This window comes from Emys orbicularis, chromosome 3, assembly GCF_028017835.1.
Source record: "Emys orbicularis isolate rEmyOrb1 chromosome 3, rEmyOrb1.hap1, whole genome shotgun sequence".
Lineage (NCBI taxonomy): Eukaryota > Metazoa > Chordata > Testudines > Emydidae > Emys > Emys orbicularis.
In genome coordinates, this window is record NC_088685.1 from 101403562 (window position 1) to 101547740 (window position 144179).

The window sequence follows — 144179 nt, forward strand, 5'->3', positions numbered from 1 at the left end:
GAACATGTCCTCACGTGTCTTCTTCTTCCTCCGCCTAATCTGCGCTAGCCTCTGGGAGTGTGATGCCAGGCTGGGTTGGGAGACAGTCGCAGATGTGTCTGTGGGAATGGGAAAAAGGGAGTGAATTCCTGAGACAGATAAATGAAGTTGTGAACAAAGAACATAGTCTTTCTCTGTGAACAAGACCATGCACTGCACCTCTCACATGCGCACTCAGGACAAGGTCGAATTTTCGGCCCTCGCCTTCAGTGCCTGGGGTCTTGCAGTTGCGATCTGAGAAGCGGGGCAGGACACCTGAACTTTTGTAGCAGGCAAACATGGTAAGCCGTAGACTTGTGGCTGCTTAAAACTTTAATAGTAGCACTGGGCTCCTTTCGCACTGAAAGCAATGCCAGTCTCTGCTGGCAGCAACCAGGGAAGCATGAGCTCTGCCCCTGTCCCACCACCTCGCGGCTGTCCCAGGGAAAGATCCCTGTATGCTGCCCCTCTGCCGCCTCCACCGCGTGGCTGTAAAGCAGTCCCAATACTAACATTCCCCTCCCTAATTCAAAGCAGGGCGTCATGAGCGACATCACGCTGATGAGGATCTCGGAGAGCGACAGGGAACGGATGCTTCGGGAGAGCATGCAGAAACCAGGGCCGTATGCCGCCATGCTCTGCCGTGCTATGATCCTAGAGTACTGGATAGAGTCATGGCGTGGAAACGTGTCATACCATGGTGGACCTAATAAGATCGCCTTGCCAAGGAACCTGATGCACAGGCTTGAGCACTACCTCCAGGAGAGCTATGCTGAGATCTCCCATGAGGATTTCGTGTCAATTCCCGGACATATAGACCGTATTTTGGTCTAGCTGTACTGGCAGGGACTACAGAGTGGAGCGTCTTGGGCAGCCTAATCATGAAAATCCGGACATTATTAGATTTTTTTTAAATAGTTGGGACTAAGTAGTTAAGCGCCTAAGGCAAAGAAATCATGAACAACCAATTGTTGATATTATAAATATTCCTGTTGTGTTAAAAATAAAAGTTTATATGTTTAAATGATTTAATGAAAAACCCATTGTTAATATTATAAATATTCCAGTTATGTTAAAAATAAATGTTTAGATGTTTAAAGCACTTACTGCTTGATCCTTCCCCTGATTCGGTGTCCGGGGTAACGGATGGGGACGGTTGGTAGGGGATCTCGGTAAGGGTGATGAAGAGCTCCTGGCTGTCGGGGAAATCAGCGGTGCAAGCGCTGTCGACTGCCTCGTCCTCCTCATCTCCTTCCTCATCTTCCCCGTCCGCTAACATTTCCGACGAGGAACCGGCCGCGGACAATATCCCATCCTCAGAGTCCACGGTCAGTGGTGGGGTAGTGGTGGCGGCCGCACCTAGGATGGAATGCAGTGCCTCGTAGAAACGGGATGTGTGGGGCTGGGATCCGGAGCGTCCGTTTGCCTCTTTGGTTTTTTGGTAGCCTTGTCTCAGCTCCTTGATTTTCACGCGGCACTGCGTTGCATCCCGGCTGTATCCTCTCTCTGCCATGGCTTTAGAGATCTTCTCGTAGATCTTTGCATTCCTTCTTTTGGAGCGCAGCTCGGAAAGCACGGACTCATCGCCCCACACAGCGATGAGATCCAAGACTTCCCGATCAGTCCATGCTGGGGCCCTCTTTCTATTCTGGGATTGCACGGCCATCTCTGCTGGAGAGCTCTGCATCGTTGCCACTGCTGCTGAGCTCGCCACACTGTCCAAACAGGAAATGAGATTCAAACTGCCCAGACAGGAAAAGGAATTCAAATTTTCCCGGGGCTTTTCCTGTGTGGCTGGTCAGAGCATCCGAGCTCGGACTGCTGACCAGAGCGTCAACAGAGTGGTGCACTGTGGGATAGCTCCCGGAGCTATTAGCGTCGATTTCCATCCACACCTAGCCTAATTCGATATGGCCATTTCGAATTTAGCGCTACTCCTCTCGTTGGGGAGGAGTACAGAAGTCGAATTTAAGAGACCTCTATGTCGAACTAAATAGCTTCGTGGTGTGGACGGGTGCAGGGTTAATTCGATGTAATGGCGCTAAATTCGACATAAAAGCCTAGTGTAGACCAGGCCTAAGTGTGTTCATAAGAAGAAAAAATACCAAGTAAACCAGTTTTCATCTGAAACATCTCTTTTATATATAAAGCTATAGACTACCCGTACGGATTATGAAGTGAGGCAGTCAAAACAAAAAGTTCGTTCAACAACTAGTCAGCATTGCTTTTGTGTACATTTCATAGGCATAATAATTAAAATAAGAGAATTAAGAAAAAAACATTGAATTATAAAAATACTTTTTAAATTAAAAAAAAAAAAGGTAATGGCACTAAACCAGCAACAAAGTTATTTAAATTATCTAGCCACCAGGGTGAAATTTTACAGCTGTTCTTCTCATCAGCACTTTGTTCCTGATTAAAATAACATCTAGAGTTCCAGGAACATGTAATCTGTTTTTTAAAGAACTACAGATAAAGTATTATGAACACACACAGTTTGTTGTATTACACATCTAAATTGCCTTAGATTCATTACATTCTAGACTCATAAATATTTGCTCAAGCATTTTTTTTTTGTTTCTTCCTTCCTTCCTTGTATTTACAGTATAGTCTTTGTTCTATCCACAAGACTACTTGTGTTATAGAATCCCTGGGAACAATTCTTCCTGCCCCATTGCAATATTCTCTGCTGTTTTGATTAAAATCAAAAACAGAAAAATACCAAAAACACACAAACACAAATTGTTCATATGTTGTGTGTCTTACCTAAATGCAATAACTAACAAGCAGATGTGCACAAAACTCTTTCTATAAAGAACACATTCTATAACCTTTACAGTTATATTCTATTGCAGATCTATGTTGCTGATGCGACAGACAGTTCTAACAGTGTAATTTTAAGTTCACTTGTGAATAATACAGTGTGAGAGCCTGATCCAAAGCTCGTTGAAAAGATTCCCTTTGATGTCATTGGGTTTGAATCAGGTCCAAAAGGCCTGATTCTTCTCTTGGACGTGTATGCAAGACTCCCTTTGATTCAATGAGATCAATGTAAGTGTGTCCAAGGGGAAAATTTGGTTCAAAGGGTATGTTTTTGCTGCAGAGTTAGATCAATCAAGTGGCACTGGCATTGATCTAGCTCAGGTGAGTAGCCACACTCGAGTTACTGGGCTTCCATTGGTGCTGCACTCGTGTGTGTGTGTGACGCTAAGGGGCATATCCCATGTTTCTTCACCCAGTGACTTTTGGGACTAGTTTGTCCTTCTGGGGACATGGGGGGAATTGTGGGAAAGCACTGATAGACTATCAGCTCTCTAGTGGTTTAGCCTTCGTCCTCATTGCAAAGTGGGCAGGTTACCAGCCCAAGTGAAAGCAGAACTTGGGCTTTAGCCTATACCCCAGGATGGGCCAGCTAGCCCAGGTATAAAGCACCACTATAGTTAGGTAAGAGGTTTTTGTGTGTGGTCAGGAGCCAGTTTAGCGGCAACACCAAGTAAGAGCCTCGGTTAACTCTGCAATGAAGACATGCTGTGTGGGGGTTTTGATAGTTTGCTAAATGTGAATTTCAGACCACAGTTACTCACCACAGTTGTTTTATTTATCCTGAATGTTTGTGTTCTGCAATTCATAAGTAATTGGCAGTTTTTGGCAGTTCACAAAATGTTTTGAAATCTGTCAGATGGTCTAAGAAAATCCAAAGTAGGGTACACAATGTCCCTGTATGGCACCATAAACAACTCAGTGCCTTTACATTGGATACGAACATTCCAATATTAGAAAGAACACTACTAAGGGTTGTAGGCTTTCAAATGGACCTTGACATGTGGTCCCATTTAAAAATTCTTTACCATCAAGAATACAATCAAATCACCAGACCCATAATATAAAAGGGTGTGCAACTTAGTTTGTCTAGCAGGAATGCTGGGCAGAAATAGAAGTTTTCACAAAAAAAAGTCGCTATCAGTCAATTTTCATCAAAATGTACCCCAGGAGAAAAAAAATTGGGGCACACTTATTAAGACAGAGACAGGATATATTACATTACAGTTTGTCTCCTTTGAATCTCACAGTGACAGGAAACTTTATGTCTCTGGAATCATACTTTTTATTTAATATTTATATTACTGTAGCACTCAGAAGCCCCAGTCAGGATTGGGTTCCCCACCATGCCAGGCGCTATAAAAAATACATATATAAAGAAAGACAATATAGATCTCTCTAGTGCAAAAAGATTATAGATGTGAACATAAGACCTGCCAGATGGGACCATTATCAAGGTACAATGGTTGTCACTGAAAAGTCAACATTTAACTTCAGATACCATGAAATCACTCCTGAGTCTAAATATGCGTGGCGGGGAAAGCTAGAATCTCAGATATTGCTGCGTGGTGACTGTGGTAAATGTTGCCAAGTTAGTGGAAACCACTTGTAAGTGTTTTAATAAGCTTGACAATATTCCTTTAATAGTACAATGCATTTGAATGATAAAACAACATCCTGTCCTTTTAGAATACACAGTATTACGAAGTCCAGTCCACAGATTTTTCTTTTGTAATTTGTTATGAGTTTAACTATGCTTGCACTTTATAACCCACTCAGCATTTGGGTTGAGTTGGTACAGGTCCTTCATGTAGGTATCATCATCAAGGCAGCGTTCTCCTGATAAAAAAAGATGTGTGATTAGATTTAGTACACCTAAAAAAGGGAATTTACTTTCAACATTCATAGAACTATTCCAATCTATTTAGGTTTTTATACTGTGCCCATCACCATGGTATCTAACAAAGCGGAGGAAAAGTGATATCAACAATTACTCTCTTATTTTTCTCTCCTGACTCGAGGGGGCTGTACTTAGTGGGATTCTTTAATTATCTTGTCCATAATTAGGTTAGATCCTTCAGATAATGTAAATTGAGGTATTTGATTGACTTCAGTGGATCTATGCTGATTTACACCAGCTGAGGATGTAAAGGTCTGAAGGTTGTTATATTTATGGTCATTTTCAATTCCACTCCCAGCTCTTACCAGTCTTGATCTTGTTAACAGTTCCTTTGTATCCAATGTGCACAGCTGTGTTGTGATAGGTCAAATCATGGAAAGAAAAGCAGTTTAACTTCTGCTGATATTTTATCCTAGTCTAGTGTCTAGTAGCTGTTACAAAAATAATAATTTAAGCATAAATGAACATAAGAGTATTGCAATGATTAGAAAGGCAGCAAGTCAATATTAGTAAAGGTAGAACCATGAATATGTCGCCTTGTTTGGGTTGTAGTCTTCTATGTTCCCAAGTTCTTCAAGGAATTATCTGATATATATATACACGTATTACATATGCAAACTATGCTGAAATATTATTATTAAGGTTGCAAAGTCAAGCATTCAAAAGTTAGGAAATGCCAGAATTAAGGTTGCATGAGCAACTTTAATTCAGCCCCCCTGTGCACATGCATTATGATACAGTCGTTAATTTCATGACTGCGTACCTAACACAAAGGCTGCCCTCTTGCCAAACTTCAAATCCCCGCTTCAAACATGAAGGCACAAGAGCTTCTCACAGAAAAGGTTAACGTAGGCAGTTTTCTCTAACCTTGTTATCAGAAATAGCCTATCCATTTAGGATGAAATTTCTCCTCCCTCTCTCTGCCTCCCCCCCCCATTTCGCCTCCCCCCCCAAAATCAGCCTGAGGCAGACACACAGCATGGTACATTTCAGCCCGAACTTTTAAATTTTTGCAAAGTTATAAGCAACTGAAAACAGGGTCTTCTAATGGGTAGTGTCAGGCAACCTGCTGATGCTACCAGCCCTGCATAGAATATACATGAAGGAGGAAAGACTCAGCAGCAACAATCAATAATTAAATATATTGGTCATGTTGCTGCATTTTATAGTGAGCTGTTGGTTCTTTCCTCTTTTGTGCAATCTCTGCATGAGTTTGCTATGTCATGAAGAAAATGACAGCCAAGAGAAGAAGAGCCAGGACACAACAAATGAAAAGAGAGTCAGCCTGTCTGCCTGCCCAATAGCTTAAAGTCAGGAAGCTTCTCTTCACCAACCCCATAGTAACTGCTACAGTAATTAGAAGTAGAAAACATAGGGAGTGATAAAATGCAATTATCACAAAGGTTTATTAGTAAAGGGGAGGATTACTCAGGAGGCTTCCAGCATTCCACTATATGCCATAACAAGCTTGCAGAAAATCTCCAGCTTGCCACATCTTCACTTTAACAGGCACATAGAGTAACTACATTTCAAGTAGAGAGACTACTCAATAAACCGGTTTCTTCATTACAAAATAAGCAACCAGATATAAATTAGCAGTAAAAATTTCTCTCTCATACACACACAGCCCTACTCCCACAGCTCTTCCCAGTATTACAAAATATGTGTACTCAGATTATATACTATCATTACACACATACATGCAAAGCAACCCAGTGTTATTTATATACATACATTATATACTATCACAATATACCTGACATGTAGTTCCATATAGGTCTCATTTCCACTGAAGTCAATTACAAGCTCTTTTTCTATAATATTAATATTGCTGTAAAGTAAACAAATGCTCCTCTCCTAAAAACAGCCTTATGGAACTGAGAAGACAGTCTTACTTGACAGATACAGAGAATCTGTGCAGACAGACATGGAGAACCTGTGCAGTCATTTGATATAAATGAATACTATTTTTTTTTATCAGGCATTAGGCACAGAATAAAAACCTTTGTGACTAGTTGCCCTTAAAATGCTGTATTAGAAAAACTGAAGCATCTCTATAACGTATTGTAATATGTGCCTATAATAAAAGCTGATATTGTAATGATTTTTGGTTTTGATATAAATGTTTAAACTATTTTTAAAGCAGTAACATGGTAGAGAAAAAATAGGTTAGCATCTGCAGAGAGTACGAAAGTATTAAGTTTTTGCTTAAAGATATAAATTTTGGTAAACTTAACAGGCCACAGTTAATAGAAAAAACAAAGTAAATCTAGTTCATGTTGTCTAGTTCATGAATGATTTTTTAATTTGCTCAGCCTGCTAAAAATTTGTGGTTAGGGAGTGATTCTCAGTGTAGACTTTAGAAAGAAACACTTTTTCGTTCATTAAAGAAAAATTCTAGCACTGCATTCAAAATGGTGTTCTGGCATTAATTATACTAAGCCACTCTCTTGTTATAATAGACTGTTATTCAGAGCTGGGAAACTTGCATCACAGGAAGGCCAGGGAATCTTTCTCATTGACAGTGACTTCCCCTGTGTTTGATGTGGAACACAGGAGTGGAGGTTGTAAGGGAAGCTCAAACAGTAAGCATGAAGATAAAGACAGTTTTATTGTTCAGTGCGCTTAAATATTTCTCCTTTTTAAAAATAACTCAGGAGAAGCTATGACAACGTCTCTCTCCTTATGGGGAGATTATAAGATGCTATGGGCTACGGTGCCACCTACATGCTAATGACACCAGCTCTGTGCTTCCTTCTCACTAAGGTCTCCCTGATGCCTTATCGGAATAAACTAGGGACATGGATTAAAAAGCAGCTGGTTCAGGCTCATCCCAGGCAAAACAGAAGTGATGCCAGTTGGCAGGAGACAGCACTTCAGAGAAACGCGAAAGCCTGTGACCATGATCTCATCTCTTCTCCACACTCAAAGCTTTTGGACTCTTCTCTGTTGCTAGACACCCAGATAGCAACAATGTTCAAAACCACCTTTTCTTCTCTATGACTGGGCAGGAATTGGTAGTAAGCTGTCCTGCCAGAAGAGAACCATGCTTTCATCACCTTCAGACTGGACTACCCTTATAAGGTACACCTGGTAAATACCAGGAAGGCTGCCCAGTTATTACAGTTTGTATGGTATTTAGCAGCCTAACTGCTGAACAGGACAGACCAACTTTGCCCTGGTTGCCTGTGCTGCTCTGGGTCCAATTCCAGGTTCTGGCCCTCATCTACAAAGCCCTGAATGATGTGAGCACATTACTTCAGTGACCACCACTCTCACCTCACACTGGAATGGAAGCTGCCGTCCGTAGGGACTCTTCTGCCCAGGGTACAACTTGTAGGGGCTGGGACAGAATGTTCTTTTTAGATGGCATAAAATGATGGAATCTGCTTCTGCTCTGGCTCGGACAGAGGTCATCGTTAGGGTGAGTTACAAATTTCACTTCTTCGTGTCTGTAATGCTAATACACCTCTACCCCGATATAACGCTGTCCTTGGGAGCCAAAAAATCTTACCGCGTTATAGGTGAAACCGCGTTATATCGAACTTGCTTTGATCCACCGGAGTGCGCAGCCCCGCCCACCCAGAGCACTGCTTTATCACGTTATATCCGAATTCGTGTTATATCGGGTTGCGTTATACTGGGGTAGAGGTGTATATGTGGCATGTGGGCGGGGGGGGAACTGAGAGTCGGGCCCTTCAAGTAGGAAGTTATGAAAAAGGAAGAACAGACAGAGTTTCTGGTTGGAGCATGCCTTGTATATAAACTTGTGGGTAAAAACATTCATATAATGAATGATGGACACTTTAGAAATGCAAATAATCACAAATAAATACTAATAGGAATGCCGACTTAGCAGATATCCATGATATAGATTATTACATGCTTTTGACCTACCTCTTACGATCCACTTTGGGCTTGATTCATCTGCGAAGGAGGACTGTGATACGATGTGCACCCTTGCCCATGCAACCTTGAGGCACAAAAGATCTTTCCCCAGACATTTTTGCATGTGGGAGCCTAGACAGGGTTCCATAGAACCCAAGCCAGCAGAGGGTGCCTGTGTTGAATCAGCGAATCCTCTGGATGTGAATATTCTGGCCCCTACTCCCTTTCCTTCCAGCACTGCCCACCTTTTAAGCTGTGCCAGGTGGCTCTGCATGAACATGCAGCTACTGGGGAGCTACTGGTGAACCCATGGAATGAATGAATCAAGCCCATAATTAATTCTAAACTTTATGAGCCAAACTTTTGCCTCATTCACACCTACATGCACCCACAGCGAAGTCAATAGGGGTCATGTGGATGTAACTGAGGGCAAAGTTAGGCCCAAGCAATCTCATTTCAGCAAGGGAATCTGTTGAGAAATCATCCTTACCAATATTTCCTCCAATTTCATATAAAAATACCTCTTCTTTCTTGAGAGCTTGGACAACTCCACTGTTAGGAACAAAACAAAATGATTAGCTATCCCACCAAATAGCTTGCAATCAAACCACTTAAATGTGCCTGGGAAATGCAATGGTAGTTAAGGAAACTGACAATGCATCGAAATTATCTCTCCATTTCTATTTTACCCATCTCTGCACACACAGAAAGGAAAAAGACTATCACACCAGTATGATAATGCAAACAAGAGTAATCCTGCATAGTAAATTATAAAGAAGAAAAATAAATCAGACTTGAAGGAATTGAGACTTTTAGAAAAGATTAATCTTTTTATTGATAGTTGGTGGCAGCCTGACTTTGTGATCTTTGGCTCTGCTCGGAATTTTTTTTTTTTTTTTTTTACTGTTGCTGCAAAAATGAGTTCTCCCATCACACATTTCATATCTCTGATATAGCAGCACAAATGTGTAGGGGAAGGCATAATCATGCTCTTATTTTCCTTTTTATTTTTCTGTAACTAAAAGGGGGGCAAACCATAATTCTTTCCAAAACTGGTGGTGAAACCAATAAAATCCTCATCTGATTGCGATGAGATGTGCCAACTTGCAGCTGAAAGGATTTTTTTGCCAAAATCATAAGCCCCTTTAAAAAAAATAATTTGGATAAGAATAAATTCTTAATCTTAAGAAGAATGGAATGCTACTACATCACCATTAATAACTATATAAATGATGTAGAAACTGAAAAGTTATTTTGCATTACCTCCCTCACACTCTCACACACACAAACACAGTAGGATCCAAAGTCCACCTAAGTTAATGATGTTAAAGTCCACCTATGTTTCCAATGACGTCAGTGGAATTTGGATTAGGCCCAAATATAGATACTGATTTACATTTGTGTGTATCTCTCTCTCATAGATGTACATATATTTAGATATGAATTAATGTTTTTTTCCTGAAGGGTTTATCTTCTCTTTTCCCCATTTCTTTTTTCTCTTAGACTTCTTTTCTTAGAGTTCCCCGCTATATTCTCCACAGGAAGATATAAAAACTTACTGTGTTCCATGGATGCCATTCCTAACCCAGCTGACAAAACAGCAATTAATTCTCTACCAACATACTGCACTTTGGCATATTCCTGAAGGCCTCAATATGTAAGGATTTAGGCTGTAAGGAGCGTTAGAAGTGCTTCTTGGAACAATCCAAATCGTTAGTTCATCAAACGTTTATTTGAACAGGCTAAATTCAGCTCAAGTGGTCACTGAACTCACTTTAATTGTTAACCATATCTGCTCTTTTGTCAAACTATTTTAAAACTTTTTTCATGATATGAAATACTAAAAGCCACTTATTCTGAAAGCTTAGTAAAACAAAAAGGGATTTGTACCTCTTCTGGCTGAGAAACCTGGCTACTATATCACTGGCTTTTAGTTCTTCCGTCAGCTGTATTGCCATGGAAACTTTCGAAAGATGAGGCGCTTGCACCCGTATCACTCCCTGAGGAACATCAGCCTGCAAAGCAATAATGAAATTGGAACAAAGCTGCTAGCAGCTGGCTTTGATGAGTTTCTCCAAATACTGCATGGAATAAGTAATTTAGTACAATGCTCTGTAAGTATGCTTAACTACTGTCTACATCACTGCAGAAAAATGTTAACTACGTTGTAATTTACTAAATTACATCAGACCCTCAAATCTCTTTTTAATGGCAATAGAGAACTTTATAACAAAAGAACAGTAATGTTTAATTATTTTCCATAGATGTTATGAATGATAACAGTAACGATTATTGCTATATTAAGAGACAATTTCAGCATGTTATGAAGTTTGTGTGTTTGATATAGTAATACATGAACCAGATTCAGAAAGGAGATGTTGTATGCGCTAGCACCAGGCAAAAATTTCCAGTTTCCTTTAACCTGAATTTCACAAAAGATCTTACAAATGTATGTACAGATCTGTCTAATTTGTTCAATTGATTTTTTAACAAAATCTTTTCCCTTTCATATACAGACACTCACAAATCATTTGTGTAGCTTTTATCCTCCTTTTCTTGTTCTCAAGACTTTGTTCAGCTAGTCGGCATGCACTTTTGACTACATAATGGATATATTTTATTTCAATCTATAAATCCCGTGGTGATGAATATCAAACTTATATCAGTGCAGAGAAATGATTGTTTTTTCTATTCAATATACAATACTGACATTTGGCATTACAAGAAGGCATAATTTATTTATATAGTCAATCCTAATTTCTATTCTTAGAAAACTTAGATAATTTTTCTGTACACATAAACTACCATTTGCCTGGCTCCAAATGTCCTTGTTTTGATATGAAAAGAAGTATGAGTCAGGATTACTGCAAAGAAGTATGAGGAGTTCTGAGAGGTAATTCTCTTTTTTTTCTCTCTAAACACTGTGATTGTAAAGCTGAATGTTTGTTATTTCATTATCAGTGAATAATATCAGAGGTACAGAGGTTATAGAATTAAGCCTTGAAAAATTCACGTACACCGACATGAATCTGGAGCAACTCCATTGAAATCAGTAGAGTTAGAGTGGTGTAGAACCAGTATAAATAAGATCAGAATCAGACTCATAAGTTACTGAGCACAAATGTCATCGGACTGTTAATTGCACCACGGTGCTGAGCTCTGCAGTGATAAAATAAGTCTGATCTTAAACCAGTGGACTAAGAACAATCACAGCTTAGGCTGTACCCCAGTTACTTTCACGGTCTTTTCGTGTATTTTACAACTCTCAGAATTGAACTGCTGGATTTAACACCTAGTCATGTCTAAAGAATTTACAACTGGTGGATCAAGAGTTTGCAAGAGACTACTAGCAGTGATAGTGATCATGACCATAAGCATCTGTCAAACTGTATACACAACGTTAACTAGCTCGTGCTTAAATAGCTCTTGCCTGTCTTCAAAACTGTTATGAACATATTCACTGTCAACAAGGGAGCAATCTTCTGAGGGTGGAAAGGCTATTATCCTGAATCGCCTTTCATTGTGTTTTGCACAGTAAATTTAAATCAGCCTTCATTTTAGTATTCAGTTGGATTATAGTGATTAATTTTTTTGCTCATCGGGCATATGATGGATGAGTGAAAACTGCTTGGCTTCATTGTGTGAGTGGGAACAAGTGTGTTAAGAATTTCCACAATATTGTGACATCAAGGTCATAGGTCAAATGGAAAACTTGTTTCATAGCTAAGAAAAATGAACCTCTCGTCATCTTCAACTCCTAAATTTCTTGGGGGAGTTCATGTTCAACCACACCTACATTGAGGATACCCTACCTGTAGAGAGCGATCCTCAGCTGCATCTAGCCTATGTTCAATGCAGCTGATAGAGAAGAGGGGAAGCAAAAGTGGCTTTAAGGTATCTTTCTGCTTTTCCCATCTCTGAGGCTCATCATGGGATAAACTGGCTACTACAAGTTACCTTGAGTGACAAGGTGGGAGATGCAATATCTTTTATTGGACCAACTTCTGTTGGTGAGAGAGACAGAAGTTGGTACAATAAAAGATATTACCTCACTCGCCTTGTCTCTAATATCCTAGGGCTGACACAGCTACAACAACACTGCATACAGCTAAGTTACCTTGGACCATTATGCAGCCAAGGACTGCTCTGTCCTGCCTGTGACATGACCCCTCTCTGCCCTGTAATGTCCCCTATGCCAAGAGAGATGGGATAGTGGGTGACATATAACTGGCTATGCCATCCAAGGATTTTCCTACCTCGAGGGAACCCCAGTTGCCTGACTAAAGCTGATTTCAAGTCCAGCTTGGTCCTTGCACCGTAACAGTAAGGAGACTTAACCAGAGCCATGGATCTGGCCCACACAGCCGTAAATATGGATGTTTTGGAAAGCAAATAACCCTCAGGAGCTTCTAAGAAGTAGTCATTAAAGCAAAGCCTGTCTAACACTTAAGTCCTACTTAGCCCCTACTCTGAGAGTGGAACTTAAATGGTGCATAGGGAATGTGCTCTGCAGAAAGGTGAAGATAATCGACCACACACAGGCTATAGGGTGAAAAAGAGACCCTAGTGCCATTTAGAAACTATCCTGCACATATTAAGGTAATTTTAAAATTCTGGCATTAACTTATAACCCACACACTGACTTCTGTGGGACTGCATGGTATGTAAATTGTGTAGACATTAGCCCCATTTATTTAGAAGTCTAGTGCTGCAAACAAGGAAACAGATGGACAATTAAAGATGTGCTCCTGAGAATCCTGAAATCTCAGTATTCTACAGTTATCTCAGTTATTTCAGTATTCTAAAGAACAAGTCCAGACGTATCACTTACTGTCTCATCACTGTAAGAAGGCATTTCGTGTAATCAGGAACTATACATTACAATCACAAGTCTGAATAATATAAGATATCCAAATATGAATACTGTGCTTCCCTGCATCAAATATTATGGAATGCCTTGTACAGGTAACAAGGATTTATGAAATAAACTGAAATTAGATTTTTCAGTAACCCTATAGAGCCTTTTCAGACTTAAAGCCGGTACTTGAAATAATACAGGCATATTTACAGCTGGGTTATGATCCGTTACATGAAACCTCAGTCCTAATTCTTAAATGGCTTGTGGAGGGCAGGGGGAGAGAGACAGATGTTTTTGACTGTAAATGCTCAGCACCACCAACATCAGTTAAAAATAAAAAAAGATCTAAAAATACTGATTGATTGAACTACTTCACTATCTTCTGCTGCAGTTTCTGTATTGCAGCAGACGATGGCAGCATTCTTTTAGGTGCCAACATCCTAATTGTACTGAACTGTTTTCAAAGAATCTATATGCCATTTCCATTTTAAATGATAAGTGTAAAGGAATTACATGTTAATGTTTGGCTATCTCCGTTTTAAAAGATAGATAGATGGAAAACTCACTGTTTGCATGTGTATTTTGGAAGGAAAGTTGAGTACTGTCTGGGGAAGCAGTCTGTTTTGAAATTGTGTCCTGGTCAGAGATGTTTCAAATCCTGCATCAGCCCTCTGAATATAGGTAAGAAATGTTGAAAATTCTAGCCCCCATCTTGCAGTACAGATGCAATGTTGCAGATTCTTTTACCTGAATGGAGTTCATTGTATGCAAGGGTCTGCACTGATCCATTTGTTTGCAGGATCAAGGACTAAGCTTTTGCCTAATGGCAGAAATGCAGTCAAATACCATGCCCCCAAATGCCACTTCTGAGCCACTCTATACAGGACTTTGAAATGCTGATTTGTTAGTGGTACAACACTGATACCAGAGCAACCATCTCTAGAGGTAGCACTTTTGCAAAGAATGTTGCACAATGACCATTCTTCAGATAAAAAGCAACAGAGAGTCCTGTGGCACCTTTAAGACTAACACATGTGTCTGACGAAGTGGGCATTCACCCACGAAAGCTTATGCTCCAATACATCTGTTAGTTTTAAAGGTGCCACAGGACTCTCTGTTGCTTTTTACAGATCCAGACTAACATGGCTACCCCTCTGATTCTTCAGATAGGTATTCTTGGGGAGACTGTGTGGAGAGGACTTTAATATCCCAATATAACTAGTTACTGATATATTTCTACTTCCTAAATTATGGCTGCCTTGCAAATACACCATCAGTTTTTTAATTCTGTGAAGAAGTGGACATCTAAGTTTAACTGGAAAGTTATTTAACCTACCTTTAAATGTCACATGCATACTTCAACTTTTCCTAAAAAAATCTCTAAATTATACAAATTAGGGGTTGTTTTCTTGTAAAAGTATATACTTCTCTGTTACATCACCTTGCAACAAACCCCCAGGGTTGTGTTTTTGTACAAGTACATGGATTTTTATGTGTACATTCTTTTCAGCCTCTCTCCAGTTCTATTCCTGTGAGAAAATAGGGAACTGATATAAACATGAATCCTATGCTGCAGTGTGCTGCGAAAAAACTAATACATTTCAGAAATCCTGTTACCCAGGACAAAAGAACAAAACAGACAGGAAGATCAGAGGGATGTTGCAACATACACATGTGGCATAAATCAAACAGCTGACAGGTCTAATTTTTGTTCTAATGGCCTTGATAAACTTGCTTACATTAGAAAACTGTACTCCTTATGTATCAAAGCTTGCGCACAGCCAAAAATGAAATAGGAAATCAGACAATTCAGGCCAGTGCAGTTTTACAGCCTTCCACAAGATGTCTCTAGATCACTGAAATCTGGAATATGACCTCTGCTAAAGAAGATCTGTTATAGTCATCCAAGCCCAATTTTTATTCATTCTGATACAAGGGAAACACATATTTGGTGTTACTTGGTTGTGTGTTTAAAATATCTATTACCTTCACAGGGTCTCTTTCAGACGCATTCAATTTAATAAAGTAGATTTTACTGGTAAATAAACTAAAAGTAAGTTATATTTAACTAATTGGAAATAATGATGCAACCTGTGTGTTTGGGGTAAACACCCCACATTAAGAGTGACAATCCAATTAGCAGATCCAATGTTTCAGACCAACAGGAAACAAATTCTCCAAAAACCACATGCAATTTAAAATCAGAATGTGTTTATGCTGAGTGGCTGTTACATTGAAATCTATCCTTAGCAATCACTTCTGGGACTGACAAAAATTGGTTGCTTAATGAAGATGGTGCTGTAATGAATATGAAGCCAAATTGTACTCTGTATCTGGGAATACAATGGGACGGAATCTTAAGACAGTGGAAACTTGGACAGATGACTAGGGAGGAGTATAAAAATATTGCTCAAGCACGGAGGGGTGTAATCAGGAAGGCCAAAACACAACTGGAGTTGCAGCTAGCAAGGGATGTGAAGGGTAACAAAAAGGGTTTCTACAGGTATGTTAGCAATAAGAAAAAGGTCAGGGAAAGTGTGGGTCCCATAATGAATGGGGGAGGCAACCTAGTGACAGATGATGTGGAAAAAGCTGAAGTACTCAATGCTTTTTTTGCCTCTGTCTTCACAGACAAGGTCAGCTCCCACACTGCTGTCCTGGGCAACACAGGATGGGGAGGAGGTGAGCAGCCCTCAGTGGTGAAAGAACAGGTTAAGGACTATTTAGAAAAGCTGGACATGCACAAGTCCATGGGTCCAGATCTAATGCATCCGAGAGTGCTGAGGGAATTGGCTGATGTGATTGCAGAGCCATTGGCCATTATCTTTGAAAATTCACAGCGATCGGAGTGGTCCCAGACAATTGGAAAAAGGCAAATATAGTGTCCATCTTTTAAAAAGGGAAGAAGGAGAACCTGGGGAACTACAGACTGGTCAGCCTCACCTCAGTCCCTGGAAAAATCATGGAGCAGGTCCTCAAGGAATCCATTTTGAAGCACTTGGAGGAAAGGAAGCTGATCAGGAACAGTCAACATGGATTCACCAAGAGCAAGTCATGCCTGACCAACCTGATTGCCTTCTATGATGAGATAACTGGCTCTGTGGATATGGGGAAAGCAGTGGACGTGATATATCTTGACTTTAGCAAAGCTTTTGATACGGTCTCCCACCGTATTCTTGCCAGCAAGTTAAAAAAGTATGGATTGGATGAATGGAATATAAGATGGACAGAAAGCTGGCTAGATTGTCAGGCTCAATGGGTAGTCATCAACAGCTCGATGTCTAGTTGGCAGCCGGTATCAAGCGGCATACCCCAGGGGTCAGTCCTGGGGCCGGTTTTGTTCAACATCTTTATTAATGATCAGGATGATGGGATGGATTGCACCCTCAGCAAGTTTGCAGATGACACTAAGCTTGGGCGGAGAGATAGATACACTGGAGGGTAGGGATAGGCTCCAGAGTGACCTAGACAAATTGGAGGATTGGGCCAAAAGAAATCTGATGAGGTTCAACAGGGACAAGTGCAGAGTCCTGCACTTAGGACGAAAGAATCCCATGCACCAGGCTGGGGATTGACTAGCTAAGCAGCAGTTCTGCAGAAAAGGACCTGGCGATTACAGTGGATGAGAAGCTGGATATGAGTCAGCCGTGTGCCCTTGTTGCCAAGAAAGCTAACAGCATATTGGGCTGCATTAGTAGGAGCATTGCCAGCAGATCGAGGAAAGTGATTATTCCCCTCTATTCGGCACTGGTGAGGCCACATCTGGAGTACTGTGTCCAGTTTTGGGGCCCCTACTACAGAAAGGATGTGGACAAATTGGAGAGAGTCCAGCGGAGGGCAACGAAAATGATCAGGGAGCTGGGGCACAAGACTTACGAGGAGAGGCTGAGGGAACTGGGCTTGTTTAGTCTGCAGAAGAGCGAGGAGGGATTTGATAGCAGCCTTCAACTACCTGAAGTGGGGTTACAAAGAGGATGGAGCTCGGCTGTTCTCAGAGATGGCAGATGACAGAACAAGGAGCAATGGTCTCAAGTTGCAGTGGGGGAGGTCTAGGTTGGATATTAGGAAACACTGTTTCACTAGGAGGGTGGTGAAGCACTGGCATGGGTTATCTAGGGAGGTAGTAGAATCTCCATCCTTAGAGGTTTTTAAGGCCTGGCTTGACAAAGCCCTGGCTGGGATGATTAGTTGGTGTTGGTCCTGCTTTGGAGGGGTTTGGACTAGCTGACCTCCTGAGGTTTCTTCCAACCCTAATCTTCTATGATTCTATGACAGTGGTTTTATAAGGGTTGTGTCTTGTACAGGTTCTACTGTATATTCGGTTACTTAACAATTTGACAATTTGTCCTCATCCCTGTTTTAAAAAAAAAACAATAATCCTCTCAGTCTACTAGATTTTAAAAATCCCTTTCCTTTCCCCACCCAGATATTGTATTACAGTGCCTGACAGGCTTTTCACTGCCCTTGTTATTGGCTGTAAGTCAGTTGTGATCACATTCCAACATGGCTACCATCTGACCTGGTAGTGTCCAGAACTGAATAATATGCACTACATATAGTTGCTGAGTGTAGCTTTATATAATGGAATTATTATAAAGAAGAATGTGGTGCATAGACCTTTATGCTTTTGTGGTGGCCTTCCACTGCTCTCTTCTATGGTTCACCATCAATTAACATTGTGCTGGAATCATGACAATGTACCCAGAAAATTCAAAGAGCAGCAGAAAAGGTATGTTCTACCTGGAAACGCAATCAATTCTGTGCATATTCAGCAACAATCATAATATATACTTTGGGAAGTTTAACAGTCTCCAATTAAGCCTTTGTACTATTTGCTAAAAGATAATTTATGAACATGTTTTAAATGTTATTAGGATATATAAACACAATAAAAGAAGACAATACTTCAGGACGAGATTTTCAGAAGTATACAGTGATTTTGTGTGCTTGTTTTTTTGAGTATCCAAACTGAAAAAACCCTAAAGGCACCTGATTTTCACAGGACGGGTGCCCAGCACTTTCTGAAAATCAGGTCCCTTTAAGGTGTGTCTAGTTGGACCCCCAAGAATTGAAAGTCACCTCTCAGCTACATCGAGGTAAATCAATTCACTTCACTCTAAGTAAAAGGAGAATTTGGCCCAATAACTATGATTTGACAAGAGCCTATTTTCTTACATCATTGGGGCTCTTGTCTTGCTTTTCATGTTTTTCCTTGTCATAAGCCATCTTTTTCAGCAGTTTCTTCATAGCTTTGTCCTTTTTCTCCTTCTTCTGACTTGCAGTGTTTTGCTTTCTCACTTGGTTGACAATAAATTTAGGAATCTGAAAGAATATACATCTTAATTATTAACACACATATAACTTCCTTGAAATACTAAACACCTACCAAAACTTTCTAAATGACAGGCTGTCAGATGGGCCTTGCAAAAGCTAATATTTATTTCCAGTAACAAACACTCAGAAACAATCTAAGGCCTTGACCTCACATTTGGGATCTGCTGGTGTTGAAATTAATGGGGCTATTTAAGGAGTAAGGTCTCAACATGCGTATGAGTGGCAGAATGGGCCCTCACATAGTGTCTCTACTTCCCTGAATCAAAAAATATTAAATAAGGAATCTGTATTACAGAGTTTGCCCCATAATAATTCTGTAAGTGTGAGGCTGTTGGAGGAGATTGTTTAAGGTAGCTAGTGGAAAACAAAGCCCCAAATTTCACAGGGCTGACCTATATCCTGCTTGTAGGTCTTTCATAGGGACTGTCATGACACAACTAATTTTCTCAAAGGACAATGACTGGCCCTATACTGAAATACATTTCAAAACAGGAGACAAAGATCTTGAGGTTGAAAGAAACAAATTACTCATTAGATGGGTCATTGTTATAGACTATACACAGGTATCCCAGATGACTTATCTCTGAGGTCAGGTATTCTACATAGATATATAGTCTATATATCACATTAATAGTCAGACTGAAAGTCTAATTTTGCTCTCATCTATAATGATTTTGCCATTGGTGTAACTTCACTGAAAATTACCCATCAGTTAGGGCCCAGCTGTGCCCTTTGCTGCCTCTCCCTCCCTTCCCCTCCTCCCTCCCCCCTCCAGTGTGTCAATCTCACCTCTACATGACTGGTAGGGGTTCAGATGCCTCCTTGCTCTTTGAAAGCAATGATGGTTTGATTGTGATTTTGTAAGACTTAGGGAAAATGCATATTTTTTTAAAGAACAAACTTACTGTCCAAAGAAGTTTTTGGTATTTAATCATAAAGCGCATGACGTTTGCTGTTCCAGCAGCCATAACAAACTCGTTTTGTTCAATAGTCTTTGAGCCTAACCCATGAAACGTGAAGAGGTTTGGGGCCATCACCATTGCAACATTATTTAATGTCATTTTATTTTTATCTCGATGATCAATTACCCTTTGGAGGAATTCAAGCAGTATCTGAAATGAAAGTAGCACTTGAAGGCAAGTTCTGCACATGAAAAAATCATATAGAGTGAAGCATCATGTTATGTATTCTTTGAAAAGGCTTTTTATGTCCTTGTTAAAAAATAGGGTTATATAAAAAAGCAAACAATGATGGGAAGTGCAGATGGGTTTATACACAAGGCTGCAATCTGAACTTCCTTACACCACTTTACTGATGAGGTGAAACCCTGACTTAGAGCTGAGAGTGTGAAGAAGTAAATCATTCTTCATTAGCTTTGGGGTAAAATTTTCTAAGGCATCTAAGGGTATGTCTACACTGCAATTAGACACTGGCCGCTGGCCCGTGCCAGCTAACTCAGGCTCATGGGGCTTGGGCTAAGGGGCTGTTTAACTGCAGTGTAGACATTTGGGCTCAGGCTGGCGCCTGGGCTCTGGGACCCTAAGCTGTGCTGAAACCCTTCTTTATTTACTCCAGTCATGCAGACTACACATGAGTAGAGCAGTGCTTTGTGAGCCACAGGTAGTCAGTGGAACTGCTTCTGTCACAGTGACAAAGCATCTGTCAGTCTCTAAGCAATGACACTTTCAGCTATCTCTAGCCCAGCCTCTGTGCATTTCCAGTGGTGGTTTTGTCAGACTAGACTAAAAAAAAAGCACCTATCCAAGCAACTCTGCACCATATACAGCTCTTCTAAAATTTTTCTTTGTCTGGTGCAATTTCAACAGTGACCAAAACCAAAGCTTAGCAGAGGAGAACAGAACCAAACAGCAAAGTGATCTGGAAGGTTTAGAGCAATGGGGGCAATTGATATCAAGGGGAAATCCTAACTCACAAAGAGGGAACATAAACAGTACAGATAAAAAATTGGGATATAGTCAAACAACCGCACCCATCACATTCAAGTGAGTTTATTTCCTTTTTATCTCCATGCGATTCTAAAATTGTTTTTCCATGTAAACCAGCAATAGCTGCTGCAGAAAAGGTACTGAACTGGGACTAGGATTAGAAGGTTTGAAGGAGAGGTGGTTCATTACAAGATCATTATTATTAGAATCTCTTGTAAATTTTTCAGAAGTGCTTAAGGCCCAGATTTTTAAAGGTATTTAGATTGTAACACCTAATTGATTTAGGAGCCCGAGACTCATTTTCAAAAGTGACTTGGGCACTTTAGGAGTCTAAGTCCCACAGAATTTCAGTGAGACGGAAGGTATGTCTACACTGCAATCTGAGGTGTGATTACAGCTCAGATAGACATACCTATGTTAGCGTGACGAAAAATAGTTGTGTAGATGCAGCAGTATGAACTTCAGTGTGAAGTCTACAAGCCAACCAAGGGCCCTGGATACCTACTTGCATTGCTGAAGCCTGCTCCACAGCATCTACTATTCTTAGCCCTGCTAGCTTGAGTAAAGCTAGCGCAGGTATGTTCACCCAAGCTGCAATCATGTCTGGGACTGCAGTGGAGACATAACCTTAGACTCCTAAGTGCTCAAGTCACTTGTGAAAATGAGACTTAGATTTCTGAGTCACTTACACACTTTTGAAAATGTTACTCTCTGTCTTAAGTTACCTCAAATATGAAAAAAGTAACAACCAGCTAGTTAAAATGTTAAAAGGTACTTGAACTTTTCACAATAGATACATTAAAAATAAGCTCACTTTTCTAATGCATACTTTGTTTTAAAAAAGTGAATAGCCAATCTAACCTTCAAAGTGTCTCTGTTTGCTTCAGGTAGGAGTAGTACCAAAAGATTCAATGCTTGCAGTTGATGCTTCTTAGTTGGAAGATCTGCCAAGGAAGCATATACATCTCATTTAGTTAAAAGTTTTATATTTTTTCCTTCAGAAAAGCCATGATTTTAAGTTAAATATTCTTGTAAAATGTCAAGTTTCTCCTGTTCATAGATTTTCTACATAATGTTAATGAGCAACAGCAGTTGCAGCAGTGATAACAGTAGTGATAATAGCAGTATTGAGGATGTTGCTGATAACTTTCATGACGATTTCAGAGTAGCAGCCGTGTTAGTCTGTATCCGCAAAAATAACAGGAGTACTTGTGGCACCTTAGAGACTAACAAATTTATTAGAGCATAAGCTTGTCATTATGCAAGGCACTGCATTTAGCCGTATGGAGTGGAAATCCATCAACTTCATGAAAAAACTCGTACAGATACAGACAGACATCATCTTCCTTTCCAAATGCAAGCAGATGGACATCATACCAAAAGGACTAAAGGTAAAAAAAAATATTACAATCTACATATCACACAGACTATGCTGAGAGACTGTGTCACACACTCTCAAAGAAACTGCGAAACCACCTGATCAGCATCCTATACAACAAACAGGGAAAGATTAAGAATGAGCTCTCAAAACTGGATACTTATGCATCCGAAGAAGTGGGTTGTAGCCCACGAAAGCTTATGCTCTAATAAATTTGTTAGTCTCTAAGGTGCCACAAGTACTCCTGTTATTTTCATGACGATGTTCATATTCTCTAACAATTGTACTTATTTTATTGCACATGAACCTGCAGAACAGACAGGCACATTTAAAATAAATAGTTACGCAAACAAATGATCCAATGGTCTATTTTGCACCATCATCCTTGGCATAAAACAGACTTAAATGTTGTGGATCTAATCTAATCATGCGAGGATTCCTTGGATGTGGTAGAGCCACCAAAGGAGTTCCTATATGACCCTCTCCTGGCTGCCAATATGGCTAATGGAATGAGGACATGGACAGTGCCTTCATAGTTCCCAGCAATCCCTGGTTGTTGGAACAGCCCCCAAAGGGCTACTGGCAGTCCACACAACTTAAAGCATTCCTGGGGCAACTCTAAGTTGCAACTAGGAACTGACCTATAGCTCACTGGCTGCAAAATAAGGGGTGCACAAAGGTGGCTTAAACCTTTATCCCTACCCCCTCATGACTTGTGTCATGTACTCTAGAATCTTGGCCACTTTCCTGTGACATGTGAAGAGATTTCGTGTGTGTGTGTGTGTGTGTGTGTGTGTGTGTGTGTGTGTGTGTGTGTGTGTGTGTGTGTGTGTGTGTGTGTGTGTGTGTGTGTGTCTCTCTCCTTTGGGATCCTCTTAATGCCTTCCTCCAAAAGTGACCAGTTCTTCTGGTCGTGGACAACAGGAAATGGATTTCTTTGAAACATGTCAGAACCCTCCTGCGTTGGCTGGAGGAGTTAATAAAAGAGGGGCTCCCCACACCTGCTGGACTTCTAAGGAATTGCAAAATCAGTATTCCACACACTCTCTTTTTAAAGCAACTGGTGTGTGTTCTTGCCCAGAATGGTGCTTTATTAGCCAATAGGCTATGTTAGAGTAGATTCTCACAGTAACTGGCTGATTATTGGGGAACTGATGGTAATCAACAGCTCTGATTTTTTTTCTGGCAAATAGATACCAAATATCCTCCAAATATTAGCAGAAGCAGCATATTTTATCTTCTGGTTGATTTCCTGCTGAACTGTAACTTCCTCACTGTTGCTTATTTAAAGAGAATGATCATTTATAAACTGCTACTATCTTAACTGTAGTTTTTTAGGGCTTGTTTCACTGAAACAGAGAGCTTGAGTTACCCCAATCAAGTTAGCCTAGCTCCAGTGATGAGCAACCACACTGAAAAACAACACTTGTGCTACACCGAGTTATTGGCTCAGCAGATGGCAAGTTGTTATTTGAGCTACTGCATCCCCACTGCATTCCTAGTTCAGGTATCAGCAGTACTTAAGTATCAACCCACATCTCCTTGACAAGCCAGCTCGCTCTAGCATAAAGCACCACTTAACTCAAGCTAGAGAATTGTGTGTGTGGACGGGAGTCAGTTTTGGGGCAAAACTCGAGTTCTAGCTCAAGCTAGCAGTAAGTGAAGGCAACTCAGAAATCTTGTTTGCCTTATAATTCAGTGTTTCCCAAATACCATTATATAAATCTGCGTGTTTTCTTTCCCATGTGTCCTAATAAATGAATGTTCTGTGAAAAATGTCTCATTTGAACATCAGCAAAGCAACAGCCAATATTTTCTGGACAGAATTAATCCTGTTGCTATTTAATGTATTGTTCAGGCTCACGTATTGTTAGTGAAAATGGTTTCACAGCCAAGGTTTATTTGTTGAGATAACTCCCTTCTCTGTGTTTAATACGCTGCTGTTTGTGGTGTCGCCTCTGTAAATCTGAGACCCAGAAGGGACGCTGCTTACTCTGCACATCCTGGAAAGCTTTGAGATATTCCACAGTGAGTAGTGGCTGAGGCAGTTCTCGGATGAAGAGTTTTAAAAGACTTGCTGCATCATGTTGCTTTACACTTTCCCAGTTGAAAGTCCCTTCATAAAACTTTGCTTCCAGTTCTTGGCAAAGACTCTGAAAGATAGCAGAACAGAAAGTACCACCAATGTGGAGTTTTATTCACGCTGGTGGAAGATATGTGCATTTCCCATATAGCAATACCTTCCACCCTTTGAAAAAAACACATTATCATTCAAGCACCACCTGCTATTGCTACTTTGCTACAAAAAGATAAACTCTAGACCAGAAGTATTAGAAGTGTGCAGTTAAAACCAAATGCTAATAGACACAAGACAGCATAGCTGTTCCCAGGAATTGGCATACCCATAGGGCCAAATCCTTCCTCAGGGTCATATGATACTTTGTGCAGGAAAGAGCCTGATAAGAGCCAGATAATTATGCAAGTTGAGACTCAAAGAATCTCCTACTGATACCTTCCGCTGAGGCAAAGTTGGCCCCCTCTTCCTCTTGCAGCACAGGGAAATATCCAAACTTGTGGATGGCCTGACATCTGTGGAGAATCTCAAACCAACCATGAGGCATGTGCACAGATGTTCAAGTCCCTACTGAAGGAGTCTTCACTTGTGTTGGACCTTAAACCTGCCCTTGTTTTGAGGTGGGGGTTGGGTTCTACAGCATGGAGGGTAAGCAGCATCAAATAACACTGACTGCTTCAGCATTGTCTTTTGCAGATATAACTGTGTGGTTCTGAGGGGGAAGGCTGCTTTAGCCATCACCACCCTTTGACAACCATACTGGAGAGTCTTCAGGGGGGTTCAGAAGGAGTGGGAACATGTCACAGAGCTGCTTTTCCTGATTTATGCCTTCCACTTCAGATTTCACTCCATTAATTCTTGAACTACTGGATGGCTCAGGAGACCTGGAGGCACCTAGGCACCAAGAAAAAGAATCCAGGACCTGACCCATGCCAGGAGAGGGGAGAAGCCACTCCAAAAGTGGGTGATAACAAGCACCAGGAAAAGGGAAGCGCTTCAGCCACACCCTGGGGGAAGGGCTATCCCTGTATATAAAAAGATTGTGTTTTAGCTGACGGGCAAGTGTGCTACATAACAGATGAAATTTAAACTGTCCACCCTAAAGGAAAATTGCGACAGAATTTAAAAAGAAGCACCAACCTATACCATTATTTCCTTACTGGAGATTTTCTGTACCAGCCTATAGCATTCTAAAACTATTCTATAATTCTCTATTGATTTCTAGAGGACAATAAAATTTCAAAGAAACCACAAAGAGTATTATTTTCTGTTAAATTCTCTACTGTTTGTGTAAAACATGGATAATGCTCAATGTTTTACAAAAGAAATAGGTTCATTCAAAGGAGAAATTCTTCCAAATGTTTGATCCTCATTATTTTTGCAGTTACTTAGTGAATGATCTCTTATCTGGAAACACTCCCCCATCAAACAAAACAAAAAACAAACAAAATCACCCCAAAAATGTGAAACTGTTGGAAAGTGGAAATGAAGCACTAAGCAAAGTCATGAAGCATCTTAGTTACTGGTAAATCAACAAAGCCAGTTTCCATAATATTCTTTTCCTTCAGTTGTTTCTAATGAAGCAGCTGTTGGACAAAGTTCTACATGACAGAGGCTGGCAGATATCTTGAGGCAGCTGAATCCATTTAAATATTCTTTCTGTTTAGAATTTAAGGTCTCTTTAGACCATTCTTATAATAGGCCATATCTTGATGTAAATCACACCATGTATTTTGTTTTCTGCATTAAAGCAAATACTGAGTTATGGTTTGTGTGTAGTTGGCAGTCACTCTGTAAAGTGAAGAGACTGTGAATAGTGACCTGAGCAGTGTATAATGCTGTTTGTGGAGATAATGGAAGAGATTCTCTATGCAATTTGGCTGCTCAGTGCTATTCTACAAGTTGAATCTGGCCCTTAAAATGACCTAATTAGGCCAGGGAATATTATCCTCCAGTGGCATACAGCCTACATAGCAGCCCACTAGTCATCTGGCTCAGGGGGCTTACCTGGTTCAGGTGCAGACAAAGAGCTTGGAAATCTTGTGAGAACAACTCATGAGATTTTGGCACAGCAGAATCTGAATCTTAGCCTTGATTCAGCCTCAAACCTGACCTCCTGACCTCTTCCCCAAACGTAATCTGGATCAAAACACCATCTCCTTGGCTAGTCTAAATCAAATCTGTTTTATGTAGTTTTATTAAGATTTCATTTCCAATCTTGCCATTACAAAAGTGTTAACAAGACAAAAGTAAAAACAGCAAATGAGTATAGGCTTTCAGGGTTTTGAGAGTCCATGCAATATTTTACCTTTACTCTTGCTGCTACTCCTGGTATTCGAAGAAGTCCTTCTGTATCCAATCTTGCCTCTTCTATCTGAGAAATCAGCTGTCAATAAACAGAACCAAGCTGCATGAAGCCAAGGTGCTAATTAAAATGCTACTGGGAGATAAATATGGAACAGTGAAATCTGTTTTTGAATACAAATGATTGCAAAGTGGATTATCATTGATACAATTATATGTGTCCTACAAGGAACACCTGATACTGTTCCTTTATTTTTCATGTACACTATTAAGAGTTGTTTTTTTTTAAAGGAAAATGTAAAGTCAACACTTTCTACAGAGATAGGATATTATTTAGATTTCAAAAATAAACCACCAATTGCTTATCACACTAAAAATCTGCACTAATAAAAACTATTTATTGTAGTACGAAAGACACTATATTAATTTTCAGATACACTGTCATTTACCACTTTACCAAGGAAGATCTAAGAGCTTACAAACACTAAAAAGGCTTCAGGTTTGCTAATACTGATGGTCTCATAACAGACTCAAATGAATTGCTAATCCTATGCATGTCTGAGATAAATTAGAACAATCACTGTAAAAGATTTATACTATATTACATGTATGTGACTGATATGGCAATTTCCTGCAAGATTCTTGGAAGACCTTGTTGTATTAAGTTTATGTATTATTGTGGGCTGGGATTATATGTAACCTCTCTGGGGGGAGATGTGATAGATGTGAGACCTGCGAGTTCAGAAGACTATACTGAAAATATGTCAGACAAGTATGGACCTTTTGGACAATAAATGTGAAGTGGATTTCCTGGGAAATCCATAGGGAGAGGTTAATGCAAATTTCCCAACTTCTATTATGCAAAAACCCAGCCTGTTGAAGCTATGCCTGAGAAGAGGGTCACTGTCTGCCGATTACCTGTTACAGAAGGCGAAGACCAAAGGCCTGAGCTGTATAAAGAAATGGTTCATCTGCCCAGCCTCTGTTCTGGTTCTGGATGTAAGATGGATGAACTTGTAACCATGGAGAAAACCTAGTTGTGGGTGTTGAAGGTTGGAGTTGGGGTGACCTCTGTTAAGCTTTCCAGCATGTGTGTAGGTTCTTTTTATTGTTTTAATGTTTTCTCTGTAACACTTTTACTATAAGAATAAATGTGGTTGCTTAGAAGGAGCTGTGCAATAACTTGTAACTACGGGCAACCACTGGGCATAGCTTTTGGAGAGAAAACAAAGTGGAGGTGCTGGCCTGTTAGGCAGTCTGGCTTGCTGGGGTATCACAGTATAGGTCAGGGAGCTGTGCAGCCTTATATCTGCGGTCAGAGGGGATTAATGCAGGATTCCACTCAGGGGAGGTGACAGGTAGGAGTCAGAAGCCTTTAAGTGCGTCCCTCGGCCTGCGCCGCTTCCAGCAGCTCCCATTGGCCTGGAGCAGCGAACCGTGGCCAGTGGGAGCCGCGATCGGCCGGACCTGCAGAAGCGGCAGGTAAACAAACTGGCCCGGCCTGCCAGGGGCTTTTCCTACACAAGCGGCGTCCCAAGTTTGGGAAACACTGTCCTAGATCAACACTTGATGCAGTGTTTATCTTGGGCAACACTTGTAATGTACATGTTTCTGTGCCAACTAAGGTTTGAACTATAAACTATGCTGTACAGCAGCATTTTTAATTGCACAAATAAAAGGGATGATTTACTATTCAATGAATTTATGTGATTGATACAGATCATGAGAATGTAAAAAAGGCCACCAAAGTTGGAATACATCATAAAAGTGGATTTGTTCAGAATATATTTTCCTGGTTAAAGACTTCACTTATTAATACTCATAGATCCTGATTCCCACATCCAAGCTGAGCTTGGACATAGTGGACAATGGCTGTGGGGAACAGCTTAATCCTTGGCCTCCTGATCCTGGCAGAAGTTAGACCAGCAGCAGGACTATTCTAACTTCTGCCACTGGGCCTTATGTCAGTGATGGATCAAATTTTAGTGGAACTCTACTCTTCATGCCCCCTCCCACCTACACCCATTCTTGAACACCTCTACGCCAGAGGTGAGAGGTAGCAGCTGACACACCACCAGCTGTCCCCTAACTGAGTTTCCCTGAATGGGAGGAATTCTAACTGTCTATATCCAGCTGTTTTAAGGGTGCTTTGCACTGCTCAGTGGTGCAAAGTGGCCTTAGCAGACCAGATAATCAGTACCATAGTCTTTCTGCAGGTCTCCCCATTGGTATAAATAGGGAATTCCATATACAGATTCTTAGTTTTGAAGGTCAGAAGGGACTGTTACGGTCAGCTGGTATGACTCCCTGCCGAACACAGGCCATAGAACCTTGCCCAGTAATTTCTAATTAAGTCTATAACTTCTGGTTGAGCTACAGCAGATCTTTTAGAAAGACGTCCAGTCTTGACTTAATGACTGCAAGTGAGGGAGAATCCACCACATCCTTAGGGAGATCTAGGTGAGTCAGGCTCCATGCTTCTTAAAATTTTTAACTAGTTTGAAAGTTCTAATATAGGAATTAGCTTTTCAAAGTCTGGAACCCAGCAGGCCATATCATGCCATTAGTTTTTAATTAGGACTCCCTACTGAAATCAAATCTATAGGACGTTCTGCATAAAAAACGATGTTATGATATCATCCAATATTTATAAAATTCACAAAACTGAAAGTAAAAATGACAGAGTTGGTGTTTTGTTTTTTAGGGGGGTGGAGGTTGGGTTTTTTTACAAAATTGATGCTTATTTTAAAAAAATCTTCCTGTTGAATTGGTTTGTTTCAGTGATGTGCAGCCAATATTTTAAAATTCCTGAAAATATTCTCTCTTAATTTGTTATAAACCCCCAAGTCCAGTAGTGGATGTGCTGCAGAAATGAGAAGGGAGAGATGGGAAATCCATTCACATATTTCCCCATTTAAACAAAAAAGGATTACAATCAAGATGAGATCACACAGCAAATAAATTAAGTGTATTTGCTAGAAATGTTTATGTAGAACTTTCTTCCTGGAAAACTATACTGAATAAATTGATGGTATAGCGCAGTGACCAGCATATATCATTTGCAGTGGAGTAGGGTGAAGACCTATTTGGAGGATGTGGGGACTTTTTTTCCCCTTTTTTTATTACTGTCCATTTGGTACAATCTTGTCCACAGAAAAGGTAAAAAAATTGTTCTTCAGAAGTGTGTTTTGTTTTGTTTTTGTTTTTTTTATAGTCCCTAAGATGTAATTTCTGGCACGAATGATATAGCAGTAGTACCTAGAGAGGGATAGGAAATTACTATAAGTCTCCTTTTGATTTGGAGGAAAAAAATAACAAAAAAGCTCTCAAAAACCTCTAAAAGGCCTCTCCAGAACTTCAATTATTTGTCTTGAAAAATAACGGCCTATTCTCCTAGGAATACATTTCTACAACTCCTGCTAAACAGAATTTGGCCTGGAATGGTGTTAGATGTTGGACATCTGGTTTCACGGGCTTACTAATAAACCCTGACCAAATCATGGCTGACTTAATACACCTTAGTAATGTATTTTTCTAATAATAATTCACTAGATGTCTTAATTAATTACTCTACTCTAGCACTGGAGCATGCCAATGACAATTCACAATACTTCTAATGTAAACAACTTACAATTACTTGCTGAACTGTATTCTCTACTCCACTAACTCAACTAAAGTAAGTTAGTGGAGTAGAGAACTGTACAAAGGCCATGTATCCAACTTAGTGCATTAATAGTACAAAGCACAGCCCCTAATAAAAGCTACAGTCTCTTCTAATGGAGATGAATGCTACATTTGAGGTTCACAGTACAGAGATGGTATGTCACTGTGAAAACTTGATTATAGTGAGCATATGAATCCAGGACAAATGCTATCACCTCTAGAATCTAGAAGGTTTGTAACAAACTGACTTGTTCATGCCTACTCACTTTGTGAAAGATCAGTGGTATCCTGGTGCCTGGTACTTTCTTCTGATCCTGTTCCAGCAAAACTGACAGTGGGACACCAAAAAGACCAGAGTCTACACAAAGAAAAGAAAATAGAGACACTATCCACATCTGCTCCAATACATGAGATAAGTGGCACAAAACACATTTTCAAAGAGATAAGCTCATTCAATACATTCAGAGCCATTGATCTTCTCTTCAGCATATCTGAATGTCTTCATCAATCAAGTCATTCAGAGCATGATTAAACAAAGCACTTGGCTAAAAGCAAAGCACTTGTTCATCTCCTCCTTCACCCATAAATGAGGAGTCCTCTGTTTTACCTTCAAATTGCCATCCACACACACTGCAGTACAGTGAAGGAAACTGCATAAATGAACCATCTGCATGATTCTGATTTGTGGAAAACTGTTGTGTTGATGACCGAGAAATGCAGATCTTTATTACTCAATACAAGTTTAGATGCAAATGGCTTTAGTAAGCTTCCCAAGAATGTGGCTGCTAAAATGAAATAGATGTAATTATACTGTAATCCACTTTTACTCTAAACAGTCCTCTCCCTCTGTGTTTTGAAAGAAGAGCTAGTCAGCATTCATTGTGCTTTTTTGCATCCTCTAGTGTAAATAGGTTGATAGTGCATCTCAAAAAAGGAATATTTTAATATGAAAATTAAAGCCAAATCTTGTTCCATGCTCGTTGTAAGCCCTGGTTAAAAAATGGCCATTATCTCATCTTATCTAACTTTACTTTATGGTCCTATATGTTTATGGTAAGAGTGTTCTGCCTTAGATAAATACTAATCAGAAGTGAATGGTTTCTGAGAGAGAGGTTCACTGGCAAATTATTGAACCTTAAAGACTTGTGTCTTGTAACTACTCTGCTGGGATAAGGTTAATGCCTACAAAGGTCATTTTTCTGGAACTGTGTATAGAACAGTGATACAAGGTAAGTGAAGTAATATCTTTTATTGGACCAACTTCTGTTGGTGGAAGGAACAAGCATTTAAGCTTCACAGAGGTCTTCCTCAGGTTGGAAGAAGATAATCAACATTTCCCAGCCTAAATACAAGGTGAGAAAGATGGTTAAGCATAAAGGGTTCACACATGCTGTAGAAGACCACTTAAAATGAAACAGGCAATTAAGAGCTAGAAAATAGTAGGGTGTGTTACAAATTGGTCCTGCTAGTGAAGGCAGGGGGCTGGACTCGATGACCTTTCAAGGTCCCTTCCAGTTCTAGGAGATAGGATATCTCCATTATTATATTATTATTATTATTATTGTTGTTGTAATAAGCCATAAAACCAGTGTCTCTGTTAAGTCCATGGTTTTTAAGTGTCTTGCAAAGTTATGAATTTAAGTTTCCAGGCACATCTTTTTGAAGGCGTTGTGCAGGTTTACTTTGAGAACCAGGACTAATAAGTCAGCTATGGAGTGACTGTTTTGGGAATAGTGTTCACCCACGGGTGATAGGGTGTCTTTTTTTTTTTTTAATCATTTTTCTGTGCAAGTTCATTCAAGACGGTAGTGATTATCTGGTTTTACCCTCAAAGTTGTTGTTGGGGCATTTGATACCCTGGATGAGGTACACCATGGGTTGTGATAGGCTCTGTTTGCCAGAAGCTGGGAGTGGACAACAGGGGTTGGATCACTTGATGATTACCTGTTCTGTTCATTCCCTCTGAAGCACCTGGCATTGGCCACTATCGGAAGACAGGATACTGGGCTAGATGGGCCTTTGGTCTGACCCAGTAGGGCCATTCTTATGTTCTTATGTGTAGTAGTTCCAACACACAAATCTTTAAGATTCAATAATTTTCCAGTGTACCTCTCTCAGAAACCATTCTCTTCTGATTAGTATTTATCTAAGGCAGAGCAGTCCTACCGTAAACATATAGGCCCATATAGCAATGTAAAATTAGATGTGATGAGATAATGGCCATTTTTAACCAGGGCTTACAAAAAGTATGGAACAAGACTTGGCTTTAATCTTCATATAAAAACATGCGTTTTTCGAGATGCACTATAATCACATGGATCTTGAAAAGTGTGTTGTGGGGGGTATTGATCATCATAGCAGTGGAGATATGTCTGCAGGTTTTGTATCTGTTGTTCTGACAGCCTCTGGTGTCACTTTGAGGTGGTGTGTCCTGGTCTGTGGGGAGCTTGCTTCTGATAATGAGCTGGGCAAGGCTCAGGGGTTGTTTGAAGGCAAGAAGAGGGGGTTCAGGAAAATTTCTTTCAGGATGTGGTCCCCATCAAATATGGGTTGTAACTGTTTGATGACACCCCGTATGGGTTCTCATCTGGGATGATAGGTGACATCCAGCGGTGTGCGATCAGTGAGGTTTTTTTCTGTACTGAAGCAGGTTCTCCGAGTCACTTGGGTGGCCTGTTCTATGATGTGATCTACTTCTCTGGTGCAGTATCCTTGTTTAGTGAAGGCGGTCTTAAGTGGGTTTAGGTGTGAATATAGAACCATGATATCACTTCTTATATCAACGTAAGTGTCAAATGAGTCACCATAAGGAGTTCCTTTAGAATGTGCCTTATTTAACAAGTATATTGAAAACGGGCCATTATCTGTAAAATATGTGCACTCACAACTACCTACCTACACACACACACACACACACACACACACACACACACACACACACACACAAAATCCTTCCTGTGCATGCTCGCTGAGCTACTAGATAGCAGAACCCATGTGGGTCTGCTGTGGTGAGGGAGGAGGTGCAGGCTACAGGAAGCCCGTGCAAAGGTTTCACACCCCCCTTTTGCAACAGAGTGGTGTACTCCCCAGCATCTCCAGCCACCCAAACACAAAGGGAAATGGCTAGTGGACCCACTACCGCATGAATCCAATGGCCAAACCATGCTGCATGAGGTGGGGAGATGGAGATGCTGCAGACCACAGGTCTGCTGCAAACAGAGGTGTGAAAAATCTGCAGGGACTTCCTGCATCCTCCCACTATCGCATGGATGCTCTGACCAAATTACATTGCAGGTGAGAGAGACGCTACAGGGTATGTCTACACTGAATCTGGGAGCAATCCTCCCAGCCTAGGTCCTTGTGCTAGCATGCTAAAAATAGCTATGTAGACTTTGCTTTCATATTGCAACTCAGGCTGGGGCTGGAGCTCGGGCTCAGGCTTTGAGTCACAACATCAAAGCAACATCTACACAGCTATTTTTTGGAAATTGGTGAAAGCCCCTTTAGCATGAGTCTGTGGGCCCGGCTGGGGGGCTTGCTCCCACATGTAGTATAGACATCCCCACAGAGGTCCTGCACCCTTGAGGTGGGAATAGCTACTGTCAAGCCACTCCATTTCTTGGGAGGCAGGGTGACACTCTGCTGCCTCTTTCCCACATTGTTGTAGGGCCCCTAAATCAAGTTCATCTTTTTGGGTTGGGTGCAGGACAAACAATTTTAGCCAATTTACTTGTTTTCCCTGCTGGCAGTCATTTAAAAAACATGACAGAGATAACGTTACATTAAAACTACATAGGTTTGGTAAGAAGGCCTATTCAAATACACAATAAAAAAAAATCAAGAGAAAAAAGTATTTTGCTTGCACACCATTTTCTAATGGTTGTAGCACAGGAACTTCTGCAGGGTGGAAATTCATTTAGGAATCAAGGTCACAAAGATGGTTGTGTGTATGCTTTTGCATTTAAAAAGTTATTTTCTGCTACTGTAAAGTGAAGAGTGTATTCAGAGGAATCAATTGTATCCTGCTGTATGTCTCTCAACACTCTCTGTTGCTTTCAATTATTTAAAGGGAGCTATTTCACTGTCACATCCACTGAACCTTGACAACAGGGTTTTGGCCAAAGTGGGTTTGTGATTAACTGGTAATACATTTCGAGCTCTTGTAAAACAGTTAGCAGAAGGTCAGAAAAGCAGACAACTACCAAAACACTGAAAAACTCTTGCAACTTGAAATAGGTTTCCACATATTTCTAGTTTTTGAAAAGGAGTCAGGATCATACATAGGCTCCAGTGGCTTGATGCCACAGTGACTTGCTAAAAGAACTGCCTCAACAGACCCCCTCCCCTGCCCTTTAGTGTATATGATGCCATGCCAACACACAACACAGAAATGCACAGGATATCTGCAAATGCCAAAAAGAGGTTGTGATCTGAGAAATGCAGGATGTGTTAGGGCACATCAATATAAGTTACTACAGGAAAAAGATGACAAATTATTGCACTGGGCAAGAGGTGCAGGCTGAATGTGGAGGGACCATATAGGGTGGCACATTTTGTGCCTTATACAGAGCTCGGCACAATGCAATAGAACAGGATAAGGGTGATGAGGAGATATCTACTCCTAAGCAAATCCTCCCATCTTCATGAAAAGGGGCTGCTTTAGGTACTATGGAGCAGATTCTCGCTATAGGGCTGGAGAAGTGCTTTTTGTTAAGCCAAACACAAGTTATTGGGCTCACAACAGGAGGAATTACAATGATATTCTATGGCCTGTGTGATGCAGGAAGTCAGCCTATGTGATCTAATGGTCCCTTCTCACCTTGGAAGCTCTGAAACTATGAATCTCTGAAAGGCTCTGAAGCAACGCTTCCATCATACTGTAGTACTATCCAGAGGATTCCTTTCCCTTGCTCCCTAAGACATCTGCCCAGTGCCTGGCCTAGAATGCCTGGCCTCGTACTAAAGTTAGCTGTCAGAGGATTTTAGCCCTAAAATCCTCTTTAGCTGGAACAGTTTATGTGCATGAGGCTGTTTAAATGTAGAGTCTGGAGCTCTCTGGCTACAGTGTAATGCTGAATCAGGGCCTATATTACCAGCTAATGTATATCTCTTCTTTTGGAATCATTTAAAAACAATCCCACAGAGACCCATTTGTTTCTAAAGAATTTATAACTGTACTACTCACCTTTTGTTTTGATTTTTATGGCTTTTTGTTGCTTGAATTCTGTCCCGAGTAAGTCATACAGCGCGGTTAGCTCAATTAGTGCTAAGGAATAGACTTTCTTCATGTCCTGAGGGGCCAGATCACCAATCTTTGTGGTACCCGTTTTGTCCTTTGGCAATCTGAAATTCTAGAACATAGGATTTGCATCATGGCAAATAAACAATCTCAACACATTGAAGGACAAAGAAAAGTGACAAGTATAAAGGCCATTCTGCTGCTGTTGCACCACTTTTGTAATGAAACACGTTGCTACAGATGGGTGCCACAGGAGAGTGACATAGTTTAAAAAGCAGGCTGTCTGCAGCATGTAAATTCCCCATGCTTGTTGCACAATCAAACTTGCCTGGCAAAACCTATACACTGCAATGACCATATCTGATTGCAAAAAGCAAATCTGTGATGGATAGAACACGGTCTAGCGCAGATAATATGATTAGTATGCACTTCTGGGTGGTATCTCTTTCCTTTCTCTCTTTTTTATGTTGTCTATTTAGGTTCCAACTTCACTGGGGCTTTGAGTAGATGCAGAAGTCTGCCTAGATGCAGTTGACTGTAGGATCAGGGTCACAGATGATAAACTCTTTGGGGCAGGAACCTGTCCTCTTATGTGTGTGTTTACACCTCACTCATTCTTGGGTGCCACATAAAAAATTAGTAATAGGAGGCTCACTGTTGTTCCCTCCCTCATTATTTACTATTTGTATTACCATACCACCTTGGACTCCAGTCATGGAGCAGGGCCCATTGAGCTAGGCATGATACAAACACAGAACAAAAAGATAAGCCCTGCCCATAAGAGCTTATTTGACTTTACTTCTGCTTCCTGTGATACAGGAAGTCTAACTCTAGCAGATAAGGGCTGGATGCATCTCTTTTAAAGTATAACACACCAAGAACCCGGCAGGAGGATTACTCAAAAGCTAGACATAGCATTCTTTCTGTTGGAAAGGACCCTGGATACCTTCATGGTCCTCTAGCCTCTGTTGGCTCCGAGGTATAGCTGAATTTGGGGTTGAAAACTCTGTGTGGCTGCTGAGCCAGCCCTTATTTATGATTGGTGGATGTAACCAGCTTCCTGCTTGGGGTTTAATTAACACACTTTATACGCTTCTTGTTTCAAATCAATATATAAGACCATGTGAATATGTGTGGGTGAGGGAGGGAAGGTCGGTACAGATCACACGTATCAATCGTCAGATCACTCCTTTTCTGAAATGTTTCGCTGCCTTAGGATTGTTCATCCCTAAGGTTATGGAAAAGGCCATAGCCACTTCAGTGTGTAGACAGTCAATAAGTAAAACTCCAGTAAACTGTTCTTTGAATGTGTAAATAATGTGTGACTCTTCTACAGTTGAGTCAAAGACTTCTCATAAGCCAGGCCAGAGTTTCCATTCCTATTTTTTTCTGCATTACTGAAGTGTGAGTCAAACATTTTTCAAAACCATTTCTCAGTGTTTCATTAGTGTCAGGTTTATTGTATTAAAACTAAGGGAACATTCAGTAATTATTACTGGCAGAAATGTTTGTGTGCTTATCTAAATTGAGTGTTTGAAGAAAATTGAAACATTATTATTCCAAACATTGAGTTTACTCAGACATGTTTGCACACAGTGTTTGACAAAAGAAATTGCTATTTTTTTCACACTGGTTATTAATTTGTAGTTTGTGTGTGAGTGCATGTTTCTAATGTTTGTGAAATTCTAAGGCTGTTAGTATTGATTTAGCCTTATTAAGAATAAGACACATCTGTTGAGAGATGGAAATGTGAAACCAGGGAGAAACGAATCCTCACATTTTGGAAAGATTCCTTGACTCTTTGTTATAACAAAAATTAAATCTTTTCCGAAGGGTTAAAATGCCTCATTCCTATACATGCTCATGTGTTATGTGCTGGGCACCTTAGCAGGTGCCATAAGCAGTATGCTTATGCATAGAAAATGTGAAATCCAGAAATGATCAATGTATCTGTTGAAAGGGGACCCACCCCCAACCTGTACATCTCTATTACAAGTGTAAAGATCAACCCATTCTTAATCCTATCAGTGTAGTGAGCAAGGAACTAGGGCCAACACTAAATGGGGAAGACCCTCAGCTAGTGGACATTGTCAGAGTTCCATTAATGTCTAGCTGAGGGTCTGCCCCAATAAATATAACCTGAGTTTTCTGAACTGCAATGAAAATAACTATTACTGAGCAGACCATGTCAGGCTAAAGTCCTAATTTTTAAGCATTACTAGTCCTTAATTTCTTTAAGATAAGGTACAGTGTTGAAAAGGTACTGGCATATAGTAGGCATAAGAATAAGATTTCCATATTTACTACTCTCCTAAAACACACACACACACTGAAGGGACCCAATCCAATGAGAGCAGTTCCTTTAGGGACCCAAAAGAAATAAAGCTATAGCATTCTGAATCTTCCTGTTCCAACCAATATCACAGAAAAAGGCTAAAATAAAGTTTATGAAATGACTACAGCAATGAATGAAAAACACCTACAGGAAGTAGCGTATCGTCCTCTTTGCCTTTGCACATTTTGCCTATTGAGCTGTCTTTGAGATTGGCTGCCTGCTCTGCAAATGAAATCTCTAAATTGATATCAGTTTCAGAAACTGGCACATCCTCAAGCAGGGTGGTCTTTTCACTGATACCAGGGTTGAACTCCAGATCTGAAAACAGAGGGGGAAAAAAAGTCATCAGCACTTTCAAATATTGCCTTTCTCCTCCTCCTCTTCTGGTTTGCATGAAAGTAAATATTTAGGACTCCAGACAGGTTAATCCTGTGCAGGGGGTGGAAACTCTTGAGGCAAAATCTCTGCTGGTGTAACTCCAATGACTGGAGTTATGTCAGCTGAGAATTTTCATCTCATGGAGTTGCCATGGAATAATTCTGCCAAGGGGCAGAGTTTACCCACTCCTTATCCCTCATGGAAAAGACAAAGCATTCTATCCCAAATAAACCAGAGATTCCTGGGATCTGCCAGAACCAAGCAGCTTCTGCTCAGAAGTTCCTTGCCTCAGATCTGCTTCCCATTCTCCTCTCTTCCTCTGGTGCCCTGCGACCATTAACTGCACAAGTCCTTCAGCAGCCAAGCTTCGCGGGGCAACCCTGAACACCAGTTCTTTGTCCTGCAGGTCTGAAACTGGTGTGTGGGATGGGAGTGCAGGTGTGGGTGTGGGAATCCAATAAAGCATGACTGAGTCCTAACATTCTTATCCCCTTCCTATCATGTAGAGCCTGAATCTCTCAAAGCCGCTACAGAGACACTTCTGTGAGGAAGAGGTGAGCAGAGAAGAGTGGGAGCACGTAATGGTGGCACCACTTCTCTTTTCTTGTTGCCCTCAAGAAGGAACTGGGCACTGAACAAATGATTTAGAATAATAATTCTTTTTTTGTTTTGTTTTTTAAATAGAGGCAGTTCTTTTACCATTTAACCTAGAAACATCCTGCTTTTATAGGTAGTTACCAGGTGTTTTTCATTACCAATGTGTCACTAGTATCAGGAGACAAGAGAAGGGTAAAAAGTGTTTTCAGGGGGAAAAAATAATTTTAAATATTCTATTCTGTAAAAGAAAAATTCCAGTCAATACACAAAACAATTTTATCTTATCACAAAGTATCAAAGAGAACCCAATCAGTCAAGGGCTCTAACTAGGTGAACATTCTGACATCTTCACTACCACCACCATCGTTGTTATTTGTAACCTGGTATCCCCGCAAAGCTCCCCATCGGGATTTTGGTCCCATTGTGTGAGGTTCTGTACAAGCACACTGGAAGACACCCTGGCTCCACTGACATCAAAGGCAAAATTCTCAGTGACTTCAATGGGGCCAGGATGTCACCCTCTGGTCCCTGCCCCCAAAAGCTCACAATCTGTTTAAAGACAAGATGCTGCGAGTATGAAAAACAATGGAATGGGAAGTGGGACGGAAGGATGAGGGAAACCATAATAAGAGCATGTGTTTGTACAGACTAGCTGTTGTGTAATGAAACACCCAACAGATGCTTTGTTTTCACCACTGTGGGAAATTTAGGGGTGCCAATTCTCAGATGTCTCAAGATAAGGTACAGTGTTGAAAAGGTACTGGCATATAGTAGGCATAAGAATAAGATTTCCATATTTACTACTCTCCTAAAACACACACACTCTGAATTTCTTACCCCAAAAGGGGCAAGCCATGGCCCCTAGGAAATAGCCTCATCCTGAGCAACTTCCCTATACTACTTCACTCTCACTGACCCTAGGGTAAGGGCTATGGTGGGGATAGGCTGGGTAAGGGAGAAGGTGCAACTGAAATGCTGCTGCACTCCAGCTATTCTCTGCTCTCCCTGGCCCACTGAAGGGCTTAAGCAGTGCTGCTGTCTCCCAGCACTGCAAACCCAAACGGTGTGGGAAAGAAGAAGTCACAAAATAAAACGTTTTGTTTTATTAAAAAAAATTGACCCATACTGGTTTGAAACGTCTATATTTAAAGTAAAACTATTTGTGGAGTGCTTGGAGTTGAGACTATCCCATGCAAACTGCCCCAACCAGGGCCATACCCTTGGAGTTCTTCACACGGAAGGGCTGGCCTTAAGATCTTCAAGTTGTGAAACCAGCAGCATCAGTTTCAGAGTAAGCCATAATGTCTAGCACTCAGTTAGGACTTTAAGGGCCATTCAGCAGAGATAGAAGCAGCTCCAAAGAGAGGAACAGTTTTGATTGGGGGCAGTATGCTTTTATTCTACTCACAACTGAGTGTAAAGCTACGAGAAGTAGAATAAAAGAATTGTAAAATATACTTATATGACCAGTTTGTCTCTTCAGAGTAGCTTCAGCCTGAACTGTGTTAGAACCTCAAAGGCTTCACTGAGCAGATGTGAAGGCTCAAGCTGAAGCTGAAATTGGAGCTGCTGATTTCAGAAAAGCGATATAAAATGTCTTAGAATCGCAACACTTTTAGGGCCAAATTCAGCCCTGCATCAAGTCTACTGACTTCAGTTGGATTACACCACAGATATATTTGGCCCCAGTGTTTAATACATTTAAACTGATTTTTTAAATGGTAAAAGGGGAAATAGGGTTCTTATTCCTCTATTATTATTTTTATCAGGATGTTGTGGTTATTGTGGCTTGTCTGATCCATGCATCTTTTGCCCCATATCAGCTTGGAACAGAACTGTTGCTAACAAAAAGTAATGCAGTAGTTCCTGTTTTAGCCCTCTGTTTAGAAGGAAGTTTTGGATTTGTTTTTTGTTTTGTTTTTGTTTTTTGGGTACTGATGGCTTTGTAATGATATACAAGCTTCAAAGACCTGTGGAAATGCTGCTGTTCTTATTTGGGGGTTTGATGTCTGTGCAGTCCTGATCCTACTGCTTTGTGTTTATTAACTAGGAAACAGCTGTAAGAGGAAGTAGATTTGCTGTGCTGTCAATTTGCCAGTTGTGGTCAAAGTTTCGTATGACAGAAAAGTGAGTGTGATACAAAAAAAAAAGTCAATACTAGATATTAAAGGGGACGTGCAAAAGGTGTGTTTTAAAACTGGGCCTGCATCGTCATTTTGCTTCCCTGTGATGTATAAAGAAGGCTTGTGTTTAAAAAAAAAACCACAATCATGGGAACATCAGAAAGGTTAAGTCTGGTCTTTCCTGGAGAACATAATGGATGTCCCAGAGGATGTATACTGTATACTCTGACTTATGTAACTGTTAGGTCTCACATTTTTATTGGAGGGGTGGAGTGGTTTAATCTTTAATTAACATGTTCTTCCTCAAAAATGCTAATTGGTCATTGAATTTATACACACAAACTAACAGACAGTTTTAGACTGTCATTGTTTCACTAGCTCTCCAAACAGAGAGTCTTTCGAGCAGCACAGTCATTTATTTCTAACATTTAAAAAAAGGCAGGAAGAAAAACTTTTGAAAAAAATGTTTCAGGCCTTATTTATACACCATAAAGAAGCAAATAAGGGCACAGCTCCATTTTGTCCTTTTCAATTCTTCCTTCAGTTACAAGGGTACTACTGCCACTGACTTCAATGACTTATGTAACTGAGGCAGAAATAGACTTTGTTTTGGGTGATTTTTCTCTCAATTTGGAATAGGAAAACTACTACACGGAATGTTTGGAGCCTGATCCTGCTTCCATTGAAGACAATGGGAGTTTGGTCACAGTCTCCTATGGGAGCAGAACTGGCTCCAATACAGTAGCCTATATTTATGAAAAGTTTGGGAAACAAATGTTGTACCGTGTGCATTAAGCTGAAACTAGCGAACAAACATTTCTCACATTTCCATCATTCCCCCTCTTCCACCTCAGTGCTGAAAGGGGGATTAGGGACTTTTAGGAATCACTAGGGCATTTTGTGGGCCTCCTTGCTCCTTCCTGGACAGATGCATGGGGCATTCTCCATTTAAGGAGAACCATTCTCTCCCACTCCCAACCATGCCTCATTCTTTCCTGACTGACATCCACATTCCTGGGGCCAGCCAGGAAGAGTTTATAAATGCTGCTGGCCTCAAGTGTCTCACAGTGGACATGTGTCACAGAAGGCTGAATCCCCCCTTACCCTGAGGCTAGGGCTGGTGCAGAGCCTGAGGGAGGTGCCTTGCATCGCCATGATTTTGGTGTCCTCAAAGCCAGTTTCACCCTCAAACCTGCCATTAATTTCCCCCCAGTTTTAATGGTCTCTGTGAGTTTTAAAGAAGCCAGGAAATAGGAGTGGCACAGGAGCATGCCCCTCCCACCCCAATCCATGCCCCACCTCTTGCCTGCCCTGAAACACCTCCTGCCCCAGGGGCACCTGTGGAGTGGGGGTGGGGCATTCTTCACCTGGGAATATACCCTGGGGGGGCTGCTTTGTAGCCCCTTTGTGTTGACACAGCCAACACAGTGGGCTTGCAGGGCGACCATGAATGGGCCCAAAGGGAGCACACTATGCCACTGGTCCACAGTCTGTGCTGTCTGCATATTAGTTTCCAACTGGAGTTGTTTTTGACCTATATAGGTTACATCCATGTATCATATCTACCCCTATGTGCTAGCGCTGCAATCATACTCAGAGGAGGTTCTCAGGCTAACAGTCATCCAGTAAAGAAGGGCAGAAGCTGGTGATGGGACAGTGGCGGGAAAAGCGCTTGTAGGTTTCTTTTGGTTAAGTGATGGTAAATGTCAAGCAAAGGAGTCAACTGATGTACACAAGGGATGTGGGAATTTGCGTAATCAGAAAACAAGAAAAAGACATGCCCAGCTTGCATAGGACCCAGTCTAACTCCCTTTCAAGCCAATAGATATGTCAGTGAGTGTTGGATCAGGCACGAGACACTCCAAGACCATATTCCCAAAGGCTGTTTATGCCAATTTACACCAGCTGAGGATCTGGCCCCAATTCTGGAAATTTCAGAGTGTCTTTCAACTAAGCCCTTGTCCCTCCAGGTCTTAGATGAAAGTCCCTTAGCAACATCTGTTTTCTAACTGCCTGATCATTATGCTTTGGGTTTACCCTTCTAAAAGCATCTTATTCAGCATGCTTACCCTGGAAGCTGGCCCTTTAAATCTGGAAGAGACAACTAATGCAGCCCCACATTAGTCATTTTGTCTCTGGCTGTTGCTACTCTGAGTGGTGAGTTCTCCGTTTTTTAATGTTTTTTTTTCTTAGCATATCTTTTCCTGAGGAAGTAGCACATGTCTCACTATCTTTAACTCGTAACTGAGCTCCTTTACATGATCATCTAAAGAGCACTGCATCTATTTACCTTCAGGGCATGCTGTGATTTTTTGTTAGGGCTTTTGATAAAGGAGTGAGGGTTGGGGATGGTTAAATATGTGAGATTATTATAATTTCTGTTAGGCATAAAGCAGGTAGCCTGGTAAATGATGTTTGGCAGCTCAATGAGTGTCCTTTGGATTTTATTTTTGTTTGTTTTGTAGATATACACACAAAAGCCGTGGAGATAGAGGTTTCAAGAAATCCAAATAAATGAACCTCCCCCTGGATACTAAACATACTAGGACTAATTGACTAGATTGAACTGTCTCTCCTAGATTGGGCCAGTCAGGAAAGAACAAAAAATGTGAACAATGGGGACCCTTTCACATTATTTCCTGACATCTGTTCAACCAAGGAAGAGTTTAGGTTAGGATAGAGGAAAAAAGGGAGTGGGAACAGGCTCAAGGAATCTGAGTTCACATGCTCCATGGAATTTTCAGTATAATTATCAATAGCAGCACTAGTGGACAGAGCATTGGACTCAAGAGACCTCAGTTCTAGTCCCAGATCTGCTACTGGCCTGCTCGTGATCGTGTCTCATTTTCCCCTTCTCTAAAATGGGGCTAGAGATCCTATGAACACCTCTGTAAAACACTTTGAGATCTGCTGATAAAAAGAGCAAGGTATTATATATTATCACCATCCTCAATTTGGCACTCCAGTCAAATGCTCTTGAGAAATGGACACTTCAGATACCTAATTAGGAGCAATCATCGCTTTCAGAATATGACAAACCATAGATTTCACATCCATTAACAAGTTTAAAAATGTGGAACGTAGAAAACAGAGGCATCACTATGATTTAAATTTCTAAAAAAAGTAAAAATCTATTATAACAAATGATACTAGTTCATTTTTCAGGTAAAACTGGTAAAAGCATTTTAACTTTATAATAATGCCTCTGGATTTAGATTTCATAGGTATTTGGTGTCTTTGAAACCCCAGACAATGTTTATTTATTGCCTTTAAAGCCAATCACTGTTTACATAACACCAATTAGCTCATTATTCTTGAAGAAAGGGATCATGGCACAGCCCTGAAACAGGTGCAGCAGTTTTTAATGCAGCTCAAGTTGGATGGCTTTCCTGCAAAAATGAACTGATTTTCTTCTTGTTCTAATCTCACGAACGGAGCCCACTTTGGCATGTTGGCAAAAGCAGAAGTGTATTAGGATGTAAGTAGGCTGCATTTGCCTGGCCCATCGCAATCTGTGCTGGGGAGAGCTAACATATGGAATTTGCCTTTCAGAACTTCCCATTTCTAAAGGGTTCATCGGGGCCACTGGAAAAAAGCACCAGATGTGATAAAACACTGCAATAATTGCTTGGTAATTTTCCAGCCCCAAATTTTAGTGTAGTTTATTGACACAAGCACCAGGCTTCTCTTCCTTCCCTTGTGCTGACCCAGCATTTTGGCAGCTCTCCCAGTTGTTCACAGTTCTTACCAGCGAAAGGTTTGCTGAGAGCAGGAGAGGGTAAGATTAATAATGCTTCTGGAAACACAAGAATTGTGTGGGGCTCATTTCTACCTCTCTCTCTTTACATTGTTTATGTTTTGTTATTCATTTTTCCTGTATTTATCCCTCTGTTAGCTATTTCTCCAGTACACTTTGGATACACATTCTAAAATTTGGAGGTGGTTAATCAGTCTTCCTGTCTATGTATCTACAAAGCGTCCAGCATAATATCTAGATCAGGGGTGGGCAAACTACAGCCCACGGGCCGCATCCGGCCCATCAGGGCTTTGGATCCGGCCCGCAGGATTGCCACCCCAGTGGCACCGCGGGCCCTGCGCTGCTCCCAGAAGCAGCCGGCACCACATCCCTGTGGCCCCTGGTGTGGGGGGGGCAGAAGGCTCCATGCGCTGCCCGCGCCTCCAGGCACCGCCCCCCGCAGCTCCCATTGGCTGGGAACAGGAAACCGCGGCCAATGGGAGCTTTGGGAGAGGTACCCACAGGCAAGTGCAGTGCAAGGAGCCCTCTGCCTCCCTTCCCCCAGGGGCCACAGGGACATGGTGCCGGCTGCTTCCGGGAGCAGCGCGGGGTCAGGGCAGGCAGGGAGCTCCAGGTAAGCAGCGCTGGGCCGGAGCTCGAACCCCTCCTGCACCCCGCACCCCAACACCCTGTCCTGCGCCCGCTGCTGCACCACTCACCCCTCCTGCACCCCAACCCCCTGCCCTGAGCCCCCTCCTGCATTCTGCACCCCTTTCTGCACCCCTGCCCTGAGCCCGCTCCTGCACTCCGCACCCCTCCTCCACCCCAACACCCTGTCCTGCGCCCGCTGCTGCACCACTCACCCCTCCTGCACCCCAACCCCCTTCTCTGAGCCCCCTCATACACCCTGCAACCCTCCTCTGCCCCAACCCCTTGCCCTGGGCCCCTTCCTGCACACCACACCCCCTCCCATGCCCCACACTCCCTCCTGCACCCCAACACCCTGCCCTGGCCCTGCATGCGATTTCCCCACCCAGATGTGGCCCTTGGGCCAAAAAGTTTCCCCACCCCGATCTAGATGCTCTCCAATCACTTGTGTTTTTTTTAAAGGAAAGAGTAAGTCTCTAGAAAAATAATAGAAGTATTTAGGCCAAATTCAGGACTTCAGTGGCTGGAACTATGACTTGATTGAAACTTTATGGTCCAGGGTACTGCTGCAAGTGGTGAGCAGCTGCATAGCCCCAACAGGAGCTCCAGGAGACATAGGTGATGCAATCCAGCCACAACCCCTTACTACAGGGGGCTGGAGAGCTACTGTCAAGCACAAGGGGTGAAATCTGGATTCACTGAAATCAGTGGGAGTTTTGCCATTGATTTTTGGGAGGCCAAGATTTCATCAAAGGGCTGCAATTAGGCCCTGTCCCTGTGTGGGCTGGTCTTTATGCCCTCTCTCTGTACCTCACCCTGTTGTTCAACTGGACAGGGCAGGGCAGAACCTACCCCTAAAGGCAGAGAACTCCCCCTACTTTCTGTTCTCTCCATGAATATAGTCAACTAATTAAACACTGATATTTTCTCTCACTTTGAGCCCTAAATATATAGCAAATCCTTACATTTTTCTTAGTTCTTTTACTTTTGCTCTCTCCTCTTTACTGATGAGCTTATCCACAGCTCTTGTTTCTTGTGTTGAAAGTGCAAAAAAGAGAGACAACCAAAGGGATAAAAACGAAGAGCTAAGAATGAGCCATTAGAGTGGACCTTTAGCAAATTGTTCTGCTGTAAAATCATCACAAGATTTACCAGACTTTTCAAAGGACACCATCCATAAATACATTTTAAAATGTTACAAACTTGGAAAGATGTGGGCCACAGCTACATTCACACAGTTTATCCAGTGGCTTTTTTTCTCTGAAGTGTTACCAAAAACGTGGACCTGTTCTTCAGTATGCCGTGAAGCTAAGACACTACAGAACAGAAAAAAAGAGCAGAGAAGCTGCTCAGCATTACCATCTTTCACTTCATCTTGAGCTTCATTTTTAGTCTCTCTTGCTGTCACAGATGAGGGCTCACTCTCACCAGAGACCTAAAAAAGCAAAAAGAAACCAAGCCATCTCTAAGCTCAAATACCAATAGCTTATTACAGCAAATGACAGAATGTAAGTAACTCCTTTGGCCCTGATCTTGTGTGTGGGTAGACTTGCAACCCAGGAGAGCCCCTCTGAAGTCAATGGGACTCCAGGGGGGTGCAGCAGTCCACCCATGGACTGTCAGTTATGGGACTGGGGTGTTTGATAGGAGCTCTTAATCACAGACATGGGACACAAGAAATTAAGTCCCTCAACCAAAAACACAATTAGACACAAACTTAGTTCTGATGTCACTACTGCTCCACCATAATATGCAAAATGAATGGGAAAGGCTAGAATTTGAATTAAAGCCACAGTCTGCACTGGAAGGGATGTAGAGGGGAGATTATATATATAATACAGGCACAGAACTGGGACTCAGGAGACCTGAGTTCAATTCCTGGCTCTGCCACTGGCTGCTGTGTGACCTTCAGCAAGTCACTTTAACCTCACGGTGGCTCAGTTTCTTTATCTGTAAAAGAGGCATATGACGCTGACCTCCTTTGTAAAGTGCTTTGAGATGTACGGGTGAAAAGGACTATATAGAAATTAGGTATTATTATATTATTTCAGTGGGAGCTCCCAGGAGGAATTCTGATTGACTCAGCCCCAAAGTGCAAGCTGCAGCAGAAGCACTGTCACCCTGGTGCAGAATGTAGCATGCACTCCCTCCTGTGATTTGATGGGTCCAGGACAGCTCTGGCCCTGCTGTCATCCCAGTCCTTGTGGGGGGAGGCTAGCAATGTTAGCTGTGCATACTGTTTGCATTCCCAGCAACAGTATGGCTGGTCCATTCCACAAAGGGACAAGAGGGAGGGAGGACAAAGGCTGTTTTTGCTCCCATAGTGAAGCCTTGCAGGGCCAACTACAATCCAGCCCTGAGTTTGTAAACAAACAAGACTTCTGAAGTTCCATTGCTTGTTTATGTCCAAGATTATTATGGATACAGTATTCAGAATTTGCCAGGAAATCTTTATACTCATGGTCCATACAGTTTCTTATTTCCATATTAAAGTTTCATTAACTCCCTGCACAGCCCAGAATGTTAACTAGATGCTGAGTGATCTGGCTCTTGCATTTTAGATAAGTGCTGTACAGCCCAAGAGTTGGGGAGAATAAGAGTGAAAAACTTTGCAAAACTTTGGTGAAAAAGCAAGTCAGGCTCATTTTGTTTTAAAATCCCAGATCCTGAAAGGCAAATCCTACTCCCACCTCTGTGGGTGCAGAGAGCGCCAAAACTACTGCTGTTCCATGGCCCTGGGGTGGGGCGGAGCAGGAGGCGGGGGGCTTTTGAAGGGTATATGCAATCCCAGTGCACGAAGAGCCTAGCTCCAGAGGACTCTCAGTGAAGTCACACAGCTGCTCTTTGAGGACATGGCAGGGAAGGATGTCATGGAAGGATCCATGACTCTAGCTTTTTTCCTGTCCTACCTCTTTACCGTTGGTAGAGGAGGGATACAGAAGATAGGCAGAAGCTGTATTAGGTTGGAGTATCAGCAGCAGAGTGGCTTCACTCCTGTTTTGTGGCATGGAAGGGACAGTAGTAGGAAGATTTTTTTTTTTCTTTTCTATTTAGACCCTTCTCTTTGGTACATGCTGCAGGATTACAGGTACTTGTTTGTGCTGCATAATTTATGGCTTGAATACAAGAACTTGAATGTCCAATTTTAATGCTGAATTAATACAGTTAAGAGTGAAATGACACTGCTCTAAACTGCATTTTATCCCACCTCTGCGAAGTAACAGTGTAACAATGTATAACAGAAGAACACAACTTCACCTTTTGGTATAACCTGTTTCATACAAAATGGGCCCCAGAATGTTTTGCAGAATTAAGTGTCCCAAGTCCCATATTCCCCTCTCCATCCATATGCAGAGGGGAGCTTGATCTTGGTGAAGGGGAAGTTCTGTCTCTGCAGCATGTATCTTACAAACTTCCTCTGGAGAATTTTAGTTCCAGGGTGTTAGAAGGGATGAGTCAAGTGGTGGGGGGGGGGGGAAATCAACTGGTCTCAGTTTCTCCACCTCGCTGCCACCACTTGAAGTACAATGCTCAGGAACAAAAATGAGTCAAAAATTATGGCCACAAAGCAAATGTCAAGAAACAAGGCCTCCATGTGATGGCCCTGCGCCACCATCAGATCAGTGTCTTCTCCCAGCTGAAGACCTAGCTGCTGCTTTGGCGGGCTGGAGGGGAGAAGAGGTCAAACCCCAACCCTCTCAACAGAAAAATTACCAGGCAACTCTCTAAACTGAATCCAAGTTTCTTTTCCCATGTGTGGCTTACTCCTGTGTAGGGAAGAATAGCTCTTCCTTTTTATGTTTAATATTTGCTTTTGAAAACTCCACTCTGTGTGCTAAAAGTATTCAGCATTGACCTAACTTTGCTGCCACTGAAGTCAATGGGAGTTTTGCTATTGACTTTAGGGAGCAGAGTTAGGCCAGTACTGAACCCTTCTGAAAAGGCCAGCCAGTGTTTTAGCAGAGCAGAACAAAGCCAAACCACACTAAGGAGCTTACTTTTTCCTTTGAATCACTTTGTTGCCTGAAGATATCTCTGACGTCAGGAACCTGGTACGGCTTGTTTTTTTTCCTCAGGGTTTGTGAGACAGTCTCCACTCGCTTTTGTACTGCTGCTGTCTGAGTTCGCGTCAATGTGGACAGAAACACCATGCTGTCTAGGGAATCTCCTGTGCTCTCACCAAAAAGGTTTGACAGCCCAGCTTCCTTTAACCACTCTTCTTCCAATTCTCCCTCTGTGCCAGGAGAGAAGAGAAAAATCAAAGGACATGAATGCTAGATTTTGGGTCTGAGCTCTGTAGATGAGCACAGTGGGTTAAAGTCACACAGTGTAGTCTGTATGAACCTACAGGAAAAGGTCCAGGAGGATCTGCAAGGGGAGAGCAATTCTTAGCATGGTCACACATTATATTAAGGGGACGCTTATGGTGTCTAAACAGTTAATAGGTGATTAACCTTTTTTAAAAAAATATATATATATATATATTTTACTGTAGATTATGATAGAGTCTGACAAGTCAACAGGTGGTTTATAACAGTCTATAGCACCTTCTGCGGAGGTGCTTATAACGATCTCTCTCGTAACATGCTTATTAATTTTATGAATTAATCCTTCATAAGCCATTTACAAACATGACCCTTACTGCTCTTCACTGTTTCAACTTCTAACTAAGCAGTAAAGATCTGTTTCTTTGACAACTGTCCCTATTGCAGTGGAGGGGGTGGATGGGAGGAAGCTTGAAAGCCTTTAATCAGCACCACTTTATTTATAGTTCAGTGCTCAATCTTTTTATACCATTAACTTAAATTTGTTTGCCTTGTTGTTTTTTTAGTACATTAATTCCTATAGTTTTTCACTAGTGTGATCTAGTTCAATTTGATCAGGGGTGATTCAATCTAATAGGCGATTTTAATGCCATTTTTAATTAATTATCTCTACTGATGCCGTCTCTAATCTATACTGGATATCCAGCAAGATGATCACTGCTTTGTTGTTTCTAACTGATAATGTGTCTTTTATTGACTGTTCATTGCAGAAAGGCAGAAGGCATATGTTAATTATTGCAATTGACCAAGAGTGTAATATAACCTATACTCTTCAAACACATTTTTACATAATGGTGCTGGTTTAAAAATTGCTACCAAACCCTGTACTGATGTGGAGTGGATTGTACTGACCTTTGATGTTGCCCTCAAATTTTTAATGGTCATTAAGTATACAGAGCTGGATTCTCATCTCAGTTAAGTCAATGGAGTAGCCCTGGATTGACATCAGTTTATCTGAGATATGAATCTGGCACATACTCTTCAATATGGTTATTCATTGTAGCCTAGTTTCTCTTAAACCCTGGTGAGCATCTTTGTATTCATGGACAAGTGAAAGAGTAGAGCTCTCACTGAACAGCGGTAGAGTCTGTATTACGAATTTGTTACTGCATTGGGGCCATAGCCTGAACTTCTTACTCTGCCAAAACTCCCCATTGACTTGGAGTTTTCCCCAAGCAGGAAGTTCAGAATTTGGAGTAAGGACTAGAAACAAGGTATCTGTAGCGTAGTTTGTTACCTTCTTCTGAAATCCCACCCTCAGGTAAAAGTGCCTAAGGGAGCTAGTATGAGCACGAGGCCCCCTGAAAGTCTATGAGACTTGTGCTCTTAACTCATTGATCATCTTTGAAAATCCCATCCCAAAACTTTAATTTACCATTTTCAGAATTGTGTGTGTGTGTGGGGGGGGGTTTCCTAACAATTTTGTATCTTCAGGGGAAGCACACACCATACTGTTGAAAATAAATCCTTACTTTACATTTACATTACTTTTACATTCTGGTATTCAGGGCTTTGGATATTTATCGGAAAAGTCGGCGGTTGCCATATTGGATCAGTCCACCTCGTCCATAATCCTGTCTCCGACAGGAACTGGTACCTGATTTTTCACAGGAAGGTCTAAAACCCCCATCATAGATTATACCTTGTCACAACTGTAGGAGTTGTTGCTTCTTAAACCCAGGCAGTCAGTGGTTGGCTTCTTTTCTGAAGCATGAGATTGTATGCCTATTATGCAATTTTATCTGACCTATTGTAATTACTAATTGTATTAACAAATCCTTTTCTTCTTAAATACAAGAATATAAATCTGTCTATAAAGCTTAAACTAGTATAATTTGAAAATAAAGAACATCTCGAAATACCTTTTAAGGAAAATAAAACTGGTATTTTATCTCCTCTGGCATAACGCTCTAAGGACAGATTTTTTTTTTTTTTTTTTTTTTTTTAATCAGCCACTAATTTTGGGTACCTCATTTTTTGGGTGTCCAATTTAAGGCACCCAAGGCCTGGTTTGTAGAAGTGCTGGGTAGCTCCTATTGTCTCATTTGGAGTTGTTGGGTCCTCAGCACCTCTGAAAATAAATCCTAAGGTGTCTCAAAATCAGGGGCCACTAAAATAATCGTTCACCAAAATGTTACCATCAGGCTCTTTCACCACAACCACTTCTTGCTCTCTATGATTATTTTTGCTGGTTTCATGGATGTTTTCAAGTTCTTTCCAATAGTCATCCATAGACAACTCATCCAAGGAATCCTGGGAACTTGAGCGGTCCATTTGTGGCCTCTCTGTGGACTTCTTAGAGTTGTCATGGTTCATTGTATACTGGCCAGATCTGCGGCTATAAGAATACACAAACAAATTAATCTTCAGTAAATAATTCAGAGTGCAAGATATAGTGATATCAATACAGATAGTATTAACTGACAAAGATATAAAAGCAAACTTAACACTGAAATGAACAACAAGACACTAATTACACTGTCTGGTATGTTTTAAATTAACATCTTCACTATGCACATCTTCTAAATCTGGAAGCCCACTAGAGCATTTTCATGGAGGCCAAGTATTGGGGGGAAGGGAGGAGAGAATGGATTCCAAGTTTACTGAAATTAATCTGAGTTTTATTAAAAGTTTCACTAGTTTTAACAATATCCCAAATTTAGCTCCACTGATGTTCAATAACAGGAGATGTTTTTCCAGTAACTAGCAATCATTTCTTCTCCAGCTCTGCTATGAATTACATCTCTGTCCATGAGTGTCTGCATATAAAGATAAACTTCTAAAATATGAGCAAATTCCCAAGCTGCTTGATAATTAAATGAGGAAGTGCTTGGTATTCAAATTGTGGATAAGGCATTACCTATGCAGCTCCTACTGATGAAGATATTGACTACTTGTCCTCAATAACATTCAGAAGAGGCAAGGTTCATGGCCTAATACAACTGTTCTGGCTGAGAGGGAGGGGAGTTTTTACATTAATACATGTTGAAATTTATGAATAACCTAAAACATCAATTTTGCTACTGACAAAGTATACTAAGCCAGGTTTTCCCATCCAAAAAACATGCTAATCATAGAATATTAGGGTTGGAAAAGACCTCAGGAGGTCATCTAGTCCAATCCCCTGCTCAAAGCAGGACCAACCCCAACTAAATCATGCCAGTGAGCCCCCTGTCGAGCCAGGCCTTAAACACCTCTAAGGATGGAGATTCCACCACCTCCCTAGGTAACCCATTCCAGTGCTTCACCACCCTCCTAGTGAAATAGTGTTTCCTAATATCCAACCTAGACCTCCCCCACTGCAACTTAAGACCAGTGCTGCTTGTTCTGTCATCTGCCACCACTGAGAACAGCCGAGATCCATCCTCTTTGGAACCCCACTTCAGGTAGTTGAAGTCTGCTATCAAATCCCCCCTCACTCTTCTCTTCTACAGACTAAATAACCCTAGTTCCCTCAGCCTCTCCTCATAAGTCATGTGCCCCTGCCCCCTAATCATTTCCGTTGCCCTCCGCTGGACTCTCTCCAATTTGTCCACATCCCTTCTGTAGTGGGGGGGACCAAAACTGGACACAATACTCCAGGTGTGGCCTCACCAGTGCCGAATAGAGGGGAATAATCACTTCCCTCGATCTGTTGGCAATGCTCTTACTAATACAGCCCAATATGTCATTGGCCTTCTTGGCAACAAGGGCACACTGCTGACTCATATCCAGCTTCTCGTCCACCGTAATCCCCAGGTCCTTTTCTGCAGAACTGCTGCTTAGCCAGTCGGTCCCCAGTCTGTAGCGGTGCATGGGGTTCGTCCTTCCTAAGTGCAGGACTCTGCACTTGTTGTTGTTGAACCTCATCAGATTTCTTTTGGCCCAATCCTCCAATTCATCTAGGTCACTCTGGACCCTATCCCTACCCTCCAGCATATCTACCTCTCCCCCCAGCTTAGTGTCATCTGCGAACTTGCTGAGGGTGCAATCCATTCCATCATCCAGATCATTAATAAAGATGTTGAACAAAACCAGCCCCATGATACTGCTTGATACCGGCTGCCAACTAGACATTGAGCCGTTGATCACTACCCATTGAGCCTGATGATCTAGCCAGCTTTCTATCCACCTTATAGTCCATTCATCCAATCCATACTTCTTTAACATGCTGGCAAGAATACTGTGGGAGACCGCATCAAAAGCTTTGCTAAAGTCAAGATATATCACATCCACCACTTTCCCCATATCCACAGAGAACAGTTATCTCATCATAGAAGGCAATCAGGTTGGTCACCATGACTTGCGCTTGGTGAATCCATGTTGACTATTCCTGATCACCTTTCTCTCCTCCAAGTGCTTCAAAATGGTTTCCTTAGGGACCTGCGCCATGATTTTGCCGGGGACTGAAGTGAGGCTGACCGGTCTGTAGTTCCCTGGGTTCTCTTTCTTCCCTTTTTTAAAGATGGACACTATAGTAGTCTTTTTCCAATCATCCGGGTCCTCCCCCGATTGCCATGAATTTTCAAAGATAATGGCCAATGGCTCTGCAATCACATCAGCCAACTCCCTCAGCACCCTTGGATGCATTAGATCTGGACCCATAGACTTGTGCATGTCCAGCTTTTCTAAATAGTCCGTAACCTGTTCTTTCACCACTAAGGGCTGCTCACCACCTCCCCATACTGTGTTGCCCAGTGCAGCAGTCTCGGCGCTGACCTTGTCTGTGAAGTCAAAGGCAAAAAAAGCATTGAGTACTTCAGCTTTTTTCACATCACCTGTCACTAGATTGCCTCCCCCATTCAGTAAGGGTCCCACACTTTCCCTGACCATCTTCTTGTTGCTAACATACCTGTAGAAATCCTTCTTGTTACCCTTCACATCCCTCGCTAGCTGCAATTCCAATTGTGCCTTGGCCTTCCTGATTACACCCCTGCATGCTCTAGCAATATTTTTATACTCCTCCCTTGTCATCTGTGCAAATTTCAACTTCTTTTAAGCTTCCTTTTTGAGTTTAAGCTTACCGAAGATTTCACTGTTAAGTCAAGCTGGTCGCCTGCCATATTTGCTATTCTTTCTGCACATTGGGATGGCTTGTTCCTGCGCACTCAATAAGGCTTTAAAATATAGCCAGCTCTCCTGGACTCCTTTCCCCCTCATATTAACCTCCCAGGGGATCCTGCCCATCAGTTCCCTAAGGGAGTCTAAGTCTGCTTTTCTGAAGTCCAGGGTCTGTATTTTGCTACTCTCCTTTCTTCCTTTTGTGAGGATCCTGAACTCAACCATCTCATGGTCACTGCTGCCTAGATTGCCACCCACTTCTACTTCCCCTACCAATTCTTCCCTGTTTGTAAGCAGCAGGTCAAGAGAAGCACGGCTCCTAGTTGGTTCCTCCAGCACTTGTATCAGGAAGTTGTCCCCAACACTCTCCAAAAACTTCCTGGGTTGTCTGTGCATTGCTGTATTGTTCTCCCAGCAGATGTCAGGGTGATTGAAATACCCCATTAGAACCAGGGAATGTGATCTGGAAACTTCAGTTAGTTGTCTGCCATACTGAACAGTTATTTCCATAAACATAGTGCTTCCTTTGAACTGGACCCTGAGCGACCAATCACAGAGGAAAGATGGACTGGTAATTAGTGCGCTAGTCTAGGACTTTGGAGATCTGGGCTCAAGCCTCTGCTCTGCCACGGACTTAGTGTGACCTTGCAGTGTTAGCTTGTGGCATAACTTGAATGTTGCCTCTAACCGGACTCTCCTCTGCACATACAAATCACTAGCTCAAGTTAAATGGCTTTTTAAACTGTGAGCGAGCTGGCCCATCAGTGGATGTGGGTTAAACTGCGAGTGCTGCTGATGCTGGAGCTAGCAATGAAGTGGGGACTTCGCTACACTATGCCACTTTCCAATCACTGTGGGCAGCCCGAGTGGCGTTTTGCAGTGTGGTTACTCACACTCGAACTAGCCTAACTCAAGAGGAGTTAACCAGTGTAGATAATTCGAGCTAACGCTGCAGTGAGGATGAGTCCACTGTCTCTCTGTGCCCCGGTTATCTGCCTGTAAAATTGGGATAACAGTACTTTCCTACCTCAGTGTTGAGGATAAACACATTAAAGATTGTGAGGTGCTTAGAAACTATGGGCTTGCCAAACACCAGCTTGCCACGCAGTAACATCCTATGTGGACATTTTCAAATAGTGCCAAGCCACACTCTGGGACTTCCTGTGAGCGATAACAGCGTCCACATGGACTTTGCTGCACAGCAACCTGGTGCGTTGCAGATTCACACCCTGGCTTGCTGCACAGTAACCTGCAGTGTTGACAAGCCCTAAAATGGACAGAATCAAGTTATTTTATAAATATATCCCATTCTGACAAAGTTTCAGTGTATCGTGGGGGGAGAGGTTATACAAGACACGCTGCTCATTTTGAAGACTGGCTTTCTCTGTCACAAAGCACCATCTGTTTCTCCATAAAAACGTTCGAGTAGTAAAATTTCTGCTATTATATAAAACTAAATTTTTGGCTTAAGGACTGGCTGAAAATAACTGCTACAAATCACTAAATTTCTGTTGTTTATCTCCTCAAAACATGAAGTTTGCTTAGTGAATTATATGAGTAATGTGTTCATTCTGACTGGCTGCAGCTGAGTTCAGTGGAAAGTATTGTTTGCCTCTAATGAACCAGCTAGATAGCATCTGGATATGTAAATCTCTGCTTTCTGATTGCATTAAGAGATGAGTATGAACTTTATCTCCCATATGTAAATTTAAATTAAAAAAAAATCAAAAGCATCACTACTATTTTTTTCATTGCCTTAATGGGAGAAATATCCAGATATTTCCAACTAAGACATTCAGAATGAATGTAACAGCCAAATCACTTTATGCTGTAATGAAGCCAGATCTTCAAAGATAAAATAGGAACATCCTGGGTCAGTTCTTGAATGGGATATCTCCAAGGGTTTGTGGAAAGTTGAGGACTTGATACAGTAGATAGAAATTTCCCCCCGATTTTGTTCTGGACTGTCTATATTGAATTTCATCTGCCATCATAATGTTCACTCAGCTAGCTTTGTTAGGTCCCTCTTTACTTCCTTGCAGGCTTCTCTATGGGTGACCTAAATAATTTCATCTGCAAATTTTACCACTGCTGTTGTCCTCTTGTCCTCATTTTCCAGATAAGTAATACATGTTAAATAATACAGTCTTAGTAAGATTCCTTGGGATACCCTACCATTAACCTCCTTCCATGCTGAAAATTGACAATATATTCCTACCCTGTTTTCCATCTATTCACAAGTTTCTAGTCAAGACAAAAGTTTGCCTCTCACTGGATGACTGCTTTCTTAATAGGTTTTTTTAACAGCTCAACCACTCTCTCTAATTCTTTCAGTACTCCTGGATTGATACCACCTGATATTGGATTTTAAGGGTTTGATCTTGCTCCCACTGAATTATCAGTTTGTTCTAGGATAGTATGTCCCCTTTAACGCCTCAATCCCTGACACTGCCTCTTCTTTATTACCTTCAACAACAAGCTTTGGGATAGCGATCTTCCTTAGTAACACTATCTATGGTAAAGAATTTTTTAAGGGTGCATTTTTTGCTTGAATAAACTTTTTTGTCTTGCCATTCATCCACATGCTTTTCCTTTGCCTTCCTGCTTCCTTTATTGTTTAAAGCTGTGCACAATTTTTATGACCTTAATGATAGTGTGTGTGGTTTTTGTGGGGACAGGGGGAGTTAACACCACTATAGTTAAGGTTGTTACGGTTTGCTAAAGTAGCCCTCATGATGAGTCTAAGAAATGTATTTAGCTTTTGTTTCTTGTCTCTTTCTAGCTTGCTTCTTCACTATTTTTAAACTCACCCTTCCAATATAGTTTGATAGTACAGTCCTAGATTTTGGTACAGTCCAGTAAACAATTGTTCAGAACTATAATTAACAATTTTTGGAAAGTGAAGAAATCTTTTACATTTTAAGTGGTAGAAAAGGAGAAAGGGAAAACGGCTGATTAAAATGTTACATTGAGTGAGCTGCTACCTCCAGATTTGCTTAAATAGTAAGAGTGAAATCCTGGCCCCATAAAGCCAATGGCAAAACTCCTATTGACTTCCGCAAAGATTTCATCCTACGGGTGCAAAGTTCACTACTATGTCATTCAAGTTACAGGTAATCCTTCCTGCCAGTTGAATACACTAACCAGCCAACAAACTGATACACAATTCCAGGAAGGAAATACAGATGAAATGGGTTATACAAGGGTTTCGGGACAACTTTAAAAGTCCTACATGTATGTGTGTCCAATTCATGATTTCTTTTATACCATATGTGCCTTTGCAAATTTGATTGGCCTGCCTCCTCCAAAGATGAATACTTTTGGCTTGAGCAAGAAATTGCATGGCGGGGAGTGTAAGTGTTTGCAGGTTGCTACCTATCCACACAAGGTACAGGACATTCCAAACACTTATAAACACTAGGCTAGTGTCCCAAGGTTGGCTTTTGCAAGGCAAAAAAAAAAAAAAAAAAAAAGAGAGGTATTAAACTTGAGGCTGTTGCAATGCATTGTTAGTTTATGATCAGTTACATGTACCTCCAGGATCACAGATGACTGATAACTATAATGAGTAGATCCAGTAGCAGGTAGCTGGAGGATTTTGGGAAAAGGCTATCCCAATAAATGCACCTTTCATGTGTCTGGTTAGACATCTGTGACCTTTGTCATGGGTCTGGAACTTGCCATTGTGATCCATCCTCTTGTGACTTCTTGCTATAATGAGATGTTCATGGGGTTACACTTGAAAAGCACTCAGAAGCTAAAGCTGATGCAGGATGCGGCTGTGCACCTGCCTAGCAGGTTTAGCATCAGAAAGATACTGGACTCCTAAGCAACTGCACTAGCTTCCTGTTTCCTTCCTTGTATAGCTCAGGGTGCTAGCTTTGATCTCTAAAGCCCTTAGTGGTTTGAATCCATCTTAAACACAGTTTCTGTCCTCAAACTGCAGCAGCAGGTGAGGGTAACATTTGAGCTAAGAGTCCCTTAGTTAGCTAACTAGGCATTCAGTGGCAGCCCTTCCCTTCCGAAACTCACTCCTCCTACTGGGCCAACAGAGCACAGTTAACCTTCAGGGGGAAGTGTGAGCAGAAGAAATAGATAAAAGGAATCAGACCTCGAAGCTTATTGTGGGTCTAAGGTGACTCTGGCCCTACTGAACATTTTGTAGAAGTCTGCAATCCTCTGCTACATTTTCAAGTGTTCACCGTATTGGTAAAACAAATGAAGTCCCCTATATAGGAGCTTCACACTGCCAATGACAATCCTGCATCTGAGATTTATACAAAATGCTAAAGCCTCTCTGTCCAAGGCTCCAGGAACTTTTGCCATGTATTAAAAATATAGTCAACACCCTGTAATTCTTGGGGTCAGTTACATTCATCACACGAGCAATAGGCAGAAACATCAGTCAAACTGAGCCAGAAACGATGAGAGACAGAACTATGGAAAACAAGCAATGCTGCAGGCTCCAAAGAAGAACGGCTGTTAGAGCTGCCTAGACATAGATCATCTGGTCTTGTCCTGCCGTCTCCCTCATCCTACCTCCAAAATTCCCCTCCACCGCCTCAGAAGAATCCCCTTTGGAGGTGGGTTCTTTTGTGAATGAGGTACACATTTCTGCACCAGTTCCAGGCATCCTGGTCTCTGCATGTCCAGTGTGCAGAGGCACAAGTAAGAAAAGTATTTTTAATGTAAAAGAAAAAAATTAGTGGCAGAAATCCAATCTCATCTGCAAGTATACAAGGGTGGAGTCAGAGATGTGTTTAGAATATTTCATTCTATACTCACAGCAAAGCTTTTTTCTGGCAAAAAATTATGATGGAAAAAAATTGTCAAAATGTAGCATATGCCCCAGGTCGGGAAGCTGCCCAAAGCATTCTGGAGGACTGCTTTCTTAAAAGCAATCAGACACAACACACCTGGATAAGCACTAAGCTCACTCCACTATGAGTAGGGCCCTACCAAATTCACAGCCATGAAAAACATGTCACAGACTGTGAAATCTGGTCTTCCCCCATGAAATCTGGTCTTGTGTGCGCTTTTACCCTATGCTATGCAGATCTCACGGAGAAGACCAGCATTTCTCAAATTGGGGGTCCTGACCCAAAAGGGAGTTGCGGGGGGGGGGAGGGTAGTCACAAGGTTATTTTAGGGGGTTGCGGTATTGCCACCCTTACTTCTGCACTGCCTTTAGAGCTGGGTGCCCAGAGAGCGGCGGCTGTTGGCCAGATGCCCAGCTCTGAAGGCAGCGTCCTGCCAGCAGCAGCACAGGAGTAAAGGTGGCAATACCATACCATACCATACCATACCATCCTTATTTCCCCAGCTGCCCAGTTCTGAAGGCAGCAGCACGACCAGCAGCAGCGCAGAAGTAAGGGTAGCAGTCCCGCAATCCCCCCTACAATAACCTTGCGACCCCCATCACAACTCCTTTTTGAGTCAGGTTCCCTGCAATTACAACACCATGAAATTTCAGATTTAAATAGCTGAAATAATGAAATTTATTATTTTAAAACTCCTATGACTGTGAAATTGACCAAAATGGACCATGAATTTGGTAGGGCCATAACTATGAGAATAGTAGAGTTGGTTGGAAAATAGAAATTTTCTGATTAAAAAAAACCTCCATGAAAACAAAAATAATTCTGTTTGTAAGTAAGTAAGTAAATAAAAAATAAAACCAAGAAAATGCCTAAAAATTTACCAAAACATCAAAAATATCCGGGTGTTCAGTTTTCCACCAAAAGAAATTTGAGGGAAGCAGCCACTTTTCATGAAAACTTTCCATCAGAAAAAAATTCAGTCGGTCCTAGAAAATACCATCACTTCCAAGTAATCTTAAAAGAAGGGATCTATTTAGAGTACCACTTCACTTAGAGGAAAGAATATAGACAGTTTTAACTGTCATCTCCATTCAAACCCTAGCAACATCTACTTTCAGTCAAAATAAATATTTTGCTCTTTAAAGAACTTGATTGGGAACAGTGTGATAATCATATCTAAAATTATATCATCTGTAGGCTCAGTTCTGCCCTCTGATAAATGGGCACAATGCCCATTATAGTCAGTGAGACTTTCGCCCGCTTATCTGAGGACAAAATTTGACCTCAGCTATAAAATAATTGTTCTATATGCTTTAGCTCTGTTAATAGATTGCAATGCAAGTGTGCTTATCTTCTTTCCCCACTAACTGGAGAAGTATTCATTTATTTGAACTATCAAGGACATGGGGACAAGCACTGCTCTTTTGGGGAACCCAAGGGGGGGAAAATATCACTTCTTGTAATGAATAATATTCACTGTGCCCTTTGTACAATTATGAGGCCACAATTTACACGAAAAGAAAAAACTGATTCAGATGATTCAGACTGGCATTGTTAAACATTAGTTATGCTAAGAACTAAAGTGAGAAGAAATGAGTATAAATATTATCTCAGGCTTTTCCTTTGGCATTTGGCTGCTTGCCTTTCTCAGCCTGTAAGATAAATATGACCCTTAACATTAGTTGGTGTCTTATACACTCATAACAGCAGTTTTTTTTTCCTTCAAATTCTTGAGGCCTTTATTTTGATCTCACAGCTGTTCTAAACTGATTGAGCTCTATTGATTTCAGTGAAATTACTCCTGAATTACACTGGTCTGAAATCAAACTCTTCCTGAGTGTTTCTTGATCATCTCCTTCTCAGTGGTTCATATCTAGCATCAACAGAATTCAAAGCACACTGAGTGTTAGCTAGGTAGCTTCTCAGTGTTAGTGACTGCTTGAGAATTACCAATTAATAAAAAGGTGCCATATTACTGGATTTCTATGTTTCATTCAGCTCACTGAAGGATAACTCTTCCTTGGGTTTTATTTTTTCCCCCTTTATAAAACTGGGCATTGTGGGTTTTTTAGGATAAAGTTGTTGGAAGAAATAGGTTTTTTGCTAGTTTCATAGTACTAGCTACCAAATGAGGATTTTGGGGATGGTTTTTAATGATATTTAATGGCAAGCACTTTTAATGTTTGAAGTATTGGGCGAATAAAAGATATTACCTCACCTACCTCATCTCTCTCAGCACCTTTAATGGTCATGAAAGCAACAGACTAATAGCATGTGGCTGAACCAGGAAATGTAGACTGGCGTAGTAGTAGTATAGTATATTATTGGTAATACTGCAGTTAAGCCTAGGGACTCCAAGCAAGGATGGTGTAGTAAACAGAAGATTGCTAGAAGTAGCAAAAAGAAGACAATCCCTGAGCCTGTAATCAAGGTTTATGACTAGGGTGACCATATTTCCCTATGCTGAATACGGGACACCTGGTAAAATTACTCGTATTCAAGCAAGTTCAATGGCAATCAATCAGAACTATGCAGTACAAGCGTTCAAATTAACATCAAGTTGACTGAACCCCTGTTAAAAAGAAATACTGCGGAGTTGGATTCTTTTTATTTACCTTCTGATCTTTAAGGCTTTAGGGTTCACACAGGGAGGGGTGACACACACATCCCTCCCCTCTCCCCCCCCCCCCGCCACACACACAGGGAGATGTCTCACACACACATATTCCCGTACACCTCTCTCACATGGGGGGGGGGTGCGGGGGGGAGTGACCGACCGATCCGACCCTCCCTGCCTGGCACTCTCTGGCCTCCATGCCTGGCTGGGCCCCTGGGATGGACTCGCCTCTCCTGGTACCTGGCACCACGTCTTCCTGAGGCAACACGAGGGGGGGGGCACGCAGGGTCACGTATCTCCCTCTCCAGATTTCAGCCAGGGCTCACTCCAGAATATGATCAGCGGCAGCCTTTCAGCACTGTGCAGGAGGGAAGGGACGGGAGCTGCAGGACAGGAGAAGTGGAGTAAGGGATGACCTGGCCTGTGTCTTTGCAGAGCTCATCTCTTAGGAGGACCCGCCAGTACTGATGAGGGAGAGACAGAAAATACGGGACAATTTTTTTAAAGAAAAAGTCAGGACACCTGCAGGAGGGCTTAAATACGGGACTGTCCCTTTAAAAACAGGACATCTGCACACCCTAATTATGACAAGATACAACCGATGAATGAAACAAATGGGGACAGAGAAGGCGGGAGGATGAGGTAACAGTAGCGCAGGCATGTTTTGCATAATAATCAGTAGTCTCTTCAAGTTTTTACTACACAGGGAATCTATCAATGCTCTACAACAAGGGTAGGCAACCTATGGCACGCGTGCTGAAGGCGGCACACAAGCTGATTTTCAGTGGCACTCCCACTGCCCGGGTCCTGGCCACCGGTCCGGGGGGCTCTGCATTTTGATTTAATTTTAAATTAAACTTATTAAACATTTTAAAAACCTTATTTAATTTACATACAACAATAGTTTAGTTATATATTATAGACTTCGAGAAGGAGACCTTCTAAAAACGTTAAAATGTATTACTGGCACGCGAAACCTTACATTAGAGTGATTAAATGAAGACTCGGCATACCACTTCTGAAAATTTGCCGACCCCTGCTCTAAAATCTGGCTTAAAACATCTGTTATTCCAGTCCTGGACCTCTCTTGAACAGAGAATTAAATGATGTAATGGTTTTGTGATGTACAGAAATGGAGGCTATCTAATTAATTTCTGATTTTGATCTGAGTTCAGTGGACAAATGGGTTTAAACCTGTTAGTCTGGCTCAGTAAGGGCTGGAACCATAGCCACTGAAGTCAATGACTCTTCCACTGACTTCCACTGGGCTTTGTATCAGGCTCTAATTATTGCTCCTACCAGACTGAATGTTTCATGCTCCTACCAGACTGAATGTTTCATGAAACCTTTATTTACTTTAGTAATCGTTTATCAGTGAGATAAAGAAGAAACAAAAATTCACCAATCATATTTGTTTTCCATGCCAGCATTTAGTCAGTTTTACAATCCTGTATCAGGCCCTTTAAATTCCACTGAATCTTTGTAACCAGAAAGTATGAGCAATCAACATTTAAACACAATTTGTAGTGTTAAAAATATATATTTGCATTATTTTTATATATATATATAAAAATAATGCAATCTATTAAACTAGGTGAATTCTATGTAAATAAACAGGATAACTGTCAAATATGATTAACTATCATTGTGATTGTAATAATTAGCAACTTTCCTGATGCAAGAATTTCACAGAACCATAATTGACATGATACAAAGTGTCTGGATATAATCCCGGCCTTTACAAAATGGTGCCTGAGTGGTATTGACATAGATGTAGAAAACAAAATGATTTTGAGATTTGTGTACGTGCATCATCTTCCCATCCTCTTGGGCAGTGCTAGCCTTTCAGATAAACTCAGCAGAACATCAGTATCTGTCTAGGAGTCTCACAAGACCCTTATTACTATAGTAACTGAACACCTCACAGTCTTTAATGTAATTATCCTTTCAACATCCCTGAGAGGTAGGGCTGTGCAATTATCCCCATTTTACATATGGGGAACTGAGGCACAGAGAAGGCCATGTGATTTGCCCAATGTCACCCAAAAATGTCTCCACAAGAGCAGGTTACTGAACTCAGGTCTACTCAAGTCCTAAATTAGTGCCTGAACCAGTGGCCCATCCTTCTATCCACCAGTCTGCTAACTTGTACAACACGACAGAAAAATTAAATGTGACTAAATCCATCTACAGCATGTAAGTTATAAAATGCCTGTACTGAATGGCTAAATTCTGGCCCCCTTGAAATCAATAGTTTTGCAACTGACTTCAATGCTGTTTTTGTTTATATTATGGGAGCAGCTAGAGGTGCCCCATCAAAATGGGGGTCCCATTGCATTAGGCACTGCACACACATGGAGAGATAATCACTGGCCCAAAGATTTCATTACTAGTAGCTGAAAGCCTGTGCTGTTGCATGTGTGTAATTCATAAAGTTATGTATGTAAAAAAGCCAAAAATGTCTGAGAGATTAAAAATTGGACGGTAACAGACTGCAAATCCTGGGGAAGACTGAATCTGGTGATATTATGAACAAAAAGAGCCCTCCCCATGCTTGTAGCTGTTTCCATCACTTCACCCAGAGACATTCTAGGCTTCAGAGGGAAGTTTGGGGTTAGTGTGTGTGCTGGTTGTGTTATTTTGCGTAGATGTGTTGATTTTTGTGGGGGGAGGGTGTGTGCTGGCAGAGTTGTGTTTGAGAGTTGTGTGGGCACACAGGTGTGACAATTAGGCCAAGTAATCTATGATCTGTGCAGTCTCCCTCAAACAGCCAATGAAATTGCATCCAAATTAGCTATAGAGTAATGGCATGATTGGCTGAGTTACTTCTGATATCACAAGTCTAGGACTCTTGGCATGACATAGTATGACAGACCCACACCAGTGGGGTACAGGAGTCTGGTAGAGGGCAAATATACTGGTCACTGGATGAGTAGTTTTCTGTTCCCTGAGTGACCAGAGCAGGGGCTGCACTAGAGTAATCCGGAACCTGCTAGAACCAGTTAAGGCAGGCAGGCTAATTAGGACACCTGGAGCCAATTAAGAAGAAGCTGCTAGAATCAATTAAGGCAGGCTAATCAGGGCACCTGGGTTTTAAAGGGAGCTCACTTCAGTTTGTGGTGTGAGTGTGAGGAGCTGGGAGCAAGAGGTGCAAGGAGCTGAGAGTGAAAGGGTAAGGGTGAGGGTGTGCTGCTGGAGGACTGAGGAGCACAAGCGTTATCAGACACCAGAAGGAAGGTCCTGTGGTGAGAATAAGGAAGGTGTTTGGAGGAGGCCATGGGGAAGTAGCCCAGGGAGTTGCAGCTGTCATGCAGCTGTTACAGGAGGCACTATAGACAGCTGCAGTCCACAGGGCCCTGGGCTGGAACCTGGAGTAGAGGGCGGGCCCAGGTTCCCCCCAAACCTCCCAATTGACCTGGACTGTGGGTTCTTCCAGAGGGGAAGGTCTCTGGGCTGTTCCCCAACCCACATGGTGAATCTCTGAGGCAAGAAAATCCACCAATAAGCGCAGGACCCACCAAGATAGAGGAGGAACTTTGTCACAATAGATACAGGCTTACTGTAGCTATACACGGCACAAATGTAATCTGTAATGTCAAAATGGCTGATAACTTTAAAAATTGGATGGTAACAGGCTGTGAAACCCAGTGATGATTCAACCTGGTGATATTCTGAACAAAGAGAGCTCTCAGCTATGCTTGCAGCTGCTTCCATCACTTCACACTGACTCTACAGACATTCTAGGCTTCAGAGTGACACAGGGTGACAATCCTGGAATCTCTTTATATAGACAGATGCGGGGGGGAAGAGAGAGTGGGAGTGGAAACAGAGGCACAGAGACGTGAAGTGTTTTGCCATAGTTCACATACCAGTAGAGTGGCAGAGCCAGGCACACATCCCAGGTCTCTGCAGTCCCAATCCACTGGACCATGCTGCTCTAGAGGATCAGGCTTTGACCTATAGTAAACTGAGAGTAAGCACTGTAGTATGTTTATGACAGGTTTCAGTTCTGGGTTTATAAATAGACTGAGTAGCACTCTTAAGAGTGCTATTCTGTTGATATATAAATTATGACATAAAGCAGTGATTCACGGAAGTGATTTAAATTTACCTACAGGCCAAGTTGTAATTGCCTTAACTAGATTTATATAAACATAAAAATGTTTGGAGATCCATTGTTCCATTCTGAAGTTATTCTATTTACTGAGCACTCAAATCAGAGTGAGGATGAGGTATTGTCTATATATAAAACAACAAACCAGTACTTTCCACTCTAAATAAAACCAGGAATGAAGAAGATTTGGGGAGGGAGGCAGTGTGGTCTAGTGGATAGCATACTGGACAGGGAGTCAGAAAATGTGGGTTCTATTCCACGCTAGTCACTGATCTGGTTTGTGCCCTTGCGCAGGTCACTTTGCCTTGTCTATTTAGACTGTAAGCTGTTTAGGGAGTATCATCTAGAAGGCCCAGCTGAAACCAGGAAACCATCTGTGCTAGGTGCTGTACAAACACACAAAGGTTCTTCTTGTGTGTTTGCACTGTGGCTACCACAATGGTGCCCTGATCTCAGCTGCGACATCTAGATGCCACTCTAATCCAGACGATCAGTAGTAAAGATAACATATGACCTTGAGTATGAGGAAGAGTTGACTGAAGAAATCCTCAGTGCTCAAAAAAAGGAAGTAGAAGAGACACTGCTGTGGAAGGGAGAAGATTCATACACTGAACCACTTTTTCTAACTGGGTGAAGTTTAGAAATTAAGGAATCTTTTTCTGGTACTTATACACAGTGTTGAAGATTATGCAGTCATCGCTTTAAGTGTCTTTTCAAGTCTCTTATTAAAGTTATCAAGCATGCAGCTGTCAGAGCTGGCTGTTCTGATGCTCTTGTACATAAGGCAATGGAGCAGTAACACTTCCACATTGAAGTTTATGAAGACGTTGTCGAATGTCTTTTTTTATATATATTAATGGCTCAACATATTAAAGATTCTGGTATGGTATTTGGAATCTCAATCTCCTGGCAAACGAAAGCGGATATCATCAGTGTTTGCGAGCAGCAGGCATGCCCTGGGTAATTGCTAGTTTAGAATCAGGTTGTGCACATTTGGGATCCAGCACAATGCTATGCTATTTCTTGCCCCCCTTTAAAATGCTTTATGACCTTTGGAAAGCATTAGAGAGATCTTATACCAAGACTGTTCACTTTTTTTTTTTTTGTTAGCCCTAGTCATCCATTACAGTGATTGTAACCTTTCTTTGCATTCCTTTCCATTACGTACCTTATTCTTTCCATTACCGACTGCAACTTCCCCGTTCTTCTTCCCAGTCCTTTCTAACAGACATACTTGAACATACCAGATAACAATTAGTTGATCAAAACCAAGAAAAAATGATCAGTTTCAGGATAACTGCACTGTATTCCCCCTCTGTGGTCCACTCCAGGAGCTCCCAGATCTCCAGCCAGCATCTGTCTCTCTGGGTAGGGCCCCTTATCCCACTCCCTTCTGACCTGGGAGGTTTTAAGGCTGCACAGCAACCTGTCATCCACTGTGATATCCCAGCAAACTAGTCTACCTAGAGGCCAGCACCTGTGCTCTGCTTTCTTTCTCCAAGGGCTATGAACAGTGTATTGCCAGCAGTTACAAGCAGGCAGGCCATTCACCTGGTTCTTAACCAGACAGTCCTGTTTTGGTAACCTTTGTCCCTATCCAGTACTGGATGCAGTTTTGTCTGGTATCAGAGCATGCTGCTCCTCCCTAGCTGGCATGAAGTTGCATGCACCATGCATGCTAGCTCTCACCACATGGAGGATGTCATTATGCAGAAAGTGCCACCCTGCCCCCGCTGGCAGCAGCAGCCCATGGCATGCTGGAAGTATCTGGATCTCTGGTGTTCTGAGGATGTATCAGTGGCCACCCTAGTTACAAGTTACCACACAGCTCTTTCTAAGCAAGCACCTTTATTCTTAAGGCAAAAAGCTTTACAGAGACAACATATAAAAACAACAGAAGTTCCTATATTCGTGCTAAAAGCTTACCAGAGATCACTCATCAGTCTGGTAGGTCACAGTTTTTCCAACCCTTCCGCAAGGGTTGGGACCCTTGCACAGAAGGTCCTGTCCATTTGCTGGATCAGAAAGAAGGCCCTGAGTCAGTTTAAATGTAGCCTTTTTATGCCAAAAGCCCTTTGTCTTCCTAGTCTCTGGAAACCGAGTTTGAACCAGAATATGAGAACTTTTCCAGGGGTGGTACTTCTCTGGAGGTATTTATAATGTGATTCAATGTAATCACTTCCCACTATTTTAGTTCCTGATGGAGCTGTGGTAACTATCGCCTATGGAATAGAAAACAATCATTCATATAATCACTGGCCCACCATGATACATAAATTTCATGCAGTGAGTTGCCCCAAAGATACTGCAGGCGGTTGCAATATCTGTCTCAGAGATTTCTGGTTAACTTACCCCTAGGCTCCTTCTCCCACAACTTTAGAGCTGTTGTAAAGCTATTTTGTGACCTTTTGGTAGTTGGCATTGTGAACGTCACTTGCAAGTTCAGGCTTGCCCAAGTCCACCTTCAGCTTAAAAGTAACAAGGTGGGGGGGGGGGTAGATCAGAAGCAGAGTAATGTTCACTTCTCAAATCTTTGGAAACAGTGTAGTAGTTTTACACTCACTTTGCACTTGCTTTGTAAATGACTACACAAGGTGCAAGGCAATGGAGGACCAGGCCCTTGGGTTTTCTAAATGCCATCAGCAGCTGTCAATGCTGGCTCAAAAATGCTTTGGAGATTAAAAGAACAATATAAATTCTTATTATTCGTTTACAATTTTCAAACACTAAATAGAAATGTGCCAAACTGAGATCTCGGGGGTTTTAGAAGCTTAGAGTTAGTGTGTCTGTTAGTATAACTACACTGCTGCCTGTCGATGCCTCATTAGTGCTCCGCAAGACTTGAATGCTGCTTCTCGCCCCCTCCATTTTCCTGGGAATCTACAGAGCATTTGTGGCAATGATACAGGAGAAGACATTTAGCTAATTCTCTAATGGATAGTGCTAGAAAGGCGGTTTCTAGATATGAAGCCATAACCAAGAGGCCCAGATTGTATGTATAGTACATTACCACCAAGGGCATAACTGTTGTGAAACGGTTTAACCTTAAGCTATCAAGGACCTGCCATTCATGCACCACCATCTAAACTAATCTTATCACAAAATGGAAAATAGGTGTCAGCCATCACTATGCTAAGTTGCTAGTCTCCCAGGCTGACACTTTTTCCAGTCTCCAGAAACTAGAGGCAAGTCTACATGAAAGCATACTGCGCAGCAGACTGTGGTGTAAATCTACAATGCTCCAGCATGCCATGCACTGTCTGTGGCACTGAGGACTTACACTCCAGCTTGCCGCACAGTGAATGTTCACATAGACATGCCTAATGTTGTCTACTGAATAACTGCAAATTTGGAGAGGCCAAGGGAGTTCTACTCAGTGAGCTGGCTGATACAAAACACATAGTATCCAAAATAGCACGTTAGTAGCACATAAGTGGACCATAAGCCCTGTGTGGAGCCCTAAGCATGTACAGAGATAATCTAACCCAGAGAGCTTTCAGTGTTGCCAGTCCCAAGCATTCAAGAACCATAAACCAGCCCCCACCCCCAAAAAAATCCTGAGATTGGATTACGCTATGAGGTTTAAAAATATATAGATATATATTATTTGCCTTCTGGTTCCTGAGGCTTTAGAGTGATCTTGGTTCATGTTTTTAAGTTTAATTCTGCAACCAGGAGGGCTAGAAACTTGATTTCTTTTTTCAAATGCAAGATGAAATTCTCATGACTTCAGGAGCTGGGCCTTGAAGTAAAACACCAAATATCACAAGACTCACAGTAAAATTATGACAGTTGGCAACACTGAGAATTGTTTTTAGAAATCAATTCTCTTTTTACCTTCAATTTGATAACAATGACCAGGCTTTCATGCTAGATGTCATTCTAATCTCCCTTCATTCTTGAAATATTTGAACAGAGAAATTCTTGGGCTTTGGAAATATTTTCCTATTGGATGCAAATGTATAGAAACTCCCTGCTCACAAAGGCTTTCTGTTCTTAAAATGTGAACTCATGTAGAGTCACAGACTTCTCTAGATATGCCTGGGAACATTTCAGCAACCTGCCAGGAGAACAAGGAGATAGATGGAAACCATGGCTGACCCTAATAGATGACCTTTGTGAAGTGTAGGTCATGTAACTGGTAAAAATTTTCAAAAGTGCCCAAGTCACTTAAGAGCCTACGTCTCACTGAAAGAAAATGGGACTTAGACTCCTAACTAGGAAAACAAGAAAAATAATGTAACCAACTGATCCTATTCTGCTATCCTTCTTTCAACCTTTTGCCTTTATTTTGGCATCCATTTACCAAATTGCCAGCTATGGTATCTATTAACCTCATCCTTTGATTGCACACTCCACAGCATCTCTCACTCCTCCTAACTCTTTCTCTAATCCTTTGTCCTAATACGGATACAACTACAAGCCCATTCAATATTACTATGTTTCTCTCTTCCATTAAAGTCCTTCTAAAAAACTGTCAATCTTTAATATTCATAACTTTTATTCCACTTATTGAGAAAATTAGCATGTAGTGCGCACACATTACGTGTTATTTTCGGTTTTGAAAAATTCTGCCATCTTCTGAGATCTAACCCCATGATCTTATAATATGTCTACGAATAGAATGAAACCTAAGGGTGACCACTGTACTGTGCAAACTCTGCACACGTCATGCAGCTTGGCTCTGCAAATATAAAAGAATAAGTTTGGAGGTGATATTGGAATTACAAATACTGTCCCTTTCTTTTGAGAAACGGCTGAATGCTCAAAAGAGTTATTTGCAGTGTTGTTGTACCTGTGTTGGTCCCAGGATATTAGAAAGACACAGTAGGTGAGGTAATATCTTTTGTTGGACCAACTGGAGTAAGACTCCTAACTTCTATGTAGGCTCCTAACCTGCATTGATTTTAATGGAGGTTAAGTCCCTACCTCCATTTGAGCAGTCAAAGAGGCTAAGAGCTCCTCAAAATATTAGTCTTCTACTCACAGTCAAAAAGAGTCATGTGAATAATGTTCAGTTAATTTAAGGTATTTTTTAGAAGTCCCTGGCCATCTAGCCAAGCATGGTAACATCCATGAAGGTACACTAGGGTCCCTCATAACTTCAGAGCAATAGTGGTATAAAATTGGTGCACTAGCAGCTCCGGCCCTACTGCATTAGTTAAAGGAGACTCTCCATTAGCTATTCTAAGTGTAGGACTTGCAGCACAGGTTACTACCTCCAATTCCGTCTGAAGGTTAGTGTGCACATACACAGCCAGTTTATTACGGTATAATTGAAATAGTCAGATTAAGATGTAAATGAACTTTTGTGAGCCTTCCCAAACAGTGTTCAGGGCAACCCAGCTCCGGAAGGTGTTTTTATTGTCCAAAGGAGAGCCACAAGGACAAACATGCTGTCACAGGAGCTGGAAAGATGCCTGCAGAGCAGAAGCTGTGCAGGCTGCAGCTGGAGGGAGAGCCCCATGCAGAGCAGGCTGTGACTGCCCGATGCTGCAGGGGAAGACAGGTCTGTGCAGAATTTGTAGGGAGCAGCCGAGACTGAGCCAGGGGTCTAGTAAAGAGGAACTGACTGAGCCTTGTCAGCAACTCAAAGTTAGAAGCCAACCCAGGCTATTAAAAGGGCAGCAACTTGAAGAAGGTTTTTTCAAACAAAGTGCCAAAATCACTATGCTCTGGCTACATGTTTGGCCCAAAGAGAAAATGCTGCTGTAACAGGCAACTACATACAGCCAGGGACTGCGGGCCTTGTAGTCCAATTGCTGCCCACAGTTTGCTAGCAGGATCTGAGCAGGAAGCACTTCAGCAATAGCAGAATGACAATGCAGAGCCCCCAAAGAGAGACACCACGGAGTGATCCAGATTAGGAAAACCTCTGGGTCGCTTAATTACTTCTAACACAGGAGTGGACTGGAAAAGGCCCTCCGCCCCCAAGGACCAAGCTAGGAATAGCTATATTTCATTTTGAAGTGTCTTAAGCCATTGTTGTGACCCATGAACCCCTCAATGCCAACTGGGTTACAAGAATATCTTGACTCTGGTGTGTACACACTGGTTCGCCAAGGAATGTTGTATGAGGCCTTAAATGAAAGCCAGGGTCACACTGGTCATTAATATTGTGGTGAAATGTATGTACAGATATTACATAAGTATGTATGTCTACTGGCAATATGTTCCTGAAGTCTGTGTCAATGCAGAGCTGACAAACAGGTTTTCTGCCAGACAAAAGCTTATGCACCCATCTCTCAGTTGGCATGTAAATTAAGCTTTGTAAGCCAACCCAATGGGAGCCCCATTGTGATGGGGTGTACTCCCCACACTGGCTCTGCAAGTGCTGAGTTAGGCTAATGGATCCAATCAGCCCATTAAACTGCAAAAGGGGGAGATTTAGGGGAAAAGTTAATTGGCCCACCTGAGAGGAAACAGGCCAGGGCTTATATAAGGACAGGAAATTAGAACCAGAGGGTGCTGCAGGGAGGCAGTCTGCAGTCACTCCCTGGGAGGACAGAGTTGTGTTTGGGGGCTATAGAGACAGATAAGTAGCCTATATTACTCCCTGTGAGGAAGGTGCTGAGAGGCTGGCAAACCCAGAGGCATGGGGAGGCCTAGGAGGTAAGGAAGAAGCTCAGGGAAAGGCAGCAAGGTGAAGGAGGGAACCACACCTCAGCTGCTGTTTAGAGTGTTTCTGAGCTGGAACCCAGACTAAGGGGTGGGCCTGAGTTCCCCTGCCAGCCCCTGAGGGAGTGGTACCTGGGGCAGTGAATGGGTGAACTGCCTGAGACCGCCATTGAGCAGTCTACAATCTTATAGTTCATATGAAGGTTTTGTTGGAAGGTAATCTGGGAAACGGTCATAATTAAGGTTGTAAATGGAACCTGTAGATTGGTGTAAGGGGATGGATTCTGACTGGCCCCTGTTTGGGTGTGAAGGGTGGGTGAGGATTCTACAAGGAGAGTATCCCAAAGGAAGAAGGGAATTGGGGGTAAAGAGGAGGCACCTACAGGATGGAGGACATGCACAGGCACACAATTCAGGGCAGGTGAGGAAGGGACAGTCTCCCCCTCCACCCAGTCTGGGGCAAGATGGCATTGCACTGCCTGTATTCAGAACCTACCTAGCACAATTTAGCCCTTTCTGTATGTAGTTGAAGATACACTCCATTCTCAGTTCTTCCCTCACAGTATCACAGAAATGTAGGGCTGGAAGGGATCTTGAAGTCATCAAGTCCAGCCCCCTGCACTGTGGTAAGACTGAGTAAACCTAGACCATCCTTAACCGTTATTTGTCCAACTTATTTTTTTAAACCTCCCAATGACAGTGACTCCACACCTTTCTTTGAAAACCTATTCCAGAGCTTAACTACGCTTATAGTTAGAAAGTTTTTCCTAATATCTAGCCTACATCTCCCTTGCTGCAGATTAAGGCCATTATTATTTGCCCTACCTTCAGTGGACATGGAGAACAATTGATCGCTGTCCTCTTTATTACAGCCCTTAACATATTGGAAGATTTATCAGGTTGCCATGTAGACCTCTTTTCTCAAGACTAAACATGCCCAGTTTTTTTAACCTTTCCTCATAGGTTAGGTTTTTCTAAACCTTTTCTCATTTGTGTTGCTCCCCTCTGGAGTCTTCCCCATTTGTCCACATCCTTCCTAAATTGTGGTGCCCAGAATTGGACACCCTACTCCAGTAGGGTCTCACCAGTGCTGAGTAGAGCAGGACAGTTACCTCCTGTATCTAACATACAACAGTCCTGTTAACCCCAGAATCACGCTGGCCTTTTTTGCAGCTGCATCACATTGACAACTGTGTTCAGTTTGTGGTCCATCATAACCCCCAGATCCTTTTCAGCAGTTAGACAGTTATTCCCCCATTTTGTAGTTGTGCATTTGATTTTTTTTTTCCTTCCCGAGTGAAGTACTTTGCACTTGTTGTTGTTGAATTTCATCTTGTTGAATTCAGACCAATTCTCCAAAGTCATTTTGAGTTTTAAACCCATCCTCCAAACTTCTTGCAACCCCTCCCAGTTTGGTGTCATCTGCAAATTTTATAAGCATACTCTCTACTCCATTATCCAAGACACTAATGAAAATATTGAATAGTATCAGATCCAGGACTGAGCCCTGTGGGATCCCACTAGATGTGCCCTCCCAGTGTGACAGCAAACCATTGATACCTACTCTAAGTAGAGTCTCCCAACCTGTAATGCACCCACCTTATAGTAATTTTATCTAGACTGCATTTTCCTAGTTAGCTTATGAGAACATCATTTGGAACTGTGTCAAAAGCCTTACTAAAGTCAAGATACTGTATATCATGTCTACTGCTTCCCCTCAATCCAGTAGATCAGCCACCTCATCAAAGAAGGAAATTAAGTTGGTTTGGCATCAAAATAAGGAACCTGGACAAACTGGTGAAGTCCAGCCATTTTGGGTGGAGGACTGAGAACTGGTGTACTTCATGTATATCCCAGGCTGTAAAGCACTGGGGGGGGGGCACACCCGCTTAGATAAATGGACACAGCTCAGAGCTATTGTTTCAGGCTGTATTCATCTCCATAGGGAATTCTCCTTCAGCTGAGAACATCACACTGAGATAAATGGGCCACTTCGCACCTTTCGGAACTCCTGTGCTGCAGATGGATGTGTAGAGAAGCCCTTTCCCTCCACTGTCATTCTATACTTCCTGTTTCCTGTTTAAAGGACCATGCTTCCAAGTGCTCTAAAATGGCATGCTAACACACATTTTCTTGAAATTTGCTTGGGTCTTTTAATAGTGTTAGATGGAATGCTGTGCATGAGTGAATGGATGGTAAACAGAGGTGAGGCGCTTGTATGTTTCAGCAGCTGTGGGGCTGGAACAGTAAAGGTACAGAATATCAGGGTTGGAAGGGACCTCAGGAGGTCATCTAGTCCAACCCCCTGCTCAAAGCAGGACCAGTCCCCAAACGGCCCCCTCAAGGATTGAACTCACAACCCTGGGTTTAGCAGGCCAATGCTCAAACCACTGAGCTATCCCTCCTCCCTCCCAAGGAAGCAACATGGTTTGGTCTGTCGTTGTACTAAAAGGGGGGTGAGGATGGGATTCAAACCCACGCACACAGAGCACAATGGATTAGCAGTCTATCACCTTAACCACTCAACCACCTCATCTTAGCTTGGGTTAATGGGCATATTGGGGCATTGCTGGAAGAGTGCAAATTTAAGGTTGTATGGGCAACCTTACCTGTGCATATCCTGGTTTTCAGAAGGTTGAGTTTTGTTTAACACATTCTTATGCAAGGGGACGATATACCACCAGGCAATTTCAACTCTGTTAACGTAGAGTTTTTTGCCATTTGCCCTGCTAACCCTTACTGAAATGGACCCTCTGAATCACTAGTATTTCTTTCCTATTTGTTCATGTTTTTGGAGCCCACTTCTTTAAAGTCTTACACTGGCATTGTTCCCAGCACATGACCTCCCATGGAATTCAGTGGAAGCTGTGTGAAAATCTTTAGCACAAATGTTTATAACAAAATTTGCATATCCCAGAGGTTGAGGAAGTCATTATTTTATGGGAGGTGGTAAAGGAAAATATGTTTGCCTGCATTCTTAATTATTTTAAAGGCGTTGGCTGAAGCAAGAGTGCAGTTAAGCTGTGTACTGAATGGGAAGTTTGCAAATGATCAGCTTCAATTTGAACAGAGCATGTAATCACTAGAACACATACAAATATTACTGTATATGGAGAAAAACTACCTTAATGCATTAGATGCATTATTGCAAGTCATTGCCTGATAAAAGTAACAACAATGGCTATGGGTGAAGCAGCTTGGGATGGCGATGAAGTATCATGTCAGGCTCTGTCATGCTGGCTCAAAATAAGATACGCCTCTACCCCGATATAACGCGACCTGATATAACGCGGTAAAGCAGTGCTCCAGGGGGGTGGGGCGGGGCTGCGCACTCCGGCGGATCAAAGCAAGTTCAATTATAATGCGGTTTCACCTATAACGCGGTAAGATTTTTTGGTTCCTGAGGACAGCATTATATCGGGGTAGAGGTGTAGTTAAAAGTTAAGATCTGAAAACTCATTCAGCTACCAGTTGTTGCAGCCTACATTATGCGTTAAAAGTCATCTTAAATTTTTATGACTGGGACAAGTTAAATTTAAATCCTGTTGTATATTAAGATATTTAAACTGCAAGAAAATATTAGCATAAGATTAATTTCCTTTGCTCAGTGGAGAATCTAGGTGTATTTTAAAACTACAGAGGTGCAAAGCAAAACCAGAGTCTAAAAGCTATGCAAAATTTCATATTCATAACCAATACAGCAACACAACTGTAAAAATGTGTTTTCATTCAAAATGAGGGGCATGTATTTCTAGCAAAAAAATAGCAAGGATACCTCATTATGTAACAAAGCGTGTGCAAAATAATTCCACAGCATTATGAAGGGTAAGAGAGTCTCTCTATAGTTAAGGTTCAAGCCCCACATTAATGCCTTCTAGAAGAACCTGCTCTTAATGACGTTTTCCTGGCTAAGTCTCACCCCAGGGTAATTTTTGTTTCTGAGAAGTTTGGTTTTTTGCCTCTGGAAATTTCCATTACATGCGTCTGACGAAGCTTATGCTCCAATACATCTGTTAGTCTTAAAGGTGCCACAGGACTCTCTGTTGTTTTTTACAGATCCAGACTAACATGGCTACCCCTCTAATAAGAGACTTGAAAGTAATGGTGCTTTGAAAACTTACCGGATATCTATTTTTTTTAAAAACTTCTAACTAATTTTTACTTAAACATCAAATAGTTGTCCTACACACCCTGAATTTCTAGTTATTTTTGTAGGAAATAATGCCATAGTACATGTTAGGCCTTGGCTACACTGGCAATTCACAGCGCTGCACTTGCTGCGCTCAGGGGTGTGAAAAAACACCCCCCCGAGCGCAGCGAGTGCAGCGCTGTAAAGCGCCAGTGTAATCAGCGCCTGCAGCGCTGCACGCTCCCTCGCAGCGCTGCAAGCTATTCCCCTCGGAGAGGTGGAGTACTTGCAGCGCTGCGAGACAGCTCTCACAGCGCTGGCGGCGCGACTACACTCGCGCTTCACAGCGCTGCCGCGGCAACGCTGCCGCGGCAGCGCTGTGAATCTGCGAGTGTAGCCAAGGCCTTAGTGTTAAAATATATTGGAAATGAATTACTAGAATAGGACACCTTGTCAACTGTTTGAAATGGGCCACCTTGATTGCATTGGCCTCATTAGCACTACAAAAGTGATTTTTCCCCTCCCTTCGTATTCACTCCTTCTTGTCAACTGTTGAGAATAGGCCACTTCCATCTTAACTGAATTGGCTCATTAGCACTGGCCCCCCACTTGGTAAGGCAACTCCCATCTTTTCATGTGCTGTATATTTATACCTGCCTACTGTATTTTCCACTTCATGCATTTGATGAAGTGGGTTTTAGCCCACAAAAGCTTATGCCCAAATAAATTTGTTAGTCTCTAAGGTACCACAAGGACTCCTCGTTGTTGTTTTTTTTAAAATAGGAAACTGGATTTTAATCTCCTAATTTGTTTTGATGTTTGCATATATTTGCAAATTTCACATGGCAATGTTTTATTGGGTACTATAAACAAAATGGGAGGATAGTGAATGATAAACTTAAGAACTGGCTGGCTCCATTAACTGTTCAATTTCAAACATTCAAATATTTGGATTTCTTAAGATGTAGAATTTTTGCAAAGAATGTGTAATACTTTGGAGTCCTGGCTAGACTCCACTGAAAAAAACATTTGCAACTTCAACTTTTTAAACAATTTTTGATCTAAATATAGAAAGCTTTACTGTAAAGAACTGATTTTATTTTCTGTGGTTCTTGCACAGTTTAACAAAGTGACCTTTCTTCCTGATCCTCACTTTGGAACTTTAAATCAGAACAAAATGAACAGGAAACAAAGAATAAGGAAAAAACAGAGATTGACATGCATAAACATATAGAGAGGCTCAACCAACCCCAAAAGTATAATCTCTCATTCTGAGAAAAATAGACATTTGCTAATGCAGAACTAAATTAATCATAATCTGATGTACATAATCACGTGGTATCCTGGCTCCACTGAAGATAGTAATCAAATTCCCATTGCTTTCAGTGAGTCCAGGACTTCATCCATGGATTTTGGTTTTTGTTTTTTTGCTTTTTGAAAGAATGGAACTAAAGGACTAAAAAAAAAAAAAAAGAACACCTTATCATTGCCAAATGTAATAGGTCAAAGGGCTATGAAAAAAAAATATCAAAATTGCTACCTACCGTCAACACTGGCCTATGCCAGCAGCTAAGTGTTGACTATGTCCCCAACACACCAAATTGCACTTTGACCATATTAAATTACAAAATTATTTTAAGGCAGGTCAATTCCTCTTGTAGAGGAGGATTAAGATATGTATGAATTTACAAGACTAATGTATTACACACACTGAGATGATCTGTATCCCTATATGTAAAAAATTTTACAAATAAAGCAAACGCATGTTATTTTATTGTATAGCCAGGCTTTACTTTAGTTACTCAGCAAAATAATCTACTTGGTCAAACATTCTAGCATTATTTGAAATCCTTTAAGGACTTATAGCCAAACTGTATTCTCCTATGGGAATAGCCATGGAAGAAGAGTTGGGGGCGAAGGGGGAGGAAGATACGTGAGGAAACTCCATGAACTAACCTTGGGGGAATTTTCCTAAAAACTTCCACTAAGAAGGGCTTGGAAGTCTATAAAGGATCCTGGGGTCCACACACAAGGGAACTCCCAGTCCCAGAGAGGGTTGTTCCCTCTGCACTGTTCTGCTTCCCTGTAGGAGTTATGCCATTGACCATGCACCTGGTGCCTGTCTAAACACCACTGTACCGGTACAAATATTACTAAGTAAATATAATGTCAAGTGTTAATAATGTAAACATATCTGATGAGTTACCTACACCTTTAGAGGGGATATCCACAGAAATCAGCTCCTCCTACTACAAACCATTTTCCTGAAAGCCTAAGGAACCTGAAACCACACACATGGCTTCTGTAGGGGGAGGAGGTTGCGAACAGTGCCACAGAGCCTCCAGTAAGGCTCCACCTAATCAAACTTTGCATTCAGCTTTGAAAGCTCTCCTTTTATTTAAAAAAAAAAAAAAAAAAAAGTGGACAAAACAATTAAGCCACAAACACAATTCGTAGTTTAAAATTATTCAGAATATAAAAACCTTTAGCTTCTCAAAGTGGCATTAGGTTCCTGTAGAACTATAAATCAATACATACTGAGTTTGCATGATTGAAAGGCTCTGGTATAAAGGGGAGTTTCATGCTTGCTCTGAATCACATTTTAGGGCCCAGTCTTGAAATTGGCTCAGTATGGGCTCCACCATGGCTCTGATTGCAGAATCGGCGCTCTACTTGTTTTTTTCAGATTGGCTAATTATGCAGCCACTTAACTAATTCTTTTAAGTATATGTACCTAGAAAATTAATCTTAATCAGCACATTCTGTTCTTGCTTATTCTTTTCACACATGCACCACAGTAAGAAACAATGCTGAAATTTTAGTTCCTGAACTATATTTAAACCAGGAGGCATTCACTGTAATTCTGAATTTTTCTGCTTCTGGTGGTGCAATTTAGAGACTAAAATAAATAAAAATACTTTATTGTTTTGAAGATTATCAGCAATTTGGTGAGATTTTGCAGTCAGTGTAGACTAGTGTCTTAAATACATGGAATTCTGTAAACCTGGTGACTACTAAGTCCCTCACTTCTTTAAACACAAAGATTCAAGAAAGCATCCCTAATCCTCAATTGTTTTCCTGCACTGGGAGAAAATAGATAATGCAAATATCCCAGTGTACCTTTTCCATCTCATAATAGAGGAGGACTATCCACTCCTCTCTGACAATCTTACTAAATGTTAGAGAAAAGTCCTGAAGCAGCACCATCCAACAGATTTTAACAGCCTACAGTGTCATAAACAGTGTTTTCAGATCAGAGATATAAAGTGCTCATGTGAAGATTCTAGAGAATTGAACTCCCATTAAAGTTAATGGAGTTTCATGAATGTGCAACTCCTGCTTTACCCTGGTGTGAGCAGAATCATGATTTTTGGATCTTGTATGTGATAAACATTCACAGAAATTCAAATATATATTCATTTTTTCCCTCAATGAGCAGTAAATGCTGAACTTTTAATACAAGTATTATTCTCCTTCTCTGAAGGAGGAAGAAGGAATGAATTCAGTCTTAAATTCTTAAACATTTTTTAAGAAAAGCTAACCACCTTCAGTCTTTTTCCCTTTAATTTCCATAGTAAGGATGTCGCTGGGGTGAAGATAATGGGAACTTACTCAAGTATTTCTTATACTAAAATCACAAACAGCTGATTACACTTCACATTTATGATGTGCTTTGATGTATGTCATAAAACTAATCTCTCTGGTGTAAAGTTCAAAACCAACTAAGGTGTGTAAAATCTCTATATATTAACCTACCATTGAAAAAACTCATTGACCACACTATCAGCTAATCCTGTGATACAGACTGGGCACAGCTGCATGTTGCATTTCATTGTACATAGTTCTGGTGGTTTGATTCTTTTGGTGAGGCATTGTTTAAAGCGCAACAAGCAATGTTCAGCAGTTCTGAAAGTGCTGAATATAGTGTTTGTCATTACAGTGCTGCCTCTACCGTTAGAAAATAATTCATATAGCTTGCATGCCTTCCATTCCCCATTATACAATATAATTAAGCATATTAAAGCTAGTAATTTATGGATATTACCAAGGATTGCTTCCTAAAATTTCCATTAAAATAAATCATGCATATCGCCCAAACACAGGCTCCACCAGAGTACCAAGTCAATAGGACACTGGCTTTTGCCCACTGTCGAGGAAAGCTCTCAAAGCTTCCATCACCTGCACAGTGCTTGCAGTGGTACTAGTAACCAACCTACTTCCAGGCTGCTTGTGGACAGTCTGCCTGCTGAACTCCTCATTCCTCCACCTTGTCAGTAGAATTGCACACATTACACAATGCACAGCATCCAGCAATAGCTATTGGGATATTTTTTCTTTGCTGAGATCAAGCCATGCCAGGAGGCATCTCCAGCTGTCCTTCAATCCCCCAGATGCACACTCCACAGTCATTCTGCTCTGGCAACAGTTAACCTTCCCTCGCTTATGTCCAGATGCCGGGTACATGGCTTCATAAGCCAGGGAAGTAAAGGGTTGGCAGGGTCACCAAGAATAACAAATGGCATAGAAACTCCATTAATGTCAATTGGTTGGTCTGGGAGAAGGTCCCAGCTTTCATCTTGTCAAAAGTCCTCTATTTCTAAAAATCCAAGTGTCATGGACTTCTTCTGACCACCCAACAATGCTGTCCGTACATTGCCCACAGCGGTCTACCACAGCCTGCGTAATCATAGAAAAGCGCCCCTTTTGATTATGCACTCAAGCTATGCAGGGGTGTGTAGTATAGAGATGTGTCCCACCTAAGCTCAAGCGCCATGTGGGAAGCCCATGCCTTTGAACCCATCTATTTCCTGCACCCTGACCAGCCATATTGCTCTGTACAGTAGGATACACTTTATGGCCTGAGATGGGGTATCCACCCACACAAGGCCTGAAGGGGTTAAGGTGGCTAGCTGGGCCAATTAACTCTCCAGGTTGCACCTGGAGGAGTAGCCAGGGAGCAGTGAAGTTATTATACATGAGGCTCAGCTGAACAGGAAGAGGAGGGGTCTGTATAAAGCTCAGGAGCTGAGAACACAGAGGGACTGCAGGGAGGTAGTCTGCAGTCACTCCTTAGAAGGGAGGTGTGTTTGGGGGTTACGGAGCTAGGTAGCCTACAGTTACTCCCTGGGAGGAGGGAGTTTGGGCTGACAAACCCTGAAAGAGGGGAGACCCAGAAAGGTAGGAAAGCTCAGGGGCAAAACAGCAAGGTATGGGATAGGGCAGACCTTGGCTTCTGACAAGAGGGCCCCTGGAACCTGGAGTAGAAGGTGGACCCAGATTCCTCTATCAGCCACTGGGGAAGTGGCATGGACCGGAAAGTGGACTGCCTGAGACAATTTGCCTTGAAAAGACTTTGATATCCCAGAAGGGGAGAACCATAGTGACCTCGCTGGAGGGCCAATTTGCAAACAGGAAGCCACAGCTCCTGGAGTGAGAGGGGCCGCAGCATGAGAGAAGACAGGTGGAGAGACCACCAGAGGCGGGTACAGCACTTGGAAAGAGCTAATCTCCAGAGTAGCCTAGTGGTGAGTGGACCCCCCGTGACATGGCCTTACATACCTCGATAATGACTACCCACACTGTTTTGGGGTTTTTTTCCCCTCTTTTTCAGTGCCAAATTGACTACCACTGACAGATAATCTGGGGTTGTATGCTTTCATATGGCTATTGCCACCCTTTCTCCATTGTCAGGACAGGAACACTAAGACAGCTGTCCTGCAGGGCTAGGGTGACCAGATGTCCCGATTTTTGGGTCTTTTTCTTATATAGGCTCCTATTACCCCCACCCCCTGTCCTAATTTTTCACACTTGCTGTCTGGTCACCCTATGCAGGGCTGGGTTGAGTTTGGCACACAACTTGAGGAAAGTGCCCTTCCACATCTGGAATTCTGGGTCCATTGCTGGTCATACTACGCTTGCATCACAGTCTGGTTCCACTACTTGGTGCTCATAGGAGTAGCTGAAACAAACTGCTCCACCATGTGCAGCTGTTCTGTACCAGTGAGTCTGATGCATTCAATGTCCACTCATCCTCAGATGACTGAGCATTGCAGCTTTGCAAATACAATAGAACTGTATGCCCTGTATTTAAATATGGAGAAAAGTGATGTATTGCATCCATGTTTGCGGCAGAGTTCAAAAACATATCACTAGAGCAGTAGATTATGGGATGGAACAGAGGGAGTTGTGGGACTTTGACCCCAAATTCCCACAGCTCCCTAAGCGTGGCCACCTGTGCTGGCACACAATGTGAATCCACTCTACTGAAATAGCTTTGTCAGTGACACTATGCTAATAGGACTTTTGCTCGTACTACTTTCTAGTGTAGCCAAGGTCTAAAAAGCACTCTGCAATGCTATATTATGTTTATAATACACAAATATTCAGGGAAATAATCCAGTATTATCTCCCTTCCAATATCCATCTTCAAGAGAATGAGGAAATGTTTCCCAAGTATGCCATGCCTTTGGAGTAGGCTGACAACCAAGCACTTTGAAGCCAGTCTTTCAAATAACATTTTGTGCAGAACAGGACACTTAATAAATTGAACATTACAACAATTACCTTGTCTCCAAACAAAACAAACTTCCACAATGTCCTGACTATTACACGGAGATGGTTCTCGGCTAATCCTAAGTGATATATAAAGGTCAAATAATTCTCTCAACATCCCTGTGAAGTATTTACATATGATTCTGATTTTTAAATGGGAAGTTGAGCCAGAAAGACTGACTTGCCCAGGGCAGAGAATAAAGGCCATGTCAGTGTGTTAAGACTCAGGAGCAAGGAACAGGAGTTCTGAATGCTGGTAGGCCAGAGAAATTTTGTACTGACATTCAAATAAAACAAAAAATAGCATCTCCCCTCCCATAACTTGGAGCCAGGAACAGGTGGCAGGATAGTAAATGTGATTTTTGTTTTAAAGGAAGCAGCGATATAAAAGTAATACCTTCTCATGTACAAGCTGCTTTGAACAAACTTCATGAACATATTAGAAACAGCCCAAATCAACTTCCCCTAAACATGAGGTATAATTGCCGCCTTTCTTCCAAACATTTTTGCCTTCCAAAATATTTGTTGTGGATACTGCAGGATGAAAATTTTATTCTGTAATTAGTATTTTTATTTACTTTTCTTACAGCAACTCACCATTGTGAGAGTAAAAAAATCTTGCATCCATTTGGAAAATGCAGTGCTGGAGAACAACTGACACTGATCCCAAGTTAGCATGGGTAGCAATGCCCTGTCATGGAAAAATCCTCAGATGATCTCTCTCCATAAAAAATCTTGACGTTTTCATTTCCCATGAAATCCACATTTCTATAAAGCACTGGACAAACTGCACCCCAGAGATCAGAGTTTGGTTGTGTATTTGAACATTCGTTCAGCGGAATGGGAAGTCTACACATAAGACTCAGAAGAAAAATGATGCGTGTGCAAATCAACAAACAATCTCAATGATTGTAGAAGTTGAATATGGTACACAGTTGACCATGTGTAACATTACTGTAGTACAAATTGTAAATAGTAGAGCTTACGAGCCAAGATCAGGGCACCATTGTTCTAGGTATAGACCTATCCAAAGAGCCAGTCCTCACCGAAGAGCTTAACAGATAAAAGGTGACTACAAGTAGTATTCCCATTTTACAGATGGGGAACTAAAAGACAAAGATTAAATATTTTAAAGACTCAAGAGCTTGTAACTGAATGCAGCTCTTCTGAGTCATAGGCCAAACTATCCTTCCTTCATTGCATTCCACCTCCCTCAAAGGAAAGGTCCTTTCCTGTGGTGTATTAAGGACTGTTTTGGAATTGCAAGCTATCACTTTAAGAGTGTTTGGGAGGGGGAGGATTTTCCTAGCCCTGCTTGTAGGCAAGGGGGCTCTATAGTAAAGTGTGCAATCTAGCAAGACTACCAGCAGTCAGTCTGAAGAACCAGTGTAGAACAAGGTGGGACGAGTTGTACCTCTCTGCCTTAGGGAGCAGCCTGCTCTCTCGCTCTCTCTCTCGGTTGCTGTGTGCTGTTCTGGATTCTAAGACTAGAAGTAACATTACATTGCAACCTTCAAGCGAGAGTATTTGATATTTTCATCTAACTTCTGTCTGTATGCTGTGAACACAATGCTGGAGTTACTTACCTTTCTTCCCCTGTGACTAGAGAGGCCAGGCCCCTGGTCAGGCAGATCTATGGGCTGTGGAAAGTTGTGGTAGAGGGTGACTAGCTTGGTAACATTGTTTTCTCCCTGGTATTCCAAGGAATCCCATCTTTTGAAGCGTCACAGGGTTGGAACTCCATGGGTTGTGTGTTGGGGACAGGACAAGAGAGACAAAGGAATTCCAGTGCACAACCTTCCCCCTTCATTGGGGATGGATATTGAACAGGATAGCCACACCTACATTAATCTTGCTCTGCCAAATATATACATGGTTTAAATGTGTTTTATAGAATAAACTGGGTTTTGATGGGGTTTTTTACATCTAGATTCTTAAATATCTATTTCTACTTTCAGTTTGGTCTGATTTTTAAACGCTCACTAATAATTCTGAGGTCAAGATTCCTGGGCAGAGATGGGTTCATTTAAAAACAGTACTCATCATGTAGCCTGTCATCTTGTTCAAAATCGTACTATAGTGGAATCACTCTTTCCTAAATCAAGTTCATTAACAACAGGAATCTACAGAACCGTTCATGGCAAGAACTTCTCTGTAGCAGAGCTACTGTAATTATGGGCTCAGCGTGTAGTATTCTGATTAATAGAAAAACGTGAAGGTACATATTAACTCTAGTGCAAACATTAATTATAGAGAAGGGTGTTCAAGTTCAAGTTACAAATGTTTCTGGGGCACCTATAAATAGCTTTTGTGAAAGCCTTACAGCTTTCAGCTCCAACTTGTCTTGTCACAGCTCATTTTGTTAAACAATGATACAAAGAGAAGAATATTGGCAGTGACAATAGTTTAACAGTTTTGCAAATTCTTATTGAGTGCAATGCCAGCAGACTGGCATTAGGACTCATTCTAAAACCGGGACTGCAAGTGTAACTATTCTGCTCTTCAAAAAGATTTCTAGGTAATATTAATTTCAAATAATTACATAAAAATTTAATGCACCATACATAACTTTTTGAACTTCAATATTCGCTCTAAGATATAAAGCAGGCCTCTGTATCTTTCCTCTTTTAAATTTGTTACTTACACTCTGCTGTTGAATAAAATCTAACTTTTTCAACAGCATGTCATATTATACTTCATATCTATCTAATCATTCTACATTTACTAATAAGTAAAAATACAGACCTCTTAATTAAAAGGTCTGTTAGGCTATGTCTACACTACAAAATTAGGTCGGATTTATAGAAGCCGGTTTTATAGAAACCGGTTGTATGCAGCCGATTGTGTGTCTCCCCACATAAAATGCTCTAAGTGCATGAAGTCGGCGGACCGTGTCCACAGTACCGAGGCTAGCGTCGACTTCCGGCGCATTGCACTATGGGTACCTATCCCACAGTTCCCGCAGTCTCCGGCAGTCTCCGGCGCCCATTGGAATTATGGGTTGAGATCGCAATGCCCGAATGATGCAAAACAGTGCCGCGGGGGGTTCTGGGTACATTGCGTCAGGCCCCTCCCCCGCCGTCACAGCAACGGCAGACAATAGATTCGCGCCTTTTTACCTGGGTTACCTGTGCAGACAACATACCACGCCAAGCATGGAGCCCGCTCAGCTCAGCTCACCGTCACCATATGTCTTCCGGGTGCCGGCAGACGTGGGACTGCATTGCTACACAGCAGCAGCAGCTAACTGCCTTTTGGCGGTAGACGGTGCAGCATGAGTGGTAGCCTTCATCGGCGATCGGGATGCTGGTAGCTGTGGGGCTGGCAGCCGTAGGGCTGCATTGCACCAGCCCCTTGCCTTTTGGCAGTAGATGGTTTATTACGACTGGTAACTGTCCTCGTTGGACAATCATGGATATCAGTCATAGTATATTATTTTCTGCCAAGTATTGTCTGCTAAGCACCCAGAAAAGGCCGAGGGCGATCTGGGTGCTGGCAGAGATGTGGCTGGCACACGTAGGGTTACATTGCTACACAGCAGCAACCCCTTGCCTTTTGGCAATAAATAGTATATTATGATTGGTATCCATCATCAGACCCTATATTCCACATATAAACAGAAAAGGGCATAACATCTTGTTTTTTGTATGTCATAAAATAACATACATGGAGTACTTGTGGCACCTTAGAGACTAACAAATTTATTTGGGCATAATCTTTCATGGGCTATTTTCCACTGCATGCATCCGATGAAGTGGGTTTTAGCCCACGAAGGCTTATGCCCAAATAAGTTAGTTAGTCTCTAAGGCCAGGTCTACACTACCGCGGTAGTTCGACAGCTGGCAATCGAAGTTCCGGGTTCGATTTATCGCGTCTGGTCAGGACGCGATAAATCGATCCCGGAAGCGCTCGCCGTCGACTGCGGTACTCCAGCTCGGCGAGAGGAGTACCGCGGAGTCGACGGGGAGCCTGCCTGCCGCGTGTGGACCGCGTCTGAACCGCGGTAAGTTCGAACTAAGGTATGTCGACTTCAGCTACGTTATTCACGTAGCTGAAGTTGCGTACCTTAGTTTGAATTTGGGGGTTAGTGTAGACCAGGCCTAAGGTGCCACAAGTACTCCTTGTTCTTTTTGCTGATACAGACTAACACGGCTACCACTCTGATACATGGAGTCCTGATTCTCTCCCATCAGTTTGACACTGATGTAACTCCACTGACTACAACTGTTACTCCTCATTTACCAAAGTCCACTGAAGTGAATGGAAGTTGCTCCCTTGACTTCAATGCACTTTGGTTCAAGCGTTGAGTGAGGTGAGGTCCTATGGGTAGGAGGAAAAAGAAGTGAAAACTATCTTAAGTTGTGCAGTTTAAATAGCACTTATGTCAATCAGTTCAAGATGAATTTGTAAGATGAGCATCAAATTGGGTGTGGTTTAAATGAGCAGGAAGATCCAAATAAAAGATGACATTTACCTATCTGCAGTAAAAACAACTACATGTACAGCTCTGCTGACACCACATGCAAGACTGCAATGGTTAAGTGCAATCAGTCTTGATGTGATAGATCTTTTGTTTTGCTATGGGGAAAAGGTAGTGCAAGGCAGCACATGTGAAATGGCATGTATAAAATACTACAGAACTCCCCATAGAGGCATAATGAAAGAGGTTACAAGACTTAAGAATAACCTGTATGGTGAATGTAGGGAGACCTCCGGCAGAGTAACAGATTATGAAAGAACCCAATGTGGGTGGAAAGGCTCCACCAATATAAGTTACACCAATTGTATAAATCCGTGACGGTGCTTCAATGTCTCATGCAGCATTTTACTGTGTTTGGAGGTTGAGCAAATCAGTGGTACTGCTGTGGCTGCATCGCCTCTCCTTGCAGGGATGGAAATAGACACAGAGGGAAGGCCTGGATTCATACTGACAACCGCATCTTTTTGAAATGTTTTGGTTTGGGATGCAAGTGATTCAATATTCAGATTAAAGTGAGTAAATATTGGGACACATTGTCTGAAACCTATTCTGCTGATGAGTAAATCTGTTCTTGGTGTATGTGACTGCTGTTCTGTCTGATCTATCGGTCATGGTCAATATTAAAACTCCCATTTCTGGTGGGATGATACATAATGCAAGCCTGTCTTTAACCTTCCAGACTCAAGATGTTCCTACCTTCTGACTTGTTTCTAAGGGAGACCAAGTAGCAAGTGAGTCTTTATGTGGCAGTGTTTGTATAACATGTTGACAAAGTGGTATGGTGTTCCCCTTTAGTGATGATTCAGAGTGGATAAGAGCTTACTACTGCTATCAGCTAATACAGTAACTCCTTTTGCTCAAGTGGTGAAAGTGTATTTTTGTTGCTCAGTCTCAGGTTCTATCAGTGCTGACTGAGATCTGTGGTGGAGCTCATTTCAAAGCCTATATGCCAGACTTTGGATGGTCAAAGGGGAGCACCATATTGAATGGAAAGGACAAAGATAAAGGAGTAAGGAGTGGGCTGTCAATCCAAAGATCCTCCTTCCTGCAAGAGAACATAGAAGGCAGCAGTGGCAGGAGGATCAGGAGAGGTACTCATCCATGAAGATTCCCTTGCTCTGAGAGAGCACTGGAGGTTTAGGAGCTGATGGGGATGGGGGAAGAGTGAGGTCTGACCTTGAAAGTTAAAGTTCAACTTGCTCTTTCCTTCTCCATTGGGAGCTTAGGAGGGCAGTGGTAGCTGGAGTGGAAGCTAGGTGGGTGTGTAACCCCCACACCTCCTGGGTGAGGTGCTCTTTCCCATCTAGTGGCACTGAGACCACCTAGAGGTTAGTCTGCTCTACAACCTTAGCGATCAGCCACGTGGCTTTTAGCTCATGCAGTAGACGCTCATGCACTAAGCTCCAGAGGTCCCAGGTTCTATCCCACCTGCCAACAACTGGGGTCTGTCAATGTTACAGGTGCACATGAAGGCTGAGTGACAGTCAGTAAGCTGGCTGAGTAAGTCACTGCAGAGAGAGAGAGAGAGAGAGAGAGAGAGAGGGGAGGGAGGGAGGGAGGGACAGGAGTAGAGAGAAACAAAGGATGGCAGCCTAGCTCTGAGAAAAGAGAGTTGGAGGAAAAAAGACAGGAAGGAGGAGGGGGGAAATAGTTAAAAATGAGAAGGGAAAGGAGGAAAAGCCACAATTTCATCATATTCCTATCAGCTAACCTGTGTTTTAGGCTTGGATCTCGAAGATGCAATATATAAATGTTGTTTAAATACCTTAATTTTTTGTTTTCTTATGGCACCAGTGAGTGCACAACTAGTGCTGCTGCATGCAGTCACTTGACTTTTTGCTCTATCCCATTCCCTGTCCTTTATACATGCTCCATTTAGATCTAATCCTGCAAACCGTTACCTGTGTGTAATATTTACATAAAGGAGTAGTGCCATAGAACTCAGACTTTTCATGTGCATGAAGTTACATGTGCATAATCATCTGCAAGATTAGGGTCTTTAATTGTAAATTACTCAGAGCAGGGACCTCTTTCTTCTTACCTGCCTACAAAGCACCTCATGTACCCTTGATCCAATATGAACCATAAGCGACACACTTGACTTATTTTACCAGGGTGAAAAGGCAGCAGGGATACACTAAATCACATACAAGCAATGGATGATGAATCCAAGGATAGTGGATCCATGATGTGGATAAATGTGGCAGTGGGGGGGAAATGAAGCAATGTGGACAGAGGATAGTTGTTAAAATGGAATTTGACACTGGGTCGGCCATCTGTTATTTCTCTCAAAGGGTTTGAGACAAAATTGAACCAGGGTTAGAAACCACACAGCTGTTACTTAAAATATATAAAGGAGAAGAGACTCTACCAGTTGTTATGGTTACACAAATGTATAATATCACAGGAATAAACATACTAGATTTCTGTGTGGTAAAATATCAGCAGCATTTGTAAGATCCTGGCTGAAGGAAATACTGCTGGATTGGCAAAAATGTTAAAGCCACCACACAGAAGCCTATTCTACATTATTGCCTCCTAAAACCATACTCCTGTAAGCCTGTTCTAGAGGAGATATGTGAAAGACATAGCATGATTTTTTTTTTCAAGGACCAGCTTAGAACAGGTTTACATCTTTCATCCATCAGCATGGCTTTGATCTAAGTTTTGTAAAGGAAGAATTCTCGGGGGGGGGGGGGGGGGGGGGGGATAGCTCAGTGGTTTGAGCATTGGCCTGCTAAACCCAGGGTTGTGAGTTCAATCCTTGAGGGGGCCACTTAGGGATCTGGGGCAAAATCAGTACTTGGTCCTGCTAGTGAAGGCAGGGGGCTGGACTCAATGACCTTTCAAGGTCCCTTCCAGTTCTAGGAGATAGGATATCTCCATTAATTTAATTTAATATGTCTGCAGAACACAGAGTGAACTAACTTGGCTATTTTTGCATGGGTATGATTTCTGGAGCACAGTAGCATACTGCTTCAGTATTACCCATTTTGAAAGGAGGATTCCTTAGATGAGCAGAAACCTTAAGGTTACACTTTTGCAAGTAGGCCAGTAGGTTGCAAGTAGGTTTCCAAGGGCTGACTATCTATTTGAAATACTAGCAGGGAGGATGTCAGAACACAACTTAATTAAATTTAAATGCTCCAGGAGAATGATTCCAGCAAGAATGCTTTGGATAGGATAGTCATCACTTGAGATTGCGACTGTATAATCAGTGTCCCAGTGGAGAATGGACCAAATCATTTAGCCACTTGCTGAGTCATACTGTTAATTTAATAGTGATACAAATATTAGTAAGTAAGAGGAATATTTACGATAGGTGGCTGCTAAGTTAAAGACTGAAAGTTTTTTGGACTCAAAGTAAAGCCAAATAAGTGACTTTCAAACTGGGACTAAAGTTACACTATCTGGAGCACTGAGCTGGTACATGCATATTGCAGAACAAAGCAGAAGCTGTAGATAGGGCATCAAATTCTACATAAGATCTCAGTTTCATTTATTTGGATGTTTCCTGCATAACTGTAGCACATTCCTACACAACCTGGCAATGCTGAGTGGAGCTGGCCAGAAAATGGAAATGCCTCTCTGAAATTTTTTTTTCTTTTTGAAGGGGGGGAAAATGTGTGAATTTTTTCCCACAGGAAAGGATTTTCAGAAAAATTCCATTTGAAAGAACAAGAGCAGAAATTTTTTTGGCTGCTGGTGGTCCTCCTGGAAGGCTCTTGCCAATTCCCTGCAGGCAGAAAGTGAAATTGAAAAAGGCTTTCAGGCAGTCAGCAACCCTTTTTATATTTTCCTGATGGAAAAATCAGTTTTTCCTCCCAAAATTCAAATTTTTCCTTGGAAAATTTTAAATTTTGTGAAAAGGTCATTTTCCGTTGGGAACTTTCCCAACCAACTCTAATTAGAAGCAGCATTGAGGACAAAGCTGTCACACAGCTTTTCAGCAAGCAAAGGTATGACTTGCAAAGAGTTTTTGCCTGGCCATTTAGCACATACCTCATAAATCCATATATGGACACATTATCTGAAAGCCTCACTCACGCTGAATAGTACCTTAATACACAACACTGACGCCAGTGGGGATACTTCCATAGCAAGGCAGTATTCAATATGCCATGGGTGTGAAAATCTGGATCAAATGACCAGTGAGTAGGAGAGACCCATAACTCTTTCAAAAGTTAAACCAAATTATGCCCAGATAGTTTAATGAAATAGCCACCAGTCTCTGCCTGTATGATGTAGAAGTTAGGGTATGTAATTACAGTTGCGTAACTATAACTTCATAATTATCCACATGTAACCCCTACACAGCTTGTGCTATATGATTTTAACATGTATAAGTGACTCCCAGCATGTGTATGTAATGTGGTGTCCTAAAAGGTGAGTCACCCCTGTGCAGAAGGCCAACACATCGCATGAAGCCCACAAAAGAGGGTATAAGTGGGATAGAAAGTGGTACACATACTTTGTAGCTGGCATTTGGCATAAGCGGGCATTTCACCCAAAGTCCACAATGAGCAGCAGACAGCATAACCAACCATTGATAAGAGAATACAGTATGATTCTTTTGGTATCAATATGACTAGTATCTAATGTTTGTAATGCACTTTGAGATCCTCAGGAGAAAGGTATTATGGTAGGGCAAACTACCATTATTCCTACATGCACTGATTTGCTGAGCAGCTCTTGTACCAGGATTTTTCAAAGGCAGGAGGTGGACACATTTTTCATTCCACATTCCCCTAGATTTAGTAACAAATTCCTAAAACTGAAGTTATTAGCAGCCTGGGTAAACAGTTTGTTTTGGTATTGGTCTGAGCTGTCTGCTCACTTAGATTAAATACTTTGCATAGTAGGGAACCCTCAACTCCAAACACATCCACAATATATATTTTGAAAAAGTGACAGATGCCTAAGCTGTACTGTAAAGATTTCTTATGCGTGAACAAAGAAATGTACTACTGCTATGTCTTAATGTCACTTAAGCTCATGCAAACAGTACTGCAAAATTAAGGATTGGACTATCCACTTGGAGGAAAGCCAGATAAAGTACATTCAGACTGGGGTCAAACTAGAAAGAGGGATCAAGAACTCCAGAGCATGTTCCCCTTATTTCCACCATCCCACAGAAGCCTGGTTGGGAGTCAGGCTCTGGGGGCAGAGAAGTAAAAGCACTAGGGAAGGACTGCTCATCACATTAGATGCCCCCCTTTGCACTTCAATCCCATGTGGCTTCTCCATGTAAAATAATGCTGATGCCATCAGAATTATCTTGTGTGGTAACTACTTCTGTACAATGAACCCTCCCACTCAAGGGATCATTCAGGGCAACTGCAAATTAATGGGGACCACGTGGGAATGCTCCTCCTGAATTAGCTGTGTTGCCATGGGGAAGAGGTTCCCAAGCAACAGAGCAAAGGCCCTGGGCCTTTGTGCATTTGAAACAACTGCAGGTGTAAGGCACCAAACTTCCAGCCCACCGTTGCAGAGCTTCTAGCAGAACATTCCCCCTTCAAAAGTTCTCTCTAGGGAGTGGGATAACATTTTTTATCCTGTCCTTCCGATGACATGAGAGAGTGGGCCAAACTTAGAAAAAATGTCATTACAAATACATAAGAAATCAGGATCCCTCCCAACATGGCAGTGGGGTTTCACGACTTCCTCCCTTTGAGTCCCGGCTCTCTAGTGTGGTGCTTTCAGTACCCTTGTCTCTGCTTTCACTAGTTCTAGCACCTTTAGACACATTCAGAAGTAAGACTAGGATTGCATTACTGTGTCCATGGAGCTCCATGTTTATAGGAGTACACCAGCCTTGCAGTGTCCTATGTTTATACCCATGAATATCAATGGAATGAAAGCAGAGGAGCAGATGTTAGTTAATATGGAGAGAGGGGTGGTGGGAGTCATTAGTCTATATAAAACCAGTTGGTTTTCAATAACCCAAACAATATCAAACTTAAACAGTTCTGGTGATCTAAACAAAATGTGCAGATAGTCTAACTCCTAATAGGGAAATTAGCAACACTACAATGAAAAGAGGGATGGTCTTGTGGTTAAAGCACTCAACAAGGAGTTGAGATTTCTGAGGTCAAGTCCTGGCTCTTCCACTGACTCCCTGTGTGACCTTGGGCAAGTCACTTCACCTCTCCTCCGTTATCTATAAAATCAGGATCCTAGTACTTCCTTCTTCCCACCCTTTATTTGCCTTGTCTATTTAGACTGGAATCTCTTTGAGGCAAACACATGTACTTACACATGCACATAGTAAGACAGTTCCAAGTTCAATGGGGCCCTCAATAGTCTACGTATTATAAATCTCACCACTGCTGCTGGCACTTTTGTTGACTCTCTCAGCAGAGAAATGGTAAATGATCAGAATGAGCCATGAGGACAGTACTCCTCACTCCCACCGGTGATTTCTCTACAGATGATCTTTATGGGGGTCGATGTGGAGAAGTCTGCAATGCTGCTGCCTGTGCTAAACCTGTTCTATGGAATAATCTGAGATCTTCAGTCTGCATGTCAATCTGACACCTTTCCCATGCACCAATTTTACTTTTTTTTTATGGCAGGGGGAAATACTAAATTGAAAGATTTTTTTTTCTCTTTACCAGCACCATCCTTTAACTTACCACATACAAAGAACAGAGCAGTACAATACATAAAGGCCCCATGAAGAGTTGTACAATGCTTAACTTGAAGGGCCTGATCTTGTGATGTGTTGTGCTACAACTCCCACTACCATCCATGGAAATTGGACATGCAAAGTGCTCATCAGACTACAGGCCTAGATAAAGGTGCACAAAGAACTGCAGCTGCTGTGTTTTTAAGTAATACACATGCAGGTACTAACTGAGTTATAACAGCATTCATTTTACAAGCAAGTTTTCCACTCAATGCCTTGCGCTGCTGTGAATATTTACTATTTCCAGCACACACACTGAAGCAGGAAACAATTCACCAAGTATAGAGGTAATCTAAAAAAAATCAGTAGGAGGGGAAAAAAAGAACAAAGTACACAGAGCCTATTTGCACCTCAGTAATCTATGGAATACATGTTCCTTTCTCTCCCTCTATGTAACCACATCACCTTGCGCCAGTGAGGAGATGTTTTGTTTGAGTCAAAAACTTGTTCTTATGAACGGTAATTTTATATATATATATATATATATATATATATATATATATAAATAAATAAAATACACACACACACACAAGCATGGATTGTGCACAACTGTCTCTCTTCCATGCCCACCCCAAGTGAAAGGGCAGCACTCCCCCACCCTCCTCCAAAAGCAAAGATCAGGTAAGCCCAATGACTGGGGGGAGTTCTTTACTGCTTGACTCTTCACAGATAGTGTTTACCAGTTAAGAATAGTAATTTTGCTGGCAGAAAGCGTTTCTACCTGCTGTACACGAAAGGCATTAAAGACTCCCAACCTGTGGGAGCTCATGTGCTGTCTCTGCAAATGCACCTGTTTCAGACGTTGTTAATTCTCCAGCCCATACCCTGCACCTCATTGCAGAGAGCAACTTCTGACGTTTTCCAAACTTTGCTTCTCTGATCTGTAGCCTACAGACTGCACCCCCGAGCCTTTGTACTGAACCCTGGGACAGCATTCCTGCGTCAACAGGTTGCATGGTAGCAGCAGCGGCGTTTCTCTCAGCTCAGACTGCCTCTGCCTGGCTGTTCTCCCTGAGCAGGTGAAGTTTCCCGAGCACTCTACCTTACCTTGAGGGGACCGTTTCTTCGCTCTCTTTCGCATTACTCCCGGCCACGGCATTGTTGCCGCTGGGATGGTATGCTGTTAAAACGACTCCCGGGGAAGCGGACAGCCAGTTCATGGTGCGAGTAGCAGCATAATTTGCCAAGATACTAAGGCAAAGAAGGGTAATGAAGTTCCTGCCAGCGCCTCGCTTGGTAACTCAGCTCATTAGCATCCCCCGGCTCCTCCTCTGAAGATCAGCGTTTGCAAAACAGAGGAGGAAGGAGGGGAGGAGTTATTTATGTGAAATGCTTCCTGTCTCTCCAATTAGACTCTATGATTCATGAGTATTGTTAAACGAGGAAATTTCTTGCTCCTTTGCAGTGTTTTACTATTATCTTATTTAATTACTTAAACATCTAAATAGGGTACATTCAACTAGTCAGTACAAGGGTAGAAAGAAACTTATTCACTAGACAATACGAGGTCCCAGGAAAAGATAGTTTTGTTTTCCAATTCCTGTTTCCAGATGATGCTTTTTTTCTTCTTCTTCTGGTCACTGAGTTGCCACTTTCCTTAACCCCTTGCTGACAGGATTCAGGACTTCCTGAATACACACAGCTAAGGCAAATGTGAGTACAGCATAGAAGAGCTGATATAACCAGATTCATATAGCTCTCCCAGCTCAGACTTCACTCATAATGATTACCCAGCTTAGCTTTCCAAAATACAGCAGATTCTATTTTTGTCAGTTTGAACCGTTAAGAAACTTACAGGCTGCCTATCAAGCCAGTGTCTCCCTCCTCCCCCCCCCCCCAATAAGCACTGGGTGTATACAATACCAAAAATAGAATGTATTATTTTATATGATGGTAGTCAGTCACGATCTGGGTCCAATTATGGTAGGTGCTGTGGAAACTCCGAAATTGACAACGTTCCTGCTCTACGATCTCAGGCCCTGATCCTGCACATTATTTTTCTTTTTTACTCATGTGACGAGTCCCACTGACTTAAATTTGATTACTTGTGTGAGTAAAGTTATGTACACACATAAATGTTAGTGGGATCAGGGTTAATTTATGACTGGATACAACTAATTATTGTGACAAACAAAGAGTAGGAAAAGGGAGAGAGGGAGGAAGAGAGTAACAATAATAGTTGTTTCGATAGGATAGCAATATTTGTAAATCAAAGATTCTGAATCCGTTCATTTCCATGAAATACATAAATGAGTATATAACAGCAATCTCCACTAGCCTTCAATGTAAGACGGCTTTAAAAAGCCTTAATACAATATTATTCGTTTAGAATTAAAAAGATAGTCAACTGAAAAAAACAGACTTCACTCCGCAAATTTTTACCTGTTACAAGTGATACCCTAAGAGTGCTATAACTAGAAGATGAGAAGAAAAACATATTTTTCTCTTTCTTCCATTGGTTTACTTTATGCACCAGACAGCACTTAGTGCACAGTCTGTCACTGAATCACTATAGACAATTTCCTTTGTTGGCATTTTTCACATGAGGGTTTTTTTTTTAAATTAGAAAAAATAGTTAATTGTAAAACTACAATAACTGGCAGTGGGAAGTAAGGGCGGGTGCTTTGTCCCCAGCGTGACTGAGAAGCCTCAGGGCTGCTCCAACTTGCACCCAGCTGCCAATAGCTCCAAGGCAACATTTTGACAATCAGGGACTAATTGGGATAGCCAGAGTGCAGGAGGTCCCTGGTCAGGCCTCTTTCTCCTAGACATACCACCTGCATGGAGGGTTGGGTGGAGAGGTGCTATGGCCCCATACCATCCATGAATTCTCAAGAGTCCAGATCTATGGGCTTTCCAGTTGCTTTGTGTTGGCATATCAGAAAAATCAGAGTCAAAGCAAAGGTTCTGTCCCAGTGCGTTCAAAGCTATGATTTTCACAATTCTAATGAGTCCCTTTCTGTACATGTATATAAGTACTTACACCATAAACCTCGGTATCTAAATTATGGTTCTGTGTACCATAAATGAATTCCTTGATTTCTGCATATTGTAATTTTAGACTGAATTTCCTTGGGCTTTTTAAAAAAAGAAAAAACAAAGATTACACATAGAAATAAAAGCTCCTATGCACATGCGTGTGTTAGTGTGTGGTTTAATATCTAATGACTTCAGTGCACAAAGCAAGATGTTTGCTAGCATGCAAATACCTGGAGTTCTGTACCTATATTTATTTAAATGATCACACATTGAAATAAACATATATGGCAATGGTTAGTCCCTTTTATTTTTCTGCCTGGCTGATCTCCAAAATGGAGATCCAATAATTTTGACCTATGGCCACTCTGAAGGCCTTCCCTAGTTGAGAATCAGCTAGGGAAGAATGTGCCCTCATGTTTGAACACTGGGAGAGTCACTAAGCAAGATCAACATGTCCTTCAGAAACAGAAGAGCTCTGTGTAAGTTCAAAAGCTTATCTCTCTCTCACCAACAGATGGTCCAATAAAATATTACCTCACCCATCTCTCTGTAATATCTTGGGTCCAACATGGCAGCAACAACAGCACTGCATAGAATGTTTCCTTCAGAGTCAGTCTTGAGCACAGTTGCTATTTATAACCATTGATCTGGCAGAGTTAATGAGTGAAATCCTGACCCTGTTAAAGCCAATGAGAGTTTTTGCCAAGGGGACCAGGACTTCATTCAACCGTTTCTCCCTTGGAGGGGTGGCTACAGAATACCTGACTATGTTCTCTCGCTGCTGGGGAAGGGGTAATATCCCTGTAGAATTGAGAGAAGCTGCCTAAGGAAATTCAGTCGAGCGTCTGTGGGCCAGCAATTGTAGAGGTTCCTTTCCGCTATGCAATCTTTGAGGGCCATCTTCTGCCTGGTCCGTAGATATTTATGCAGAGGTTTTTTTTGGGGGGGGGTAGAAGTGAGGGGGAGGAATTGCAATTCTGCCTGACCCTAATGTGGGCTCTGTGAGGTGCTTTCTACCACTATGCTCGTATGCTGCCTGTGTAGGGCTAGCAAGCTGGTTGAAATGTTTTCAACTGAACTTTTTGTGTAAAAATGGCCATTTGTAAATGAATTTGTGTGTGAAACTTTTCATTCTTTGACTTTTACAATTGAAATTATGAACATTTTAATAAATATTCTTAATCTTTTCCCTAATAGTGGGATTTTGTTAATTAATTTCAAAAAATATTTCTGAGAAAAAGTAGAAGGGGGAGGATAAAACCAGTCCATTCTGACCCCTTTGAAAGTTTGTTTTCATTCTTAAGCCAGGAGTATCATGCAGAACTGCACCCCATACCCACAGGGGAGAGCAGAGGCTGCTATCTCCTTATTCCCCTAGGAATGCCCAGCACCCCAAAGGAGATGGGGAGGGAAGGAAGCAAGACCACTGCTCCACCTTACAACTTGCCCCTGCTGGTGGGAGTGTAACTTCACGCCTCCAAGCCCTAGAGGAATATAGTAGCAGGGGTACTGCCAGAGCATATCTTGGAGCTGTGAAAAATGCCTCTTTAGTGCTCTCCTTGACCTGATGCAGCTCCACAGCATATCTTATGGGCTCTGTCTTAATGGCACAAATTGGGGCCTGATTCTGGTCACACTTAGCTGACAATTGGAGTTACTCACATTTTACACCAGTGTAAAACCAGAAACTATAGCCCTGTTAATGTATGTCACTGCACCTACCATATCTGACTTTTACCTACTGCTCTTTTTGTTTTAACACACATGACATAATTAATTGTTAAATAGTCTGTTTTTTAAGTAGTGAAAGTTCTTTTGCATTATTTTTCTTTTTAATATTGAAAACATATATAAATACTAAGATGTTCAGGACTTTGTGAATTTTTAAAATGTCAGGATATTGAGTATATGACAAACATTTTACTCAGTTACAAAACATCCTGTAAAGACTAAATAAAAATATTTAAAGTACTGTATGTTTACTTCATGCATTTCAAAGCAATTTGCCTGAACAGAATACAGATTAGGTGCTATAAGAATAAAAATGTAAGATGCCTTTTCTTTGATAAACATCCTAAAAGATGCCATAATTAAGGCATAATGCACTGTGCTTCTTCTGTAAAGGAAGAATACAGGAACAAGAGGCAACCAATGAGGTGACACTAGGGACTGCTCAAAGAAAATTGTACTGCAAATGGAAAAGGAAGAAGGCAGACAAAGAAGAATATTCACACTCTGTTTAAGGAATGCAGGCAAAAGATCGGGGTGGCAAAAAACATAGAATGAGTTAATACTAGCCCAATAGAGAATAAGAAGAACTTTATTAAATATATTGGAGGGGGAAAGTTATTAGAGAGTAGTTCCATTAATAAATGACAGCGGTTGAATTAATGATGACTCAGAATTAGCAGAGATACTGAAATCTCCTCTTAAATCTCTTTAACAAGACAAAGAAGTTTGGCCCAATAAATGATTTGATTTTTTTCAAATGTGCTGAGCACACAACAGTTCTCGTGGTCTTAAGAGCTTAATTCTAGGGATGCATTTTTTTAAAAAAAACCTTGGTCACTGCGTTTGGCAGTCCGCTGGAACCACATTTCATTCGTTTACATCAGTGTAAATCCAGAGTAATTCCACTTCCTTTATATTGAAGTAACGAAGAACAGATTTATATCGAAGTAACCAAGAACAGAATAAATAACAGGAGTACTTGTGGCACCTTAGAGACTAACAAATTTATTAGAGCATAAGCTTTCGTGGGCTACAACCCACTTCTTCGGATGAAGTGGGTTGTAGCCCACGAAAGCTTATGCTCTAATAAATTTGTTAGTCTCTAAGGTGCCACAAGTACTCCTGTTATTTTTGCGGATACAGACTAACACGGCTGCTACTCTGAAACAAGAACAGAATCTGGCCCTAAATATGTACAAGTTATGTTGAACATTGATGTGAATGCCACCATTTTCCTCCACTAATGTAATTTCTCCTAATAGAAATATTGTGCTCAGTAAATACTGAGTTTGCAATAAATATTTCTGTTCTTACCAAGAATGGAAATATGTATTTGAAAGAAGGCACACAATTCAGTATTATCAATCAAGTATACTTGAGGGCAAGATTGAAACATATGGCCTCCAGCCACTTGAGAAATATGACTTATTTGCTGTCTTGTATCAATCTCTTTTGCTATAGAGCCCAAGACTTTAAAATATTACATTACCTCTTTTGATGTGCATTGGTAAAGCATGACTTGTACACAGTTACATTACCCAATCAGATCACTCAGGTTCTGAACACGAATTATAAAGTGTTTGGTGTGAGATCTTTACAGAGAAATTGTATCCTCAGTAATATTCTTTACGACTATCTTTACAGAGCATATGTATAAATTAGTTTGAACTATATATTATTAGCAGTTCACTATGTAACTGAATTTTATTCTTTCATTTTCCTTCCTTTCCCCCCCCAAAATACTCTCATTGTACAGATTTTTCCACATTGAGGTTATGGATGAATTTCAGATTCTATGTCTTCTCCAGATATGACAACATCACCAGTTTAAAGAGCCGACCACTAAACAACCCTGTGTTGTGGTGCGATGTCAACATGAACAGGTTCCAAATTGAATTCTATGGCACTACACCAATTTATTCCAGTTGACACGCTGACTATATATATAGATGTCCCAGGACCACAAACAACACTATAATGAGATCACAAGTTTGTTCAGTGACTCACTAGGTATATTTCTAATGATCTGGTACTTGGGAATCCCGTCACTGAAGATTTTTAAGAACAGGTTTTACAAACGCATGTCAGGGATGGACTATGTATACTTAGTCCTGCCTCAGCATGAGGGAATGCTCTAGATGACCTCTTGAGGTCCTTTCCAGGCAGTGACGGATTAGCCAGTAAACCAATGGGGCCCATGCCCAGGGACCCTGGCCAATTGGGGGGCCCCAGAAAAATGGGCACCCCTGCACCCTCACCCACCCACCCGCCACATCTGTCGGGGAGCGGGGTTGAGGCATGGGGGCTTGCTCTGCTCCGCCCACCCAGCACTCCTGCCAGAGAGTGGGGCAAGCCCCCTGAACCCAGAGCCAGCTCCCTGGCAGGAGTGCTGGATGGGGAGGGGGGCAGAGCAGGGCAAGCCCCCGCACTCTGATCCCATTTCCCCAGCAAGAGCGCAGGGCATGTGGGGACTGCAAGCAGAAGGGGTGGGGAGGGGCCCCCCCACTAGCTTTGGCCCAGGGTCCCACAAAAGCTTAATCCACCTCTGCTTCCAGGCCTACGTTTCTATGATCCTACCAATACTTTCTTCTCCTGGACAGTGTGTGTTTGTCTAGACAAATTTTAAACTGAGCTGAAATCCCCCCATCACCCCTGCATCCTGATCCACATTCATATAATACTGTGGCAGCCTTTCCTTTTTCCAATTTGTGTTTGTGAGTTCCAAATAACAGATGAAGGCATGAAATGAAAAGCTGCTCATATAGTACGCTGAATGCAAACCTATATTAAATTGACCACTTGATATGGTATTCCACTCTATTATGTAAAGATCCACATATGTTAATACTATTCTATAGCCGCAGATGAATAATAGAAATAATTTAGATGAGGTCTTGTACAGAATGCTTAGTATGGTTCTGTTGCGCCGGCAAATAGCAAAGCAGATTCAACAGTTTAATTTAGCTGAACGTGCAGCATGTGGTACATAAAAATAAGAATAATCAAGCCTTTACTGATATACTGTACTGGTGTATAGGAGGTGATTTAGATCAGCATAGTTATGCAAAGAAATTAAATCTGGGCATGAAACCACAGTCTTTGTCCACAGAGAAGCTGATCACATGTTCAGTAGCTGACATGTTATGTGCATTCTTAGGGTCTGATCCTGAGAGGTGCTGAACACCCTAAACTTTCATTATATTGATGTGTTGGGGTTGCTCAGCAGTACTCAAGGATAGCGCCATACACCGGGAATTTTTGATGAGCAGTATATGACAGACAGCAGCGAAATGGTGCAAGAGAACAAACACACTTTCTGTTCTCCGACAGTCCCACCAAGCCTCCCCTCCATTCGTAATCTTTTTATACAGATAATTAATTGATTTAATTATACAGATTAATTAAGAAAAAATAAACCAGCAACACTTTTCACTGTTCCCCTTCCTCCTGGAAACTGTTCTAAAATGCATGTGGTGCACTCTGCTGGCTGCTTTGGTAATTATTATTTTTCAATTAGTTCATGATGAATTATTGGTGCATTTTTTGAGATTATCCTTATAAAGACTAATACACATATGAATTAATCTAAAACAAATCTCCCTATAGTTTTGATTGGATGAGGTTCTTGTTTGATTTGTTGCTTTTGGCTGATATGTAGCTGCTGTGTTTAACAGAGGTGGCCGCGTTTTAGTGGTGGGTAAAGTGCACTCATTTATCTGCTTTTTACAACAGATGTCTGGGAGAAGTGGATAGCCTAGTGGCTAAGCATGGGACTTGGGAGTCAATAGTCCTTGGCTTCATTCCTAGACCAGTCATTTACTTTTTGTGACCTTGTACAAGCCACCTAACAGCTCCCTGCCTCCGTTTACCTATCTATACAATGAGATTAATAATATGCATATTACAGAGCTGTTTGAGGCCTATTTAATCCTTGTTACATTGTTTTAAAAGTCACTCCCTATGTGCAAAATATTGTTATTTGTTAGTCTTTTTGTGCATGTTACATTGAGGATAAAATGATGCCAATTTGGACTGAACTGTCTGTATTAATGAGGGCAGGGTAATGTCTTCAGGAGCAAATGCTAAATCTCTTGTGCTTGAGTTCTGGTCAGTGACTCAACCTGAGATACAGGAAGTTTGGGGAGAACTATATGACAAAACCTATGCTTTGGACCCAGGTCACCTCTGGCTAGTGAAAAAATCAGTGTTGAGGAGCTAGGCCCATTTTCAGTGCTGACTATCAATACCTCCATTACAGTGGGCAGATTGCTGCCTTCTCTTAAGGAAGCTCTGATAACAGTTTTAGTTCAAGAAACTACCACGTGGCCCTGACTAATGTGGCCAATTATAAGGCTAAACTAAATCTTCCAATTTTTTTTTTTTTAAAACACAATTCTTGTCATCTTGTCTTTTCAATATCCAACCGCTTTAAATCTCCTTAACCCAGTCAAGTCTGGGTTTTAACCTGGGTATGGCATGGAGAGTGCACTGGTTGCATTAGTGGCCAATGATGGATGCAGATCAGGTGTCCATTTGAATACTGTTCTCCATGAGGAGTTGTTGATTTGCCTGCAGACTGTAGCAGGTATGGGGGAGACTGCTCAGATACTTTCTTGCTGCATGTTCCCAGAGGAAGGCTTTTGTGCCATTCCTTTCTTGCACTGAGGATGCTCTCACATGGGGTTTCAGAAGCTTCTATTTTATCTCCCTTCTTGTACAATGGGTGTATGGGACCATTGTTAGGGTCAGTGTGAGGCAGAAGCTGTGATGTATTCAGTATGCTGATAACTCAAGTCTGTGTTTCATCCAATCCAGGCAGTGAACTGAATGCTGTATCCAGTGTCTGGTGGATACACTGGGAGTTGGATGAGAGTTAGTTGGCTCAAGCTTTAACCAAGTCAGATGGAAATGATGCTGGTAGATAGCTTCTCCCTATCTGAAAAAATCCAGATACTATCTGCTGCTTTGATTAAAGATGTGTGTCTGCCACTTGTTAATATTCGGTTCACAGGAAACCTGAGCATACAACTAGTTCTCAGGCCGGTCTTGGATGATCAGGTCTGAGAGGGGGCCAGGATGGCTTTTGTCAATTTACATCTGGCTAGGAGTTAGCAACCAATTATTTCAGATGCTCTCCAAGTCACTTTGCAGTTTGGCTCTGTCCTCTTTTCTTTGTTACCCCTCCAATTTTGCTGTTGCCTGTATATTTGATCACAGCTGAATGTACACCAGAGAAACACCCGTTAAAGTAAAACATGAAGCAGCCAGGCAAGATAGAAAGGTACTTTTTTTTTTAAGCTTAGTCGGTCAAAAAAGCCTATGAAAATAGTGAGTTCTGGATTGGGACACAGCTATCTGGAAATGTCGCTGCGTGAAGATAATAGATGCTTCAAACTGCGAGAGAAGCAATTGCATGGACCACCATTGGTCCACTGACCACAGTTTGAAAATCATTGCCCTAATGAGGAGTCCGGTGGCACCTTAAAGACTAACAGATTTATTCAGGCATAAGCTTTCGTGGGTAGTCTTTGTTGTTTTTGTGGATACAGATTAACATGGCTACCCCTCTGATACATTGCCCTAATGGGATAATATCTATTCCTCAGAAGTATTCCTCTGATGTACTACTGGTCTTAGTGTCCTAGAGAGTTGAAGTCCCCAAATCGCTGCCAGTCTTGGGTTTCCTGACAAGTTGCCAGACTCATTCTTGCTACACTTGCAGATTGAAGAAATGATCAAATGAAGAAATCCAAGTAATGTATACAACATTACCATGCCTTGGGCGTAAATTGGTTCTGACAGCACAGCTGAGCACTCAAATTTTACAGTTAAGTTTGATTATAAGTATCTAACTTTATGGCACTTCAGTTTTTTGATTCTGGAGTTGAATTCTTAGTATAGTTTCTTGTAGCTAGAACTGGTCAAATATTGAACAAAAATATTCACATACATTCATCAGAATAAAAACTGGGACTTTCCTGATACTATTTGTCACCTTTTATTTGCTTTTCACAAGCATTCATCTGAGTGAAATTTATTTCACATGAATATTCATAGGAAGGAAAATCACTGAAGAATTGTGCAACCGTTTGCACTAGAAATCATGATGTGCATATGCAGATGGCTCTTTGTGGGTTTGTGAATCAGAGCTGAAAAAGTACCACTCATACAGCATGAATGGTGAATCCTCAAAGTGACAGCTATGGTGAATTGTGTAAGCTAACACAACCATGTAAATTATTCACAAATAATTTTAAATAAGTAGCAGATTTGTAAAAGATAGTCCTGTTAACAGTCAAAGATTAAACTTTTGTTTGTGGCTAGCTTGCCCAGCTCTGCTTACAACAATACCCACCCTATTGTGATAGGATAGGAAAGCAATGTGATAATAGTATAGGAAGGAACAGAAAAATATAGGGCACAAGAACATATTAATGCCAGGTATTCTGGATGTAGTAAATTGAGTTACAAAAGGCTAACTTAAAGAGTTTACCTAGATCAGATGCAAAGTGTGTGGTTTCTGCAGAGACAACTATGTATAGGGTTTACTTAAGATTTTCACAAAAAAAAGGTTTGACACATTAGTCAGACTTATTTTGACTGTCAATGTAGTAGCTTAATATTTCCTGGCTCTCACACTATCATATTTACACGAGAACATATTGCTAACCCTGAGTACAGCAAACAGACAGCAGAAAAGATGAAACACTTGTTACAAATTTTACTAATCTGCATGCGCATATATTGCAATATATATGCACACACAATATAACTGTAAACCCACTCTTCCAGGAGGGAGCTAAGCAGAGGGCATGGAATGCTGCTGAGTGTTTAGTATAAGACTACTGCGCTCACTGGCAAGCAAGACTCAGTGAGCAACTACAACACGCTAATGAATGCACTTCTTTGCCTCACTTTGGAGGAGGAACCACATGCACCCCCCTGACCAGCACATGCTGCTGATTCCATCACAGGTAATAGCAAATTGAGAGGATAATACACATCCTCCCTAACCAGTGGATTAGATCTTTCTGTGACAGGTGCAGTGACTGGAACTGTGGTTAGCACCCCCTCCTACAACTCTCTTCAGTGCTGTTGTCAGGGTTCCCTCCCCACTCTGAACTCTGGGGTACAGATGTGGGGACCTGCATGAAAGACCCCTTAAGCTTATTTTTACCAGCTTAGGTTAAAAACTTCCCCAAGGTACAAATCTTTTCCTTGTCCTTGGATGGTATTGCTGCCACCACCAAGTGATTTAGACAAAAATTCAGGAAAAGGGTCACTTGTTCCCCAAAATATTCCCCAAGCCCCTTCACCCCCTTTCCTGGGGAGGCTTGAAAATAATATACCAACCAATTGGTTACAATGTGAGCACAGACCAAACCCCTTGGTTTTTAGGACACTGAAAATCAATCAGGTTCTTAAAAGAATAATTTTATTTAAAAAAAAAAAAAGTAAAAGAATCACACCTGCAAAAATCAGGATGGAAGGTAACTTTAAAGGGAATAAAAAGGTTTAAAACAGAGCACTCTCCTCTAGGCTCAGCTTCAAAGTTACAAAAAACAGGAATAAAACTCCCTCTTAGCACAGAGAAAATTCACAAGCTAAAACAAAAGATAATCTAACGCATTTCCTTGCCCGAACTTACAATTTTTGTAATCTTAGATGCTCATTTCAGGTATGTTTTCAGGAGATGTTTTTCCTGCCTGGTCTCTCTCTCCGTCCAGAGAGGGAACAACACAAAGAGCACAAACAAAACCTCTCCCTCCCTCCCCCACCTGTACAGAGGACCTACACTGTTGCTTTGGCAGGTGTAGGGAAGGGAAGTTGAATCATGGCCCCAGTTAAGTCAATGGGAATTTTCCCTTGATTTCAACCACAACAGAGCCAGGATTTCACCTGGGGAGAGAAGACCATTCCTATGCAGCAGATGATCTCTCTCTATATATGTATCTGAGTGAATTTAAATATAAAGCCCTGTAAAACAAATTGGAAGAGGACCCTAAAATCTGGCTACTAAGACTCCTCTCCAACTCAGTATTTACCCAGACCCTTGCACTGCCAATCTGCTTCTTCCTTCCCAGCCTGTAGGAGTAATAGATCAATTAGTTCACAGTGTGTTTGTTTGCTTGTGTGTGCTGGGGGTGTGGGGTGTGAGACCTTACTAAGGGAAAGCGAAATGGAACAATGAGTTTTCTATTTACTGGAAGTTAAAGTTTGTGAAAGGAGCGCCTCCTTTCCAACTAGTGAATGTCATCTGTTCAGTAATAATTCTGACTGTCTATATTTTGACTGGGCTTCAAAACTCCTTTTTTTACACTTTTGCTGTTTCTGTTGCCTGTCTTTGCTTACTTCCCATCTGCACAGTTTTAGTCTTGTTGATTTAAAGATGCTATTGCTCCAATTTTCTTGGAGCAAGATTCAAAGTAAGAATGTATTATGATTTTTGTAGGATGTAGTATTTAGAAAGTAGATGTTAAGCCTGCTTGCAGCCTCTTTAACCATCAACGCAACTACCCCTGAGAGAATCTAGCAGTTATTCATTTTGCTTTGATTTGGAACATTTTGCAAAAGTACACATATGGAGGCAATAATTTACTGTAGCTTTAATTTGGTTGCCATGTGCTGGCTGAAATATCAAAGCTCCAACCAAGCTGAAGTACCCCTGCTTTACAAGAGTCTATAACTTTCTCAATTTATAACAATGCCATTAATGAATATCATGTGTATTATGTTAGCAAAGCGTTTCATGGGGTAATCCAGTCACATTCATATGAAAATGATATTGCTTTGTTTTGGCCGCCTGTGACGGGGTTGGGACTCACCACCTGGCGCCTCCTACTGGTGGTCTTGGGAATTAACTCTGAACAGAGGAGCGCCCCCTCTTGGTGGTGTCCCGCTCGTCGTCTCGCCTTCGGTTGGCGTGTCCAGACCCGCGTTGCTCCCAAGCTCGCGGCATCCTCTTCGAGCCACTGCCCTCCGGCAGTGCCCCTTAGTCCATCCTCGCCCCCTTCTGGGGGCGGGGGGAAGGGATCAATCAGCTGCCTCTCTGCGTCCTGGCCGACGTGGCCAGCTGCACCCTCAAAGTCACTCCCCTCTTGGCAGGGGGTTGGTGCAGCTCTAGATGGCCGCTCCGTCGGCCGGGTGCAAGGCAAGGGGGGGGACCCAGGCCCGCCCACTACTCTGGGTCCCAACCCAGGGATTCTCTAGTGGCAGCCGTCCTGCCTTCCTTCTCTCCCTCCGTCTGTCCACGTCCCTGGGCCGCTTCCCCTTTGGCCCCTCGCACCGGCTAGGCCCTTCCCCTCAGGGCCTGCAGCCTGGCAGACACCGGGCTGGAGTTCCTTTCTGCTCCCCCTGGGCCTGCGCAGCACTGCACTGTCCTGGGTGCTAGTCTCCCAGCCTGGAGACCAACCTTCCCCTGTTAAAGGCCTGGGACAGCCTGCCTGCTTCTGTCCTGAGCAGCCTTCTTATAGGGCTGAGCCTGGCCCGGATTGGCTCCCTCCAATCTGGGCCCTGATTGGCTCCCTATAAGGCCTTCCCTGATTGGCTCCCTGTCTGTGCAGGCCCACTGGCCTGCTGCAGCCCCAAATTCAGGGAGTGGGGCAGCCGCCGCCCCACTACGGTAATACCATATTATCTGGATTTAGGAGGGCAAACTACAGTATCCTGAGTTAAAGGTTAAAGTCTAAGAGAGATGGTGATATGTCTCTTGCTCACTCATGCAGTGTCTGTCGACACAGCCTACCTATCAGCTGTAGTTTACAATATTTTTTTTTACATTTTACCTTTTGCTTAATTAATGCTACTGTAATATTTGTGATATTTCCTCTACTAAGTAGAGGAAATATTTTAACTTTTTGCAAATGCCATTTGTAAAGATTTTAAAAACAAGCAATCTATCATGCATGCAGATAGCTATTAGAGTACAATGAGTTCATTGCTACATTTTCCGAGAGCTGGTTGTTGACAGATTAGTTGCTGTATTTTTGCAGATTGTGAAAATCTATATTTGCAAGGAAGATTGTTACTGTTCATTGCATCAAAATAGGAAGTTGTGGAAATGAAACAGCCTAATTCAACTGTCTTGTTTTAGAATCTTGTCAATTGTTGAAAGACCTCAGAGAAATCCTGGCCCCATTAAAGTCAATGGGTAAAACACCCATTGACTTCAGTGGGGCCAGGATTTCCTTTCAGGCCAGCTCAACACCAATCAATCATGTTTTTAGCATGTTCTGATCCACATCTGACTGGTTCCAGAACATGCTAAAAATATGCTTGCTTGATGGGCTAAGTGCTGAAAAAGCAAAGCAGTTGATGAAAGTGAATTAATGTCTAAGAGCAGGTACAAGAGAGTTGTAGGCATAAGTAGTTAGTAAACGGTGCACTCAGTTATGTTCTTGTCTTTCTAGCTTTTCCTTTGGGACAAGATTTGTTTGGTTTTCTTTGTTTGTTTGTTTTTGAGGCATAAGTGTGCTTGTGAGATGAATCACATAGTATATTCCTGGGTTTCGCCTCATAAAACCTTTGTGGCATTTTTTACTGGAGATGTCAGTGTTTTTAACTATTTCTTGGAAATGGCACCAATCCTGCAAATAGCTCAGGTCAACCCTATGAGTCCCTAAAGCAGTGGTTCTCAAACTTTTGTACTGGTGACCTCTTTCACATAGCAAGCCTCTGAGTGCGATTTCCCCCCCTCCCCCATCAAAACCACTTTTTAATATATTAACACCATTATAAACGCTGGCGGCAAAGCGGGGTTTGGGATGGAGGCTGACAGCTCGTGACCCCCCCATGTAATAACCTCATGACCCCCTGAGGGGTCCTGACCCCCAGTTTGAGAACCCCTGCCCTAAAGCAACTGAAAGGAAAAAGCAGTAGGAATTGGGGCAGGGGTGAATATGAATGTTTTTCAAAGGCAAGCTTCTCTTCCCCCCCCACCCTTTTCTCTCAACTATCCACGGATTCACACTGCCAGGGAGATGAAGATAGTCCCAGAGGCAGCACATGTGGGGGAGGAGCAGGGGCATGAAACTCTGCAAGGTTTCACTCATTGAATTTTCCCCCAATTCTTCCACTTAAGGGAGGGAGAATCAGGGTTTGTTCCCTCTACTATCTTCTCTCCTGGAGGAAAAACTAAAAGTTCAGGTTGTGATTTTCTAAAGCACACAAATGACTTAGGGGCATAGATGCTGGAACTAGGGGTACTGGGAGTGCGGCAGCAAACCCTGATTTGAAGTGGTTTCCATCATATACAGGGTTTACAGTTTGGTTCAACGGCTCTCAGCACCCGCAATATACAAATTGTTCCAGCATCCCTGCTTAGGTGCACAACTTCTGTTGAAAATCAATGGGCTTTGTGCTCCTAAGGACTAGTCTACACTTCAAAGTTTGGCCCCTGTAACTATGCCAATGTAGTTAAATCAGAAAACAACCCCAGTGTAGATGCAGTTATACCATTATAACAGTGTTTATACTGGTATAGCTTATTCCAATGCAGGAACCAAAATAAACTATACCAGCATAAGACACTCTTATACCTATAAAACTGCATCTATACTAGGGGTTTAACTGGCATAACTATATCAGCAAAAAAAAATCACACCCCCCGACACCCAACTGATATAGTTATGCTGGTAAATCTTGAAAGGGAGACCAGCCGTGAGTCACGCAAGGTGTTTTGGAAAATCCCACCTTTCAGCATCAAAGCCTGTGACTCTTAGGGATCTGGCAGAGGCAGAGGGCCACCAGCTCAGAATCCACGTGCCTATGTGCTGCCTCTGGGACTATCTTCATCTCCGTGCTAGTGTAGATCTGTAGATAGTTGAGAGAGAAATGAGAAGCTTGCCTTCTAAAACCATTCATCCCCCCACCCCCCCATCCCTACTGCCTTTTTCCTTTCAGTTGCTTTAGGACTCACTACAAATTTAATTAAAAGTTGTTGTCAAAAATGATTACAATAGATTTGACACTGAAGAGCCCTTCCTTTTTAGAGCCCTAGCTTGAGTATTATCTATCTGTGGAAGCCTCAGGTTCTACACCTTAATCTATGCAAAGTGAATTTCATTAGAATAATCATAGGAAGATATTTTCATAAGGAATCCGCACTGTGCATAATGTGTAATATAACATTATGCAGAAGTGTATATTTAGTATGTAAGCAAAATAGTTATTTCATTTCTTGAATGCTGTCTAACGTACTTGTTACATAGGCAAAAGGGCACCTCTGTTGTTGCCCCATGCAGCAGGTACATCATTTCTGAAGTGCTGACATGCGAGTGGAATTCTGACACCTTAGAACGCTGTCACATTCTGCCTCCGAGAATGCCTGCCTCCAAGGGGTTAAATGTTCTGCTTGTGGATATTTGTGGAAATACTTTACATTCCCCACCCTTAACTCACTTTTATAACATGTAACCTAGTTCAATAAACCTGATTCTTCTGACTACAACTGAAATTCTTCTAGAAGGCTAAGGCTGGCACTTCCTAAAGGGGCCTTAAGGTAGTTAGGCCCTTTTTGAAAATCCCAGTCTAAATTTTTGTGCACATCTTGTGTTCAATGTTTTTCCCATTTGGGCCACTGCGGACAATGTGGTGCACAGGTTTAACTGTGGTCAGATGTGGGCTGAAATCTCCATTGGAAGTCAATAGGAGTCTTACTTTTACCTTTAATGGGAGCTGAAGGCTGACCCTCAGACCATTTAGCTTTTATTTTAACTGGTATCACTGCAGTTTGTTTCACTGGAGTTTGTTTTGTTACGAACCACAGAATGTGAGCCATTGTCTTTTTTATTTATCTCTGAAGTGCCACACTCACTTATGGCACTGTATGAAAATTAGTATCCAACAAGAGTCTTTAAAATTACTTTGTATACCTGCAAACAAGCCATTGTCCTTGGATATTCCGCCACTCAATTAACTATTTAAGAAGTATGCCAAACAAAAAACTGTTATGAGAATATAAAGGTTGTACAATTAAGCACTCAATAGTCAATAAATAATTAAATGTAGTTTGCATGCTCAGACTCAACTCTCCCCCTTGTGTGTGCATTACTATAGTCTTTATAGTTCTCAAATATTTACAATATAATGTATTCAGGGGTGAACGTAACATAAATGTCTTACCCGTACGGGGCCCCGACTCTGGGCCCCTGGCTCCGGGCCCCCGGAAGGGGTGTGGCCTTGGGTGGAAGAGGTGTGGCTCTGGACAGAAGGGGTGGGGCTAGGGGGGTCAGCCTCCCCAGCCAGCCCTTCCTTGCTGCCTGGCCCGCGCCGTCCGGGGCTCCGGCGGCAATTTAAAGGGCCCGGGGCTCTGGTCACTGCCACGGTAGTGGCGGCGATGTCTGGGAGCCCCGGGCCCTTTTAAATCACTAGCCCTGGGGCAGCTTTCCCCCCCCCCCACCCTCAGCCGCCCTCGGGGAGACGAAAAGGGCAATGACGTTAAAGCTCTGCCACAGCAGCACTTTAATGTCAGCTGTACACGGGCCCGTACGAGTGGCCACTTCTTACCGGTACGCCATACCGGCCCACTTTCACCTGTGAATATATACTACAACTTTAGAAACTCAGGAGTAGCATTGTCTGTGCTTTACTTTGTATATGCCAGATTCTTTTAAAGTCACTTATATTACAAAGTACACAGTGAACTGTTCTTACACAACATACTCCAAATTAAGGACAACACCACAGAGTAATAGTGAAAAACTGTTGGCATATATAGGCTACCTGATTTCACAGCCAGGTGATTTTTCTAGTTAATTTTCCTATCCCCCAATTCCAGCTAATAGAGGCTGAGCTGATTATTGAAAAGAAAATATATCAGTCATGATTGCTGACTTAGGGCCTAATTTGGCAACCCTTGCTTATGCCAGTGATGCCAATGCCAGATACCACAGTGACAGGAGCAGTACAATGACCTGAATAGCAGAGAGTAAGTAGTAATCGAGTTGCAGAATTGGTCCCTAAATTAATAAAACACAACATAGCTTAGAGGAAATAGAACTAATTGTATCAATAGTCTAAGTCAACAAGGACATACACTATTTTCATTGTCATCAGGATCTAGTAAGTGTACAAGAATAAAGAAATTACAAGTATCTAAGCCTGTAGTAAAAACTGCATATTATATTTGTATTTGAGAAATATAATCAAGTCAAATTAACTTGATGGGGGTAACCCTTTTAAATGTTTTGACCATAAATTTTCTTATTATACAGAAGTGCATCGCCCATGCAAGGAGCCTAAGTCTGAGCACATTTAATCTACTGTCCCCAAGAGCAAGATCCTAAAAGTGACTCCCAAACCTGGATTCTCCCTCAAGTGATGTTCAGTTTGACCTTCCTTGCAGGAAAAAAAGCAATTCGACAGCTGCATCCCCTGTAGCTGCAACTTTTTAAATACAGAATTAACATTGTTGGCATACTTATCTCCAGCCCACAGGCTTTTCTCTAAACTGCAAGCCAAAAATTTAAGCTCATAGTGAATTTTCAATGTTATCTTAATTTCAGTGAATTATGTATTAGCACAGTAAATATGCTTTTAAATTTGAACACATTTCAGTGAGGCAATACTGCAATATTTTATGCTCAGTTTGTAAAGGTAAATGTAGAGTTGTTAATGGGCAAACAGACATCTAAAGATACAATGCCCTATTAATTTTTCACTGTTTGGGTCAGTTGGGTCCACTTAATAGAACACTTGTTAAAGGAATACGACTGTTTAAATACATTTTACTAAAGTAAAATATAAATGCCTTGAAGACCATTCCATTGAGCACCTTAAAAACGGACAAAACGATTAACTATAAAATACCCATATAGATGGTCAGTTTCTGTATTCTGAAAAATTACACATACACACTGAGTGAAGCCTAATCCTGTTCCCGTTGATTTTTCTTTCCTTTTTTTGTCACTAGGATTGGAGCCCAGGGATATATGTTACATAAAATTATATTTCCTATATGCCAAACCAAGGTAAATGTCACAAATCAAAAAAGCCCTCTTAGGAATACTTACAAAAACAGCACCTGTTTAAAAACACATTGGCTGTGGTTTTATTTAACGGGTTTTTAGTATAACAGAGCATACCATATTTCAAACGTGGTGGCTTGACTACTAGAACAATTTCTACATTCTGCAATATCATAGAATCCGTGACTGACCCTATTATTATCTGCTATGCTCTGTGATCCTTTTCATATTGCCCCAACTGTTCATGCATCTATGCTAAGAGTCATTGTTGGGAGCAAGCTATTAATTTATATTGAAACAGTACTGCAGTATCAAATGGTTTGCTATGCAAACATTTTTCGCATGAATGTCACCACTGTGCATCCAAAGTCTTGCTAAAATGCAACTATTTTCTATCTACAAGTGGGTGGAAAGTTCAATCTACATGCCCATTCAATCCGTGGCCTCTCTGCTGAAAGTGGCAACAACTAGCTCATTCAGCTGCTCAGAGCATTCCTTTCAAAAACAAAGGACAAAATTCTGGCAGGTGCAATAGGAAGGAGAGGAGGGCAGAAGGAGCCCCTTCTCCCCTTACGCTTCCACTTAGGAGACAGCCATGATCTGCCTGTCTGAACTCCGTGATTGCAGAGAGGGTATTGATTGCATTTCTGGCAGTGCACAGTGACCAAAAGGGGGGCATGTCTTGGCAGGGTATGGCTATGGTCCAGTTGTCCCCCAGCAACTGTTGGGAGCACCTCAGTGGGAGGGAGTCTAAGAGCCACCACTGAGCAGCCTTCCCGAAGTCATTGGGCTTGCTTCTGACCATTGTGGGCATAATGCCTACAGTCATTGCTGCTCACACAATTAATTTCCTCCTCCTCTGTGTCTGATGCTCTGGAATCCTTAGTTTGGTCCGAGACTATGTTCCTAGCCTTACTCTTGCACAAGTCTGGTATTGCCAAGGGTAGAAGGCTACTACCTGGATTCAAGTTGGGACTATTTCTAGGCTTTATTGGTCTCCAAAAATAGGGTTTTGGATAAACGGGAGTATACTGTACCTATTCCACAAACCGCCACTTTGTCCCAATCCCTTCCTTGTCCTCCAAGTATCTTATGCTGGGGGATAAGGAAGGGATTGCTGTAACATGGAGGTTTGGGTATTAGATCAGAGACACCCGGCCAGGGCTGCAAGGAGGAGGAAGACGATGAGCCTTTGGCCACGGGAGAGGCCATCCTGCTGCTGAATGACTCCTGTGGCAGCGCAGGGAGCCCTCTGCAGCTCGCTGCCATGGGAGTAAGTGAGTGGGGCTGTGACAGCAGGACTGCAGAGGGCTCCCTGCACCGCCTTAGGGAGATGACACCAATCCCTGCGGGTGCAAGGTGCCTGGAAGGCTGTAGTCCTGGCAGGGAATCAGAGTCCTGTCCGGGAGTCCCTGCTCAGCCCTGGGTCTTGCAGGGGTTGGGTGTCACCAACCCTTCGGCAGCATGGGGAGCCCTCTGCAGCACCACTGTCATGGGAGTCGGTGAGTGGGGCAGAGCAGAGAGCCCCGGCCAGGACTGGGAGGAGGAGGAAGATGAGCGCCCAGCTGCAGGGAGGCCATCCTGCTGCTGAATGGCTCTCGTTCTCTTGATTTTTCCAAATAAAAGCCATCTCCCCCATGCCAATTGGATAATGGGGAGTATGCTGTATGTCTATATTTTGAGATCAAAGGATCTCAGTTGGAATTAAGCTGCCTACATTTATGGAGGCTCATCTTCATGGAGTCTAATCTTTTATCATAAGAAGTGCTACAGCTCCTCCTTTAAATCCCCGGTTCTGCCCTTGCAGGTTCTAGAATATTTTTTTTTTTTGCATGAGCCTGAAATTTGCCACCTTTGTTCTCTCTCCTGTATATTCACTCTGCCTTTCTCACTGTGACCCCAGATCAAATGTACAAAACAGCTCCTTTCTGTGTTAAGGATAACTTCTGCCAATCCATGTATATGTGGCCACTCGTCTGAGAACCATGAACTGAAGATAATGGAGGTAATTTTTTAATTATATTCAGCATTAAAGGGCATCACTAACCCCTCCAAAATCAAGAATTGTATCTCCTGCACTATTCTACAGGAGAATGTTTTTTTCTATTTAAGAACAGATGGTCTCTAGTGAACACTGAATACCAAATATAATCAATACATGTCATGAAGACGTCCTGCAGGGGTGATGAACACAGAAGAGACAGATAAAAAGAGGTGTCATCTCCTTCTCCAGCTCCAATTCAGGATGTAACATCTTTTGTGGCTTGCAGAAGCTCTATGATCATCTACCTCTGTCAAACCTGCAAATGACTAAGCAATATGATATGCATTTCCTCTTCTGCAGTACTTATTTTGTATCTTCCACGTGAACTAGTAGTCCATGGCTCTCCTGTGACTCGTTTTGGATTCTATTGTGCCAGACAGCCTTATTCTTAATTCATATAACTTGAAGAAAGCTTTGGTGTAGAACCACATCCTGTTCTGGGGGCGCATACTAAAGTGGATGCCAAAAAGAAATAAGAATGTATCATGTGCAATAAGGCTATGCATTTAACTGATTTCTACTGTAATAAGGAACCCACATTTATTAAATATAAAATACAGCAGCAGCCACTAAGCTCACCGTGGTGCAGGCAGCAATTTGCCTTCAGTTTTCCCATTTAATTAAATAGGTAACAGTTGATAGTTGTCTAGTGGCAATGTGAATATTGTTGGGAAGGAGGGATTACAGAATTCTAGTCATCTTAATCCTAGTGCATAAGCATTAATGGAGACTTTCCTTGCATTGCAAATGACTAATGTGGAGAAAACTGACATTCGCCTGAGCTTCTGAAATCTTAACTAAGATTCTGTTAGCTGTGTTATAGATAAAGTAATGTTTCATTTAGTAAATATGTCATGCAAGGCTTATAGGACAGCCATTTTTTTGTTTTCAAAAGCCTTTCAGATGGATGGCAACATTTAAGCTAAAACATGTCTAACCAGTATCTGCGTACTGGGTTTAAAGACACATTTTGAAAGAGAACATAACACTCCTTAGTGGAAAAGTACTGCACTTAAATCCATTATATATAGTTCAACATTATTTCCTCGTAAGCAAATTAACTGACTTTGGGGCTGACCTCGTACAGTTTATGTTCTGCTTGTTGAGTGAACAAATGCAAGGTAAACTGCTGAGAACTGGCATTCGTGAGAGTGAAGTTAAGTGGTTCAAGAGGGGAGTGAATACCCCAGCGCCGTAAGCCAATTTTTCTCCAGACCTGCCTGTTCTCCAACCAGATCTCATGCCATTTTTACCCTGCATTCTAGAAGGTAAGGGAGTGGGTCTTTGTGGATCCTCTTATGTACTGTGTGTGTTAAATATCTCAGAGAAATTGATCATGTATTTCTTTAAATAACTAACCTTAAGACATACACTAAATTAGCTCGTATCACCATTGTATCTGACAAAGGTAGTTTTTGGTTTAAAAGGTCTTTACTAATATGAACAGATACTCCTAAACTTCACTTCTTTTTAAAATAATCATTTAGATACTTTCAGCAACTGATCTCTATAATTTTCCCCAGCTAACAGCATGGTTCACTAATTTTGTTTCACTGATAGCAATATTACGTGTATCATTTAACAGAAAGAAGAGTATTGCTATGCCATTGGTGGGGGAGGGGAGAGGAAAGCCAAGGACCAACTTGATAGTGTAGGTAGATCAAAGGATTATCACATAGTCTAGTCCTTAAGTTTTATTAGAAATTGATCCCTTAACTGACTTAACTGTCCACTGCAGGCTTTTTCCAAATCAAGTTTACTTCTTAAGTTTGGATGGTTACAGATGGCAGTCTTTAAAGGTTATTGAAGGTATAAAGCATTCCATCTTACATAATTACAAATCAATACTGGGTCTGTAATTCCCAGATAACATGTTCTTTTCTCTGTGACCCTGGTGTGCTTGTATGTTCCTAAGGCTAGTTCTAATTGCACTTAATGGCATAAAGGCACAAAGCAGCAGTTAGCGGCGGTGTTGATCTGCAGCCAAAGGTAGCTACCAAACAGAGGGTCGTACATAACACTCTGCTGTGGGGAGCAGAAGGGAACAAAGATGACTTAAATGGAACAGAAAAATTCCCATTGGAGTAGAGGTGGGAATCAACACCTCTCTGCCATTTCCCTAGTCCACTTTTGGCAGCCCAGATTAGTCTTTCACAAGTAACTTTGAGGGACGTGTGCAGAGGAAGGGCTGTTCATGGAGTGAAAGGGTAGGACTTGCCCCAAAGCATACTCCCTTCCTAGCTGGTGGAAATATTGACTTATCAGTTCTCTTTCCTGCTCTCCTGATCTATCCTGCAGTGCAGATTGTAGTTGGAACTCATTCTTCTATTAATCACAAGTTCCATTCCATATCTGAAGCATTACTAAATACTTTTTAAATTTTAGGTCCAATATAATAAAGGTATGTATGGCTTTTTTATTTGTAAAAGTCCTGGGAATTACTTTCCAACAGTGATGATGTCATGACTGTTCTCAAGAACTCCTCCAAAAGAATACCGAATTTCGTGCTTTTCTAATAGTCAAGAATCTAATAGCCACCCCCCCTCTAAGTTTTCATTGGTGAAATATTTTGCAAGAGCAAAGAGGGTTCTGATTCTGCTATTCCTGTGCCAACTGTACCACTTAATGAAATGATTTTTTATGCTTGATTTAATAGTGACTGCAGCAGAATGTCTCTTTGACTCCCACAGTCAAGAGTTAAATGTTTATTTGCAGCATCAGTGATTTCTGTGCCAAAAAATATTGTTCCAGACATTCAAGTACATTCACTCGAGTTGAAGCTTTTCCAGAAATACTTTGTTTTTTGCCATGTTCATTCATTTCAGAGATGCTGCTCTTTTGGCAATGAATAATTTTCTAAACGTCATTGCCATATCAAGCATCAAAATAAATGTCATTCAGTGCTCCTCTCAATATAGCCAAAAGGACAAGATGATTTTCATTGTTCATACTCACTAGAATGGATGATAAAATGGAGTTATTATGGACAGCTTATGCCTTGTGATAATGAGCCTGAACTTGCTGAGTTTGAGACCACAGCCACCTCTTAAGTCAAAAGTACTTATGGCAGTGTCATCAATCAAGCCAGCATTATTACAACTCCCAAGAGATACAGTGAGATTGTTCTATTTAGGCTATGTCTACACTACCATGGGATCTATACTGCTGCAATCTATGCACCAGCGGTCGATTTAGTGGGTCTAGTGAAGAACCACTAAATCGATGGCAGAGTGCTCTCCGGTCGACTCTGGAATAAGGTAAGGAGACGCTCTCCCGGTGACCCAGCATGGTGTAGACCCTGCAGTAAGTCAACCTACGCTGCATCAACTCCAGCTATGTTGTTCACGTAGTTGGAGTAGCGTAACTAAGGTTGACTTACCACAGTAGTGTAGACATAGCCTTAGTGTGAAAATTACCCCAGTGTTGTGGCCCTGCCCTAAGACCCAGATTGTGAAACTTAGCCCTAGTCATGAGTATAAGGCAGCACCATGTCTCCAATAGGCTGCTTTTGGAAGAAAAAGGAAAGGATCATGGGAATAGATATTGCTGCTTCCCTTTCTATAGCCCATGAGAAAAGGGAGAGAAGATGCCCTAGCTCTTACAAGAAGAACCTGCATAGCATGGGGGTGAGTGAGCTCGAGGGGAGAGGTGTGTGTAGAGGGCGTTGGAGGGGCAGGTCATTGGCTTGGCATTCACACTTTTGGAGGATTTCTTAGCTCTTTAGGACTGCCTCAGAAATTTCAATGTTGCCCATAGCCTCACTGCCATGGGATGCCACTGGTACAATGCCTACAAGCATTGCAACTGTGGAAGCGACATTGAATAAAACAGAATGAAATAGAGGAAGAGCAGCGAGCTGCGTCCTGTCCTATCCTGTGAAGGCTGACCACAAGGCAGATGTTTAATGAATTCTTAACCCCACAGTAGTCTTCATAAGTGATTTTTTTAAAATCAGTTTGTGAGGTTTCTTTTCCTCTTTTCTAGAAACAATCGCTTTTACTGCATGGCTGGCACCGCTCCCCTAGTGCTGGACCTCTTCATGTCAGTGGTGCAAATTCAGATATTTTTGGAGAAGTGAGGGGTAAATTCCAGTCCCCACCCTTCCCTCGGGGGGGATCCTGTTCTAATTTCTGCTCATCCCCCACCTCCTCCTAAGGGACCCTGGATCTCCCTTTGCCTGGGAGTCTCCCTTCTTGGTGGCTCCCCTGTGCTCTGCTGTACAGGTACAGATTCCTCATGCACCAGGTCATGATACCATTTGGCCTGGTCTCCCCTCCATCTGAATGGCGGGGCGACCAGGCAAATTTGAGTGGTGTTGCAACCCCGTGCACCAGGTCCCAATGCCATTCACTGAAAATTGCCCTGGCTGCCCCTTTGTCTGCACAGAGGGGTACCTGGGTCAAATGTCAGTAGAATTGTGACCATGGAGCCAAAGCAGCACTCAAGGTACTGCACACTAGCAAAAACTGACTAGGGCTTTGTCTACAAGGAGAGTTCAACCAGGTTAAAGGTATGGATTTAAATAAGTGCATCCTTCTGGGTGAAAATGCTTATTTTGGTTTGAGAGGCTTTTTTTATTATTATTATTTTGCTTAAATTGATAAGGAACAGTTTTAAGCTAAACCAAAGTAAGTCAAACTTAAACTGAACTAAGGGTGCAAGTTTGTGTGTAGACAAGACCTAATCCCTCAGCTCTTATGGGCTCGTCAAGGGCTTCTTCCTGTGCTCAAGAACCTCTGAGGAAAAAGAACAGGAGTACTTGTGGCACCTTAGAGACTAACAAATTTATTAGAGCATAAGCTTTCGTGGGCTACAGCCCACTTCTTCGGATGTCGCTGTAGCCCACGAAAGCTTATGCTCTAATAAATTTGTTAGTCTCTAAGGTGCCACAAGTACTCCTGTTCTTTTTGCGGATACAGACTAACACGGCTGCTACTCTGAAATCTGAGGAAAAAGACATGGGAGTTGTTGTCAGTACCTCAATAAAGATGACTGACCACTGTGCAGCAACTTCAGTTGGAAAAGTAAATAGATGGCTGGGCAGATTCATAGCGGCACAGGGAAGAATACAGAATTATAATAAAAGCAAAAAACCTGTTTAAAGAACACTAAGGTTGTAAAATTAAATGGACAAGAGTAAAAACTTCTGAAGTTAACAGGTAGCCATAACTATGTCCCCTTGTGCACGGGCATTATAATTCAGTATTTTAATTGTGGTCACATACAGTTTCTCAAACAATGCAATTAAGGGTCTTTAAACCCTAATACTAGCAAGAAAGGACTACTAATGTGAGTCAAGTTTGCAGGATCAGGCTAACACAATTCTGTTTTTTCTATAAAGTAAGGGCCAGAATGTGGCCCGTCCTGCATGCCAGTGCAAGGCAGTAAGGCGGCTTAAGGCTCCCCTTACTCCCTCACACCAGTGTGCTGTACTGGGTCTTCCAGGGTGCAGCGGTAGCAGACTCTGCAGAGCCACTACATGCCCCACTTGTGCAGTTGGGCCAGAATGGGAGGGAATGGCTGGAAGTGGGTGAAACCTTGGCTCCACCCCCACAATATGGCCAGTTATGCAGGCCAGTTGGGGAACATACACTTTGCCAAGTATAGATCTCTTGCCATGTACTCCCTAGCAAGAGCAGCAGGGAGACTGGGAGGGTTATTTCTGGAAGGGAAGCACCACAATGCTGAGCTAGCTCATAACATCGTGATCTACCCTAAGCGGCACATCCTACAGTCCTTACTCAAGCAAAACTCCTGTCTAATTTAACTGGAATTTTGTCAGAATGTAAGAATTCAGTACTGGAGCCAGAGGTTGAGGGATGAAGGAAGACCTGACTAATGGCACAAAGAGAAAAGTACATTTTATTCTCTGACCCGTTTTTCTAAAAATATAAATAAAAAAGGGAAACTACAAAATCTGGCACTCTTGTGACCACTCCACAACAAAAGACCTGACCTTAGTACTGGCTATTTCAATATATAATCTTGCAGCATTTCCTAAATTCACGTTCTAAAAATTCTAAGCCACTTTATAACAAAACATACAATTAATGCAAAATAAATACTAACATTACATTTTTTACAAAATAAGTCTTCCTATTTAAATGTATCTTGTTGTTTTCCTATTTCTTTAGCTCAATGTGTTTTAAAAACCTCCTAAAATAAAAAGAAATAGGACCCCACACAACCATGCTCTCATGAATTTACAGTCTCCTTTATATGATATACTGGAGGTATATCTTTGGTAGCATCCAGTGGCCACTCTCTCCATGAATGCTGTCTTGTCTTTATGGGTTTATTATGTCTTTGTAGTCTTCTGTTTGTTTAGTGTTTCTTGGTGTTGTGATTTGGGGCTGTTCTATCTGCTTCTGTCTCCTTTGTTTGTTGTTCTCAAGTATTGATGGGCATCTGTTTTGATTTATTTAATTATATGTTATATTTTCATATGGTGCAAAATATTTATTCTCTCAGTAAATAATTATTACAAAAAAGAAAATATACGAAACCATCTGACTTGTGCTGAGTTTTATTTTTTTCCAAACAGCCAATTTTCACAGCACAGTCAGCTATGGGAGCCTTATTTAGAGTTGAGAAGGATTTATATTTTTATTGAAGAATTAAAATATAAAATTGTTTTGTCATCTATTTGTTTAAACAGATAGCAAGACAGTAATAAAGGTTCATAAAAATCACATCACTGGCACAGAACCTAAATATTTCCTTTTATAAAACATGGTGTAACAAGATGGTAGAAAAAAATCTTTTCCTAATAATAATAATTAATAATCTGATTAACCATGAATTAAAAATAGACATTATGGCCCAGATCCCAAAATGTGTTTAGGCATCTAAATCCCATTGAAATCAATAGGTGTTAAGTGCCTAAATACCTTTTGAGGATCAGGACCCAAGTGTCTGGTCATGTCCCACTGAAGTCAATGTTAATTTTACCATTGATTTCAATAGGCACTTTACCGTTCACCTCTTATTGAACTTGAGCCTATAACATCATCAGTCCAAGTAGGTGTTTGTGTCAGGTATCTACCAAATATTCATACCTGACCTGCTTATATCTGTTAAAGAGGTATGTTTATTTTTGTTTTTTTGTTTTTGTTTGTTTCAGGAAGGATATTTTTGAGAATGTCACCGCATCAGGCAATATCCTGTTGTTCTTGCAACTACCACCTTTGGGACCCTATTTCTGGGTATATTAACTACAGTAAAGTTCAAAGGTGAATCAGGTAGGCAAAAATCCAAACATCCTTACATTAGAAGGTGCTCATAGTTCTCATCAGTAGTTATTCCTATGTGGTGGTAACCTCATTCTATTTTTCAGTAATTACTGAATATGATCTCTATATGACAATCATCTGTGACATCTGTGCTATTTCCGTAGCATAGGCTTATCTTGTCACAAATTATGTAGTTAAAATCTTATAGGATAGAATCCATGTCATTCAAGTCCTCACTATCTAAACATCTCTTTCTATTGAAATGCCAGTGTAATGTTTGTTGTTTACTTGCATTGTAGTAGAACCTACAATTCCCAGTCATAGACCCCACTGCGCTAGACAATATAAGCTCTTTGGGGAAGGGATCATCTTTTTGTTACGTGCTTTTACAATCTAAGTATAGGACAACACACACCAGCTGGGAGCAGAAGTTAAAAATGAGACAATGCTGATCAGCACAAGGCATTGGTCTCAGCACACCAATTGCCCAGCCATTCTCAAGTCACCAACATAGCTTCCTGTTCTATTGATTCCCTGCCTATCCACTTCCAACAACCCACATTCTGGTTTATATAAACAGACATTATATTGCCCAAATTTTGGGTAAGCAGAAACCTATTCAAGGTTGTTGTGTTTTTTAAATCATGGCTCATAAATGACTTTTTTCTCTTAACTTCCAGTGATACTTTATTAGTACATGTCTCCTCTTTGCTTTATTGTATTCTGGGTTTATTCTTATTACATTACAAGTCACTAGATAGTTGCAGCAAGTATAAGCACAATTTTGCAGGGAGCCTAAACTATTGAAACTGAGTAGTACTGTTCAACTAAGTTTACATAATAAAATATCAATGTTTATTTTTACTCTTGTCTGTTTTACAATTAGTGTCTTTTAGGGTTGCAAGTTTCTTCTCTAATCTTACTGGGAGATGAAGGGGACACGCCCAAAGCAATTTATTGATTGAATGTGGGTGCATGGCAGGTCACTGCTGCTGTGACTCCACCTACCTTATAATTAGGGCCCTACCAAATTCACAGTCATAAAAAACACATTGCAGGCTGTGAAATCTGGTATCCCCCCGTGAAATAGTGCTTTTGTCCTATACTATACAGATTTCACTGGGGACCAGCATTTCTCAAATTGGGGGTCCTGACCCAAAAGAGAGTTGCTGGAGGGGGTCACAAGGTTATTTTAGGGGATCATGGTATTGCCATCCTTACTTCTGTGCTGACTTCAGAGCTGGGTGGCTGGTGAGCAGCGACTAGTGGCTGGGCGCCCGGCTCTGAAGGCAGCTGTGCAAAAGTAAGGGTGGCAATACCATGCCATACTTACTTCTGCGCTGCTGCTGGCGGTGACTCTGCCTTCAGAGCTGGGCGCCCAGCCAGCAGCTGCCACATTCTGGCTGCCCAGCTCTGAAGGCAGCGCCGCCACGAGCAGCAGAGCAGAAGTAAGGGTAGCAGTACCGTAACACCCCCTACAATAACTTTGCAACCCCCCCCCCCCCCGACACACACACACACACATATCCTTGTTGGGTCAGGACCCCTACACTTACCACACCATGAAATTTCAGATTTAAATAGCTGAAATCATAAGATTTTAAAAATCCTATGATTGTGAAATTAACCAAAATGGACCATGAATTTGGTAGGGCCTTATTTATAATGCTTAATCATGCCAGCTCATGACTGTCTGGCATGGTTAGGACATGGATGTCCCTATCACTTTTGTTATGTGGATGGAACAACAAGATTACATAACTATGTTAAAGAATCAGATTACAGGCCAGGTCTAGACTGTAATCCATGCAGGCTCCTTGGGGATGCTTGAGTAGCCTTCCTTATCCTGTTATAAATCAAAGTATGAGCTGTACCTTCTGCTGTATATTGACTCAAATTACACCTTTACTTGTCTACCTGCCTTCAGATATTGCCACCCTCCACTGCTCCAAGAGTGCAACATTGTTTTCTCTGGCTGCAGTTTTGCTCCACTCATGCCCATTCAGAATGCTGCTGCAAAGATAATTTTCCTAACCAGTAGCTTTGACCGTGTCTCCCCTCTCTTTGCATCCCTCTACTGGCTCCCTTTTCTCAATCAGATCAAAAATAAGCTACTTGTCTTCATTTGCAAGGCCCTTTGTGGCCCATTCCCTACCTACCTGCCATCTCTCATTCACTATGGAAATGTCTGCTCCCACCTCCAATCAGCCCACAATGCTGACCTCCAGTGCCCCCTTGTGCTTTCTGTCAGGGCCGGCTCCAGGCACCAGCGCAGCAAGCAGGTGCTTGGGGCGGCCAACGGAAAGGGGCGGCACGTCCGTCTCTTCAGCGGCAATTCAGCGGCGGTTCCCTCAGTCCCTCTCGGACTGAAGCGGCAGTAGAAGTGCTGATTGCGGCTTTTTTTTTTTTCCGCCGCTTGGGGCGGCAAAAACGCTGGAGCCGGCCCTGCTTTCTGTCATGCTGCCCCTCATGCTTGGGAGAAGCTCCCCATAAACCTTAACAAAACTAACTCATTATGTGCCTTTAAGTCTCTTCTAAAAAAACCTCTCCTTTTCACTAAAGACTACAAAAAACTAGACAACGGTTAGGCTGCCAGTGTGCTCAGACCACTGCCTATCATGCTGACCAGCATTGCCTGTTTCCTTGTACTCTCCCATCCGTCTGTCTGTATCCATTTGTTGTCTCTTGTTTTATACTTAGATTGTAAGCTCATTAGGGAAGGGACCATCTTTTTGTTCTGTGTTTGTACAGCTCCTGGTCCATCGCTAGGGCTCCTAGGGACTATGGTAATACAAATAATTAATAATAATAATAATTAATAATAAATCCAGAAGCTACAGAAGGCCCACTTTTCAAGGGAGCTGAGATCAGAAGGACCACATGGGTTAATTGTGAAGCCATATAGCATGTCTCCATAGTGTCCCATTCCACTGGAGTGTGGAGGAGTGAGGCATGATAGTGGAGGTTGGAGCACAATGAATGGATCTGCACATTTCACAATTTTACTGACCCACAAATACACACAGTGAAGGAGCGGGAGCATACAGCTGCAATTCTTGCCCAATACCTGCATTATTTACGGATTTGACAAAAACAGAGCCAGATTTTCAGTTAGACCTGTGCAACTGCACAGATGCATTTGCGTGCTCTTAATTATTTGGGCAAATAGGCAAAGTGCACTTTGGGATCACGTATTTGTGCATACATGTTCCCAGTTAAATGCCTAACTGGACGTGTGAGTGTTCATGTGCAAGACCAGCCGTTTGCTTACCTGATTTGTCAGGATAAAGTGTGTGCATGCAAAAGTGTGCATACATTGTGTGTTTCTAACTTTGAAAATGTGTGCCCTAATTTCTCTTTACATATAATATTGTGCTCCCCACATTCCAATTCTATTCTTAGAAAATATTCGGGTCCATGATTTTGTAAGTATTGATATGCTCCAGTTAAATATGGATAATACCAATTTCAAATGAGTGTTGTGAGGATTAATTTGTTGTACTCTTAATGTTTTCTTGTGACATCAGATTGCTTCAGCAATTATTCAGCACCTTTAAACTTCTGTAAGTAGACAGTTCTTGTGGCATCAAAATGGGTCAAACTAGAAGCAACTCATATTATGGACAATTAATACTCTTTTGAGAACAGTGCCCATTGTAGTTATTTAGGGCCACTGACTTCAATGGGAGTTGAGGACTCTCAGCATCTCAGAAGAAGCCCAGCACCTTACAGGAAACTTTGCAGGATCAGTTTTATAAAGTTATCCAAAGTGCATACTCTAATCACTTCACCGTCCAAGAAAATGAAGTTAAGTCTCTGGTGGAATGACATGCCTTTACAATCTATATAAAATCACTGTTAATATTTAAAATTTATTTTTAGACATCTATATATCAACATTCCAGGAATCCAGCTTAAAAATAACCAACAAAAATAACTCAAATTGACCATTCAATTGTTTGTTTGGTGGTGTTTTTTCATTTATTCCTTCTAAAGATAACTGATTTTTATAAGTAAATATTTTTAAGTTAATCCAACATTTTAATGCATATTTTCTGTTTTGAAAATGTTTCACCACAAATGTCACTGCTTTTAGAAACTGGATTTCTTATCAGGAATATGCTCCCTTAAATTCCTTTGATCTATGACTATTGCAATATATGATCGTTTACCTGACCACACAATACATGCTTGTATATTTGTACCCTTATTTTCTGTCCATGGGAATCAACAATATTTATGTTCATATTTCAGATTCTAAAGAGAGTAGTTTTAAGAAAAATTGGCTCAGCAATGTTGTCTCTCCATGGCTATATTTAAAAGAAAATAACTGAAGCAAGCTTATTTAATCATTTTGTTATAAGCCAATTACACGATTATGCTGATCACAGACCTCTGTGACATAAAACAATAGCTATCACATTTTTAAAATATCCTTAAAAAGAACTATTTATTGTAATGAGTTTTCAATAAGCTAATCATATAGTATCATATAATAATATATTAAAGCAATTAAGTCAATCATTTGTATTTTTTTCTCCTTATAAATTAATGCCCTTCACAACTACAGGATATGACATGGAAAACAGTCATGATTTTTCACCTGTATTTCTCTAAAATAGAAGCAAGTGAGATGACAGCTGCAAAAGTTGCTCTCCAGTTTTCTATTTAGGAACAAGGAGCATGCGGAAAATAACCTACCAGTTACCATTGTACTTGCAAAGCTAGTACCGCATAGGGGGATCTATCCCAGGTTGCATTCAACCATCATCCGAGGAGAGAGTGGGTGGCTGTGTGGTGGTAACTGGGCGCGGTGCATTTTGTAGGAAGGGTGTGCGTCTAGGCAGAGTGGAGGTGTGGGTGGGAGGCAAGGGATGTTTGGTGGTGGGAGCAAGTGTCTGAGTGTTGGGGTGTGTGTGTGTTAAAGGTGTGTGTCTCAGAGACAAATGTGTCCTCTTACCTTAGATGCAAGTAGTGCACCAGCTTGGTTACCACAGTAACCATCTTGCTGGAGTCCAATTTCTCAGCCTGTGGCACGGGAATCCCAGAACCAAGAGAAGGTCAAAGCTGCCAGTGGACTCCTCCTCCCCAGGCGGCTCGCTCCTGGCTGCTGCCTTCCTCCTTTGTCTCCCTCAGGACCAGGCACTACGGGGACAGCGGCGGCGGCTTTGCCTCTGACGCTTTCACCTGCCCTGCATGATTAGCGCCGCTGAGCCTGTGCCTGCTGCTCATCCCTGCCGCGCGGACAGGACCCGGAGGGCAGAGGGAGGAGCGGGGCTGGCACAGCTGCGGGCGTGTTGCAGGAGCTGCAGCGAGCCCCCCTCCCACGCAGAGCTGCGCCTCGACCCTACAGCACCGCCGCCTCTCCCCCGCGGGGGCAGCCCTTTGGACCCCAATTAACACCCAAGACCCCCGCCCCATTTCCTCTGCAGACACCCTGTGGCGCTGGGCTTTGGCTGAATCAGTCAGATCTGATCCAGTTATTGATCCAAACGCTTTGATTCAGCATTCATTTAAAATGTGTCTAACACAATATTAATGCAGTGCACCTTACACGAGCAAAGCTTAAGCTGGCATGACTGAAATCTTCACAAATCCACTTTGTATTGTTATGGGAAACACCTTCCATCCCTTCCCTCCCCTCCTCTCGGTGTCTTTCTATTTTCATGCCTCAAACTAAAAGCCAGGCACCTGTACCAGGAAAAAGGGGAAGATTGTAAGATTTGCAGAGTCAGGCAATAAGCCTAGGAGTGACTGGAGTGACTTCTAACTAGACATCCCAGCTTGAGCACCTGAAAGTTGGGTGTACTTGTTGCCTACTTCACTTTATATTTTGCACCATAGGGTGCCTCATGGGATAGGTGTGTATCTATAACAGCTTTTGCAGTAGCTAAAACTATAGATTAGGTCAAGATTTTCATTCTCCATTTGTTCGGGCATGCTCACAACTTGCAGTAGAAGTGTAAGGTATCTTTCCCAGGCCTGAAGAAGAGCTCTGTGTAAGCGCCAAAGCTTCTCTCTCTCTCTAACAGAAGTTGGTCCAATAAAAGATATTATTTCACCTACCCTGTCCCTCCCTCCCTACCCTCTCTCTATAGATATAGATATATATTACAGACATAAAAATTAGGTTAAAATATATGAAAGGATATATAAGCAGGGGGATATCAAGTAGAAGTAGGAAGGTATTGTTACTACTGTATATGGAATACTGTGTCCAGTTCCAGTGCCCACACTTCTAAAAGGATTTGGAAAAACTGGAAAGGGTTCCGCAAAGAGCTACAAGAATGATTCAAGTTCTGGAAAACCTATCCTACAGTGAGAGATGAAAGAAGTTCAATCTATTCAGTTCAACAAAGAGAAGGTTCAAAAGGTGACTTGATCATGATCTGTAAGTATCTACAGAAGGAGATTTGTGATAACAGCGATCTCTTTAATTTAGCAAATAAAGGCATAACAAGAACCAAAGGCAGCAGAAGCTGGACAAACTCAATTAGAAATAAAGTGTTTTTTGTTTGTTTGTTTGTTTTTTACAATGAGGCTATTTAACCATTGGAATAATTTACATAAATATGTGGTGAATTCTCTATCACTTAGTCTTTCAATCAAGATTTGGGCATCTTTATAAAAGATATACTCTAGCTAAATCAGACATCATGAGCTTGATGCAAGAATTACATGGCACATTTCTATGCCCTAAATGATTGTAATGGTTCCTTCTGGCCATAAAATCTAGGAACATCTATTTAAAGCACTCAAAAGTTAGGAAATGTCAGATTTATAGTAGTTCATGGATCTTAATTCTGACTCCTTATGCATCCTGTGTACTGAATGTGGCAGGAAAAATAGAAAAAATAATATGTAATGCAATTAAAGAGTGCATCATAATGTATACACACAAAGAAGAAGAATTAAGGTTGCATGGACATCCATCTGGCATTTTCTAACTTTAGATTACTTGACTTTACAACCTAAACTGTGTTGTTTTAATGTGGGTGGGGTTGTTTAGAGGTAAAAGCAAATTATATTATTAGTGCTGTCAAGCGATTAAAAAAAATTAATTGTGATTAATCGCCCTGTTAATAATAGAATGCCATTTATTTAAACATTTTTGGATGTTTTCTACATTTTCAAATATATTGATTTCAATTAAAACACAGAATACAAAGTGTACAATGCTCACTATATATTTTTGATTACAATTATTTCCACTGTAAAAAACGAAAGAAATAGTATTTTTCAATTCACCTAATACAAGTACTGTAGCGCAGTCTCTTTATCATGAAAGCTGAACTTACAAATGTAGAATTATATACCAAAAAATAACTGCGTTTTATTTTTGAAATGTAAAACTTTAGGGTATGTCTACACTACGAGAGTAGTTCGATTTTACTTAAATCGAATATGTGGAATCGATATTACAAAGTCGAACGTGTGTATCCACACTAAGGACAGTAATTCGACTTTGTGAGTCCACACTAACGGGGCAAGCATCGACATTGGAAGCGGTGCACTGTGGGCAGCTATCCCACAGTTCCCGCAGTCCCCACTGCCCATTGGAATTCTGGGTCGAGCCCCCAATGCCTTCTGGGGAAAAAAATGTGTCGAGGGTGGTTTTGGGTAACTGTCGTCATCCAACCATCAGTCCCGCCCTCCCTCCCTGAAAGCGCCGGCGGGAAATCAGTTCGCGCACTTTTCTGGTCAGTGACAGCGCGGACGCCACAGCACTGTGAGCATGGAGCCCGCTGCAACCATTGCTGCAGTTATGGCCATTGTCAACACCTCGCACCTTATCATCCACCTTTCCCAGAGGCAGATGCTGAGAAATCGGGCGAGGAGGCTACGGCAGCGCGGTGAGGACCTGAAGTCTGAGAGTGGCACAGACCTGTCACAAAGCACGGGACCCCGCGCCGAGGACATCATGGTGACAATGGGTCATGTTGATGTTGTGGAACGGCGATTCTGGGCCCGGGAAACAAGCACGGACTGGTGGGACCGCATAGTGCTGCAGGTCTGGGATGAATCACAGTGGCTGCGAAACTTTCGCATGCGGAAGGGGACTTTCCTGGAACTTTGTGAGTTGCTGTCCCCTGCCCTGAAGCGCAAGGACACCCGGATGCGAGCAACCCTGACTGTCCAGAAGCGAGTGGCCATAGCCCTCTGGAAGCTTGCAACGCCAGACAGCTACCGGTCAGTCACGAACCACTTTGGCTTGGGCAAATCTACCGTGGGGGTTGTTGTGATGCAAGTAGCCAACGCAATCGTTGAGCTACTGCTCTCAAAGGTAGTGACCCTGGGAAACGTGGAGGTCATCATAGATGGCTTTGCCGCGATGGGATTCCCAAACTGCGGTGGGGCTATAGATGGAACTCACATCCCTATCCTGGGACCGGACCACCAGGCCAGCCAGTACATTAACCGAAAGGGCTACTTTTCAATGGTGCTGCAAGCACTGGTGGACCATAGGGGACGTTTTACAAACATCAACGTCGGATGGCCGGGCAAGGTTCATGACGCTCGTGTTTTCAGGAACTCTGGTCTGTTTAGACGGCTGCAGGAAGGTATTTACTTCCCGGACCACAAAATAACTCTTGGGGATGTGGAGATGCCTATAGTGATCCTCGGGGACCCAGCCTACCCGCTAATGCCCTGGCTCATGAAGCCCTATACAGGCGCCCTGGACAGTGAAAAAGAACTCTTCAACTACCGGCTGAGCAAATGCAGAATGGTGGTGGAGTGTGCTTTTGGACGTCTCAAGGGGAGATGGAGAAGCTTACTGACTCGCTCTGATCTCAGCGAAACCAATATCCCCATTGTTATTGCAGCTTGCTGTGTGCTCCACAATCTGTGTGAGAGCAAGGGGGAGACCTTTATGGAGGGGTGGGAGGTTGAGGCAAATAGCCTGGCTGCTGATTACACCCAGCCAGACAGCCATGCGATTAGAAGAGCCCAGCGGGACGCGATGTGCATCCGGGAGGCTTTGAAAGCTAGGTTCCTGAGTGAGCAGGGTAACCTGTGACTATTAAGTTTGTTTACAGAGAAGCTGAATCTGCCCCCGTTTCTTTACCCGGTTAATGTTCACTATCCTTTCCAGTTACATACCCCGTTCACCCCGTTCCCCCCCTTCCAACACACGTTTAAAAATAAAATCACTTGAAATTTGTTAATGAACACCGTTTTCTTTATTACTGTTTTCGCGGTAAAGTGTTGAACCTGGGATGCAGACTGTGGTGGGGAGCGGGTGTAATGTAGTGATGCAAAGGACGCTTCTAAACTTGAGGAATGACAGGCTCAGCACTGGTGGACTGGTTGTTTCAACGGAGCCTGCCACCCCTCCTGTTCGGGACTCTGTGTGTGGGGGCTATGTGACTTTGTGGCAGGGGGAGGACGGTTACAGATCCCCTGCTGCGTGGCTCTGTGATCCAGGATAAGGATCACTGCATAAGATCTCTAACCGCCCTCCCCCGCCACAAAGTCACATAGCCCCCACCCCACACACACACAGAACATGAAAACCACCTCCCAGACTGACCAGGGTAACTAGTGACTGCAATGTGTGTGTGCCCTGCTGCTGAACCTGCCCCCGCGTCTGTACCCTGGTAAAGGTGACTGTCCTGTCCAATTACCAACCCCCTTCCCCCCCTTCAAACAGACTCTCCTCTAAAAGAACATGATGGAAACAGTAATTAATAGAAACGTATCTTTTATTAGCAACTACACATGAAACTGGGGGATGAAACTGGGACGGGGGCTTGGGTGAGGCGGGAAGGAAAGGACTTATCAAATTTTGGGGAATGAGAGCCTTCTGGTACTTGAGCAGTCTGCAGGGGTGGAGTGAGAGTTTTCACGGACTCTGCCGCCCCTCCTTCTTGGGACTTTGGGTGAGGGGGGTATGGGACTTTGTGGCGGGGGAGGGCGGTTAGAGATAGACTGCAGTGGGGCTCTGTCCTCCTGCCTCCGGTCCTGCAGAACATCCACAAGGCGCTGGAGCGTGTCCGTTTGCTCCCTCATTAGTCCAAGCAGCGTTTGAGTCGCCTGCTGGTCTTCCTGACGCCACCTCTCCTCCCGTTCAATGTGTGATCGGTGGATTTGGGACAAGTTCTCCCTCCACTGGGTCTGCTGGGCTGCCTGGGCTCGGGAGCAGACCATAAGTTCCGAGAACATGTCCTCCTGTGTCCTCTTCTTCCTACGCCTAATCTGCGCTAGCCTCTGGGAGTGTGATGCCAGGGTAGGTCGGGAGACAGTCGCAGCTGTGGGATGGGAAAAAGGGAGTGAATTCCTCAGAAAGATAATTTTTTTTGTCAACAAAGAACATAGTCTTTCTCTGTGAACAAGACCATGCACAGCACCTATCACATGCGCACTCAGGACAAGGTCAAATTTTCGGCCTTCGCATTCACTGCCTGGGGTCTTGCAGTGCAGATCAGACAAGCCGGGCAGGACAGCGGAATTTGGGTAGCAGGCCGACATGGTAAGCCGTAGACTTGTGGCTGCTTAAAACTTTAATAATAGCACTGGCCTCCTTTCACATTCAAAGCAATGCCAGTCCCTGCTGCCAGCAATCCGGCAAGCATGAACTCTGCCCCTGTCCCACCCCCTCGCGGCTGTCCCAGGGAAAGATCCCTGTATGCTGCCCCTCTCCCACCTCCACCACGTGGCTGTAAACCGCCGGTTACAGTTCTGTAAAGGAACAGGCAAGCAGTCCCAATACTAACATTCCCCTACCTAATTCAAAGCAGGTCACCATGAGCGACATCACTCTGATGAGGATTTCAGAGATCGAGAAAGAAAGGATGCTTCGGGAAAGCCTGCAAAGACCAGGGCCGTATGCCGCCATGCTCTGCAAGGCAATGATCCCCGAGTACTTGCTTGTCTCCTGGCGCGGAAACGTTTCCTACCACGGAGGACCCAATAAGGCCGCTCTCCCCAGGAACCTGATGCAAAGGCTTTCCAATTACCTCCAGGAGAGCTTCGTGGAGATGTCCCAGGAGGATTTCTGCTCTATCCCCGGACATATAGACCGGATTTTACTGTAGCTGCACTGGCAGGGACTAAACAGTAGAGCGCCTAGGGCAAACCAATCATGCTAAAGCGGACATTGTTAGATTTTTTTTCAGTAGTTGCACTGCCAAGGACTGAAACGTTAAGCGCCTAGGGCAAAGTAATCATGAAAAACCCATTGTTAATATTGTTAATATTCCTGTTCTGTTAAAAATAAATGTTTACATGTTTAAAACACTTACCGACTGATCCTTCCCCTGATTCTGTGTCCGGGTTAACGCCTGGGGACGGTTAGTACGGGATCTCTGTAAGGGTGATGAAGAGATCCTGGCTGTCGGGGAAATCAGCGTTGTAAGCGCTGTCGACTGCCTCGTCCTCCTCATCTTCCCCGTCCGCTAACATGTCCGAGGAACCGGCCCTGGACAATATCCCATCCTCAGAGTCCACGGTCAGTGGTGGGGTAGTGGTGGCGGCCGCACCTAGGATGGAATGCAGTGCCTCGTAGAAACAGGATGTCTGGGGCTGGGATCCGGAGCGTCCGTTTGCCTCTTTGGTCTTCTGGTAGCCTTGTCTCAGCTCCTTGATTTTCACGCGGCACTGCGTTGCATCCCGGCTGTATCCTCTCTCTGCCATGGCTTTTGAGATCTTCTTGTAGATCTTTGCATTCCGTCTTTTCGATTGCCCCACACAGTGATCAGATCCAAGACTTCCCGATCAGTCCATGCTGGGGCCCTCTTTCTATTCTGAGATTGCATGGCCATCTCTGCTGGAGAGCTCTGCATCATTGCCAGTGCTGCTGAGCTCGCCACGATGTCCAAACAGGAAATGAGATTCAAACTGCCCAGACAGGAAAAGGAATTCAAATTTTCCCGGGGCTTTTCCTGTGTGGCTGGTCAGAGCATCCGAGCTCGGACTGCTGTCCAGAGCGTCAACAGAGTGGTGCACTGTGGGATAGCTCCCGGAGCTATTACCGTCGATTTCCATCCACACCTAGCCTAATTCGACATGGCCATGTCGAATTTAGCGCTACTCCCCTCGTTGGGGAGGAGTACAGAAGTCGAATTTAAGAGACCTCTATGTCGAACTAAATAGCTTCGTTGTGTGGACGGGTGCAGAGTTAATTCGATATAATGCTGCTAAATTCGACATAAACTCCTAGTGTAGACCAGGCCTTAGAGCCTACAAGTCCACTCAGTCCTACTACTTGTCCACTCAGACAAACAAGTTTGTTTTCATTTGCAGGAGATAATGTTACCCCCTTCTTATTTACAATGTCACCTGAAAGTGAGAACAGGCGTTTGCATGGCACTGTTGTAGCCGGTGTTGCAAGATATTTACATTCCAGTTGCGCTAAAGATTCACATGTCCCTTCACATTTCAACCGCCATTCCAGGAGACATGTGTCCATGCTGATGACAGGTTCTGCTTGATAATGATCCAAAGCAGTGCAGACCGACGCATGTTCATTTTCATCATCTAAGTCAGATGTCACCAGCAGAAGGTTGATTTTCTTTTTTGGTGGTTTGGGTTCTGTAGTTTCCACATCAGAGTGTTGCTCTTTTAAGACTTCTGAAAGCATGTTCCATACCTTGTTCTTCTCAGATGTTGGAAGGCACTTCAGATTCTTAAACCTTAGCTACAGCACTTGATCCGTCTTTAGAAATCTCACATTGATACCTTCTTTGAGTTCTGTCAAATCTGCAGTGAAAGTGTTCTTAAATTGAACAACGTGTGCTGGGTCATCATATAAGATTGCTATAACATGAAATAAATGACAGAATGCGGGTAAAACATAGAACAGGAGACATACAATTCTCCCCCAAGGAGTTCAGTCACAAATTTAATTAACGTGTTTTTTTTTTTAAACGAGCATCATCAGCATGGAAGCCTGTCCTCTGGAATGGTGGACAAAGCACAAAGGGGCATATGAATGTTAGCATATCTGGCACGTAAACCTCTTACAATGCCTGCTACAAAAGTGACCTGTGAATGCCTGTTCTCACTTTCAGATGACATTGTAAATAAGAAGTCAGCAGCATTATCTCCTGCAAATGTAAACAAACTTGTTTGTCTTAGCGGTTGGCTGAACAAGAAGTAGGACTGAGTTGACTTGTAGGCTCTAAAGTTTTACATTGTTTTGTTTTTGAGTGCAGTTATGTAACAAAAAAATCTACAATTGCATGTTAGAGATTGCACTAGAGTATTTGTATGAGGTGAACTGAAAAATACTATTTTGTTTATCATTTTACTGTGCAAATATTTTTAATAAATAATGTAAAGTGAGCACTGAACACTTTGTATTCTGAGTTGTAATTAAAATCAATATATTTGAAAATGTAGAAAAACATCTAAAAATATATAATACACTTCAATTGGTATTCTATTGTTTAGCAGTGCGATTAAAACTGCGATTAATCGTCAGGGCCAGCTCCAGGCACCAGCTTAACAAGCAAGTGCTTGGGGCGGCCAAGGGAGAGGGGCGGCACCTGCGGCAATTCGGAGGCGGCAGGTCCCTCACTCCCTCTAGGAGCAAAGGACCTGCTGCTGAACTGCCGCCGCCCATTGCGGCTTTTTTTTTTTTTTTCAATTGCCGCCGCCGCTGATCACGATCGCGGCTTTTTTTTTTTTTTTTTTGCTTGGGGCAGCAGAAATGCTGGAGCCGGCCCTGTTAATCGTGATTAATTTTTTTTAGTTAATCATGAGTTAACTGCAATTAATTGACAGCCTTATATATTATGTGTAACTATAACAACCACCCAAGTAGAGGGGTCACTTCCAACTCCTCTGATAATTAGAACATACAGATATAGATATGTAGCATAGGTTCACAAACATTTTCTAGTGTGGATCACTCTTCTGATTCATGATCCCATAGCCCACATCCTTCCATACCACATGGACCACCTCTTCTCCCATCCATAATAGCTTATTATCTCTGTGTGAACTACAATAATTGCTAATGTACACAAGTAATATTAGGAAAGAATCGTATGTGGGTTTTTTTATTCTTGTAATGAAATTCAGTTTCTAGAAACAAAGAGCCAGAACCATATCATCATCCAGATCTTTATCAGCAAGTAGTCCATGAACCATTATTTGAAAACACTTAAATGTATAATCTCATGCAGGTAAACTTTTAACATTATTTGGAACAGTGTAGCTAAAAGCAGGACTCAGACTGTGGCACAGTTGTCATTTCTTTTTTAGAAGTGGTTTAGATTCTGTACACTGCATTGTAGTTTGGCTGGGATAGCCCATTGGAAATATCCAATAAACCGCTGGAATTTCAGCTTCTAGTTTGTGGTCTGTTGTATGAAGCAATAACCATCTCTTGCTGCCCACATATCTTTGGCAATACTAAAATACTTGTATAAAAAACATCAGAATTGGGCTTTGTTTCTGGATCAGTAGATTAATAATACATATAACTAAATTGTAGCTTTTTATTATAATTTATTTGCAATGGTTTGTAGTGTTGTTTCTAGGTTATGGTCCTCGTATCTCTGACATTCCACCTTCTTGTTTTCACTGATAAGGTCTTTTTAACTCTGCTCATACTCCTGTACTTCTCAGCTCTTGTCTCCAACTGGTCCCACCTATGTGCCCCTCATTCTGCCTACTCTGCTCATATTGATGCTCTTTGCGGTCTTAATCCACTTACATTTCTTGTCCTGCTTTTCTTCTCCCTCTTTAGACTAGCACCGCCTGCTTTTTTTCTTGTGCTTAATGAGCTCACTCTGCTCCTTCAAATTCTCCCTCAAAACTCACTATTTTTGCTAGCATCCAACAACTAATCTCCATGGGGTTACTATCTGTAGCTACTTCTGCCCATAATAAAATTATAACACAAAAACATTAATATTTTAAAAAAAGAACAAGACTTATCCATAACCTAAAAAATCACATGATCATAACCGAAAGTTGCTCTGCACAAAATACAGGGGTAGATAGGAATGGCCATGTTGGATTAGACAGCAGGTACAGCTGGTTGAAACTTGGAATTTCCATTCCCCAGGAAATTCTGGCATTTAACTGTCCTTTCTAACTAGAATTGGAACAAAAAGTTGAAATTTCAAAATTTCCTGTGAAACAAAATCCCCCCCCCCCCCCAAATGTAGCAACCTTATTGAAATGTTTCATTTTGGAAAGGTAAAAGCATTTTATATTATAATGTAATAGTCAAAATTAAACATGTTGACCTTATACAAACTAAGCACTTCTATAATTCTTCATCAGATTTTGACAAAATTGATCCATTCCCACTAAACATTTGATGTCACTGAATTTTCTGGTGGAAAACTTTTATGTTGGGAAAATTTTCAACCAGCTCTTACAACTGGTCCATTTATCCCAATATCTTCACTATGTCAATGGCAAGTACCAATTGCTTCTGAAGAAGGTACATGGAAGCCCATAGTGGATAATTATGGCATTATGTGCCCATGAGGGAGATTTGTTTGTAATCCTGTTATTTAGTAGTTTATTCCCTAAAACCATGAATTTACATCCTTTAAAAAAGAAGCTTTTGACTTACTTATCTAATGTAACTGTGAACGTTTTTGTTATTTCTACATTTTTGGAGTGTTGCTTATGATTCTCATTGTGTGGTCCATGAATGAGCATAACAGAAGAGACAGATGATGTAGTTGTTGAAGAGGAAGTTCAATATAACAGACAGATAATTTTGAGGTTAATATAAACAATTGTGGGTAAACCATTCAGAAAAAGTTCTAAAGGTGAACCAAGAGAAGCACCCTCAATTACTACCCAGTAAGACTTTCTCAGTCAGAGCTGTGGCTGCACGCTCAGAAGGGGATTCTGAAGAGGTCCATCCACAGGAGGAATAGAGCTTCAAAGGTATTGATCCATTGAACAACAGGTTCATAATATCATTACTGATTTTAAAAGAGATCATGTGGTTAAAACTTTTCAAAATCTAGGGGAGTATGTGGGATATCACAAGTATTGAACATATCACGTGCTCTCACATAAAAAATCCAGTTTACCTAGGAAACTGACATCCATTATTTAATACAATCTATGGACATAGCACTAAAGAATAGGTAGAAGCAGATTCCAATAGCAAAACTGAGTTGCTTTTTGTAACTTGAAGCAATTTACATTTATTTGTAAGAGGCTTATGTTCTATAGCAACAGTTGTTGTCATTATGAGCTTGTACGGTTTATGTGGGATTTAGTCTTGGTACTTTTTGCATTCTGAAGAGTTTTTAATAGGGATAACAGGCTTCAAAATAGAAGCAAACCATAAACTAATAAGTGTACACAATGTTCTGTTTTTACTGCAGCTTCAAAAAGTGACCATTTTTAATGCAGTTTGTATCATGACATTTTTATGGATAACAGGATATAGGGTAAATAGGTTATCTCTTAGTAAAAGTAGACAGCTGTTAAATGGCAATTTGTAGTGTCTATTTGCAAATTGGCCTTGTAAATAACACAATACTTCATAATTAGCTTTCCTCAGTAATCTAAAGGACATATTTCAGATGTTAAAATGGAATTACTGTTTTGAAAAGACAATTGTGTTTTTTAAAAAATCTGGCTTTCTAAGAATCTCACATAGCATATTTATGGATTTAATTCCATGAAAAGCATGTGGACCACAGTATTTTCTAAACTATTTCTGTATAAATGATTCTTGTTTCACATTTGTCAATCTGTTTCTTTATTGGTAGTCAGTTGTCACTTACATTTGCTAAATTCACAAGATGCAAGTAGAATCCATATGAAAAGAGCAATCTAACACTTACATGTAAAATGAATCTTCAGGGGGGAAAAAAGGCATTTTGCAAAGAAAAAGGTGCAGTCTCACGGTAAGAGCAAGACATCAGTTCTCAGTGCTGGAAATTAACATAATGTTTTACATAATGATACACTTTACTGATCATTAAAATAACATAGTTACCTGGGCAACTGGAACATTCTGCTAATGTTAACTAGGGATATATAATTCTAAAAAAATATATATAACAATATGAGGTGTTCCCCCAACCCCGCCTTTTTAGGGCAGAAATTTTTCAATGAAAAATGCCTTTTTGACTAAGCAGAAATTTTTGTGGAAAAATTCAATTTTCATCAGTCTTTAGAGTTTCCATTAAAAAAAAAAACAAGAATTTTTCACTTCTTGACAACTAAAACTGAGAAACTGTTAACTTGAAAAACTTCAAAGAAAATGAAAATGTCTTGTTTTTGTCAAAAATTTTCACAGGTAATAAAATACACTTCATGATCAAGTCAAATATTGATATGCTTAAAAGCTCCTGGGCAACACAGCCTACCAAAATATTTAACTAATTAATTGGATTTATAGCCATTTCTAGTGTTCATCACTTGAGGATCTGAACATCTCACGGACACTAATGAATTAAACCTTGCCACAACCCAATGAAGTAGGAAAGTAGTATTACTATTCCCATTTTACAAATGGAGAAACTGAAGCCCAGAGAGTTTTAGTGCCTTGTCCGATGTTGCAAAGGAAGTCTGGGACATCTAGGGATAGAACTCTGGTCTGCTAAGGGACAAGTTAAGTTTGAATAAGTAGAAAAACAATACTAACAAGTATTTTATAGGCAATAGCATATTTTAGTATGCATATATCTATGAATTTAAAGACAGGACATTTGAGGTAGGAAATGTATTACTACAGCTTGGAATGTGTAGAGAATTAGGAAAATTATCTTTATTTTTCATTAGGTTCAGATGCACCTCAGTTCATCTGCGAGCTGCAACCCAGAGATCCAGTCCAAGAGTGGTTATACCATGGGGTTCCACCCAAGCCTGTCACCTGAAGGGTGCACTAAAAGGAGTCTAAAGCATAGCTCATCCTGTGACTGTGAGAGGCTGTGTATGTCAATATCTTAACACAACATTACAGGGCTCAATCCTTGTATACTCAAAACCTCTCATTAACTTCACTGTAAATTTTGGTTGTGCATGGGATATAGGATCAATTTAGTATTTTCCTCTTTTTACTTCTGTTTATATGTAATAGGAAAATCCATAGAAAATATGAGATAACCGAAGAAATATTCTACAAGAGGCAAGGTTTCTTGATTGGGTGGGTCAATGCATTCTAGTCTTTCATTTTCACTTTGGGGCAGAGAGCTAACTGAAAATCTAATAAAAAGCCATCTCCAGCTACATCTATCTATCACTAAGACCCTGGCCTCCCTCCCCAGACAGGTTTCTGCTCAGCACATGGAATGGAAATGGCTTGCTGATTAGATTATTTCTTGCCCATAGGTGGGGGATAAGGTCAGTTCTCATTATTAAATTGTTTTGTGGCATTCAATCGCCAAGATGTAGCTTACTGAGAAAGAACTGAGCTAGCTGAGATCCTTGCTTTCAGACTTCAACCTTCCTGGGAAAGAGTGATGATGGGAAATTTCTCTGCTACTGGCTTGCTCATCTGTAGAGTCCCTGAAGACATCCTCTTAAATATCTCCCCCGCCCATTGGAATTCTGGGTTGAGATCCCAGTGCCTGATGGGGCAAAAAACATTGTCGCAGGTGGTTCTGGGTACAGCCTCACCCCTCCCTCCATGAAAGCAACGGCAGACAACCGTTCCGCGCCTTTTTTCCTGGGTGAACACTGCAGACTCCATACCACGGCAAGCATGGAGACCGCTCAGCTCAAGACAGCAGTCATGAACATTGTAAACACCTCGCGCATTCTCGTGCAGTTTATGCTGAACCAGGACCAGAAAAACGAGGCGAGGAGGAGGCGGCGACCGCAGCGCAGCGACAATTGTGCTGAGGACATGGACATGGACATGGACACGGACACAGAATTCTCTCAAACCACGTGCCCCGGTGCTTTGGAGATCATGTTGTTAATGGGGCAGGTTCTATCCGTGGAACGCCGATTCTGGGCCCGGGAAACAAGCACAGACTGGTGGGACCGCATAGTGTTGCAGGTGTGGGACGATTCCCAGTGGCTGCGAAACTTTCGCATGCGTAAGGGCACTTTCATGGAACTTTGTGACTTGCTGTCCCCTGCCCTGAAGCGCCAGAATACCAAGATGAGAGCAGCCCTCACAGTTGAGAAGCGAGTGGCAATAGCCCTGTGGAAGCTTGCAACGCCAGACAGCTACCGGTCAGTCGGGAATCAATTTGGAGTGGGCAAATCTACTGTGGGGGCTGCTGTGATGCAAGTAGCCAAAGCAATCACTGAGCTGCTGCTACGAAAGGTAGTGACTCTGGGAAATGTGCAGGTCATAGTGGATGGCTTTGCTGCAATGGGATTCCCTAACTGTGGTGGGGTGATAGATGGAACCCATATCCCTATCTTGGCACCGGAGCACCAGGGTACCCAGTACATAAACCGCAAGGGGTACTTTTCAATGGTGCTGCAAGCACTGGTGGATCACAAGGGACGTTTCACCAACATCAACGTGGGCTGGCCGGGAAGGGTTCATGACGCTCGCGTCTTCAGGAACACTACTCTGTTTAAATGGCTGCAGCAAGGGACTTACTTCCCGGACCAGAAAATAACCATTGGGGATGTTGAAATGCCAATAGTTATCCTTGGGGACCCAGCCTACCCCTTAATGCCATGGCTCATGAAGCCATACACAGGCAGCCTGGACAGGAGTCAGGAGCTGTTCAACTACAGGCTGAGCAAGTGCAGAATGGTGGTAGAATGTGCATTTGGACGTTTAAAAGGTCGCTGGCGATCGTTACTGACTCGGTCAGACCTCAGCCAAACCAATATCCCATTGTTATTGCTGCTTGCTGTGTGCTCCACAATCTCTGTGAAAGTAAGGGGGAGACCTTTATGGCGAGGTGGGAGGCTGAGGCAAATCGCCTGGCTGCTGATTACGCGCAGCCAGACACCAGGGCGATTAGAAGAGCACACCAGGAAGCGCTGCGCCTCAGAGAAGCTTTGAAAACCAGTTTCATGACTGGCCAGGCTACTGTGTGAAAACCCACCCCCTTTATTGACTCATTCTCTGTAAGGAACCCACCCTCCCCCTTCGATCACAGATTGCTTTCAAAGAAAATTAAGTCACTATCATTTAAAAATCATGTATTCTTTATAAATTGTTTATAAAAAGAGGGAGAGAACTGTGAAGGTAGCCTGGGTGGGGTTTGGGAGGAGGATCGGAGGGAAGGAAAAGGCCACTAAAAAAAGGTTAAAATAATGACAGCCCTTTGCTTGGGCTATCCACTGGGGTGGAATGGGAGGGTGCACGGAGCCTCCCCCCCCCCCCGCGTTCTTACACATCTGGGTGAGGAGGCTATGGAACATGGTGAGGGGGGAGGGTGGTTATACAGGGGCTGCAGCAGCAGTCTGTGATCCTGCTGCCGTTCCTGAAGCTCCACCAGATGCCGGAGCATGTCTGTTTGCTCACGCAGCAGACCCAGCATTGCATCCTGCCTCCTCTGATCTTCCTGCCGCCACCTCTCATCTCGAGCATCTCTCCTCTCCTCACGTTGGTCCCTTCTGTCCTCATGTTGGTCCCTCCTGTCCTCATGTTCACTGGCATCTTTCCTATACTTTGAAACCGTGTCCTTCCACTCATTCAGATGAGCTCTTTCACTGCGGGTGGATTCCATGATTTCCGCGAACATCTCGTCTC

General features: G+C 42.1%; 1 protein-coding gene across 1 annotated transcript; it reads right to left on the minus strand.

The window, feature by feature from the left end:
• Positions 1 to 4585: 4585 nt before the first annotated feature.
• Positions 4586 to 95817, minus strand: ARHGAP18 (Rho GTPase activating protein 18). Its single transcript, XM_065401135.1, has 15 exons — positions 95673 to 95817; positions 51703 to 51902; positions 49238 to 49473; positions 46599 to 46674; positions 37906 to 38075; positions 35369 to 35534; positions 30450 to 30541; positions 26525 to 26602; positions 24136 to 24295; positions 21626 to 21708; positions 19724 to 19930; positions 18660 to 18806; positions 10517 to 10641; positions 9117 to 9178; positions 4586 to 4677 (listed from the first exon to the last, which is right to left on the minus strand). Exons 1-15 carry the CDS (start codon positions 95783 to 95785, stop codon positions 4586 to 4588), a joined length of 2007 nt encoding a protein of 668 aa, XP_065257207.1. The 5' UTR covers positions 95786 to 95817.
• Between the last annotated feature and the right edge of the window lie 48362 nt (positions 95818 to 144179).

Excerpts from the sequence above, each read along its gene's own strand:
- ARHGAP18 (XM_065401135.1), bottom strand. The coding sequence starts at position 95,785 with ATGAACTGGCTGTCCGCTTCCCCGGGAGTCGTTTTAACAGCATACCAT. Across the intron at positions 46,675-49,237 it reads AAAGTGATTCAAAGGAAAAA|GTCTCTGGTGAGAGTGAGCC; the intron begins GTAAGCTCCTTA and ends TTGCTTTTTTAG. Across the intron at positions 26,603-30,449 it reads TACCACTGATCTTTCACAAA|CTGATTTCTCAGATAGAAGA; the intron begins GTGAGTAGGCAT and ends GTTTATTGACAG.